The sequence below is a fragment of the Scomber scombrus genome, chromosome 8 (genome assembly GCF_963691925.1).
Source record: "Scomber scombrus chromosome 8, fScoSco1.1, whole genome shotgun sequence".
Classification (NCBI taxonomy): domain Eukaryota; kingdom Metazoa; phylum Chordata; class Actinopteri; order Scombriformes; family Scombridae; genus Scomber; species Scomber scombrus.
Genome location: NC_084977.1, coordinates 30944246 through 31064056, shown reverse-complemented (window position 1 = coordinate 31064056; position 119811 = coordinate 30944246). Strand labels below are relative to the sequence as shown.

The 119811-nt window shown below is 36.7% G+C and overlaps 8 protein-coding genes, 1 long non-coding RNA gene and 1 pseudogene across 9 annotated transcripts; 6 read left to right on the top strand and 4 right to left on the bottom strand.

Annotated features, from left to right (window-relative positions):
• Positions 1–3456: 3456 nt before the first annotated feature.
• Positions 3457–79410, top strand: LOC133984407 (uncharacterized). The gene is made up of 6 exons (XM_062423716.1): positions 3457–3505; positions 4017–4109; positions 4216–4380; positions 4523–4639; positions 4743–4980; positions 79272–79410. Exons 1-5 carry the CDS (start codon positions 3457–3459, stop codon positions 4949–4951), a joined length of 633 nt encoding a protein of 210 aa, XP_062279700.1. The 3' UTR covers positions 4952–4980; positions 79272–79410.
• On the top strand, positions 37262–42778 carry LOC133984406 (uncharacterized). Its single transcript, XM_062423715.1, has 7 exons — positions 37262–37345; positions 39538–39634; positions 39975–40071; positions 41607–41702; positions 41816–41980; positions 42123–42239; positions 42369–42778. Exons 3-7 carry the CDS (start codon positions 40020–40022, stop codon positions 42575–42577), a joined length of 639 nt encoding a protein of 212 aa, XP_062279699.1. The 5' UTR covers positions 37262–37345; positions 39538–39634; positions 39975–40019; the 3' UTR covers positions 42578–42778.
• On the bottom strand, positions 45388–47502 carry LOC133985187 (uncharacterized). The gene is made up of 4 exons (XR_009925443.1): positions 47446–47502; positions 45882–45975; positions 45653–45802; positions 45388–45510 (listed from the first exon to the last, which is right to left on the bottom strand). It is a non-coding gene; the product is annotated as an uncharacterized LOC133985187 (long non-coding RNA).
• Positions 49727–54484, bottom strand: LOC133985283 (uncharacterized). The gene is made up of 6 exons (XM_062424879.1): positions 54425–54484; positions 52590–52652; positions 50542–50634; positions 50283–50438; positions 50033–50140; positions 49727–49941 (listed from the first exon to the last, which is right to left on the bottom strand). Exons 2-6 carry the CDS (start codon positions 52639–52641, stop codon positions 49727–49729), a joined length of 624 nt encoding a protein of 207 aa, XP_062280863.1. The 5' UTR covers positions 52642–52652; positions 54425–54484.
• On the top strand, positions 61236–62788 carry LOC133985282 (interferon-induced protein with tetratricopeptide repeats 5-like). The gene is made up of 2 exons (XM_062424878.1): positions 61236–61240; positions 61483–62788. Exons 1-2 carry the CDS (start codon positions 61236–61238, stop codon positions 62786–62788), a joined length of 1311 nt encoding a protein of 436 aa, XP_062280862.1.
• LOC133985281 (interferon-induced protein with tetratricopeptide repeats 5-like) lies at positions 65960–67515 on the top strand. The gene is made up of 2 exons (XM_062424876.1): positions 65960–65964; positions 66189–67515. The coding sequence occupies exons 1-2, from the start codon at positions 65960–65962 to the stop codon at positions 67513–67515; spliced, it is 1332 nt and encodes a 443-aa protein (XP_062280860.1).
• On the top strand, positions 70607–72158 carry LOC133985280 (interferon-induced protein with tetratricopeptide repeats 1-like). Its single transcript, XM_062424875.1, has 2 exons — positions 70607–70611; positions 70853–72158. The coding sequence occupies exons 1-2, from the start codon at positions 70607–70609 to the stop codon at positions 72156–72158; spliced, it is 1311 nt and encodes a 436-aa protein (XP_062280859.1).
• Positions 74117–79278, top strand: LOC133985279 (uncharacterized). The gene is made up of 5 exons (XM_062424874.1): positions 74117–74357; positions 77054–77116; positions 78473–78637; positions 78780–78902; positions 79017–79278. The coding sequence occupies exons 1-5, from the start codon at positions 74117–74119 to the stop codon at positions 79226–79228; spliced, it is 804 nt and encodes a 267-aa protein (XP_062280858.1). The 3' UTR covers positions 79229–79278.
• Positions 79411–99664: 20254 nt separating the features above from the next.
• LOC133985277 (urokinase plasminogen activator surface receptor-like) lies at positions 99665–101287 on the bottom strand. The gene is made up of 5 exons (XM_062424873.1): positions 101239–101287; positions 100501–100599; positions 100244–100405; positions 100039–100158; positions 99665–99903 (listed from the first exon to the last, which is right to left on the bottom strand). Exons 1-5 carry the CDS (start codon positions 101285–101287, stop codon positions 99665–99667), a joined length of 669 nt encoding a protein of 222 aa, XP_062280857.1.
• A 4797-nt stretch (positions 101288–106084) lies between these two features.
• On the bottom strand, positions 106085–108892 carry LOC133985276 (phospholipase A2 inhibitor and Ly6/PLAUR domain-containing protein-like; annotated as a pseudogene).
• Between the last annotated feature and the right edge of the window lie 10919 nt (positions 108893–119811).

Sequence of the window (119811 nt, the reverse complement as noted above, 5' to 3'; positions counted from 1 at the left end):
GCTCCTGGAGAGCTACTGCCCTGCATGTTTTAGGTATCTCCCCTCTCTAACACACCTGATTCTAATAATGAACTCGTTATCATGCAGCTGAAACTTGTCAACGGGCTTGATAACAAGTTCATTATTAGAATCATGTGTGTTGGAGTGGGGAGATACCTAAAACATGCAGGGCAGTAGCTCTCCAGGAGCAGGGTTGGAGACCACTGCTTTAGAGTATTGTGATTTTTAATCTTGCAGTGATACCTTTGCCTTTGAAGGCTGATACTATATTAATTAATCTGCTTCGAGGTTAATATCACTTGTCTGTTGCACCTCTGAACTGATGAGTGCAGTCAGAATTGTGCTTTACTGTGACCAACACACCCTGAAGTGTAGTGAAAGTTTGTGAACCCTTTAGAATTTACTATATTTCTGCATAATTTTGACCTAAAATGTAATCAGATTTCCATCCAAGTCCTAAAACTAGATAAAAAGACATCAGATAAACAAATGAGTAAAAAATCTCAAACATTTTTGTTTATTTATTGAGGAAAAAGTTTACATATTTGTTTGTGGTAAATGTTTGTGAACCTCTAAGATTATCAGTTCATTTGAAGGGAAAATACGAGTAAGATGTTTCAATGAATGGGATGACAAGTGTGAGTCTGGGAGGCCTTAATCTGGGTTTTCACTATCAAAGTCTGAGCTTCAAAACACAGCTTTGCGGAAGTGTGTCATGGCTCGAACAAAGCACATTTCTGAAGACCTTAAAAGAAGAGATGTTAATGCTCAGTAGGCTGGAGAAGATTTCAAAAGAGTATGGACTCATGTCCACTATCAGGCAGGTTGTGTATAAATGGGAGACATCCAACACATTGTGACCTTTCCCAGGAGAGGTTGAACAACATAGATCACATCAAGAGCAGGTTTGCAATAGTCCTGTGCAGCAGAGTCACTGCCACAGAGGGGTTTTCCAAGCAGAGACCACAGACAAGCAGCTGACATTTGGACCCTTTATTTCAGAACTTAAATTCATGGAGCTCCCGCCTGGTGTCCAGTCCCATCTCCACTGACGGTACAAACTTAACACAAAACCAAGTCCTTCTCATCAGCTGCTCTTTTCATGTGCTGCTCTTCCCAGTCCAGCCACTACTGCAGAGACAAAGGAGAGCTTGATTAGTCACCTCACCCCAGCTAAGCTTATCAACTCACCTGGTGCTGCTACTGCTGAGTCAGCTCTGACCTGCCTCTCTCTTCTACAGCTGACTGCCCGAACCACGCCCACCTCCTGATACTACTATACTGGAGGCAACAGGGACCCCAAGGTAACATCTAGAAAACTAAAGGATTGTCTTGCAGTGGCTACAGTCAATGTTCATGAGCCCAACATCAGGAGAACATTGAACATCAGTGGTGTGCATGGCAGAGTTGCAAAGGGAAAGCCACAACTTTTCAAAAAGAACATTGCTGCTTTCTAAAGTTTGCTCAACACCACGAGGATAAGCCAGAACAAAATGTTCTGTGGACAGATGGGACCAAATTCAAATGTCACAGGTGTGTGTGATGATAGAACTAAAAAAAACCCAGTGGAGGTAATTTAAAAACAGCGCCACCACTGGTCCCACCACCAGAAATACAGTCACCCCGTGAAAACTAACTTTTCAGCTTGAATTATAAGTGTTTTGTTTGGCAATGAACAAACATAGCATTTCATCATAAGAACTCATACTTCAAAGGGGTTGCACTTAAACCTCCTATTTTATCATGGGTGTGTTATTTGATTGTAACATGTAGTAAACCAATCAGAGTGTCATGCCATTCCCTTTAAAGGCCAGGTGTGCTTACACTTCGGCAGATTGATATTATAATAATGCATTTGCATCTCAGAGGCTGCACATTTATCAACATATCAGTCCTGCTGCTGTCAGACGCTGCCAGGATTTTATGAACTGAAGGAGAAACTTTTCACACAGTATAAACAGTTGTGGATAACAGATACTATAAGAATCAACCAAACTCATTAACAGATCAGTACAGATGTTTTAACAACAGATGTTCAAATGCTTTTCTTGTTGTACAAATCCCTCAATGGCAGTGGAGCAGCTTTCCTCCAGAAGCAGATGAGGTTCTGAGACCCATTCTCCACAAAAACACCAACAACTCGCAAGTTCACCATGCATGCATCTGCACACCACAATACCACTCAGACATGGTGGTGCTCCTCACGTGTGAATCCGAGGAGGAAGAAGACAACCAGTCATTCATTTGTTACAAATTGGTTTTCATTTAACTTTTTATTACAGCTTTGGTTTGGCTTTAAAATTGTTCTGTCCATCATGGAGTAACAGGTAAACTCAGCAGGGTTTTAACTGTAGTGTGGAGTATGGAAGAGTTCTGAATAATATGTGTTGAATATTTTTCTAAAATAATCGTGTTTTAACCCCTCATACAGTATTTTTGCATGTTTGTGTGTGTGTAACAGAGCAGAGTGTATGTGCATTGTGCTGCAAATGATGCAGCCTTAAAATAAGTGTGCCAATGAAATTTAGGACACTGAAACTGTGGATGTCAATGGAAAGAAAATTACAACTGCGTCCGTCTTAAATGAGCACTGGGCATAAGATAAGGCCCTGAGACTTTATTTGATTTTATTAATACATTTAGTTCCTGATGAGATTTGTTTTTGATTGTCCATTTAAATATTTGCCAATAAACAAACCAAAAAACTAAAGAAACCAAACAATCAAAAAGAGAAGTCATGTATGCCATTGAAAAGAAACAGGAAACAAAACAGACACTATTATTATCTTATCAGTGTCTTATAGAGAAGTGAAATTGTATCTCTGGCCCATGAAAAAGAAGTGAATATCTGCACATAATTGATGTGGGTATAATCGTTTTGTTGTTGTTGTGAGCAAAGAGGAAGAACAGATTTTCTGGCTCAGTTTTCAGTTCATAATGACAATTATTTTGGGGAATTACATAACAAACCCAACCCATTTTGATAAGGGTTCCTTTTTCTGTTGATGAACTGGGTGTGTTGAATTTTGACTGGGTTTTATTTCTATTAAAATATATATATATATATATATATATATATATTTTGTTTTTTATATAACTTTATAAGCATTTATTATTATAATTAATTTGAAGTCAATCATATTTTTGAATAATATTATTGTTGTGGATGCTTTGTGTTTAATGTTCTCTTCATTACATGTGTAATGTGTTAACAATTATGTAATAAATGATAATAATTTATACATATGGTCATCCAGACATTACTTGAAAAAGTGATGAAAAAGACGAGGAATTGATTACTTGTTGAAATGTACACTGCAGCTGTTTACAGTCAAAACATTGTTTAATTTGACTGATTTGAAAATTAAGGAAGTGAAGTTGTCCATCACTTCCTCTTTTTAAACACAGATTCACCATATAAAATGATTCCTGGAATCTGCATATTTCCTCATCATGATGAAGCTGATCCTGTCTCTCACTGTCATCTGGACTCTCTCCAGCACAGGTAACCTCACTCACTCTTAAAACAGCATTTCTTCAGGTACCTGTCATGTCAGCTAGTTCATCATTCTCCTCACTTTTTCATCTTCTGTTTCATCAGCAGCATAATTCTTTTCTTCTTTTTTTATTTTGTTTTTGTTATATCATCTGTATAACAACCAGGAAAAATCCTCCAATTTTTCCAAACAGAAGTTTTCTATATTGGCCACAGAAAAGTCTCATGTAACATAATTTTACATATACTGCAGATATAGTGCAGGCCTTAGCTTTACAAAAAAAAAATCTTTCACCTAAAGGCTGCAGTCATTTAATTTGATGACTAGGTCCTCATAGTTTATATTTGTTGAGAAAGATTCATTGGATTTACTTTGTCTTAAAAACCATTTTGTCATTGTGTGATGTAATTTGTGGTTGTCTCTCATCAGATTAACTTTGCATACTGTATCTGTGTTTATATGACAAACAGGATTCATGCTGATTGTTTAACTCATCCTGATTTATTTCATAACTTGCAGCTGAAGCTCTTCAGTGTTGGCATGGTACAGGAGATACAAAGGAGTTACGTCCATGTAATTCCACTGACATGTGTGCATCTGTTGGCATACAAGGTATCTGTAAAAAATATAAAAATAAATCTGATTATCTGTCATTCTCTTGTTCAGATTTAAATGGAATTTCTGTGTTACAGTGTTTGGTCTGTGTTTCATTTTACAGTAAATGTGAATGGGAGTGTCCTTCTCTACCACGGCAGGTTTTGTGTGCCATCATCCCTTTTCAGTGAAGGAAACCACATCATTTCTCTGAGTACTGGTGTTGTAACTGAATCTGTGTCTGTTCATGTGTGTAACACAGATGGTTGCAATGATGAAGCCATCATTTGTAAGTAAAGAGAAAGGTTTCCCTTTTTAATGACACTAAATCACTTTCTCAAGTAGTATCAGTCTAATGTTGGTCACAGTGAAGAACAATAAGTGACTTTGTGTCTTGCACACTTTCTGTCATGTCTCCTGTTCTGTTTCAGTCCCAGGTATTCACGATAACAACCTGCAGTGTTTCACCTGTGATGATCCATCTTCTGATGTGTGTAAGATGACACTACAGTGTGTGGGAGTGCAGGACCGCTGCCTTAGTGGGACTGGTGAGCCCTCATGATCATTTTATGTCTCAAAACACATTATTACTGCCTTAAAGTGTTAATTTCATGCAAATTTTGGTCTAACAATGATTTTTGTCATCCACAGTGAAAGGTTCTGGGAACACAACAGTTCATACTGTGGGATGTATCTCTGCAAACCTCTGTGAAGAAACTTCTGACTTGGAGTACCTCCTGGGAGTTGAATTCATTCGTGGACCAAAATGTTGTGGAAGCAGCTTCTGTAACTCAGCCTGGTCTGTCAAACTGAATGTGATGACTTTGCTGTTTGGGCTCATTACCCTTATCTTCTATTAGAACAAAGAGAAACAGCTGTGTAGTGTGTGTGAATAAGCCAAATACATTTATTATCTTCTCACTCATTTACCCAGTGAGATGTCTTTTGAGATGTCAGTTTGAATGTTTTAGCTTGGTAAATAATTGTTTTAACCATAACTGCAGCATGCCAGTAAAATAAAGTTCATGGACAGTACAATACATCTATTTACAAATGACAGCTTCATAATTAAAACAAAAAAGAAATAAAAAATCATATCAGTGTTCTGCTAACGAGCAGTGTTGTGGAAGTTGCTGAGAATTAGTAACAGTATTTATTAGTAAACTAGTTACTTCTTTCAAAAAGTCCAGAGAAGAGGCTTATGTTTTACCACGAGTTGGCTACCATGACGTGGACTTTACAATGCAGCTCTGAGACACTGTAAGGTCAGATGATGTCTGTCTCAGCCATAGACTGTATATAAGAAATGGACGTAACATCCGTGACGTCACCCATTGGTTTGTGGACTGCTGCTCGGCGGCCAATAGTATTGGATCTGAGCAGCGCCATCTTGAAAATTTCAGGTGCATGCCGGGAAAAATAAAAACACGGATTCTACTTATATGGGCATCAGGAGGGGCATGAGGCGCCCTCCTGAACCTGTGAATCAATCAACCTGTCAATCACGACGTAGCCACGCCCTAATGCATACCCTGCTTTATCGTCAAATATAAAATCAGGGAGGCCAAAATTTCACAAATGAACATCATACTGCATTGAATAAGGCTTTAAACTAGCGATTGAGACCATAAACACATTTTTAAAACGTTTACTGAGGTTATAAATCAAGTGAGAAGTTGGGGAATTCTCCATTGACTCCATTCATTAAAGAGACGGAAGTCCTTTTGACACCAATTGGTCGCCCCCTGGTGGCCTTTTGATAGAATGCAGTTTTACTTCCGTGTTGGCCTCATTTCAGAGGACCGGAACTCCCCGCCTGGTCTCAGCACTGAAGTAAAGTCTCTTCGCCAATAATAAAAAAAAAATAAAAAAATAAAAACTCTCTTCGCCATTGCAGCCAATGTGGATGTTAGAGCACAGTCCAATTTCTTCTTCTAGTTTGGACTCATACCGCTCTGCCAAACTCACTGTGCTCTTTAGCAGTCACCTCCCCCTGCTGTCCATAACGTGCCTCTGCACCCCAGTTTCTTAAATTGAATTATGGCCTGATTATTCTGAGTATACTTACCATAACTGTAATTATTATTATCAATGTAATTATATAATCATAATGACTATAACAATTAACTTTTTCAACCTCATCACAATTCATTTATTTATATTTTGGATTATATGGACTACATGTTCCATATTTTCCTACAAATTCCCTGATTCCCAGTGTCTTTTGATTGTTTAAGTTTTTGATTGTTAACTCTTGATAAATGATGTTTGTACTTTGATGGTTTCTTATTAAGTCATAATTATTTATTTTTATAGAGAAGAACTTAAAGAGTAGCTTGAAACCAGGATGAAAAGCAATGTTTCTGCTTGTCTAGTTAAAAGCTTCAAGGCTGCAGTGGTGTTCAGAAGAAAAATAACCTGCAGTGTTTCACCTGTGATGATCCATTTTCTGCTGTGTGTAACCAGACAGTACGGTGTGTGGGAGACGAGGGCCGCTGCATTAATATGACTGGTGAGCCCTCATGATCATTTTGTGCCTCAAAACTAACCCTAACCCTAAAAGTGTCAATTACCTGCTGATTACATTTTTAACCCTTGTGTTGTCCTCGAGTCAAAGAGGAAGGGAGGAAGGATGGAAGGGAGGAAGAAGGAAGGAAAGGAGGGAGGGAGGAAGAAGGAAGGAAAGGAGGAAGGAAGGACAGGAGGGAGGAAGGAAGGGAGGAAAGGAAAGAAGGAAGGGAGGATGGAGGAAAGAAGGATGGAAGAAAGGAAGGAGGGAGGGAGAAAGGAAAAGGGGAAGGGAGGAAGGAAGGAAAGAAGGACAGAGGAAAGAAGTAAGGGAGGAAGGAAGAAAGGGGGATGGAGAAAAGAGAGAAGGAAGGAGGGAGGAAGGACAGACGGAAGGAAAGGAAGGAAGGGAGGAAAGAAGGAATAGTCAAAACAGACGGGGTCAATTTGACCCGGGAGGACGACACGAAGGTTAAAAATGTAAAAATATTTTTTGTCTAACAATGATTTTTGTCGTCCACAGTGCAAGACAAATATAACGTGGGTCTAACATCACATATCTATGGATGTGTCTCTGCAAACTACTGTGAAGTTCTGTCTCGCTTTGAGCTCCTGCCTGATCTGAGTGTTAAATTCCCTCGTCCACCAAAATGTTGTGGTAGTAACTTCTGTAACTCAGCCGGGTCTGTCAAACTGAATGTGATCACTTTGCTGTTTGGACTCATTACCCTAATCTTCTATTAGAACAAAGAAAAAATAACAAAATAACGGAATAGCATCTGTGTTGTTGTCATTTATTGATTATGTATTTTTGTTTTTTGTTTCTGTACTGTACTGGTGTTTTGTATATGTGATATATGTTTAAATATAATAAAAATAACAAATTGAAACAATAGATACACTGACCATCTTTTCTAAGCACAAAGTTGTTTTATCTTAACTTTTAAATTAAAATTACATTTTATTCTAGGCAGATAAACTATCTAATAAAGAAAACATGTTGATCCCTTGTTTATCAATTTCGGTCCTTGGTAAATTTATTTTCATGTTTTTTTTTTCAATGTTAACTTTTATTACCTTTCTTTTCTTCTTTTTAACAATATTACAGATTCTGGTTTGCAGAAGACACAGAATGAATGATGTTTTCATCACTGAAAAATCACATGTTACGGTTTTATTTTAATGATATCCTCAACATTTATGTACACAAAAACACAAAATCATCTAGATAACTCAACAGTACAATAAGTTAATAAAATATTATGGTCATCAGTTTGAATTATTTCTCCTTCAAGTCTGAGAAATCTGAGTTTCGTTGTCTGACTTAGACAGAAGAAGGCTTCATTACAAGACATTATGTTTTAATCATCACGTAAAACAATGGCTGCAAATGCTTTAAAAGTGTTTCAAGAATGCTAACTCGACATATAATCCATAAAAAGAAGAATACGGAGTTGCAAGCAACCAGTGTGATGAGTGTAGAGGTGTGTGTGGGAACTGTAGGAGCCTGATGTCATCATCTGATTTAAGGAAAAGTGAGCGGCTGGACGTGATATCACTGTGCTCTGTGCAGCATCTCAGAGGCTGCACATTTATCAACATCAGTCCTGCTGCCGTCAGATAATGCCAGGATTTTACGAACTGAAGGAGAAACTTTTCACACAGTATAAACAGTTTTCTAGATTTTCAGATGATTTTCTCGTTGATAAAATCCCTCAGTGGCAGTGGAGCAGCTTTCCTCCAGAAGCAGACGAGGTTCTGAGACCCATTTTCCACAAAAACACCAACAACTCGCTTTGTGTTGCATATTTTTACATCTCTTCCCATTAGTTCACCATGCATGCATCTGCACACCACAATACCACACAGACATGGTGGTGCTCCTCACGTGTGAATCCGAGGAGGAAGAAGACAACCAGTCATTCATTTGTTACAAATTGGTTTTCATTTGTCTTTTTATTACAGCTTTGGTTCTCTTTAAAAATGATTTTGTCCATCATGGAGTAACAAGTAACTCAGCAGGGTTTTAACTGTAGTTTGGAGTATGCAACAGTTAGGGTTAGCTTATCTCAAAAATATGTATAAAATTGTGTTTTAACCCCTCATACAGTATTTTTGCATGTTTGTGTGTATGTAACAGAGCACAGTGTATGTGCATTGTGCTACAAATGATGCAGTTTTAAAATAACAGTGAAAAAGTGTGCCAATGAAATTTAGGACAGGATTTTGTTGGTCAATAGTGAAACTGTGGTTGTCAATGGAAAGAAAAATGACAACTGCGTCAGTCTTAAATGAGCACCGGGCATAAGATAAGGCCCTGAGACTTTATTTGATTTTATTAATACATTTTGCTCCTGATGAGATTTGATGGTTTTCAAAGCAGCTTTATTGGCACCACCGGCACATCTCTTGTTTGTGATTGTCCATTTAAATATTTACCAATAAACAAACCAAAAAACCAAAGAAAAACCAAACAATCAAAAAGAGAAGTTGTGTATTCCACTGCAAAGAAACAGGAAACAAAACAGACAGTGATATTATCTTATCTGTGTCTTCTAGAGAAGTGAAATGCTGTGGCCCATGAAAAAGCAATGAATATCTGCACATAATTGGTGTGGGTATAATTGTGTTTGGAAATGTGTTTTTGTTGTTGTTGTGAGCAAAGAGGAAGAACAGATGTTTTTTTCTGGCTCAGTTTTCAATTTATGATGACTATTATTTTCGAGACATTTCATAACAAACCCAACACATTTTGATAAGGGTTCCTTTTTCTGTTGATGAACTGGCTGTGTTGAATTTTGACTGGGTTTTAATTTGATAATAAATTATATAATAAATGATAATAACTAATACATGTGTTCATCCAGACATTGCTTCAGGTGAAAAAGACGAGGAGTTGATGGCTTGTTGGACTGCAGCTGTTTACAGTCAAAAAGTTCACTAATTCGACTGATTTTAAAATTAAGGAAGTGAAGTTTTCCATCACTTCCTCTTTTTAAACACAGATTTAGAGTATAAAATGATTCCTGGGATCTGCAGATTTATTCATCATGATGAAGCTGATCCTGTCTCTCACTCTCATCTGGACTCTCTCCAGCACAGGTAACCTCACTCACTCTTAAAACAGCAGTTCTGCAGGTAGTTCATCATTCTCCTCTCTTTTTACCTCTGCTGTTTGTCTGCCAGGTGTTGACTTTTTTTCAAGTTCTGGTTCATCATCACTATCATTTGTTTCTTCTTTTTTTTAAATGTTGTTTCGTTTTTTGTTATATCATCTGTATAACAACCAGGAAAACTCAAACAGAAGTTTCCTTTTTTGGTCACAGAAAAGTCTCATGTAACATAATTTTTCATAGATTACATTTTATAGATATAGTGCAGGCCTTAGCTTGTCAGAAAACTGTGTTGACATGCTGATTGTTCAACTCACCCTGATTTATTTCATAACTTGCAGCTGAAGCTCTTCAGTGTTGGAGGGGTACAGGAGATACAAAGGAGTTACGTTCATGTCAATGCCCTACTGAGCGGTGTTCAGCTGTTGGCATACAAGGTATCTGTAAAAAGTATCAAAATTAATCAGATTCATGTCATTCTCTTATTCAGTTTTAAATGGGATTTCTGTGATATCGTGTTTGGTCTGTGTTTCATTTTACAGCAAGAGTGAATGGGAATGTCCTTCTCTTCATCGGAAGGTTTTGTGTGCCAACCTCCGAATTCAGTGAAGGAACCCACATCATTTCTATAAGTTATAGTATTCTAACTATATCTACATCTATTCATGTCTGCCATACAGATGGTTGCAATGATGAAACCATCATTTGTAAGTAAAGAGAAAGGTTTCCCTTTTTAAAGACACTAAATCACATTCTCATGTAGTATCAGTCTAATGTTGGTCACAGTGAAGAACAATAAGTCACTTTGTGTCTTGCACACTTTCTGTCATGTCTCTTGTTCTGTTTCAGTCCCAGGTATTCACGATAACAACCTGCAGTGTTTCACCTGTGATGATCCATTATCTCCTGTGTGTAACCAGACAGTACAGTGTGGGGGAGTGGAGGACCGCTGCTATAGTGGGATTTGTGAGTCCTCGTGGTCATTTTATGTCTCAAAACACATGATTGCTGCCTTAAAGCGTCAATTTTCTGCGACTCGAGTTTTAAAAAACTTGAAAAACTTTGGTCTAACAATGATTTTTGTCATGCACAGGGAAAGGTTCTGGGAACACAACATTTCATAATGCAGGATGTATCTCTTCAAATCTCTGTGAAGACCCTTCTGACTTGGACAACCTCTACGGAATTGAATTCAGTCATGGACCAAAATGTTGTAAAGGCAGCTTCTGTAACTCAGCCTGGTCTGTCAAATTGAATGTGATGACTTTGCTGTCTGGACTCATTACCCTTATCTTCTATTAGAACAAAGAGGAACTAACAAAACAGCTCCGTGGTGTGTGAGTAAGCCAAATACATCTATTATCTTCTCACTCATTTACACATTGAGATGTTTTCAACAGTTTGAATGTTTTAGCTTGGTACTGTAAATAATTGTTTTAACCATAACTGCAGCATCCCAGTCAAAAAAGTTAATGGACAGTACAATACATCTATTTGCAAAAGTAATACAAACAAAGACAAAACAAAAACATTTAAAAAAGAACAGTTGTGCTGTTACTTTATAAGCAACAAGTAACTGCTTATTTAGAAGTTATTGTAACATCAGAATAAGCACCTGTAGTGCAGATGAAGAATATTAATTAGGGAAAACTACTTGAGTAATGAGAAAACTCCTAATTAATGAGTATATTGGGTCAGTTCTTGGTCCAATCCTGTTCTCTGTGTACATGTTGCTGTTTGGTCACATTGTTTCTACTTTGATATTGCTTATCAGTGTTCTGCTAACAAGCAGTGTTGGGGCAGTTGCTGAGAATTAGTAATTAGAGATGAGGCTTATATGTTTTACCACGAGTTGGCTACCATGACGTGGACTTTACAACGCAGGTCTGAGACACTGTAAGGTCAGATGATGTCTGTCTCAGCACTGAGGTTAACTCTGACTTAACATTGCAGCTGATGTGGATGTTAGAGTACGGTCCAGTTCCTCTTCTAGTTTGGGCTCATACAGCTCTGCCAAACTCACTGTGTTCTTTAGCAGTCAGCTCTCCCTGCTGTCCATAATGTGCCTCTGCACCCCAGCTGTTTCAAACCCTCCCTGCAGCCTTTGGGCCATGACTCCTCAATTACATACAGCTTGAAAAGCCAAAAGATTAAATTTAAAATGCCAAATGGTAAAGTGAAAATGCATTTAAGATTTTAATTTAAGTATGTCCATTTAATCTTTTGCATCATAGATGTTTTCTTTTGTCATTTCTGTTATCATTTTCAATGTCTTTATAACTTCAGGTTTCAGTGTAAGCATTTCCATTAAAGCTTTTGCATTCTAAAGTTGACTTTGTTTCATTGACACTTTAATTGCACCTTTTAAATTAGATTTTTCAATTTTTCTTTTCTTTTAAGTTTAAGTATGGCCTGATTATTCCCAGTACATTACTATAGTTAGTATTACCATAATTATATAATTATAATAACTATAATAATACACTTTATAATTGTATTAATTAATATAATATTAATTTTAAAAATCTCCTCCATAGAATTCTTCCATATTTTGGTTTATATGGACAACGTTACACAAATTCCCTGATTCCCATTGTCTTTTGCAAACTTTGTCAGATCACTGTCAATCAAATAGATGACATACGTTTTTGATTGTAAAATCTTAATAAACAATGTCTGAACTTTTATGGTTTCTTATTAAGTCATAATTATTTATTCATAAAGAGAAGTACTTAAAGAGTAGCTTGAAACCAGGATGAGAATCAGTGTTTCTGCCTGTTTAGATAAAAGCTTCCAGTCTGCAGTGGTGGAGGAAACAAAACTTTCTGAAGTCCTGAATCAATGTAAAATAATTGTGCTGAAAATGGTTCACTGTCTGGAAGCTTTTGATATTGTTACAATGTCGCCACCTGCTGGCCAGTTGTTGGTATTTCATTGCTATGGATGGATGAAATCTGAGACCATGATGAAGCAGTCTGAGAGTGGTTTAACTTCTTTCATTATTGTTATGTTGAGTGAACAGCTCTGTTTTTAACCCTTTGTAGGTCACACCAAGAACATATCTCATATCAGCAGTGATTTTTGGTTTTGTGTTTTTCTTCATTGGTTGTACACTAACATGGCCTATATCTAGGTTGAGCAGACCTACAAAGACTGTTGCAGACTGAAAAGTACATCCTACATTCATAACCAGCATGATCTCTGTGTGAGAAATATGATACAGTTTAGAGTAGTCTTGTGATTTTTGACATGGGGAAGCAAGGCATTGAAACGTCTTGCAGTGATATCATTGCCTTCCTGATACTACTTTACCCTTGTGCCTCACTAAGGACATTTTTGGCTTTTAATTTTTTATTTTCTTGATCATTCGGGCTGTGTTCATGCTTATGGCCTAATTTTAATCCATCACTTATAATAGGTCTATAATGCACTGTATAAACAATTGTTCCTCTGGGATCCTTAGGGACAATAATGTCCCCATTGAAACCCATTATAACTACATTTTTAACCCTAACCCTAATCCTGCTAAAACATTACTCTTTCATGGATCCCTGTGTTCTGGGCTGTAATTTTAGAGCCAGTGTAGAATTCCCCAGTCTTGATCGTCCTGTTTTATGAAGCACAGCAGACCAATGGAAAATGTGGCTGCAAAATGACCTGGATGTGTTGGCATGGGGGTGTGGTGTGTATGTGTGTGTTTAAAAATGAATGTGTGTGTGTGTGTGCGTGTGAGTGTGGGTGTGTATGTAAATGTGTATATGTGCAGATACAGGCCTGCATTTATAACTGTGTTTGTGTTTGTGTTTGTGTGTGTGTGCATGTGTGTGTGTGTGTGTGTGTGTGTGTGTGTGTGTGTGTGTGTGTGTGTGTGTGTGTGTGTGTGTGTGTGTGTGTGTGTGTGTGTGTGTGTGTGTGTGTGTGTGTGTGTGTGAGAGAGAGAGAGAGAACTAAAGAGGAAGAAACATTTCGACAGAATGCTATAAATGGAGACCTGCTAGTCAATATAAAGTCTCCATTTGTATCTGCACAGCCACACATTTACATATACACACACACACACACACACACACACACACACACACACACACACACACACACACACACACACACACACACACACACACACACACACACACGTTTATTTTTCAATACACATATGAATAACACACCCTCTGACACCCACACCAACAAAACATGTAGTTATAATGAGTTTCAATGGGGACATTTTGTCCCTAAATAATAATGCATCAAAACCAATGTTGTTGCAATCATTGACATATCCCAGACTGTGATAAAAAATATCAGGACTGATGTTGGTTAATAAAAATAATTTATTGAAAGTAGAAAATCATATTGATGTATAATATTTTGTATTGCAGTCCTTTGACACCAACATTTTTGTTCCTAAGGAACTCAAAGGAACATTTTTTAAGTGAGACACAAGGCTTAAGTAATCTGCTTTGAGATTAACATCACTTATCTGTTGCACCTCTGAACACTGAGCATCACTGATGAGTCAGAAATGTGCTTTATTGCTTTATTGTGACTGACACAACCAGAAGTGTACGTCAACCTTTTCAATGGCTTTAAATCTGTTATTGAGCCCAAATGAGCACTAATACATACTGTCCTTGCAGTAATCATTCCTCCTGTTCATTTTCGCCATGAGAAGATCCCTTCATAATATACTAACAATGTAAGTGTCTAGGGACAAAACCCACAGTCCTCCTTCTGTGCAAAAATGTACTTTTAGACTTTTAGTTTATTTGAAGGTTATACAAAGTTTCAGCTGTCTAAATGAGTCAATCAAGTCAATATATTTCAAGTCTTTTTAGTGTGAAATTCTCTGTTTTTGTTGAAATTCTTCCACTGCAGATGAAAAAACAGAATTTTGTATTAGAATGACTAACTGTGAAAGATATACTAAGTCAAATGAAGTCGTGTCAATATAACTATTATAGCCCAATATCACACTCCACAAATTTGCATCAGGATGCTTTACAGTCTGTACGGCAATATAACATCCTCTTTCCATAGAAACTTGATTTGAATGAAGTAAAAACCCTGTCGCAGCTAGAAACTGTTTTTTTCCACAATGTCCCAAAATGATTGACCACCCGGAAAGCCTACCTACTATCCGTATAGATAGTGGCTGCTTTCGCCGTTGCTAAAGGGAAGATTTCATGCTTTCAATTCTGTGTCTTGTGCAAAAAGTGTGTGAGGAGTGGTTCTGCTTTCAATGTTTCATGTTGTGTTACTACAGCATAACCAGTTTTTTTTTAGCATTTTGATCTATGGATAATGATCTGTCCACAAACAGTCCCAACTCTGCAGCAACCAGTGGTGTGTCTTTAAGGTCTGGCCTGCTCATTGCTCTCACAGCATAAATCTACCAACCACTCAGTTTTGGAGGATTTGGAAATTCAGCCTGCTTGACCCAAAACGATTGCATGCTACACTGCAGAGATGTCAACCTCACAACCACTTATATTGATGACATATTGATCACTTCCATGTGCTCCACTTCCACATGCTTGCTTTGTCTGGTTATCCCTGTGCTCACTGGATAATATTTCACAAGCTGTATAGCCTGATCTAACTCTGTCACTCTGCTATCTGTGCGCTATGCCAACATTTTACCCACATGTTGTTCTATTTAGATCAACTGGAGCTAAAGTCAAATCACATTTCTTATAATAATTACTTTCTAATGCCACTAACCATTTGAAAAATTGACCATCACAAAGGTTATGACTATTTATGTAGGAGTCAAAATCTTGCCGGCATTTGTCAAGAGGAAAATAAACAACTCCAAGTAAGTGACTTTGAAAGTAGTTTAGTATCGAGGCAATCTGACCCTGTTGACTGACCTTTGACTGTCGGTATGTCACTTCCCAACTACTCCCAGGTGTGTTTATTGTTAGTTAGTCGCACCTGTGTATAAGACACAGTCTATTTTGGGGGGTCTCATGCTGGGAAAACACTTTTTTATTAAAGGCTTGTTTATTTGAATGCACCAGTAGTTATTCATTTATAAACACATATTATACTCCAAAACCATCTCTATTTATTCTTATTTGAAACACAATTAAAACACACATATTACACCTGAACTGGACCTGAATATTAACTTTGACTGGGTTCGGGTTAGGCTGAATACAGTAACTTTACATATTTAATACAGTGTGTAGCTGTGTGCTCACTGAGTCCCGAAAACTGCAGCATAGCCGTCTCTGTGCGTAAATAGCTTTTGCATATTGTGCTTCAACATCAGTTTGGTTTGTAAATACTGAATCATCACAGCAACTAGTGTCTGAAATACTTCAGATCAACACACAATCATTTTTCTGTACAGTACAACATACAAGATTAACGGATCATCAATAGTCTATTTTCATTAGGTGCTGATGTTTATAGTTATAATTATTGTTATAGTTATCATTCTTAGTCTGGATGGCCTTCTACATACCTATAATAAATATCCAGATCCAAACTCTCTCTGTATTTTACTGGTGAATAGGACACAACGGTCGCACCTCACTTTTAAATGAAAAAAATGTGCGTTAAAGCTGCGTCATACACCGTTTTTTTAAGGTGTTTTTTTCAGCTACACAAGATGGAACACACACATATTACACCTGAACTGGACCAGTATATTAACTCTGGGTTCGGGTTAGGCTGAGTTTCAATTCAACCTTTTAAAAGTACACAGTAACTTTACATATTTAATACAGTGTAGCTGTGTGCTCACTGAGTCGCTGTGCGTAAGTAGACTACTGAACCCGAGTGTGCTGATGCTTTTGCATATCGCACTTCAACATCAATTTGGTTTGTAAATACTGAATCATCACAGCAACTAGTGTCTGAAATACTTCTGATCAACACACAGTCATTTTTCTGTACAACATACAAGATTAACGGATCATCAATAGTCTATTTTCATAAGGTACTAATGTTTATAGTTATAATTATTGTTATAATTATCATTCTTAGTGTGGATGGCCTTTTACATACCTATAATAAATATCCAGATCCAAACTCTCTCTGTATTTTACTGGTGAATAGGACACAACGGTGTACAAGATGCACTTCACTTTTAAATGAAAAAAATATTGCGTTAAAGCTGCGTCTTATACACCGTTTTTTACTGTAGTTTTTTCAGTTACACAAGATTGAATCCATATTACCATGCATTGTAAGTCCTAATGACCTCTCCATGCAATGATACGTTGGGTTTTGTGGCAATTAAGTATGGACTGTGATTAAAAATATAAAAGGGGGAATGTGAAATGAAGAAGGGTCAAATGATTAGTTTGATCATTTTAGTCCAAAATTGTGGATGTAAGATCACTGCTTTTGCCTTGTAACTGTGTGTCTTGTTATGAAGTCATGTCAATATTATTATTATAGCCCAATATGACACATCACACATTTGCATCAGGATGTTTGACAGCCTATACAGCAACATGACATCCTCTTTCCATAGAGACTTAATTTGAATTAGGTAAAAACCCTTAAAAATGGAACAAGGAAAATAATCCCTCTCCCAGGACAAACAGGCAGGTGTTGTATGTACAGCCAGACAGCTGACATTTCATATTATCCTCAGATAGACTTAAATACATGTTTGCCAAAAATGACAACTGTGGATTTTGTCCCCCATCATTTCCATTGTAAGCCTATATGGAGGAGATCTTGTAATGATCAGTATGAACAGAAGGAATGATTACAGTAAGACTAACATATCTCTGTGCTCATTTGGGAAGCTGACTGACTGACAGTTCTCCTTATAACAAAATTTACAGCAGAGGTTATACATTACTGATTTTATGTTGCTGCACCCAAAGCAGAAGTGTTAATAAAGTCATTAGTGAACAACTGAGCTACATGATGAGGTGAGTGGCTGCTTATGCATTTCATATTCTGCATTTATTCATAATTGTCACTGTTAATATGTTAAACATGAATATAATGTCATTTGTTTTATAATCAATCCTCCATCCTTCCTTTATACTGTGTATCCTGTGTGTGTGTGTGTGTGTGTGTGTGTGTGTGTGTGTGTGTGTGTGTGTGTGTGTGTGTGTGTGTGTGTGTGTGTGTGTGTGTGTGTGTGTGTGTGTGTGTATTATGTAGATAAGTGAAACTGTGCGCTTGGGCTTTTAAAAAAGCAGTGAAGAGGTTGGCACTTCATTTTCGAGGTGTAAGTGGATGTAGATATGTTGTGGAAGAAAATACATTTCTTCTGGGTCACTTTTTAAGTTAAGAGTAACAATTATCTTTGAGACATCACAACAGACTCAACACATTGTTACACACCATAGACATGTGGTGTACGCAGGCAAAAGAAGTCCATTGTCCATTCAAAGTTATGTGTTTCTTAAGGTTTATTTCTCAAAATCAAGCAAGTGTTAAAAAAAGCACAAAGAAATCATGGTTCTCTGATAGAAAAAAACAACATAGGCCAACATAGGTGGATGGTAAAGGTGGGTGATATTGCAAAATTTGGTTTCGATCAGATACCGAGTAACGCAGGGCATAAATTGCAGATGTTACCGATACTTATAGTTTTATAATATTAAAAGCAGCTCACATATTTTCATGTAGGGCAGAGCAGTGTGTCATGATTTATGAAGTGAATGCATCACCAATAGCATAAATCTGGATACATTTTCATAAACACTAAATTATTTGCCAAATACCTGCAATCATATATATATATATATTGACTGGGATGCTACAGTTATGGCTAAAATAATTATCAACCAAGCTAAAACATTAAAAACTTAAAAAGATTTCTAACAGTCTAAATGATGATAGATGTATTTGGCTTATTCACACACACTACGCATGTCCTTTTGCAGTTTTGTTAGATTCTCTTTGTTCTAATATAAGATTAGGGTAAAGAGTCCAAACAGCAAAGGGATCACATTCAGTTGGACAGACCAGGCTGAGTTACACAAGTTGCCTTTACAACATTTTGGTTGATCAAGGCCTTTATCAGCCATAAGGAACTCCAAGCGTGCAGCATTGCAGAGGTTTTCAGAGACACATCCAAAGAAAGCATATTTTCCTGCAGATGTCGCTGTGGATGACAAAATCATTGTTAGACCACAGATTTTAAAAACTTTTCAGATTGAAACAGCATGAAATTGACACTTCAAGCCAGCAATAATGTTCTTTGAGGCATAAAATGATCATGAGGGCTCACCATTAATTCCATTAATGCAGCGGTCCTGCACTCCCTCACACTGTACTGTCTTGTTACACACAGGAGGTGATTTATCATCACAGGTGTAACACTTCAGGTTGTTTTTCTCCTGATCACCAGGGTCTGAAACAGAACAGGAGACATGACAGAAACTGTACAAGACACAAAGTGACTTATTGTTCTTCACTGTGACCAACATTAGACTGATACTACATGAGAATGTGATTTAGTGTCTTTAAAAAGGGAAACCTTTCTCTTTACTTACAAGGTATGGTTTGATTGTTGCAGTCATCTTTGTCGCACACACGAACAGCTGCAGTCACAGAGCCATCACCAATATTGAGTGAAAGTGTGTGGTTTCCTACACTGAAAAGGGAGGGCGGCACACACTTTGCAGATGTTTTCTTCCCATCCACTGCAATAAAAAAATAAATAAAACAAATTAAGTCTTTGACACAAAACTAATTGAGACTAAATAAATAATCAGATCTTTACAGTTACCTTTTCTGGCAACAGCTGCACAGATTTCACCAGCCTCACAGGTTTGGGAGCTGCTGCTACTCCCTTCACCAACGAAACACTTGAGAACTTCAGCTGCAATTCATGAAATAAAAGATGTAAAGTTGAACAATCAGCATGAATCCTGTTTGTTATATTAACATAAATACAGTAAGCAAAGTTAATCTGAGGAGAGTCAAAAGTCAATCCAATAAATTGTTATCAAAAATGTCAAGAATCAGAAATCAGTCATCAAATCAATGGCTGCAGCATTTAGGTGCACAGTTTTCTGTCATGGTGACATCTACATTATCTTTCTTTCTAAAAATGTACCATGACATTTTTTTCTTTTTCTTGTGGCCAATAATGCAAAGTCAACTGATGATAGGAAACAATTTGATGAGTAAAAATAGTTTTAAATGTGAGGGGTTTAGGTGTTATTTCCCTTTTTTATAACCACAAAACTGAGTCTGTACTCAGTTTTGGAGAACATTTTGTGAAACATTTATTTCTCATGTCCTCCCATTAACCTCTTTAGATAATATTCGTATACATTGCCATGTGAAATTAGTCTCTCTGCTACCTGTGATGACTTGGAGGAGGACTTTATGTTTAAGCTCAAAAGCAGCATTTGGCTGGGTTGCACATTAGATGAAGAAACACTGGATAAATGCAGGAATAGCAGACTTGGAAATGACAAAAGAGCAACACAGACTCTTAGAAAATTACATTATACAGAAAACGTAACTGTTTTTTACAAATATTCAACAGCAATATTTTTTGTACCACAGTGAGTGAGGTTACCTGTGCTGGAGAGAGTCCAGATGAGAGTGAGAGACAGGATCAGCTTCATCATGATGAGGAAATCTGCAGATTACAGGAAACTCTTTATATAGTGATCCTGTGTTTAAAAAGAGGAAGTTACTGGACATCCTTAGATAATAAATAATAACATATAAAGGAACTGTAATGCTTCATTTTCAACACATCAAAATGAAAATCAACCATGAGCATCATATAAATAACATTTTTGAATTATTTTAATAATACTCACTGAGTTTGAACTCAAGACACCCAGGTCATCAACCTAAAAAAGAATAGAGAAAAATGTGTTGAATTCGTTGTGAAATGTTTAGAAGATAATCGTTCTTCTTCCTCTCTGCTCAGAATAAAACTTACACTTGAAAACCTCATTTATACCTCCACCAGTAATGTGTCAACCTCTTCCCTGTGTTTTTTCACACCTCATCCCAGGGGCGGGGTGATTTAGTTCCTTTTTTTTTTTTTTACGATTTATTTTGGGCCTCAGGCAGCAACTGGCAGAGATGCCGACAGGAAACAGGAAAAGAGAGGGACAGGAATGAGCAGCATAGCTCCCTGGCTGGACGCTGCGATTACAGTATGTGGCATGCGCTCTAACCTCTAGACCACCAGGGTGCTGCTGTGATTTAGTTTTTTTGTGGGCCCTGAGTAAACTTCTCAATTTAACTTTGGTTCATTGTCACTTTCAAAATTTAAGTCTAACTTTTAAATATGATCTTTAAATATGAGCTTAATAATAGCCTCATTATTCTGAGTATAATTACTATACTTCTAATTATTCCTACTATAATTATATAATCATGATAACTATAATAATTAATTATTCTATTTGTGCTTTTAATTTTAATTATGACCAACAATCTGGATTTATATGGACTACATGTTACACAAATTACCTGATTCCAAATGTCTTTTGCGCACATTGTCTGATGACTTTTAATCAAATGTATGATACGTTTTTGATTGTAAACTCTTAATAAATATTGACTGTGCTTGTCTGAACTTTGATGGTTGCTTATTAAGTCATAATTATTTATAGAAGTACTTAAAAAGTAGGTTGAAACCAGGATGTAAAGCAGTGTTCCTGTCTGTCTAGATAAAAGCTTCCAGTCTGCAGTGGTGGAGGAAACAAAACTTTCTGAAGCCGTGAATCGATGTGAAAAATGGTTCACTGTTTGAAAGCTTTTTGATACAGTTACAATGGCGCCATCTGCTGGCCAGTTGTTGGCACTTCATTTATATGGATGGATTAAATCTGAGACCATGATGAAGCAGTCTGGATTCAAGTGATTTAACTGCTTTCATTATTGTAATATTATTATGTCAATTTTATTATTATGGTCCAATATCACAAATCACAAAATTTGCATTAAGATGCTTTATAATTTGTACAGCAACACAACATACTCTGTTCATCGATATTTGATTTTAGTGCAGGAAAACCCTTGAAAAAACCCTTGAATGAGGAAAAAAGAGAAGGAATCCCTCTCCAAGGACAAACAGGCAGGTGTTGTATGTACATTCAGACAACTGACGTTTCATATAATCTTTAGATTAAATACATTTTGCCAAAAATGACGACTGTGGATTTTTGTCCCCCATCACCTCCATTGTTAGCATATTTGGAGGAGATCTTGTAATGGTCAGTATGAACAGGAGGAATTGTTACACTGAGACTAAACTACCTCTGTGTTCATTTGGGAACCTGACTGTTGTTTTGAAGCAGACTTGAAAGACTATAAATGTATCATTTAGCTGTTTACAGGAGGAGGTCAAAAGGAGCCCAACAACACGCTTTTGCCCAGGAGCCCCATAGGAGGTTAATCCAAGCATTACTGAGCATCATCTAAATCCACCTAAAGTCAGAAAACATCATAAGACCTACATAAATATGCTCATGATTAAATAAATTGCTGTTCAAACTGAGAGAAGTTTCCATTTCATTTCCTGAGAAATCAAAGTGACATCTGAACTCCATACAGAATTGCTGACATACAATGTTTTTTCCCCCTTCAGTATGATGGACATGTGTCTGTAGGTTTCTATTGCTGGGAAAACAAAGTGCATCACATCAGAAAACAGTCCTCCATATGACATAATTGTATCGAATTATGATGTTTATTAAATAAGCATGCATATGAATCCATAAGCAAAACAGGATATAACTACAGTAACTAAATGGATGGAAAGATAATGATGAATGGTGAACTTGATGAAGGCTTTATGACTTACCCTAACAGTATTGAGAATAAAATTTACTTTGAATGTATATTTTAATTTAGCTCCTCATTTCCACACCAGCCTGGTCATATAAGAGAGATTTGTCAGCCTACTTTGTCAGGAGATTTGGACGCGTCAGTGGTCTGTTTGTTTGCTGTCGGAGCAGATCCGGTTGGCTGGCCTTCTTGTGGCTGCAGACAGGCTAACAGGCCCGATATGGTGATTTTGAGGGTTGGTTGTGATGAAGGAATCTGTTTGACTAACTTAGCTCATTGTTCGGTTTCAAAAATCAAAAGTAGAAGTATTTAGGAACTTCTGTGGTTGACTTAACTTGAATATTACTGGTCTAATTAACTGAGCTGAGGTATTAACTGAGCTTTGTATGCACGCAGCTCACAGGAACAAAAATGATGGACTTTCAAAGACTGAGCACTCGACTATGTTAAACAAAGTAACAAGACGTAGGAAATTAACAGGTGATAATGGATGATCAATCAAGCAGGAGAAAAGGAGAAAAGAGAGCGAGCCACTGGCAGGGAGTCAGGTTTTTACGGGAGAGTCTGGCACCTTCCCCGGGTTGGAGTTGACACAGACCACCAATCAGCTGTCTTTCTTTCTAACTTGTATTACTCTCTCAGATGAGAGTCATTTATACCTGATTATTTAATTCCTAGTTGGCTTACACAATCCATTCAACATCATCATACCCATGGATCATTTCATTCTCACTTTTAAATGCTCCACTATCCCAATAGGCCCTTTTTACATCTTTTCAATCTCTAGCTTTTGGGATAGATGGCATCCCTCCAGTCTTCTGCCTACTAGTGTACAGACCCCCTCAACCTAATATCAACTTTATCAGCAAATTCTTGGATCTCCTCTTCCACATTACTGCCTAATGTGACAACATTCTCATTCTTAGAGACTTCAGCATTCACATTTGCTGTCCCTCTGAGGCCATAACTGGTGATTTTGTAAACCTACTTGAATCTTTTGATCTCCAACAATCTGTAACTGGCCCAACCCATATTAAAGGACACACCACCCTGGACTTAGTTCTCTCTTTTGGACTCACTGTCTCTAACACGCTGATAAAATACTTTCACATATCTGATCCAACCCTAACCCTAACCCTAACCCTGTCTGCCCTGCCTTTCTCCGGTCCCGTATCCTAGATTCCACCACCGCCACTAGGTTTGCTGAGGCTTACACTGAGGTCTCGATCAGTACTGTTATCAAGGCTGCACCATCTGAGTACTGAGGAACTTGTTTCACTATTCAATGGCACAGTTTTGCCCCAGTTAAAATAAAAACATGGAGGCGTTCAACGTCACTATGGATGAAGAACACTACAGTGATATCAAAGAAATAAGGAGAGCATGCAGAAAGGCAGAGCTGAGGTAGAACAAAGATAAACTGCAAGTATCATTTAAAATTATTTTTAATGTATTACATTTTATCACCTCCTCCACTCCCACCCCCTGTTTGAAGTGCCCATCTCTAAATGTAAGTATTTCTTGAATTTCTTTAGAGATAAAGTAATTGATATTAGAGCTAGTATTACTCTAACCCGTAATAGTCTATCCATTTCCTCTGAGAACTTATTATTATTAACCATATTATTTCTTCTGTGAAGACCTCCACCCGTTCAGTCGACATCATTCCCATGCTGAATTACTCAAATAAGTTATTGCCACCATTGGCACCAGCATCCTCTCTATTACCAATAGCTGCCTGGAAACCAGCTATGTTCCCCAATCTTTAAAACATGCAGTCGTTCAACCACCTCTTCTGTCCTCATAACTACAGGCCAATTTCCAAAACTTCCTTTCCTTTCTAAAATACTGAAGTTGTACCATGCATGGTTCCTCTTAACACAAACACAAGAACACACAATACATAATAAACGTTTGATCTCACGTTAGCGTCATTCAATAAATCAGAGAATTAATATGATTAAACAAAGAACCATACTTCTTATTACATCATTGGAAAACCAATTATCAATAAATAAAGTAACACATGTAAAATCTCTTTTATGTTACATCTTGTAGTATACATTCATACATCTGCACTTCACTATTAAATTCATTTATTCTGATTCGTCTTACATAATGTAAAGTACTTTGATCTAATTTTCTCAGTTTATGATACTGGTAACATGCAAGGGTTTTCTTTCTTTTATTTGCTGAAACTTGACTGTTGTATGAGATGATAACACACTGGAAAACTCACAAAAATACATTCCTTTTTTAGAGTTACAAATGCATTTTTATTTACACTCTGGAATGCAGCACATGGACAGAAAAGGAAACTGGAAAGGGGGGGAGGGTACGGTAATTCATGGCAGTAGTGTGAATCTCTGCTAATGGCTCCGTTGTTCATCAAAAAAGGAACAACCTTTCTGCCCTATCAGTTATTGGATCAGTTTATGGCTGGAAAGGTGATAGTTGCGTAGATTCCCAGCAGGAACAGTTTATTCAGCCAAATGTTCTGACCATTAAAATAATTTACAGCAGAAGTTATACATTATTGGTTTTATGGTGCTGCACCCAAAACAGAAGTTTTTATAAAGAGAAACTAATTCATAACAGAACAACTGAGTCAATGTGACAGCTACATGATAAGGTGAGTGGCACGTCATATGCATGTCGACGGTTGTGAAGGCCCTATTGTACCTAAAGGAATTCTTCTTCTTCCAAAACAAGCACATTCTGGTGGCCTATACATGCTCGGAAAGTCATGAAAATATTCAATAATCTCATATTTGATCAGTACAGCCTTAAGAAGTGATGCAGTGCTGTGAAAATAGTGAGGTCATATCAAACGCCTTTACCATGGCAATATCTCGACATGAACAAACAAAGCCTTATAACTTGAATCCACAGTCCACAGTCATTTACAAATGTAATTAGTTTGATAAGAGTCCAGGGTCCTGTTCCATAAAGCATATACAGTGTTTCCTCTTTAATAATATAGACTGTGGCGGCCAACCATAGTCTAATTTGTGCCACCACAGTTTCACAGTGAGCTAAGCATATCTGTACACTTTCCAAAATGTTCAGCAAAGCATCTCTCCCTGTACCAGAGCTGCTACTCCGCCCTAGTGAACTATAGTTCACTTCTGCTGGGGAATCACAAAGGGGTTTCCATTTTTGGTAATGCAAAAAGTACTCTAACCAGTTACTTTTCTCAGAAGGTAATGCTGTAATGTAACTTGTAACCCAACACTGAACATTTGACTGAACAATTTTAAACATGCCTTCAAAAGGTTTGCACACAAGTAGAGCCACTAATTTAACACTTTAGTGCAGTCTATTGCACTTTATTTACTAATGAATATTTATTTGAAGCATGTGTAAATGATCCATTCATATTTCAAATGATTTCTCATCCTGTCACAGTACACAAGGACTTAATTTAAATAATACAGTGATACAGAACAATGTGGCTTCATCAAGCATTATGAGAAGATTTAAGACTTTGCTGACTTAAGTTCAGCCAACTGCAATATCAAACTGAAAGTCTGTTTCTGGTCTTTTACTTTGTTTGCCAGTAGTTTGCCAGTTGGACATTATTTATTTATACTACAAAATCTGCTTGTATGTTTTGCTCGGATTAGTCAAAGTCAAGGTCAACTTTTTATAGAGCACATTTCATACAGAAAGCAAAACAATGTGCTTCGAAAGGCGAGAGCAATAAATGTATAATGATATAAAATACATTATACAATAAAATAGCATACATATACATAAAAGCACGTAAACATATGCATGCATACATGGATACATATGTAATTAAATGGTTAGGGTTAAAAACAACAGTAAAAAGAAATGTTTTAAAATAAATAAATGAACTGTGTGTGCTGTATATTGAGAGCTGGATCTTCTTCCAAGAAGCAGGTTTACTGCATAATGATTTAATTCAGTGATGGAGATGCATTGGCTTTTTGTCCAGAGTTTTTAGAATTGGTTTGGACTCGAGGTCTTATGGCTGTTTCTCCAGCCTGCCCCCAACATGTGAAACATGTGATAAAGAATCATGGCATGCATAAATATCTTGGCTGCGTCCAAAGAGAGACTGTTTATAATATATCCAACATTTGTCATACTTTATGATTTTAACCATTTTTCTTTACATATTTACATACAAGTTCAAATTTGGATCCAGTGTCACAACAAGATTTTTAAAATCAGTGACTATATCAATCCTTTCACCTTTGATGAGAATATTAGCATTAGGTGGTTGTACCATGTACATATGTACCATATCATTAAAGAAAGCATACCTTTGAGACATGATCGATGAAGCCAATGTGTGATTCTTTCGAATAGACTTGTTAGCTTAGCAGCTACTAACTTAGCTGAGCTTGCATGTGTGTACACAACAGTATCATCTGCATACATTAGCAGTTCTACATAGGACACTGTTGAGGGGGATCATTAATATAGCTATAGGCTAATTAATAGGGGGCCCAACACTGACCCTTGTGGAACGCTCATTTTGCACTTATGTGTGTGTTACCCTATGTGTGTGTGTGTGTGTGTGTGTGTGTGTGTGTGTGTGTGTGTGTGTGTTTGTATTTGGGAAATTGTTAATATTCATGTTTTTGTGTGTGTGTGTGTAAGGACACACTTGAAAATGAGATGATGCATCTTAACGGGCTCTCTCTCAACTTAAATTTAAAATAGAAGACAGAACATATGTGAAATAAAATTCTATTCACAGCAGATATATGGTTTTAAACATTAGGAGGTTTAATCATGTGTTACTGTGATTTGACAGATTAAGCGGTTTTCCATCGTAGACATGCAGAAAGACACAGTCCTTCAGTTTAGGAATGTAGTGGATGAGAAATGTACATGATTGAAACATAAGTTGGGTGAATGCTCAAGTCTGGTGTGAGCAGAGTTGTTCCAAATATTGTAATCCTTATGGATGACAGTTCAGACACTTTCATGCATGTAATGTTTGTTCAGGGTTTGACATGCCTTGGTATTTGGCTTAGTAACTAATATTGTAATTGTTAAGAGCATGTACAGACTGTAAGCCAGTTTCAGTTTGACTGTTCTCTGTTAATAATTCATATGAATCAACCACATGCATCCTTCTCACCTCTTTCTAGTGATGTTAATCAACATTGTGACCCAGACTTTATTAAGTACTATTCTCTGTAAATCATTCAAACCAATAAACCATATCTCCGTCTTTATCAGTGGTGGATATAGATATGGGCAACATGGGCAGCTGGCCAGGGCAATATCCTGTTTGGGTTGATACAGGGGGTTACTCATCAAAAGAAAAAAGAGAAAGATCGGTTTCCTATCGCTGATTTGCACGTCACGTCTTCTTTTTATAATAACATTGCAGGTCAAATCTTTATAGAGCACATTTCATACAGAAAGCAACACAATGTGCTTTGAAAGGCGAGAGCAATACAGATGTGTATTTTGTGTGTATGTGTGTGTGTGTGTGTGTGTGTGTGTATTTGTGAAATTGTTAGTATTCATGTTTTTATGTGTTTGTAAGATGATTATTATTATTATGATTATTAGATGATGCATCTTAACGGGCTCATTCTCAACTTAAATTTAAAAAAGAAGACAGAATATAATAATAATAATAATAACTTTATTTATATAGCACCTTTTAAAAACAGAGTTTACAAAGTGCTTTGATAGACAAGGAAAAAGCATTACAATACAAAGCAAGACACACAACACAGAGAGCAGTAACAAGACTGACATTAACAGGATGAAGGTAGAGGATAATGGAATATAGTGAGGAGATAATGAGAATATAAAAATATATAAAAATAAATAAGACAAAGTAAAAAATAAAATTAAATAAAAGATAGTAGCAATAAACAAAACGAACAACCGACATCACATAAAAGCTAGTCTGTAGAAATGAGTTTTGAGAAGTGATTTGAAAGAAGTTACTGAATCTGCTAGCCTTATTTCCTCGGTTCCAAAGCTGAGAGGCCCTGATGGCAAAAGCCCGACCCCCTCTAGATTTCAGCCTTGACTTTGGAACCACCAAAAGGGTCCAACCCGAGGATCTAAGGCTGCAGGCCGGCTCATATGGAGTCAACATGTCCGTTATATAGCTTGGAGCTAGACCCAGACGTGCTTTAAAAGTGATCAGTAAAATCTTAAAATCAATTCTGAAATAAACAGGGAGCCAATGAAGAGAAGCAAGGATTGGGGTGATGTGATGTTGTCTGTTAAAACCAGTAAGAAGCCTAGCTGCTGCGTTCTGAACTAGTTGGAGAGACATTTTTGAGGTAACCCAGAAAGGAGAGAGTTGCAGTAATCTAAACGGGAGAAAATGAAAGCATGAATCATTTTTTCCAGGTCAGAGTGGGTGAGCATCGGCTTGAGTTTGGAGATTGTTCTTAATTGTAAATAACAGGACTGAACAATTTTTGTGATATGGAGGAATGAAACTTAATTCTGAGTCAAACAGGACTCCAAGATTTCTGGCAGTGGGCAGATGTGAAATGAAATGACATTCAATCACATGCATCTTTCTCACCTCTTTCTAGTGATGTTACTCAACATTGTGACCCAGACAACTGTATTCCTTTGTTAAGTACTATTCTCTGTAAATCATTCAAACCAATAAACCTTATCTCCGTCTTTATCAGTGGTGGATATAGATAGAGACACTACAGTAGTGGCTTTAATTACCAGAAATGAGGAATCAGAGTACAGAAATTAAATCTAATATCTGCTAGACTGGTGCAATGTAAACAATCTGGAACTCAATGTTGTAAAACCAAGGAAATGGTCGTGGACTTTCGTACTAAACATGAGGACCACCCACCTTTGAAAATCAACAACATAGAAGTGCAGCGGGTACACAGCTTTAAGTTTCTGGGAGTGACCATCATGTCCACCTTGAAATGGAAGGACAATATCTGTATGATTTTAAAGAAAGCTCGCCAGAGACTATTCTTTTTAAAACAGTTGAAAAAGAGTGGGGTGTCTAGCAAAAAGGATTGCTACAGTTTTACCGGGCAGCTGTGGAGAGTATCCTCACCTATGCTGGAACTGTCTGGTTTGGAAATGTGACTGTAGAGGAGGAGAAGCAGCTGAACAAGGTGGTGCGCACCAAATCAAAAATCACTAGGTGTGAGTTTCCATTGCTCTCAGAAATCTATATGGCCAGGTTGCAGAAAAGAGGCCTAAAGATTTTAAGGGACCCCTCCCACCCAGCTAACTGCCTACTGAACTTTCTCTCCTCTCATAAAAGACTGAGAAGCATAAAAGCAAGAACAACGAGATTTAAGAACAGCACGTACCCCCCAGCTGTACGACTTTTTAATAGCCAATAGTTTTAAACTTCAGATTGTTTGCTTTTTTCTGGCATAGACACCTTTATTTAGCAGTAGACAGACAGGAAACATGGGGGAGAGAGAGGGGGGTGTGACATGCACTAAAGGACCTCCGACCGGGATTCAAACCAGGGTCGGCTAAACTTGACCACCTGCGCGCCCAATAGCCAATAGTTTTATGTATGATTTTAATTGTTTATTGTTTATCGCATTGTGCACTTTAACATGCATTATGCACTTTATACAGCTGCTGCTGCTGCTCTCCCTCAGCAGGTGCCTTAGTACTGTCTTTCTATGTTCTATTTATTTTACTCTTACTTGGATTTTATTCATCTTATTTATGCACTTGTTTTTATCTTAGAATGCTGAGAGCATAGGCGACCCACGGGAATTCATGAGCACCCACGGGATCCAGCTGACTTTTTTTTTTAATCAAACACGTACTTCGGACGAGACTAGCGGTTTTCTGTTAAAACAACTCCTACCGTTGTTCCTACTTACACTTATTATAGACGTCCGATTGGGATATATAGAGCTCTATTTAAAATATGTTTGCATAACGGTGCGCAGAGAAGTGTAGTCATTTACTTAATAAAGGAGCACAATCCATACAAACAAGCATTATATTTGTAATGTTGTGTTTTGAGATGAATTCTGAGGTTCATTTTAGGCATATTTAATTTATGTCCATCAAAGAAATGTTTACATATTTATAATATTAGTAATAATGCTAAGCCGTAGTGCATGATGGGATGAGACAGCCGAGAAAATGTGAGACTTCTTCCTGCTGCCTTCGTTTCTATGACAACAAACGCTTACAACTGTTCTGGACAACAAAATCTAGATGCCAAATTGCCAATACACATGTTTTCTATTGACTTTTTATTAAAATTGTTTTGTGCATGAGGTTTGGCAACATTGCATATGAACAGACAAGAACCCGATAGAAGGAATGGTGAAGCAGCATCAAAGACGAAGAACATAGTTTGTAACGATCAACGATCGGCAGGGAGAGAAATTATGCTTGAGTGACATAAGTACCATCGGTTGTGTCGCGTCAAGCGTTTGCCGTGTAATTCCATTTTCGATTTAAATTTAAATAGGTTATTTTATTGTAAAATATTGATGCGATATGCACAGGGAAAATAAATAGGACTATATGAAACGTTATTATGCAATTTATGGGTCGCGACCCCCAGTTGGGAACCGCGAGCACCCACGGGCAAAAACAAAAGTCGGCTCCTATGGCTGAGAGTGAATGTTGGTGTATTTGTGAGACCCACCGAAACAAATTCCTATCCGACTATGTTGACATAGCAATAAAGTATTGAATCTCTGAATATCTTGAATATGGGCAATATGGGCAGCCGGCCTGGGCAGCATCTTGTCGCGGGCTACGAAGAAGAAAAAAGAGAAAGATAGGTTTTCTATCGCTCATTTGCACATCCCAACTTCTTTTTATAATAACATTGCAGTGGATGCCCTCATTTTTAGTTTGTTAATTAGCAGGCTTCTCCCTGCTGAGAAGATGGTGTGTGCACCCAGTTCTGCCCCTGGCAAGATGCCACCCTGGTCGACTGCCTGTGTCGCCCATATCTACATATGCCACTTGGTAGCAGTGAAAACGTGGAATCGATTATCATTGATTTGGCATTTAATAACAAAGCGCTGACACAGTGCTCTGAAAACAGCACTGAGTGGTAAACTGATGTACTGATTATCATCATGGTAAAAGTGGGGGCTCCAAACTGATAATTTTAACAAGTGGGTGGGGCTTGTGACCCTTATATAATAGCAGTAAAGCCTGTAGACACAACACTGGAGGAGTTATAAGTGTTCCTGTCTGTTGACAAACTTGGCTTCTTGAATTTTGACTGGGTGAGTTTTATGAAAATAATATATAATGCTCAATACATTATTTTAATGCATTGAAGGAATTGATGTTTTTATATCATTGATGATAGGTATTATTGTCATAGACAATAGGAATGTTGGTTTTTGGACATTTTGTGTTTTTGTTCTCTTCGTTTCCTGTGTTATTCTGCTGTTGTCCAGTCCTTCTGCTTATTTGGTTTTGGTTATTCATATTATGTTATTATATTATTTTGTTGATTTGAATTGTGTTTCCTGGGTTTTGATTTTCAGTTTGCTCTGTGTTTCTCTTTTATACTCGTGCACTCTTCTCCAGCCCAGTTGTCCCTTCACACCTGCTCTGCATCCTGTTCATTAGCCCTGCCCTCAGTTTTTCTCCCCAGCTTGCTGTTACCTTCACACCTGTCCTGTATCAGTCTCGTCAGCCCTGTCCTGCTCCCAGTGTCTTCCCAGCCGGTTAACTCCCAGCCTGCCATTGTGTTAAATCACATCTTCCTCATTCTATTATTAGTTCTGTCAGTATTTAAATCCTGCTTTTGCAGATCAGTTTAGGTTGGATCTTCTATTCAATTCATCTTCTTTGTTCAGCTGTTATTTTTCTGATGCATCCAAAAATAAATAATCTTTTCTTCATCCTCAGATTGCAGCCTGCATTTATTATAATTGTATTCAGTTTTAGTGAACCTTACTTGTGTACTGAGGTGTAGGTGTTATTAGTATCAGACTTTCACTACTGAATATCCACCACATTTTATGATCCAATATTTATTTGACTTTTCTTTTTGATCATTTATTTTCTTCCAACATTGTACAATTTAATGTGGTGACTTACAGTAGTTCAAGAATCCGAAAGCAAATTGGGCAAATGTTTATCACTACCTGCTGTTTTATGTTTTTTTTTTGTGTCATTTGTTACATCACCTCTCACTTTCAACAATGGCTTGTTGGACTTTGTTCTGTTCAGTTTGGTATTCAAATGTGTCCAGTCACTTCCTCTCTTTAAACACAGATTCACTGTATAAAGAGTTTCCTGTAATCTGCAAATTTCCTCACCATGATGAAGCTGATCCTGTCTCTCACTCTCATCTGGACTCTCTCCAGCACAGGTAACCTCACTCACTCTTAAAACAGCATTTCTGCAGGTACCTGTCATGTCAGGTAGTTCATCATTCTCCTCACTTTTTACCTCTGCTGTTTGTCTGCCAGCTGCTGACTTTTGTTCTAGTTCAGGTTCATCATCAGTAATTATGTGTTTGTTATATAATATACACTGCTCAAAACAAAAAAAATAAATCTCCAAACTAACATAAAAACACAAGACTAATTTGCAACAGTAAATATCTTTAAAAAGAAATATAATGCTGCACAGATTATATTTGTTATCAACATAATGAAGAAACATCTTTTATGGGGACAATTTATTCAGTTTACTTATATGACAAACAGGATTCATGCTGATTGTTTAACTCACCCTGATTTATTTCATAACTTGCAGCTGAAGCTCTTCAGTGTTATCAGGGTTTAGAGGGAAATCTGGAGTTACGTCCATGTAACGCTACTCAGCGGTGTGCAAGTCTTGCCATACAAGGTATCTGTAAAGTATAAAAGTAAATCTGATTGTTCCTTAATGTCATTCACTTATTCAGTTAATAAAAATGGGACAGTAAATGGGATTTCTACTATTATAATGTTTGGTCTGTGTTTAATTTTACAGGATATCAGAATGGGGATATCGTTAAGGCCGCCAGGAGGATGTGTGAGCCATCCTCCTTTTTCAGTGAAGGAAAGCACACTTATTCAATCAATGATGGAAGTGGAGCTCTATTTGCATCTGTTCATGTGTGTAACAAAGATGGCTGCAACAGTGTAGCCATGCCTTGTAAGTAAAGAGAAAGGTTTCCCTTTTTAAAGACACTAAATCACATTCACATGTAGTATCAGTCTAATGTTGGTCACAGTGAAGAACAATAAGTCACTCTGTGTCTTGTACAGTTTCTGTCATGTCTCCTGTTCTGTTTCAGACCCTGATCTTCAGAAGGAAAACAACCTGACTTGTTTTGGCTGTCTTGATGAAAAGATGAATTTTAACAGTCAGTGTAGGAGTACAGCACAGTGTTTTGGACAGATGGACCGCTGCGTTAGCTCAACTGGTAAGCTTTCATGATAATGTTGTGTCTCAAAATACATTATTGGTGCCTTCAAATTTTTATTCTAACACTGATTATTGTTGTCCACAGCGGATGACGACCAGGGTAGAAGATTTTATAAATATGCATGTGTCTCTGCAAACTATTGTGAAGTTCTTTCTCACTTGGAGAACCTCGTCCCTGGTACTGGTGGCAAGATCGTTAAGCCAACAAAATGTTGTGGTAGTAACTTCTGTAACTCAGCCTGGTCTGTCAAACTGAATGTGATGACTTTGCTGTTTGGACTCACTACCCTTATCTTCCATTAGAGCAAAGAGAAACTAACAAAATAGCTCATGTGTAGTGTGTGTCAGGCCGTTCTCGTTCTCCAACGATCAGTGCGCCTGCACAACCCAATCTCACAGCAGTTCATAAAATAGCCACGAAATTTAATCTATTGATTCATGTCTACAAATCCAAAAATGATATATACAGTAATTTGAAAATATACTATTCATTTAACCAGGAGATTTTATTCCTGTTGGCAGACCAGATAATTCACTGAAAATGTTATTTATATCTTCAACATTTCTTGATGAGGAATACAAAGAGGAAAAAAATGTTTGTATTTCAAATCTTCTGGTCATAGTTGTCTACAGCCTCTGCAGCTCAGATAAACACTGAGGATAATCATTAGTCTGTGAAAAAATTGATTTAGAAATGCCTTGAGATGAAGATTGTTGATTGATATTTTAATATTTGATGTTTCCCTTTTGTTATCTCCATGTAACTTTGGTTCATTGTCACATTAAAACTTTTGATTTTAACTTTTTTAAATTAGATTTTTAAATTGTGTTGAGTTTAATTATGGCCTGATTTATCCCAATATAATTATTATAATGCAAAATGTTATTACTGTAATTATATAATCATAACAATAACTAACTTTTTTATTTTTAATTACGACCAAAAATCTCTTGTTCTTGCACATTTTGGATTTATATGGATTACATTTTGCACAAATTCCCTGATTTCAATTGTCAGATCACTGTCAATCAAATGTATGAGATGTTATTGACTGTAAAATCTTAATAAATAATTTCTGTGCCTCTATGAACTTTGATGGTTTCTTATTAAGTCATAATTTTTTACAGAAGTACTTAAAGAGTAGCTTGAAACCAGAGTTTATGCTTGTTTAGACAACAGCTGCTCCACTTGCAGCTCTGCAGCTCAGTCACAAAGCACACAAGTAGAAAAAGACCTCTGATCAACATAAAGGTTATTGATGAACAGTAGAGACAATAACATAACAGTTACATTGTCACTGAAAACCTGTGTAGGCCAACTTTTTTTCAGAATCAGACGAATTAATAATGGCATTGGTATCAATACAATCTGATCAATTCCCATCCCTACCTGTCACTAAGAATGTTTTAATCTTTCAGAAGTTCACACAAACATTTATATAAATTCATATAATGTTTTCCCTCACATCTTCAGGGATATATTAGGTTACATCTAACTGTGGTACATAAACACCACTCTCATTGCTTTATGAGTTAAACATTTTCTCAGCATAACTTTGGAGAGTTACACTTTCTCACATCCTGAATAAGTTGACTCAGAAACATGCAAACTGTGGTTAACTGCAATACTAAGGTCATGACTTGTGTCTTCAATGGTAGCTACGTGCCTAAAAGCCATGCATCTGAACGGCAGAGAGGTAGTGAACTCAAAAGTGTAGAAAACAGAAAGTATTGCAATGACTGTTCTTGTTTTCATGTTGTTTCATAGAGATCCCAATCACATGTGTACATGTACCCCATGTATTTATTTTTTAATTCATATGCACAATAATAAAACATTATATTTCATAGTACAATGGCAAATGACTGTGCAGGACAGGAAAAGAAGCCCAAGCAGCTTATATAAAATCCTCCCCTTTGGTATAAAAAATCACCAAAACATATCAACCAAATAAGAAGAGAGAAGAGCGAAAGAAGCAGAAGGGGGGCAAAAGACAAAGAAAATACAAAAACAAGCAACAATGAGAAAAGAAAAAATTGATAAAACCACAGGCTCATTTCAAGTAAATTAGGCATGAGTATGATTTTGTTTGGAGGGAAGGTATTTCATTAGATAACAACAACAAGACATTGATGTTACAATCACAGACTCATTTTAATTCAATTGTGCTGAGAATGATTTTGTTTGGTCAGAAGATATTTCATTAAGTTACACTTAAAGAATTTGAAGGATGATGATAACTTAAGCGATCTTGTCATCTGCACTGCAAGTATTTATTCTGATGGGTACATTTACCTTTAAATACTTTTGATCACTGCGTCACAACACAGCAGAAACCAACCAGGGATGTAGCCAGGATTTTAAGGTCATGACTTCTGTGTCTTCAAAGCTACATGTGTATAAAAACCATGGATCTGAACAGTACAGAGGTAGTGTGTACAAAACAGAAACTACTGTTGCACTACTGTTCTTGTTTTTGTGATGTTTCATAGATATCCCAACCTCAGGCATACAAGTATCCAGCCTGTTTGAGAGGCCCTCTCACATACATACATCTTCCCTTCATATGCACACACACACACACACACACACACACACACACACACACACACACACACACACACACACACACACACACACATACACACACACACACACACACACACAACACAGAACTGTACACTCTGTTTAAAAGTTTAATATACACTTTTTGAACAAACAGTTAAATCACTTGAATTCAGACTGCTTCATCATGGTCTCGGATTTAATCCATCCATATAAAAGAAGTGCCAACAACTGACCAGCAGATGGCGCCATTGTAACTGTATCAAAAAGCTTTCAAACAGTGAACCATTTTTCACATTGATTCACGGCTTCAGAAAGTTTTGTTTCCTTCACCACTGCAGACTGGAAGCTTTTATCTAGACAGACATGAACACTGCTTTACATCCTGGTTTCAACCTACTTTTTAAGCACTTCTATAAATAATTATGTCTTAATGAGAAACCATCACAGTTCTGACATACTCACGGACACACACACACACACACACACACACACACACACACACACACACACACACACACACACACACACACACACACACACACACACACACAAACAACTTCCTGCTCCCTCTTTCAACATTGTGTAACAACTTCTTTTTTTTGGTAAAACATGCCTCTTGGTACATTTTTCCTTCTATATTTTGTTTTTATACACTGATTCCGTCTAAAGTGTGCGCTCACAATAAGTCTGAGATAAGTAAGGTAATGTTTTGTTAGGTTTGTTCCAACTGTCTCATGCAACAACAGCTGGAGCTGGATGGGATCCTGCAGGATGTTTTGCAGGAAGTTTTGTGTGTTTGTGTGTGTGTGTGTGTGTGTGTGTGTGTGTGTGTGTGCGCGCGCGCGCGCGCGTGTGTGTGTGTATGACCAAAGCACTAGTGAAAGTGAAACTGCGCCTTTGACCTGTGGAAAAGCTAGTCTGCTGATGAACTTGGCGTGTTGAATTTTGACTGGGTGAGTTTTATGAAAATAATTCTGAAATTTGATCGGTATGATGTTCAAGGCTTAATTTTGATGCACTGAAGGAATTGATGTTTTCATATCACTCCATCAAAATGAGTCGGATGTGGCAGTGGTGGTCTGTCTTCAATATAAAATCAACATTAATGCAAATTTCAAAGGAGTAATTTAGTTTTGAAGCTCTTAAACTCGTGAAGTCTCTCTCCCTGTTTATTGACAAGGCTGACAAAAGTTTATTGACACATGAAACGCATTGTGGTTGACAGCGGAGGAAGCTACAGTAGATACGTGAGGAAAACATCGCTCAACTGTATATATTCAATTCCCATTAGAGGTACATCTGATAACAATGAGACAGAGCTATTGTTGGATTATTTCACTGCGCCAGTGGATGTAACTGGTAATTACTATAAAATATAGTTCAGAGAATAAGTTAACTACATAAGATATACTCACTGGTTTAACCTGTGCAATCTAATCCAATCCAATACAGCAGCTCTGCTATAAATTCTACATTTATGAAGCTTTTACATTTTTTGACAAGAAGGTGAGAATTCTGCTTTATGTTCAATATTGAGTGATTGTGGTGTATTAGGATGCATTATATTGAAAGGTGTTCCTAATATTTTGTCCACTCCATTAACATACATGAGGAGGGCAAAATATTAAGAACACCATTCAATGTAATGCACCCAAGTACACCACCACCACTTAGTACAACCTTAGTAAGAAACAAAGTAGAATTATCACGTTTTCTGACAATGTCAACAAAAGCTGAAAATGTATAAACTTCAAAAAAAGCAGAATTTATAGCAGAGCTATTGTATTGGATTGAATTACATTGCACATGTGTTCCTAATGAAGTTGCAGGTGACTGTAGTTCAGAGAATAAAACTACTAAAGTGTATACTAGATAACTAATTACTATATAATATAGTTCAGAGAATACCTTAAATTGAAGGAAAGTGACAGAATACAATCTGCGGTAAGAATGGGACAAGGTGTGACCTACAGTCCCCCCCAACAAAGTAAAATCCCCCCTATATAAAGCATTTAAGGGGGGAATCCCCCCTATTTTGAAAAATGAATTTCAGGCCCTGTACATCATCAGTGGTGGGTTTGATTCGAGCCTGGCTTGAACCGCTCGGACGGGTTATAATGACAGTTTCACACAATCTATCACAGGCCAACCAGGAGACTTCATCAAATGCACCCCCCATCCTCTTGTGGTTAAAAAGTGTAGGAGATGTTTCTTTACCTGCTTGACAGTTTCAAATGAGACTCCAATCTTCCTCAGAAGCGTCATTAGTCCTTAAATTAAATTCATTATGGACATGGACTTAAAATCATTGTTTTATTTTATGGCCTTAGTGCCTCAAAAAATTGACAACACAAAAGGCCAAGTGGCCTTGCTCCTAAAATGATGAAATTCCAGGCCTGGTTATTAGCCAATATATTAGAATTGATTATTCATACATTTATTTTAGACAAAAATATCGAAACATTGTGAACAATTTTAAACATGCATTCAAAACACTTTACTGCAGTCTATTGCACTTTATTTACTAATGAATATTTATTTGAAGCATGTGTAAATGATCCATTCATATTTTAAATGATTTCTCATCCTGTCACAGTACACAATGACTTAATTTAAGTAATACAGTGATACAGAACAATGTGGCTTCATCAAACATTATGAGAAGATTTAAGACTTTGCTGACTTAAATTCAGCCAACTGCAATATCAAACTGAAAGTCTGTTTTGCTTGGATTAGTCAAAGTAAAGGTCAATACATTATAATATAAAATAGCGATCATATACATACAAGTAAATCAACGTGCATGCATACATAATGAAATGGTCTAAAGAGAGACTCTTTCTAATATATCTAAAATGTGCTTTATTTACACATTTCTTTAAGTTCAAATTTGGATCCAGTGTCACTACAAGATATTTAAAATCAGTGAATATAAGCATGAGGTGGTTGCACCATGGTTTTAAAGATAAGCATACCTATACCATACCATACCTTTTGTCTTCTTTACATTTAGACTCAGACATGATTGATTTTAACATTGTTACAACTATTAATCAAGTATTAGTTTCCTTAGTAACTGTTATTGTAGCTGTAAAGAACATGTTCCAGTTTCAGTTTGACTGTTCTCTGTTAATAATTCATACAGATCAACCCCACGTGTCCTTTTCACTTCTTACACACCACTGGTGGAGTTATTAGCGTTTCTGTCTGCTGACGAACTTGGTGTGTTGAACTTTGACTGGGTGAGTTTTATTAAAAATATTTTTGTTCTCTTGGTTTTTCTGTGTTATACCTCTGTTGTCCTGTCCTTTTGCTTATTTAGTTTTTCTTATTCATATTATATTATTATGTTTGTTGGTTTGAATGACTGCCTTGCTTTAATGGTTGTACTAAGAGTATTGTGTTTCTCTCTTCTACTTATTCAAACATTCATTCCATATATTATTTGGTTCATTTACTAAATGGCATGCCATTATATATATATACAATTACCATTATTTGTATAGATCAAGACATTAAGGAAAAAGAATGAGGATTTCACGTATTCAAGTGTGTCCAGTAACTTCCTCTCTTTAAACACAGGTTCACTGTAGAAAGAGTTCCCTTTAATCTGCAGATTTCCTCATCATGATGAAGCTGATCCTGTCTCTCACTCTCATCTGGACTCTCTCCAGCACAGGTAACCTCACTCACTCTCAAAACAGCATTTCTGCAGGTACCTGTTATGTCAGGTAGTTCATCATTCTCCTCACTTTTTACCCCTGCTGTTTGTCTGCCAGCTGCTGACTTTTGTTCAGATTCATCATCTATGAAATAAACTAAAAACTAACAGAAGAACACTAAAAAGACACATTTTCAAAAGTAAATATGTTTAGAAAGAAATATAATGCTGCACACGTTTTGTTTTTAATCAACATAACAAAGAAACATCTTTAATGGAGCTGTCAAGGTACACAAGGAAACACTTTGTTAAGATAAGGGAAAGATGATGGTCTTGGTTAAATAATTCAAATATTAACCCGGACTTGAAGAACAAGACATGATTAATCTTTATCACTGAAACAAAACTGCAATCATTCACCAAACATTTTTTCATTATTAGCTACAGAAAAGTCTCATGTCACATCATTCTACAAAGAGCTGTTTCAAAGACTGCAGTCATTTAATTTCATGAGTTATTCCTGATATTATATATTTGTTAAGAACAATTTATTTAATAGATAGATAGATAGATAGATAGATAGATAGATAGATAGATAGATAGATAGATAGATAGATAGATAGATAGATAGATAGATAGATAGATAGATAGATAGATAGATAGATAGATACTTTATTGATCCCCTAGGGGAAATTTAGGGTCCAAGCAGCTTATTACACGTAAAGACATCACACATAACATACACATACAACATAAACAGTAATGTAAAAAGTAAAATCTGTATAAATACACTATAAATAATTTACTTTGTCTTAAATACCATGTACTTGTAGTGTACTAGAAAGTATACTAATTTAACACCTCTTCGGACTAAATTGGAACATGTTTAAGTTTATAAAAGTACACTTTAAGTATACAACAAGTACACTCATCTATATACTACTAGTGTACTAGGTTTATACTTCTAGTCCACATGTTAGTTTATTGAAGTATACTTAAAGTATAGCACAAGTACACTCTTCTATATACTGCCATTGTACTAGTTATATACTATATGATGTTGAACATATAAGTTTATAACAGGGGTAATACCTCAAAGCTAATGTGTGTAGTGAAAAACATTTTTATTCTGCTAAATTAAATGTAAGCATGAGTCAATGACTTGATCTTATTCTGTACTTGGATCCAGATATACTAAGTATTAGTACTTTGTGGCAGAAAGAAGTAAAAAGTATACTAAAGTACAAGTAGAAGCTTTAGTATTTAAGTATAAGTGTAAGTCTTGGTATTAATGTATTAGTCTTAGACCTTTCTTTATACTTTTCAGTATAAGCCAAGTATACTTCACTATACTATTCTATAGTATATAAAATATAGTTTATAAAAAGTAAACTTCAAGTATACTGCCTCAGTTTTAGTATAAAATAAGTATACTCGTAGTACACTTGAATAAACTACTTTTTGCTAAGGGTAACTTTGTATACTGTGTTTATATGACAAACAGGATTCATGCTGATTGTTTAACTCACCCTGATTTATTTCATAACTTGCAGCTGAAGCTCTTCAGTGTTGGCAGGGTTTAGGAGATGAAACACTGACGTTACGTCCATGTGCTTCTACTCAGCTGTGTGCAACTATTGTTGAACAAGGTATCTGTAAAAAAGTATACAAATAAATATGATTGTTCCTTAATGTCATTCACATATTCAGTTTTAAATGGGATTTCTTTGTTACAGTGTTTGGTCTATGTTTCACTTTACAGTAATTAGGAATGGGAATCTCATAAACACCACTAGGTGGTCCTGTTTGCCATCCTCTGATTTCAGTGAAGGAAACCACACATTTTCACTCAATGTTGGTTTTCGGGCCATGTCTACATCACTTCATGTGTGTAACACAGATGGCTGCAACAAACAAGCCATACCGTGTAAGTAAAGAGAAAGGTTTCCCTTTTTATTGACACTAAATCACATTCACATGTAGTATCAGTCTAATGTTGGTCACAGTGAAGAACAATAAGTCACTTTGTGTCTTGTACAGTTTCTGTAATGTCTCCTGTTCTGTTTCAGACCCTGATATTCAAAAAAACAACCTGCAGTGTCTCACCTGCGATGATCGATCTTCCCCTGTGTGTAACAAGACAGTACAGTGTGTGGGAGTGCAGGACCGCTGCATTAATGGGACAAGTGAGCCCCTCATGATCATTTCGTGCCTCATAACACATTATTGCTGCCTTCAAAGTGTCAATTTCCTGCGACTCAAGTTTTGAAAAAAACATTAAAGATTTTGGTCTAACACATTTCTGTCATCCACAGTGGAAGATCGTGGGAACACAGCATTTAATACCTTGGGATGTGTCTCTTCAAACCTCTGTGAAGATGTTTCTAAGTTGGAGTTCTTCCTGTCTGCTAAATTCCTTCAACCACCAAAATGTTGTGAAGGCAGCATCTGTAGCTCAGCCTGGTCTGTCAGACTGAATGTGATGACTTTGCTGTTTGGACTCATTACCCTTATCTTCTACTAGAACAAAGAGAAACAAATTAAATAGCATGTGTGTGTGAATAAGGCAAATACATCTATTATCTTCTCATTCATTTACACAGTGAGATGTCTTCAACAGTTTAAATGTTTTAGCTTGGTAAATACTTATTTTAATCATAACTGCAAAATCCAATGAGTAAGTAACAAGCACCTATGTATCTAATTAGTGAAGACTCCTTCAGTAATGTGTAACTTCTTGAAAACTCCTGATTAATGAGTTTATTGAATCAGTTCTTGGTCCAATCATGTTCTCTGTGTACCAGGATTAAAGCCAAAACAAACAAACATACCTTCTGACTGAATTTTTATTTTTAGGCTGTTCACCATCTACCTTTTCATAATAACCCTTTTGCCGTTGCTTCCTAGGATTTAAGGTAAAACAAGACTCGACCACCAGGGGGACAGCTTTTCTGTTGCCATTACTTAATTCAATACCAATTCGAATCTATGAGGCTTAATAAAACAGAAACCTTTTGCAAGACTTCACTGTTTATTTATGGGCCCAGATCCTAAAATCGTTGAATTACTGCCTCAGATGAATTGACCTTATTTTACACACACTGACAGGGCGTGAACACAGGTGTTTTTTTTTACCGGATTCCCTCACGGAGAAAACAGTCATCAGGAGGGATTCCCATCCGATGACGTTTTGACCGGCCCAAACTGAGTAAAAGATCACAACAGTATAAAGCGCTATTACCTGAAGGGTGGAATGGATGCATACACCAAAATACATTTGTTTGAAGTTACTAAAAATGTCATGTGTCTCATGCTACTTTGTTTTCCCGCCTAAGTTATATATAAACATAGCACAAAAAGTAAGGAAATTAGTGTTAGGTAGAGTATTTCTTTGCTGTAACAATGCTTCTTGGTAATAAATCTTATACCGTTGGAAAGCCTGTTTATTTACCTTTTAAATGTTGCCACACTTGTAAGGAACATGCATTCCAAATAATGCTGCAACTTGGTTTTAAAGAGCCCTATCACACGGGCCTTATCCAGATCAGTCAAACATGGCATACTGATTCTTGGAGCAGACACCACCTGACCTGCTCACAGGTGCCTGATTGGTACCTGATTGGCAGCACCTTGGGGGTACCAGGAGCTCAAAAACAAGAGGCAATAGTAACAGCAAAATAAGCTGCTTGGCATTGGCATTCATGGGCGCAACCCCCATACTCAGCTCTGCTGCTCATCACACAAATGCATATTCCTTATGTGGCTCCATTTAAAAGGTTAATAAACAAGCTTTTCAACTGTTTAAGATTTATTGCCAAGAAACATTGTTAGAACAAAGAAATACTCTAACAAACATACATTTCTTTACTTTTTATGCTATGTATATATCTTTTTACATGCACATTTATATATTCACTGCTGCTGCACGTCGCCTGTTTTGCTTCACAATGCTGAAATACAGCAAGCCCACTCTAATAGAAAACTTGTAACTTGTCTCAGGTTATATTATATTGTCTATTTCAATAAGCACATTTCAGGATTAAAGAGAAGAAAAAAACACCAGAGGAACTGAAGGAAACTTCTTTTTTTATCACAGGAAGCAGACAAAGAGGCAGTCTATGTCTGACGAAAGAACATTTTTTAGGCAATTCAGTTGAATCCATAATGTAGGCCAAGGATATAACTGACAATTTTTTATATCTTTCTTATTGTCAACTAATCTCATGCGTCGAGCCAAACCAACAATGAATTCATCCTTCTTACAAGTATGTGTATAAAAAGTCTCATATAATTTAAAAGAAGTCCATTGTCCATTCAAAGTTTTGCGTTTCTTAAGGTTTATTTCTCAAAATCAAGCAAGCGAAAAAAAAGCAAAAAGAAATCATGGTTCTCTGGTAGCAAAAACAACATAGACCCGCCAAGGTGGATGCTAGTGGTGGAGATACTGCAAAATTCGGTTTCGATCAGATACCAAGTAATGCAGGGTCAAAATTGCAGATGTTACCAGTTCCTATAGGTTCATTATTAAAAGCGTCATGTACTTTCATGTAGGGCAGAGCAGTGTGTCATGATTTATGGAGTGAATGCATCATCAATAGCATAAATATGGATACATTTTCATGAACACTAAATGATTTGCCAAAGGTTAGCGATCATTGTAAGATGTAAGGATTACTATTATCATTAGCTTACTTTTTTCTTTTTCTTTTTTTTACTCGGATGCTGCAGTTATGGTTAAAAATGATCAACCAAGCTAAAACATTCAAAACTTAAAAAGACATCTAACAGTGTAAATGATGATAGATGTATTTGGCTTATTCACACACACTACACATGTCCTTTTGCAGTTTTGTTAGTTTCTCTTTGTTCTAATAGAAGATAAGGGTAATGAGTCCAAACAGCAAAGTGATCACATTCAGTTTGACAGACCAGGCTGAGTTACACATGTTGCCTGTACAACATTTTGGTGATTTTGGTGGATCAAGGACTTTATCAGCCATAAGGAACTTCAAGCGTGCAGCATTGCAGATGTTTTCAGAGGCACATCCAAAGAAAGCATTTTTTCCAGATGTCGCTGTGGACGACACAATCATTGTTAGACCACAGGTTTTAAAAGCTTTTCAGATTGAAGCAGCATGAAATTGACACTTCAAAGGCAGCAATCCAATATAATACATTTATTGTCATTGAAAGCAATTGTACAAGGACATTTCAGTGCTTCGACTTTTCAGTGGCATATATAAAAGAACAAGCAATAAAAGTGTGGGATAAAAAAAGAAAAAGGACACAAAGCAATAATGTGCTTTGAAGCATAAAATGATCATGAGGGCTCACCATTAATTCCATTAATGTAGCGGTCCTGCACTCCCACACACTGTACTGTCTTGTTACACACACCAGGCGATTTATCATCACAGGTGAAACACTTCAGGTTGTTTTTCTCCTGAACATCAGGGACTGAAACAGAACATGAGACATGACAGAAACTGTACAAGACACAAAGTGACTTATTGTTCTTCCCTGTGACCAACATTAGACTAATACTACATGTGAATGTGATTTAGTGTCTTTAAAAAGGGAAACCTTTCTCTTTACTTACACAGTATGTCTTCACTGTTGCAGCCATCTGTGTTACACATATGAACAGCTGCAGTCACAGAGCCAACACCAATATTGAGTGAAAGTGTGTGGTTTCCTACACTGAAAAGGGAGGGCGGCACACACTTTGAATATCTTTCCTCTCCATCCCCTGCAATTCAAAAATGTTAAATGTAAGTCTAAGACAAAGAAAAATCAGACTAAATAAATAATCAGATCTTTACAGTTACCTTTTTATGGCAATAGTGGCACAGATTTCACCATCCTTACAGGTTTGGGAGCTCTTGCTACCACCCTCACCAACCAAACACTTGAGAGCTTTAACTGCAATTTATGAAATAAAGATGATGAGTTGAACAATCAGCATGAATCCTGTTTTTCATATTAACATAAATAAAGTATGCAAAGTTAATCTGAAGAGAGTCAAAAATAAATCCCAAAAACTGTTATCAACTGTCATGTTTGAGACAACTGGTGATAGGAAGCAATTTGATAGGTAACAATAGTTTTAAATGTTAGTGTTTAGGTGTTATTTCCATTTTATATAACCACACGACTGTCACAAGTCTGTATTCAGTTTTGGAGAACATTTTGTCCTGTCAACCTCTTCAAGTAATATTCTTACATTGCCATGTCAAAGTAAGTTGAGAGAGAGAGAGAGAGAGAGAGAGCGAGAGAGAGAGAGAGAGAGAGAGCGAGAGAGAGAGAGAGAGGAGAGAGAGAGAGAGAGAGAGAGAGAGAGAGAGAGAGGAGAGAGAGAGAGAGAGAGAGAGAGAGAGAGAGAGAGAGAGAGAGAGAGAGAGAGAGAGAGAGAGAGAGAGAGAGCGAGAGAGCGAGAGAGCGAGAGAGAGAGAGAGAGAGAGAGAGAGAGAGAGAGAGAGAGAGAGAGAGAGAGAGAGAGGGAGAGAGAGAGAGAAGAGAGAGGAGAGAGAGAGAGAGAAGAGAGAGAGAGAGAGAGAGAGAGAGAGAGAGAGAGAGAGAGAGAGAGAGAGAGAGAGAGAGAGAGAGAGAGAGAGTGTATAGAGAGGACACACACAAGGACAAAACCTTTCAAACTACAACAGGAACTGAAATAAAAAACCTGTCACACCCTGCATGAGAAAGCTGCAGATTAAAGGAAACACTTCATACATTGAACCTGTGTTTAAAAAGAGGAAGTGACTGGACATGCTTCGATATAAAGATTATGAATAAAGGAACTATTATTGCTTCATTTTCAAAGCAGCAAAATGAATACACTTTTTGCTGTAAACAGCTGTAATACCTTGAATGAATACATATATAAATGGTTATCACTTAAAATATAATTATTTATATTTCTTTCTTTTTTTTAAAGGGGGAAATTGTGAAATAAATGACTCTATACTAAATAAATATAAAGATTTCAACAACAAAACAGCTGGTTTAAATTTGTCATCCAGAGCTATTGAATGGTAAAATATGCCCACATTGCTGGATGATTTTTAGGCTACTTGATGTTAGCACATTAAGTTGTATGATATTGGGGAAAATGACCATGACAAAATATTTCAGTAAAGTTTAAATCAATATTGGATCAACAAAGGCGGTGGGCATTCAGAGGTGAAAGTATGATGATGCCTACAACACAGAAAAGAGACTTAATGGCATGATTCACAGCAGGAGTTGTGTTTACCTGAATAGAATCAAATGTGACTATATTATTACTAAATAACTATCATAAAATATTATAATAAACCCTTCTACGCATCAAAATGAAAATCAACCATGAGCATCATATGAATAACAATTTATAATTATTTTAATAAAACTCACCCAGTTAGAACTCAACGCACCCAGTTCCTCAACAGAAAAAGCAACTTGTGAAATGTCTCGAAGGTAATCGTTCTTCTTCCTCTCTGCTCAAAATAAAACTGTCACTTCAAAACCCATTTATACTTCCACCAGTGATGCGCCAACCTCTACCCTATTTTTTTAACACCCCACAGCAGGGGTGGGGTTCTTTGTGGGACCTGAGCAAACTCAATCATGGGGTCTCCTTTGCACTTAATTTTCCCCTTTCTCTAATTGAGAATGTTAGTATTGGCAGTGGTAGACAAAGTACGTACATCTTTAAAATTTGAATACAACAATAATAACACTTAGAGAAGAGTTAAACATACAAAAGAAAATTAATTGACATTACTTTGTAGAAATCTGATTTTACTTTGACATTAAAGTTTTTATTTTGTGAATTCTTTTTTTTTTAAAGCCAAATTTTATTGACCATGATTCATTTTATAAAAGCAATAAAAGGGGAAAATATCCAAGGGGGTACATACTTTTTATAGGCACTGTATGTGCCTGAAAGCATCTGAAAAAGGGTAGAGGTAGTCTGAAGTAAAAAAAAACAGAAGCTCTTTAATCTACAGGAAACAACAGTTATTGTGCTGTTGTAAAACACACCCTAACCACTAACCATTTCAAGCTATTCATTGGACTTGAAAAATAAAAAATAAAAAAAACTGGAAAAACTGGGGTGTTCTAAAACTTTTGACCGGTAGTGTACATTCTCCGTTCACATGCACACACACACACACACACACACACACACACACACACACACACACACACACACACACACACACACACACACACACACACACACACACACACACACACACAAACACACACACATACACACACGATATACACTGGACAGATGAGACAAAACTGATGATAATTCACACCATTGCGCTGTCTATATGGTGGTGTGCATTTTTGACCTTCTTTAAGTAGATTCCTGTTTATTTTTCTTCTTAGAGTTTATCTTCCATGTAAACAGAATATTGTTGTTCTAAATGTGGCACTTTGTAAATATGGTAATCATCCCACATGGTAGATTCCTCTTTTTTGGTCTTTTTTCTTGTACATTAAAACTTATCATCACACAGTAGATATTCAGTTAATATTGTTATTCACTGTTCTTAGGATGACAGAAAGGTAAAATTACTTTGTTTAGTTAATGAAAGGTATGGTATTTTAATTAATTTAATGTTGCTAAAGAAGTGCCCAGTCATCTGTGATCAGCTGCAGCTAAAGGCCACCAGGTGTCACTGTTTCTTCAGTGAGATTACCCTGTTAAGATTTAGTTTGGTGAGATAACAGAATACTGAAACTGTGGTTTTAGGTCATGTGAGTTTTGGTGGATATAATTATTTAAATGTTTATTTGATACTTATTATTGTCTCTCCTTTACACTATTTGTTTCTGTTGATTCACACATCAATAAAGAAAACAAAACACTCATCAGAGTCTACAGTCTTGTGTCCTGACCGACACTTGTGCTCGCAACTGAATTTAGGGATCGCTTATCATCACCTGTACAGGTAGGGAATAAAGAAATGGAGCAACAAGCATTGAATGGAAAGGAAGGTAATTAGAAGTTTAAGAGGAGAGAAAGGACTGGTCAGTCTTAATGTCCCATTAAGCAATCAAATAATTAAGATTATTTTTCATGTATTGCCGTAATGACACAGTTAATTGCTGTCTCAGCACTGAGGTTAACTCTTTACCATTGCAGCCGATGTGGATGTTGAAGCACGGCCCACTTCCTCTTCTAGTTTGGACTCATACCGCTCTGCCAAACTCAATGTGCTCTTTAGCAGTTAGCTCCCCCTGTTGTCCGTAATGTGCCCCTGCACCCCAGCTGTTTCAAACCCTCCCTGCAGCCTTTGGGCCATGCCTCCTTATTTACATACAGCTTGAAAAGCATTATGAAAAATAGAAAAAGATGGAATTTAATTTGACAAGTGGGGAAATGCAAATGCTGTTTTAGCTTTTTAATATTAAATATTTTCCATTTCGACTTTCATATTTGCCATTTTTAAATTTTATCTTTACAAGTAAACTTTCAATTTAAGATTTTACATCAAAGCTTTTGCATTTTAAATTCAACTTAAGCTCATTGTCACTTTATATGTTCAAAATGTAATTCTACCTTTTAAATTTGATTTTTTAAGTTTAATTATGGCCTGATTAATCCCAGTATAATTACTATAACTCAAAATGTTATTACTGTAATTATATAACTGCGAGTTATTAGTTTATTTTTCTTTTAATAGAAGATAAGGGTAATGAGTCCAAACAATGTGGTCAACAGCGAAGTGACCTCATTCAGTTTGACAGACCAGGCTGAGTTATTGACGCTGCTTCGATAACATTTTGGTGGAGCACGGAATTTAACTTTCATGAGGAACTCCAAGTGATATTGAGGGTCACAGAGTTTTTCGGAGACACATCCAAAGAAAACATCTTTTCCTGCAGATGTTGCTGTGGATGACAAAATAATTGTTAGACCACAGTTTTTAAAATCTGGTTGCAATAATGTGCTTTGAGGATTAAAATGATCATGAGGGCTCACTTGTCCCACTAATGCAGCGGTCCTGCACTCCCACACACTGTACTGTCCTGTTACACTCAGCAGAAGATGGATCATCACAGGTGAAACACTGCAGGTTGTTCAAGTTGACTGAAACATAACAGGAGACATGACAGAAACTGGTCAAGACACAAAGTGACTTATTGTTCTTCACTGTGACCAACATGAGACTGATACTACATGTGAATGTGATTTAGTGTCTTTAAAAAGGGAAACCTTTCTCTTTACTTACCAGGTACTGCTTGATTGTTGCAGCCATTTGTGGTGCACACATGAACAGATACAGTCGTAGTATCAAAACCAATATTGAATGAAAATACGTGGGTTCCCTCTCTATAAAGGGAGGACGACACACACTCTCTCTTTGTGATGGTTTCTGACTTATTTACTGTAAAGGAAACACAGAGGGGAACACTGTCATTCAAAAATGTAAAATTAAATCATTGAAAGATGTTAAGGAAAAATACTTATTTTAATACTTTTACAGCTACCTTGAGTGGCAGTGGTTGCACAAACTTCACCAAAGTTACAGGATTGGGGACTATTGCTATCACCTTCACCAACCAAACAACTGAGAGCTTCGGCTGCAATTTATGAGATAAAAGATGGTGAGTTGAACAATCAGCATGAATCCTATCTGTCATATTAACATAAATACAGTATGCAAAGTTAATGTGAGGAGAGTCAAAAGTCAATCCAATAAATTGTTATCAAAAAATATTAAGAATCAAAAATAAGTCATCAAATGCTGATTCAGATGCACAGTTTTCTGTCATGGTGATGTCTGCATTATCTCTCTTTCTACAACATTTAAATGACATTATGTATTATTAATTGTGGCCAATAAAGCAAGGCATATGTTTAATGAGTTCTGTCTGCATGTTTGAGACAACTGATGATAGGAAGCAATTTGATGGGTGTTATTTCCATTTTTATAACCACAAGACTGAGTCTGAATTCAGTTTTGGGCAACATTTTTAGTCTTTCCTCATGTCATCCCATAAACCTGTTTAAGTAATATTCTTATATTGCCACGGTCAATTAGTCTGTCTTCTACCTGTGATGGCTTATTAAACCAGACTGGGGACTTGGAGGAGGACAGTGGACAATTCTGTTTTTGTTGTCAACGGCAACAGCGTCAGTTTGTCCTTGTTGCCGTGACGACCGCAGGCGGGGAGTTCCGGTCCTCTAAAATGATGCGAACGCAGAAGTAACTTAAAACTGCATTCTATCAAAAGGCCACCAGGGGGCGACCGTTTTGGTGTCAAAAGGACTTCCGTCTCTATACAAGTCAATGGAGAATTCACCAACTTCTCACTTGATTTCTAACCTCAGTAAACGTTTTCAAAATGTGTTTATGGTCTCAATCGCTAGTTTAAAGCCTTCTTCAATGCAGTATGATGTTCATTTGTGAAATTTTGGCCTCCCTGATTTTATATTTGACGATAAAGCAGGGTATGCATTAGGGCGTGGCTACGTCGTGATTGACAGGTTGATTGGTTCACAGGTTCAGGAGGGCGCCTCATGCTCCTCCTGATGCCCATATACGTAGAATCCGTGTTTTTTTTTTTTACCCTGCATGTACCGGAAATTTTCAAGATGGCGCTGCTCAGATCCGAAACTATTCGCTTCCAAGCAGCAGTCCACAAACCAATGGGTGACGTCACGGATGTTACGTCCATTTTATATACAGTCTGGACGACCGCAGCTGTGGTATGTAACTGTAACTGCTCCGTGATTTAATCATATATTAATCTATGAAACTGCCTTTATATAAATTTAAGTTCATGTTGTGTTATTTGAGTTGTCCTGTCACGTGATTTTGACGATCACTGTGTCACCGTTTTATTGTTTATTATTTCTGTCTTCTGAGTGAAGCTGCGCTAGCTTGCTCCGTTAGCCATGTCAACAGGCATCGCACAGTACTGTTTGATATGGCAGCTGTTACAGTGTATTTATTTTATTCATTTTTAATATATAGGGCAAGGAGCTGTACTACAGACTGTCACCATCGGCCACGTTGATTTTTTTTTTTTTGTATTATTCAGCAGTGCTGCGCAGATCAATACACGCCTTGAACCCAGAGAAGTCTGCTAAGGTTGGCTTAAAAGAAGGGGTTACATCTAGTTTCCATGGTAAAATTAGTCTGTCTTCTACCTGTGATGGCTTAATAAAGCAGACTAAGGACTTGAAGGATGACAGTGGACATTTTTTTTGTTTAAGATCAAAATCAGCATTGGGTAAGAGGCTTTGGTTTAGTTGCACATTAGATGAAGAAACACTGGATAAAAGCCAGAACACATGAAGTAAAAAAAAATATAGAAAACACATACAAAGAGAACACCTATCAACATGAAACAAGAACTGAAACCTGAACCTGTCACACCCTGCCTGAGCTTTCTCAGAGAAAAGCAGACTTGGAAATGACACAAGAGCAACGCAGACTCTTTAAAAACATTATAACATTATACAGAAAACGTAACTGCTTTCTGCAAATATTCAACAGCAATATTTTTTGTACCACACTGAGTGAGGTTACCTGTGCTGGAGAGAGTCCAGATGAGAGTGAGAGACAGGATCAGCTTCATCATGATGAGGAAATCTACAGATTACAGCAAACACCTTATACAGTGATCCTGTATTAATGAATAAAGTAACTGTATTGCTTCATTTTCAAATCAGCTAAATGAATATACTTTCTTGCTGTAAACAGTTGCAATACATAGTTCAACAAGTCATGCATCCCTTCATAATCCCTTCGTAATATCTGGATGAATACATGGTTATAATTTAAAATAATTTATACTTTTATTGCTGTATTTTCTTAAAAAAGAAAAATGTGAAATCAATGACACTATACAAAATTAAATAGTAAAAATAACTTATTTTTTAAAAAATAATTATTTTTTATTGAGTGACTAGAGATCGATTACAGTCATCACCGCACCATAGCTTACATTACAAAATTAAATCACATAGCCCAGTCTGAGTCCTCATCGGTTACTTATCTACATATTCATACATGTTCCATCACAACATCCTCATAAGAAATATTCATTCCCAATCCAACCAAAAACCCAAAACCACCCTCCTCCCATCCCTTCTTCCCAACCTTCAAACCCAGAAGAAAAATAAATACATAAACAATAAATAAACATAATAAATGAATAATTAAGTAAATAAGATAATATCAATAAAATAAAGTAAAATATATTTGCAAATTAGTTATTTACTTTCTAGATAATTCATGTGAATACTGTATTGTATTGTGTTTGCGGCTCCACTCATTTTACAGAGCATCATAAATTGATTTCCATATCTCATTAAATTGTTTAGCTTTATTACAATCTTCTGACATTTTCTTTTCAATACACAGGTAATATTTCATTAATGTTTTCCATTTTTGGAATGATGGTGCTTCTTTATTCTTCCACTGTTGTAAAATAAGTTTCTTATAAACTAGTGATGAAAAAACATCTAACTTACATTTTTTTAATTAATCGAAGAAAATAATACTTATACTGTTGTTGTGACTTATTTGCGCTAATATAACAACCCAGGTATTTTATATTTTGTGTTTTTACTTAAATAAGTAAAAAATAACAACAACAACAAAACAGCTGGTTAAAATTTGTCATCCAGAGCTATTGAATGGTAAAATATGTCCAGATTGCTGGATGATTTTTAGGCTACTGGACGTTAGCACACTAAGTTATATTGTGAAAAATTATCATGACTAAATATTTTAAACAGTAAAGTTTAAATCAATATTGGATCATCAAAGGTTAGTCGGCATTCAGAGGTGAAAGTGTGATGATGCCTACAACACAGAAAAGAGACTAGATGGCATGATTAACAGCAGGAGTTGTGTTTACCTGAATAGAATCAAATGTGACTATATTATTACTAAATAACTATCATAAATTATTATAATGAACACATTAACGCATCCAACGCATCAACATGTAAATCAACCATGAGCATCATATAAATACTTTATAATTATTTTAATAAAACTCACCCTGTTAGAACTCAACACACCCAGGTCATAAACAGAAAAAAGGGGTTGAATTTGTTGTGAAATGTCTCAAAGATAATTGTACTTCTTCTCTGCTCAGAATAAAACTAACACTAAACCTATTTATACCTCCACCAGTGATGTGTCAACGTCTTCAGCCTCTCAGCCTTTTTTTTTTCACACCTCGAGAGAGGCAGGGGTGGGGTGATTAAGTTTGTTAGTATTAGTCATGGGGAGACAAAGTACGTAAATCTTTATCTTTTAAATTTTATACAACAATAAAACTTCGAAAAGAGTAAAACTTATACTTCTGCACTTTTAAAATTTTAAAGTAATTATTAACACAATGGACTTACATTTACTTAATATCCAGTCAGGGACGATTGTAGGATCAGAACTTCAGGGAGGCTCAGCTCCTAATGAGAATTTGACATACAATGCCTTTCAAGTGTTAAAAAAATACAATAGTAGTTCAGTGTTTCCCACAGAATTTTAAGATAATTTTATGGTGGGTGGAGCTCAATCCGAGCCTTTACAGATGTCCGGGGGCATGCTCGCCGAAAAGAAAAAAAGATTGTACATTTTTAAGTCATTCTGGTGCACTCTGAGAGCAAAATTAGGAGGTTACAACTATTAAAAATGTTATCCTTAAGCACTTATTGGACATATCTTTTTCTTGCATTGTTTCTACAAATTACTAAACTGTCTTTACTTTTATGAATAAAATACTTGACTTACAGTACAGATGACTTAGAAGTGGAGCAGGATCAGAGTTGATTTATTGTACAGATAAAGAAGATCTCTCTCTCTCAAGACTTTGATTTTTTACACTGAAGCAAAGCACTGCTGCTGTTTTACACAGCACATGGGTGTTTCAGTTTCAGACGTTTCAGGCTGAGCTGCATGGTTGGGTGGAGGTGTGTGTGTCACTTTATTTGTGCTGTTGAACGTAACTGATGTGAAACAATCAGAAAATAACGTTTCATTAATCTGATTCACCGGCTTTCTGTCAGCACTCCCTCTTTTCATTCATTCTTTCAGTTCAGTGTCTGGACCTTTTACACAGAACAGCAAGGCGGAATAAAGTAGCAACCGGAGAGCAGCAACGAGAAATGACAGCAAACTATAACAGAGGCTAACTTTAGCCCCTCGTCCTCTGCTCTGTCTCAGTGGTGGCGGAGCTGAGCCCTCCGTGTGCATCAGAAACACAGACACAGCTGGATTATTAGAGTGTGGGCCGCCACAGTTAATATAAGTAATGGGAAACACTGGGTGCTGAGAAAAAGGGTCTAAAATCGCCCCTGCTTCCAGTCATGGTGGTGGATACAGAACATCATTATTGGGTAGGCCTAGGCGGAGGGGACATAGGGCTGAGGGGACATAGACATGCTCCCTTATATCTATAAGCTGCCATGATATCTATCAGTAGTGTGTTCCATAGATTTGGGGCGTAACTGACAAAGTCTAAATCCTCAGTTTTCTTTCAACCGTTGCTGGAAATCACCAATAAATCAGCAACAGATTGTCACGACTGTGGTTGTACTGTTTGTTGAAATATTATTTTGTCCATTCTGTGTGTTCTGTGGTAGTAGGGGTGGAGTTTTCTCCAGTTTCATTAAGTTAGAGAGGAAAGTGTTTGTCATTTGTTTCTGATATATATTATATTGATTACTACCCAGTTAAACTTGTTTTGTTTATTATTTTGGCCTTGGTCCACCCTGAAGTTAACCCCAGCATTATAATATATTCACCTTTTGTTACACTGATCTTTGTGTTGATAGCTGCTTGGGACTTGGGGCAGATGAGGCTAATTTTTCGTGTTATGTCTCAGACACCCCTAGATGGGGTATAACAAGATTATCACAGTGTTTTTGAAGACATATAGCTAACAATGGAGTTAGCAATGTAGTTTGGCCCTCGTCTATTAAGGGCTTTGTAGATAACCTAATCTTAACCTTTCAGAAATGTAGTTATTATTATTAGTTATTATAATTAGTTGTTATTATATTCATACAATGTTTTCCCCCACAGCTACAGGAATATATTAGATGACAACTGTGGTGCATACACAGCATAGCTTAATGAGAGTTAAACATTTTCCCAGCATGGCTTTGTAGAGTTACATCTTTTCACAGCCTGAATGACTTGGCACATAAACATGCACACTGTGGTTATACATGTAAAGAGAACCACAAATCTAGCAAGTTCAATTAATTCTTAGTTAAGTTTTGAAGAGTGCATCAGTGCATTTGCAGCTTTAGAAAAACAACGGAAACGAACCCTAGCCACAACCGCAGCCATAGTGCAGTGTTCACAGCCATAGCCAGGTATTTAAAAATACTGAGGTCATGAGCTTGGTTTCATGGCAGCTACGTGTCTGAAAGCAATGCATCTGAAAAAGAGGTAGCAAAATAGAAACGCTTTAATATACGAGAAACAGTTCTGAGTAAGTGTTGTAGACCCCACCCTACTGTAACTGCAAGCGTGCAAGTTCCACATACATACATTTATTCTAGGTATGTACATACACATACCCACACCCACATTCACACACGTACACTCACCACACACTGTCAAGTTATTCTGCCTCAATATCTGCCGAAACTTGAAACAAGGCCTAGATCACAACAGAAGACACAGTGGACAACTCTGTTCCTTTTTCAAATCTTCTTTTCTGCATTTATTTAAGTTTTCAGGTTTTAGGTTTTCAGCTTTTCAATGAAAATATATAAGGTTACTACATTAGTATGTTGAATTACATTTAATGAATGATAATCACAATTTCAATTCATAATTAAGTAAATTAAATTAATAATTAACACAAGTACATTCTAGAACCCAATCTAATTAGTTAATTGTCACACAAAAATCAATTCACAAAATTGATAATGATAGAAATGTATAAGCAAAAATGAATAAACAAGGGATATTTGTACACTCTTTTCATTATCAAACTTTTACATGATCAAATATTAAATCCAGTAATCATTCATTAATTATTAAATAACACTTTAAGTCCAAGTCTATCATGTGTAATTTAAATAATCAACTGCACAGCTGGTGGTGTTCTGTGTCCCTGTTTTTCTGTTTTTTTCCCCTTATCCTGTTTCTCTTGCCCCTCCCTGTGTCTGTTTCTGTGTGTCTGTGTTGCAGGTGTGGCGCCTCCTTCACTCTCTACTGATAACTGCTTATTCTACACACCTGCTTCCTGCTGCACACCTGATCCGCATCCAGTAATCAACTCTGCAGTAAAAAAAAAACTTTTTCCTTTTCCCCCTGTCCTGCATTTAGGTTCATTGTGATTGTTTCTAACCAAAATCATGATTCAACACAATCCTTAGTAGCTCAAGTTTCTGATTTATACTTTTTCTAAAAAAGATACATGCAGCCGAGTCATGTGTTTTGAAAAAGCAGGGTTTAAGGTTTTCTGGTACTTTCACTTCTGCTGCACACATCCTCCTTCCAATACAACCACTTTATACACAATGTCACTTTCTCTTCCTGTTTTAAGCCCATCAAGTACATGCATATGTATGAGCTGAAATATACGTATGTGAGTAAATTGACTGTAAATGTAAGATGCAAGAATGAAAATATATCAATGGTAGTAATAAATATTACCATTTCAGTAGGTCAATATTAAAACATATAACAGACTGCTGAAGCCTCATATAAGCTTCACGTCTACTTTTAAATGCATTGTTGGATCATTCGACAATTTAACATGCTTATTCTAAATTTGCTTCCTTCAAACAGTTTGATGCAACACTAAGTGAAATATTCCAATCTAATCACATGTTCATGACAACACCTTTCTATCAGATGCTCGTTGCTCCATTTCTTTATTCCCTACTTCTCACAGGTGAAGATCAGGACACAAGAGAATATCTGATCAGTTTTTGTCTTCTTTATTGATGTGTGGATGTGGATCAACAGAAACAAATAGTAAAGGAGTGTAAAGGAGAAACAATATAAAAATCATCTTATTAATTAGTAATGACTGCCAACTTATTCAAAATATCAACAAATACCTTCACAGCTATGGTCATGGAGATTTAATCTACATAACCAAAATGGGATAAGTATCAAATAAACATTTAAATAGTTATATCCACCAAAACCCACAACCGCAGTTTCAGTACTCCATTCTCTCACCAAACTAATCTTAACAGGGTAATCTCACTGAGGAAACAGTGACACCTAGTGGCCTTTAGCAGACATGGCAGCTGATCACAGATGACCTACTGTAGCACTTCATTAGTAACATTAATGAATTAAAATACCATACATATCATTAACTAAACAAAGTAATCGTACCCTTCTGTCATCGTAAGAACAGGGATTAACAATATTAACAAAGAATAAAAATAAATATTTGTGGAAGTTGCAGAAATAAATACTACTTCAAATAATTTTATAGATATGAGAAAAAAGTCAATGGTTTCCATACTTCTTTAGTGATGAAGCTAGATCATTAGCTCAGAGTATTTTCTGTCTTCAATAATATTTTTTTACTGAATGAAATAAAAGAGATAAAATAGAAAAAGTTATGAAACATTTTTTAAATTTGTTTACATGATAGCAGAACTAATCCAATCCAATCCAACTTTATTTGTTAAGCACTTTAAAACAACCAAAGTGCTGTACAGAAGAATAAACAAGAGACATAACAGCTCACATGAGGCCTAAGGCCTAACTAAGGGAAGATGCTGGAAAGAAGAAACACACTTTAAAACTGTCTGAAAAACTATAGATTTGGGCTTTAAAATGATCAGAAACGCAGGAAAAACACTGCAACTTACTTGACAGTAAAATGATACATCTCTCTAACACACTTTGCCACTGACAAAAGAGACATAGAAACAAGAAGCCTGACATGTTTGTTCCCCATAAGCAACAGTTAATGGGCAGGTTTTAATCAGATGTTATATGCATATACGAACATGGTGTTTTCTATATAAATGGTGGTTAGTTGTGTCTTTTTATTAGCACTGTACTTGACTTTTATGAAATTTGCTTTGCTGGAAGCTTTGTAGTGATCTGATGGGGAATGTGTAATGATTAATATGATTTATAACCTGAATGTAATCACAAAGTGTGTAGGTAGAAACTTGTACATGATACTAATACTATTAAATAATCAACATTAAATCTTCTAAAAGTTTGTTTTGGTGGTTAATTTACAAGCAATTCATGTTCTCCACATAGTTTTGCTGCAAACATCAAACTACAGCTATGGAAAACTGCTGCCAATTTTAAAGGACGGGTTCTCAATCTTTTTTTTCCAATCGGATTTCTGTGTTTCACTTCACAGGAAATGTGAATGTGAATTTCCAGAACATAACCATCAGTACATGTTTGCAATCCTCCCTTTACACTGAAGGAAAGCACGCACTTCCATACTATGCTGGTTTTGTAACTATGGTTGCATCTGTTCAAAGACACAAAATCACATTCACATGTAGTATCAGACTAATGTTGGTCACAGTGAAGAACAGTAAGTCACTTTGTGTCGTGTACAGTTTCTGTCATGTCTCCTGTTCGGTTTCACCTGCAGTGTTTCACCTGTTATGATTCATCTTCTACTGTGTGTAACAAGATAGTGTGGTGTGTGGGAGTGCAGGATTAATAGCTGTGAGTCACCAGTGTGTCAATAGAGGTAAATATTGTGTTATCTGATGACATCACCTGAGGGAAGCTTGATATGTAGTATCGAGGAAGAATGACAAAGATTTCCACAATGAATTTCCTGAAAAGCAAAACTAGGTCAGAAGAGTTCATAATCAATTTTTGTTTGTTTGTTTTAAAGATATATCCCCTTATAATCTTAAAAAAATAAATTTACTTGAGTACTTCAGTACAATTTTGAGGAAATATTCCACTTACCATTTACTAGCTACTTTTTTGATCAATATGAAATATCCATTATTATAGATTTACGCAACAACATAGCTCATTAAAATATCCTTCACTTCAATAACATTAAAATGTTGTTTACATGTGCACATCAATGAATCAGTATTAATATTATAATAGTACTGTATTATATGATAAATATATCGGTTTAAATTGAGACAATTTCCATAATGATTACTTTTGATACCTTAAATTAATTTTGCATACATTGCAAATTTTGTACTTTTGCTTACATGGATTTTTTTATGGAACACTTTTATTTATAATTTCTTTCATTATGCTATTGTTACCTTTACTTAAATACTTACATGCCATTTTAAGTGTAATGCTGGAGTCCACAAAGAGGACAGTAGGGGAATGTAGCATTACATAAGTACAGTTTCTTCCCATTTTAAGGTGGTTGTACTAACCCTAAACCTAACCAACCAGGCAAATCTGAAAACTGTCCAACTGTCACAAATGTCACAGATATACTGCATATCATTTGGACAAACATCATTTGATTTGATTGATTTGATTTAGCTGAAGTACAATATCAAATAACTCTGTGTTAAAATTTAATTTTAAGACTTTCATTTGTTTAAATTTCTATTGTGTTTTTTTACAGTAAAGTTCTGTTTTATTAAATTGCACAGAAAGCCTAAAAGTCAATCATAACATTATCCATTGTCAATAGACCTCACACCTTTTTTACAACTATTTGAATGATTGTTAATAGAATAGAAAATAGTGAGAATTAGTGAGAAATGATTCACCGAAGACCAAGTGAACATATTCAAATTGTTGATCAATAATCAAAATTGTTTTCAATTGTTTTTTTCTGCCATTGAACTAATCAATTGATCATTTCAGCTATGGTACAAGTCAAAAAACATCATGAGACTTTCATGTATCTGATAATGATATGAAATGAACTGGTATAAAAACTTGGAGGGGACAAAGGTTCTATTTTATTTCTTTACCTTTCTCTGACACACCTGCCACATCTTCAGAGATTTCTTTCAAAAACATTTCTTGGAAAATGGAAGTCATCATTTGAGCTCCATGGTGAGATGTTGATGTTCTATTGTGTGCACACATGTGGCCGTAGGTTTCTATTACTGGGAAAGTCCAAAGTCAGTCCTCCACATAGCCTCATTTACAGCACCATATATTAATTATTGATTTAATGGTGCTACACCCAAAGCACAACTGTTTATAAACAGCAAAAATGTCATTAGAGAACAACTGAGTTGAGGTAACAGCTACATGATGAGGTGAGTTGCTACATTTCACATTTATAGTTGACACTCTTAATATGTTAATTATATAATATGTACAGACAGTTGTTTTATTATCAGCTCTCCAGTCCCTCTTTTTTGTTCCATTCCCTCATTCATTTGCTTCTATTTCTTCATTTCTCCACTTTCTTTATTTTCTCCCCCTCTCCTTACTCACTGATCATATTACCATACTGCATATGCGTTTTGTGATATAAGTGATATTTCTTCTCCATTAGTGCTGCTCAAAGTCAGACAACACTGGAAGCCAAACTTGGGGCCCTGCAGTGCCACTTCACCTGGGACCTGGACCCCAGCAGGTCCAAACTGTTCCGTCTCAGGGACTTGCTGGAGGACATTGTCACTGAGGAGGGAAACAGCTGGCTGGGTCACATTTACAACCTGCAGGGGTACATTCACTACCAGCTGGGCTTCACTGAAGATGCCCAGCGTTTCTTCAGCAAGGCTGCAGAGGCTTTTTGCCAGATGAGAAGATCAGATGAAGGTCCCTGGTTGGTGGTGAACTACGGGAACCTGGCTTGGTGGCACCACCAGCTGGGAGAACAAGCAGAGAGTCAGACTTACCTGTCAAAGGTCGACACCCTGCTGAAAGAATACCCATCTCCATCAGAGGATGAGCTTCATCCAGAGATCTACGCTGAAAAAGCCTGGACCCTGATGAACTTTGGCAGAGACAAAAAACAGATGGCTGCAGATTACTTTGAGAGAGCCATCAGGATGCAGCCAGACATGGTGGAGTGGCACACCAGTTATGTCATAGTTTTGGAGAATATTTATGGGCAAGGTGACAAACCACTGGAGGAAAACATCCTGGAGAAAATGAAAATCGCCAAAGAAAACGATCCAGACAACTTGTACCTTGCTGCTCTGTACCTAAAGGCATGTGCAAATAAAGGAAGAAAAATTGAGGATGAAGCAGATGAGTTGGCCGAAAAGGTTTTGAGAAAGCCTCTAAGCAGGTACAGTGGTATAAGACCATTATTAACACTGTACAGAATCTATGTATCTGAGGATGAGGCAGTTGATTTGGCAGAGAAGGCTCTGGAAAGACATCCAGATGAACGTCATCTAAAGTGGTGTGCTGCAATGTGCTACAAATGGAGGATTTATTCAAACAAGTACAATCCCCTGGAGCCAAGAATGATAGACAGAGCAATCAGTCTCCATAAAGAAGTGATCTCTCTTTACCCTGATTCTTCACCTAAAGTAAAAATAGCTCTAGCAAACATACATGCACAGTCGTATCATGGCCAGGATGATGCTGAACAGATTTACCAGGATCTGCTAGAAAGTGATCTGGAACCTGCAGACAGACAGATGCTTTACAACTCCTATGCCAAGTATTTGCACTTTAATCGAAAGGAAAGCAACAAGTCAATAGAATATCACATGAAGGCAGCAGAGATACCGCATAAATCTCCCTGCCGTAAGGGCAGCATCAGAGAGCTGGAGAAGTTTAAAGAAAGAAGAAGACATCCCATGTGTAGAGAAATTGAAGAGTGTCTTGCTAATCTGGAAGAGTAAGAGCCAATAACAAAGAGGAAACATTTACTGCACTTCAACTGGGCGACATTGTGAATGCAGAAAAATGTTGATAATTATTTCCTGAAAAAATGTATACATAATCACTAATCTGCATGAATCTAGATGTGGAAAATGTGTGGTGTTTAAACTGTTTTTACTTCTCTTTACACTGATCATTTTTCAAAAACACAATGATATTTTAGAGTATACTATGAAACATTTGGATCTGTTGTTCATCAGCTTCGTCCCGAACTTCAAAAACCCAATAATTTTGCATTAATAAGCATGTGAATGTTGATTTTATTGATATATTTAGCTTCTAATGACATATAACTTTCTTCTAAGGGAGCTTTATTGACGCCTGTGTATTTCTTGTTCGTGTCCTTCTGTTTAAATATTGTGCAATTAAATAAACAAACAAACCAAGACGTGTATTTGTCAACATTTGAATAATGATGTGAATAGGTAAAGGTAACCAAATACATGATTTTACAATCAGGCCTATTGTGGAATTACTCAGCTGTATTCTCTCACTGTCTGACACTTATGAAAAGATATAAAGAAGTATATCAACAATGCATATCATATTAATTGTAACAAGTAGTAGGGTTGTTTATAATTAAATTACAGGCATATCCTTATTTAGAATTAAATGTACCCATCTGAATAATTACTTGCAGTGCAGATGAAATGAGTATCTAATTAGTGAAGACTACTTCTGTGATGAGTAACTTCATGAAAACTCCTAAATAATGAGGCTTATGTTTTACCACGAGTTGGCTACCATGATGTGGACTTTACAACGCAGCTCTGAGACACTGTAAGGTCAGATGATGTCTGTCTCACCACTGAGGTTAACTCTGACTTTGCCATTGCAGCCGATGTGGATGTTAGAGCACAGTCCACTTCCTCTTCTGGTTTGGACTCATACCGCTCTGCCAAACTCACTCAGCTCTTTAGCAGTCAGCTCCCCCTGCTGTCCATAATGTGCCTCTGCACCCCAGCTGTTTCAACCCCTCCCTTCAGCCTTTGGGCCATGCCTCCTTATTTACATACAGCTTGAAAAGCCAAAAGATCAAATTTAGATTACTATTACTATACTATTAAATAATCAACATTAAATCTTCAAAAAGTTGGTTTTGGTGGTTAATTTACAAAAAAATCATGTTCTCTACATAGTTTTGCTGCAAACATCAAACTACAGCTATGGAAGACAAATGCCAATTATAAAGGACAGGTTCTCAATCTTTGAGTCCATTTTTTTTCAAATGTGATTTCTGTGTTACAGTGTTCAGACTGTTTCACTTCACAGGAAATGTGAATGTGAATTTCCAGAACATAACCATCAGTACATGTTTGCAATCCTCCCTTTACACTGAAGGAAAGCACGCACTTCCATACTATGCTGGTTTTGTAACTATGGTTGCATCAGTTCAAAGACACAAAATCACATTCACATGTAGTATCAGACTAATGTTGGTCACAGTGAAGAACAGTAAGTCACTTTGTGTCTTGTACAGTTTCTGTCATGTCTCCTGTTCGGTTTCACCTGCAGAGTTTCACCTGTGATGATTCATCTTCTACTGTGTGTAACAAGATAGTGTGGTGTGTGGGAGTGCAGGATTAATAGCTGTGAGTCACCAGTGTGTCAATAGAGGTAAATATTGTGTTATCTGATGACATCACCTGAGGGAAGCTTGATATGTAGTATCGAGGAAGAATGACAAAGATTTCCACAATGAATTTCCTGAAAAGCAAAACTAGGTCAGAAGAGTTCATAATCAATTTTTGTTTGTTTGTTTTAAAGATATATCCCCTTATAATCTTAAAAAAATAAATTTACTTGAGTACTTAAGTACAATTTTGAGGAAATATTCCACTTACCATTTACTAGCTACTTTTTTGATCAATATGAAATATCCATTATTATAGATTTACGCAACAGCATAGCTTATTAAAATATGCTTCACTTCAACAACATTAAAATGCTGTTTACATGTGCACATCAATGAATCAGTATTAATATTATAATAGTACTGTATTATATGATAAATATATCGGTTTAAATTGAGACAATTTCCATAATGATTACTTTTGATACCTTAAATTAATTTTGCATACATTGCAAATTTTGTACTTTTGCTTACATGGATTTTTTTATGGAACACTTTTATTTATAATTTCTTTCATTATGCTATTGTTACCTTTACTTAAATACTTACATGCCATTTTAAGTGTAATGCTGGAGTCCACAAAGAGGACAGTAGGGGAATGTAGCATTACATAAGTACAGTTTCTTCCCATTTTAAGGTGGTTGTACTAACCCTAAACCTAACCAACCAGGCAAATCTGAAAACTGTCCAACTGTCACAAATGTCACAGATCTACTGCATATCATTTGGACAAACATCATTTGATTTGATTGATTTGATTTAGCTGAAGTACAATATCAAATAACTCTGTGTTAAAATGTAGTTTTAAGACTTTCATTTGTTTAAATTTGTATTGTGTTTTTTTTACAGTAAAGTTCTGTTTTATTAAATTGCACAGAAAGCCTAAAAGTCAATCATAGCATTATTTCCATTGTCAATAGACCTCACACATTTTTTAAAACTATTTGAATGATTTTTCGGAGAATAGAAAATAGTGAGAATTAGTGAGAAATGATTCACCGAAGACCAAGTGAACATATTCAAACTGTTGATCAATAATCAAAATTGTTTTCAATTGGTTTTTTCTGCCATTGAACTAATCAATTGATCATTTCAGCTATTGTACAAGTCAAAAAACATCATGAGACTTTCATGTATCTGATAATGATATGAAATGAACTGGTATAAAAACTTGGAGGGGACAAAGGTTCTATTTTATTTCTTTACCTTTCTCTGACACACCTGCCACATCTTCAGAGATTTCTTTCAAAAACATTTCTTGGAAAATGGAAGTCATCACTTGAGCTCCATGGTGAGATGTTGATGTTTTATTGTGTGCATACATGTGGCCGTAGGTTTCTATTATTGGAAAGTCCAAAGTCAGTCCTCCAGATGGCCTCATTTACAGCACCATATATTATACAATTATTGATTTAAAGGTGCTACACCCAAAGCACAACTGTTTATAAACAGCAAAAACTTCATTAGAGAACAACTGAGTCCAGGTAACAGCTACATGATGAGGTGAGTTGCTACATTTCACATTTATAATCAACGCTCTTAATATGTTAATTATATAATATGTACAGACAGTTGTTTTATTATCAGCTCTCCATTCCCTCTTTTTTGTTCCATTCCCTCCTTTATTTGCTTCTATTTCTTTATTTCTCCACTTTCTTTCTTCATTGATGCATATTACCATACTGCATATGTGTTTTGTGATATAAGTGATATTTCTTCTCCATTAGTGCTGCTCAGAGTCAGACAACACTGGAATCCAAACTTGGGGCCCTGCAGTGCCACTTCACCTGGGACCTGGACCCCAGCAGGTCCAAACTGTTCCGTCTCAGGGACATGCTGGAGGACATCGGCAAAGAGGAGGGAAACAGCTGGCTGGGTCACATTTACAACCTGCAGGGGTACATTCACTACCAGCTGGGCTTCACTGAAGATGCCCTGCATTTCTTCAGCAGGGCTGCAGAGGCGTTCCGCCAGATTAGAAACACTGGCTCAGATGAAGGTCCCTGGTTGGTGGTGAACTATGGGAACCTGGCTTGGCTGCACCACCAGCTGGGAGGACAAGCAGATAGTCAGTCTTACCTGTCAAAGGTCGACACCCTGCTGAAAGAATACCCATCTCCATCAGAGGATGAGCTCCATCCAGAGATCTACGCTGAAAAAGCCTGGACCCTGGTGAAGTTTGGCAGAGACAAAACACTGCTGGCTGCAGATTACTTTCAGAGAGCCATCAGGATGCAACCAGACATGGTGGAGTGGCACACCAGTCATGTGATAGTTTTAGAGAATGTTTATAGACACAGTGACAAACCAATGGAGGAAGACATCCTGGAGGAAGACATCATGGAGAAAATGAAAATCGCTAGAGAAAACGATCCAGACAACTTGTACCTTGCTGCTCTGTACCTTAAAGCATGTGCAAAGAAAGGAATAAAAATTGAAGATGAAGCACGTGAGTTGGCCAAAAGGGTTTTGAGAAAGCCTCTAGGCAGATACAGTGGTATAAGACCATTACTAATGCTGTACAGATTATTTCTATCTATGGATGAGGCAGTTGATTTGGCAGAGAAGGCTCTGGAAAGACAACCAGATGAACGTCATTTAAAGTGGTGTGCTGCAAACTGCTACAAATGGAGGATTTATTCACACAAGAAAAATCCCCTGGAGCCAAGAAGGATAGGCAGAGCAATCAGTCTCCATGAAGAGGTGATCTCTCTTTACCCTGATTCTTCACTTAAAGTAAAAATAGCTCTAGCAAACATACATGCACAGTTGTATCATGGCCAAGCTGAAGCTGACCAGATTTACCAGGATCTGCTAGAAAGTGATCTGGAGCCTGCAGGCAGACAGAGACTTTACAACTTCTATGCCAATCATTTATTCTTCATTCGAAAGGAAAGCTACAAGTCAATAAAATATCACATGATGGCAGTAGAGATACCGCATCAATCTCCCTGCCGTAATGGCAGCATCATTGCTCTGGAGAGGATTAAAGAAAGAAGAAGACATCCCATGTGTGGAGAAATTGAAGAGTGTCTTGCTAATCTGGAAGAGTAAGAGCCAATAACAAAGAGGAAACATTTACTGCACTTCAACTGGGCGACATTGTGAATGCAGAAAAATGTTGATAATTATGTCCTGAAAAAATGTATACATAATCACTAATCTGCATGAATCTAGATGTGGAAAATGTGTGGTGTTTAAACTGTTTTTACTTCTCTTTACACTGATCATTTTTCAAAAACACAATGATATTTTAGAGTATACTATGAAACATTTGGATCTGTTGTTCATCAGCTTCGTCCCGAACTTCAAAAACCCAATAATTTTGCATTAATAAGCATGTGAATGTTGATTTTATTGATATATTTAGCTTCTAATGACATATAACTTTCTTCTAAGGGAGCTTTATTGACGCCTGTGTATTTCTTGTTCGTGTCCTTCTGTTTAAATATTGTGCAATTAAATAAACAAACAAACCAAGACGTGTATTTGTCAACATTTGAATAATGATGTGAATAGGTAAAGGTAACCAAATACATGATTTTACAATCAGGCCTATTGTGGAATTACTCAGCTGTATTCTCTCACTGTCTGACACTTATGAAAAGATATAAAGAAGTATATCAACAATGCATATCATATTAATTGTAACAAGTAGTAGGGTTGTTTATAATTAAATTACAGGCATATCCTTATTTAGAATTAAATGTACCCATCTGAATAATTACTTGCAGTGCAGATGAAATGAGTATCTAATTAGTGAAGACTACTTCTGTGATGAGTAACTTCATGAAAACTCCTAAATAATGAGGCTTATGTTTTACCACGAGTTGGCTACCATGATGTGGACTTTACAACGCAGCTCTGAGACACTGTAAGGTCAGATGATGTCTGTCTCACCACTGAGGTTAACTCTGACTTTGCCATTGCAGCCGATGTGGATGTTAGAGCACAGTCCACTTCCTCTTCTGGTTTGGACTCATACCGCTCTGCCAAACTCACTCAGCTCTTTAGCAGTCAGCTCCCCCTGCTGTCCATAATGTGCCTCTGCACCCCAGCTGTTTCAACCCCTCCCTTCAGCCTTTGGGCCATGCCTCCTTATTTACATACAGCTTGAAAAGCCAAAAGATCAAATTTAGATTACTATTACTATACTATTAAATAAGTTTTGCTGCAAACATCAAACTACAGCTATGGAAGACAAATGCCAATTATAATGGACAGGTTCTCAATCTTTGAGTCCATTTTTTTTCAAATGTGATTTCTGTGTTACAGTGTTCAGACTGTTTCACTTCACAGGAAATGTGAATGTGAATTTCCAGAACATAACCATCAGTACATGTTTGCAATCCTCCCTTTACACTGAAGGAAAGCACGCACTTCCATACTATGCTGGTTTTGTAACTATGGTTGCATCTGTTCAAAGACACAAAATCACATTCACATGTAGTATCAGACTAATGTTGGTCACAGTGAAGAACAGTAAGTCACTTTGTGTCGTGTACAGTTTCTGTCATGTCTCCTGTTCGGTTTCACCTGCAGAGTTTCACCTGTGATGATTCATCTTCTACTGTGTGTAACAAGATAGTGTGGTGTGTGGGAGTGCAGGATTAATAGCTGTGAGTCACCAGTGTGTCAATAGAGGTAAATATTGTGTTATCTGATGACATCACCTGAGGGAAGCTTGATATGTAGTATCGAGGAAGAATGACAAAGATTTCCACAATGAATTTCCTGAAAAGCAAAACTAGGTCAGAAGAGTTCATAATCAATTTTTGTTTGTTTGTTTTAAAGATATATCCCCTTATAATCTTAAAAAAATAAATTTACTTGAGTACTTCAGTACAATTTTGAGGAAATATTTCACTTACCATTTACTAGCTACTTTTTTGATCAATATGAAATATCCATTATTATAGATTTACGCAACAACATAGCTCATTAAAATATCCTTCACTTCAACAACATTAAAATGCTGTTTACATGTGCACATCAATGAATCAGTATTAATATTATAATAGTACTGTATTATATGATAAATATATCGGTTTAAATTGAGACAATTTCCATAATGATTACTTTTGATACCTTAAATTAATTTTGCATACATTGCAAATTTTGTACTTTTGCTTACATGGATTTTTTTATGGAACACTTTTATTTATAATTTCTTTCATTATGCTATTGTTACCTTTACTTAAATACTTACATGCCATTTTAAGTGTAATGCTGGAGTCCACAAAGAGGACAGTAGGGGAATGTAGCATTACATAAGTACAGTTTCTTCCCATTTTAAGGTGGTTGTACTAACCCTAAACCTAACCAACCAGGCAAATCTGAAAACTGTCCAAATGTCACAGATCTACTGCATATCATTTGGACATACATCATTTGATTTGATTGATTTGATTTAGCTGAAGTACAATATCAAATAACTTTGTGTTAAAATGTAGTTTTAAGACTTTCATTTGTTTAAATTTCTATTGTGTTTTTTTACAGTAAAGTTCTGTTTTATTAAATTGCACAGAAAGCCTAAAAGTCAATCATAGCATTATTTCCATTGTCAATAGACCTCACACATTTTTTTAAACTATTTGAATGATTTTTCGGAGAATAGAAAATAGTGAGAATTAGTGAGAAATGATTCACCGAAGACCAAGTGAACATATTCAAACTGTTGATCAATAATCAAAATTGTTTTCAATTGTTTTTTTCTGCCATTGAACTAATCAATTGATCACTTCAGCTATTGTACAAGTCAAAAAACATCATGAGACTTTCATGTATCTGATAATGATATGAAATGAACTGGTATAAAAACTTGGAGGGGACAAAGGTTCTATTTTATTTCTTTACCTTTCTCTGACACACCTGCCACATCTTCAGAGATTTCTTTCAAAAACATTTCTTGGAAAATGGAAGTCATCATTTGAGCTCCATGGTGAGATGTTGATGTTCTATTGTGTGCACACATGTGGCCGTAGGTTTCTATTACTGGGAAAGTCCAAAGTCAGTCCTCCACATGGCCTCATTTACAGCACCATATATTAATTATTGATTTAATGATGCTACACCCAAAGCACAAGTGTTTATAAAGAGCAAAACCTTCATTAGAGAACAACTGAGTCAAGGTAACAGCTACATGATGAGGTGAGTTGCTACATTTCACATTTATAGTCGACACTCTTAATATGTTAATTATATAATATGTACAGACAGTTGTTTTATTATCAGCTCTCCATTCCCTCTTTTTTGTTCCATTTGCTCCTTCATTTGCTTCTATTTCTTCATTTCTCCACTTTCTTTATTTTCTCCCCTCTCCATACTCACTGATCATATTACCATACTGCATATGTGTTTTGTGATATAAGTGATATTTCTTCTCCATTAGTGCTGCTAAAAGTCAGACAACACTGAAAGCCAATCTTGGGGCCCTGCAGTGCCACTTCACCTGGGACCTGGACCCCAGCAGGTCCGAACTATTCCGTTTCAGGGACATGCTGGAGGACATTGTTACTGAGGAGGGAAACAGCTGGTTGGGTCACATTTACAACCTGCAGGGGTACATTCACTACCGGCTGGGCTTCACTGAAGATGCCAGGTGTTTCTTCAGCAAGGCTGCAGAGGCTTTTCGCCAGATGAGAAGATCAGATGAAGGTCCCTGGTTGGTGGTGAACTACGGGAACCTGGCTTGGTGGCACCACCAGCTGGGAGAACAAGCAGAGAGTCAAACTTACCTGTCAAAGGTCGACACCCTGCTGAAACAATACCCATCTCCATCAGAGGAAGAGCTCCATCCAGAGATCTACGCTGAAAAAGCCTGGACCCTGATGAAGTTTGGCAAAGACAAAACACAGATGGCTGTAGATTACTTTCAGAGAGCCATCAGGATGCAGCCAGACATGGTGGAGTGGCACACCAGTTATGTCATAATTTTAGAAAATATTTATGGGCACGGTGACAGACTACTGGAGGAAAACATCCTGGAGAAAATGAAAATCGCCAAAGAAAATGACCCGGACAACTTGTATCTTGCTGCTCTGTACCTAAAGGCATGTGCAAAGACAGGAAGAAAAATTGAAGATGAAGCACGTGAGTTGGCTGAAAAGGTTTTGAGAAAGCCTCTAGGCAGATACAGTGGTATAAGACCATTATTAACACTGTACAGAATCTATGTATCTGAGGATGAGGCTGTTGATTTGGCAGAGGAGGCTCTGGAAAGACAACCAGATGAACGTCATCTAAAGTGGTGTGCTGCAACCTGCTACAAATGGAGGATTTATTCACACAAGAAAAATCCCCTGGAGCCAAGAAGGATAGACAGAGCAATCAGTCTCCATAAAGAAGTGATCTCTCTTTACCCTGATTCTTCACCTAAAGAAAAAATAGCTCTCGCAAACATACATACAAAGTTGAATCATGGCCAAGCTAAAGCTGACCAGATTTACCAGGATCTGCTAGAAAGTGATCTGGAACCTGCAGACAGACAGATGCTTTACAACTGCTATGCCAAGCATTTGCAGTTTAATCGAAAGGATAGCTACAAGTCAATAAAATATCACATGAAGGCAGCAGAGATACCCCAACAAGCTGCCTTCCGTAAGGCCAGCATCATTGCTCTGGAGAGGATTCAAGAAAGAAGAAGACATCCCATGTGTGGAGAAATTGAAAAGTTTCTTGCTAATCTGTCAGACTAAGAGACAATAATAAAGAGGAAACATTGCACTTCAACTGAGCAGAAAAATGTTGATAATCATGTCCTGAAAAAATCTGTACTCATTAATCTGCATGAATCTAGATGTGGAAAAGGTGTGGAGCATTTGTGGTGTTTAAACTGTTTTTACTTCCCTTTACAATGATCATTTTTCAAAAACACAATGATATTTTAGAGTATACTATGAAACATTTCGATCTGTTGTTCATCAGCTTCGTCCCGAACTTCAAAAACCTAATAATCTTGCACTAATAAGCATGTGAATGTTGATTTTATTGATATATTTTGCTTCTAATGACATATAACTTTCTTCTAAGGGAGCTTTATTGACGCCTGTGTATTTCTTGTTCGTGTCCTTCTGTTTAAATATTGTGCAATTAAATAAACAAACAAACCAAGACGTGTATTTGTCAACATTTGAATAATGATGTGAGTAGGAACCACATAATTCAGTCTGACGATCAGGTTATTCAGACATCTTAAATCACTTTGAATGTTCAGGCAAACACACATAAGCAAAGCACATGGTGGTGTCAGCAAGTAAACTTAACTTCAGGCTGAAATTTGGTCATATCAGATTTTCACTACAAGATTATCATTGCCAAAAATAATTCATGATAACATTATAATCATCATATGTATAGAAAAAATATATACGTTTAAAAAAAAGTAGTAGTTGTAAAATTAAAAGTTGAGAAGCGGTCCAACTTAAAGATCTTTCTTATAAGTTTAATTATGGCCTGATTATTCCCAGTGTAATTGCTATAGTTCATAACTTTCTGACTATAATGATATAATCATAATAATAATGAACTCTTTATTGTTATCTCATTTAATTTTCCATTTGCGCTTTTATTTTAATGATGACCCAAAAATAACTCCAACCCTAACCCTCCATAGAATTCTTCCATGTTTTAGATTCATATGGACTACATTTTGCACAGATTTCCTGATTCCCAATGTCTTTTACAAACTTTTCCAGACCACTGTCAATTATATGTATGAGTTATGTTTTTGATGGCTGTCTGGAAGCTTTTAATACAGTTAATTGCTGCCATCTGCTGGTCAGTTGTTGGAACTTCATTTATTTGAGTGGATTAAATCTGAGTCCATGATGAAGCAGCCTGACTTCAAGTGGTTTAACTGCTTTCATGATTGTTATGTTGTTCCATTAAGTTCATATTCTAATTAATCTGTTAAAGCTGAAGCAAGGCATTGAAACGTCTTGCAACAATACCTTTGCCTTTTAAGATTGATACTATAGTAATCTGCTTTGAGGTTAATATCACTTGTCTCTTACACCTCTGAAAACTGAGCATCACTTATAGGTGTAGTCAAGATGTTTTCTTTATTGCTTTATTGTGACTGACACACCCTGAAGTGTACGTCTTCATCCTTTCAGCAAGGTCAGAGGTTAAAACCCCTTTTTTTGGGGAGTTATACTGTTCTTTAGGACTTTAAATCTGTGACATTTATAAAATAAATGCTAGGTGTTGTGTTTCTCTGTGTTTTTATCCAATCACTCACAGTGAATGAACTAATATGTTTCTTGCAGTAATCATTCTTCCTGTTCTGGCCATTAGAAGACTGTTTCATAATGCACTTACAATTTAAGTAATTAGTGACAAAATCCACAGTCCTCATAAAAATGTATTTAAAAATACAAAATGTGAGGGTTATACAAAGCTTGAGCTGTCCAAATGAGTCAAATCAAGTCAATATCTTAGGGTTAGGGTTAGGGTTGATTTAGTGTTCTTAGTGACAAATCCCCTATTTTTGTTACAGTTCACTGCAGATGAACAGGAAAACACTGTCAAGACACAAAAAGGGATTTCTTTTCTTTTCTTTAATGACTAACTGTGGAAGATATACTAGGTCAAATGAAGTCATGTAAATTTTATTTGTATAGCCCAACATCAAACATCACAAATTTGCATCAGGATGCTTTACAGTCTGTGCAGCAATATAACCTCTTGTAGCGGACACAGCATCAGTACGGCTCAGGAGTGGATAAACCCGGTTGAGGAGCAGCGAACGCACCCGTTTACAGCTTTGATCCACAAAAAATCCGAGAGCAGGGCAGAGATCCGCGAGTACAAGCTCCCTGAGTGCGAGAGGAAGAACTCGAGTGTGAGCGCGGGAAATCTGCGCAAGCAGCGTTGTAACCAAGTGCGAGGACACAGTGCGAGCATGCACAGTAGTGATGGATTTCATGATTCGTTGTCGAGATTCAGTTCCCGTCGGTCAGTTCAGCTGGAAGAATCGGTTCATATAGTTCGTTCATTAGTTCGTTCAGTCGTGTTTCCGGTACAACGTTGATTAGGTGAATCATAATGCTGCACGGTTCTCAGCTCCTCGTTCTCAAACGATCGTGCTAACGGTTAACACAACACAGTAGTTCAAAGTAAATACATAGCTGCAACTTCATGATTATGTACAATACAACAGTGGCTAATGTGTTTACACCTTCACATTAAATGTACATGTATTGAAGGTAAATAGAGAGTAGACTCCGGCTAAATCAGCTAATTTATTGTCTTCATTTTTTGTTCACTTTTTGCAAGGGCTACTAAATAAAGAAATAAAGACCCAATATGCTGACAAACATGTTTAAAAGCTTGGCAGATATATTGTAACGAACTGGGCCACGTTACTGTTATGTGTGTTATTAAAAAAGAGAGATTATGCCCAGATACTTAAGTCTGTTCATATCTCTCCTGTCGGTCTCGTTCAGTCAGTCGCTCCGTTCAATCATCTCAGTCGGTCTCGTTCAGTCAGTGATTCGCTCTCAAGATGCGTTCAAAGACACTCAGGAAAGCTAGCATTTAGCTTAACATTCGCTAACACCCCGAAATAGGGTGCTTCAACAGAACAGTATCCTTCCTGAGTGTCTGTGAACGCGACTTGAGAGCGAGTGACTCAACAGACAACCTACGATTGGCTGGCTCTCTCAGTCCCTCTTCACCACTCTGATAACTTAACAGTGAACATAGCGAACGAAAGAACGAGAGAGAAGTGAAACGGGGAATCAGGTCAGTTCGTTCGTTTTAAAGAGTCGTTCGTTTGAACTGATTCATTCTCGAACGGGCCACCTCTAATGCACAGAGCAAATTTGAGCGCGAGAGCACAGTTTTGAGAGAAAATATCACAAAATCTGAGCATGAAATCAATAAATACTGCTCTCAAATCCATTTAATATGCTCTTGAATTAAGATAGGGAATAAACTCCACATTGAAGAAGGCTCTAAACTAGTGAATGAGACTATAAACACATTTTGAAAACGTTAACTGAGGTTAGAAATCAAGTGAGAAGTTGGTACATTCTCCATTGACTTGTATAGAGACGGAAGTCCTTTTGACACCAAAATGGTCGCCCCCTGGTGGCCTTTTAAGAGAATGCAGTTTTAAGTAACTTCCGCGTTGGCCTCATTTCAGAGGACCGGAACTCCCCGCCTGTTAAAAACAGACAAAAGAAAGGAAATAATAATAATAAAAGAATAAGTAAAATTAATTTAAAAAAATAAAACCTTTTACAGAATGGTAATAGTTTTGAAATGGGATATAAGACATAAAATGAAACATTGACTCTACAAAGGAAATATGGACAGACAAGATTTTATGAAATATATGAAGGTGATAAAAGTAAAAATGTTATATGATGTGCATAAATAATTAAATTAAGCCTATGTAACAGTGGATGTTGAATGCAATAAACTGTTTTATGCTTATTGAATGGAAAAATAAGTAAGTACATGTGTGTTTCAGTAGTGTGTTTGAGAGTGTTTCAGTAGTGTATGTGAAAGCATTTCACTTGTATGTGTGTGTGAATTTTAGTCCTGTCTCCAATTGATAGTGTGAGTATTGACATAAGGAGACACAGTATTTAAAATGTTAAACTATTAATAGCATAATAACAATACTTTGATCAAAGTAAACACCTGAATTCAAAATTTCACTTAAAATTAAGTATTATTTAAAAAAAGTATTATTAACACAATGGACTTACATTTACTTAATTTACAATTGCAGCTGCAGGGTATTATAGGTTACATCTAACTGTGGTGCATACAAACCATAGCTTAATGAGAGTTAAACAAGATACAAATCTCTCTCTCTCTCTCTCTCTCTCTCTCTCTCTCTCTCTCTCTCTCTCTCTCTCTCTCTCTCTCTCTCTCTCTCTCTCTCTCTCTCTCTCTCTATCTCTCTCTCTCTCTCTCTGGGTCTTTTTCCAGTTAAAAGAAAGTGACACACCTCTGGTAGAGTTATAAGTGTTGCTGCCGGCTGACAAACTGGGTGTGTTGAGTTTTTACTAGGTGAGTTAATGAATTAAAATTATTCTGAAACTTTATTCATATGATGCTCAAAGCCGATATACATTTTCATGAATTGAAGGAAATTATGTTTTTTATACTATTTATGATAGTTATAATAATATAATTGTCATAGACTCGTGGTTTTTGGATACTTTGTGTTTTCTGTTCTCTTGGTTCCCTGTACATCTGTTGTCCAGTCCTTTTGATTATTTGGTTTTGTTTATTCATATTATATATTATATAATTATTGTTGTTGGTTTGAATTACTGTCACCTCATTCTCTTATTAGTTCTGTCAATATTTAAATCCTGGTTTACAGTATAATTGTTAATTACAGAGATATAATTACCAATTATATGTAGAGATCCAAACATTACTTCAGATGAAAAAGTTGAGAAAAAGTAATTGATGGTTTGTTAAACGGTGTATTGCAGTTTTTAACAGCGAGACATTTAATGACTTTTGTAAGAAGAGGAGTACAGTTCCTTCAGTATGCAAACATCTACCATCACTTCCTCTTTTTAAACACAGGTTCATTGTGTAAAGTGTTTCCTTTAATCTGCAGATTTCCTCATCATGATGAAGCTGATCCTGTCTCTCACTCTCATCTGGACTCTCTCCAGCACAGGTAACCTCACTCACTCTTAAAAAATCATTTCTGCAGGTACTTGTCATGTCAGCTAGTTCATCATTCTCCTCACTTTTTACCCCTGCTGTTTGTCTGCCAGCTGCTGACTTTTGTTCAAATTCAGATTCATCACCATCATTTAATTTGTTTGTTATATCATCTGTACAGCAAGAAAATAAATCTCCAAGCTAACATAACACCAAGAAGAATAATTTGTATCAATATAATGAAGAAACATCTTTTATGGGGACAATTTATTTGATTTATTTTGTCTTAAAAACCGTTCTGTTATTGTGTGATGTAATTTGTGGTTGTCTCTCATCAGATTAACTTTGCATACTGTATCTGTGTTTATATGACAAACATGATTCATGCTGATTGTTTAACTCATCCTGATTTATTTCATAACTTGCAGCTGAAGCTCTTCAGTGTTGGCATGGTACAGGAGATACAAAGGTGTTACATCCATGTGACTCTACTAAGTGGTGTGCAACTATTGCCAAACAAGGTATCTGTAAAAAGTGTGAAAATTAGGGATGCACCGAAATGAAAATTCTTGGCCGAAACCGAAAACCGAAAATGAGGAAACCAAGGCCGAAAACCGAAAACCGAAACACCGAAAGAAATTATTATGCCAATTATTAGTACCATTACATTTATGGCTATGACTGTGTACTAACCTCACTAAAATCAAGGCATTGCAATTCAAAGAATAAATCAATTACAAAAGTATGAAAATATTTTTTTAGCAATGACATTACAACAATGCACAATATAAAATTAAGTTAAAAATAACACTTAGTGTTACACTTGGTGGAGGGTTTCGATCGGAATCGGTCTAATAAGCAGAAACACAGAGCTATAAGCACGCTTTACTCTCACACGCGCTGCATTTATAGTCACACAAACACACACACCTGTGCTGTGCGCTTCTCCGTCTCCAAGCGGGTTCTCCGCATCCATCGCGGCCCGGATCATTTCTCGTGCGCGCTGCTTTAATCCCACATCCAGGTAATGATCTTTATAGCGCGGATCAAGTACAGTCGCGATGAAGTGCAGAGGATCCAAATAGATCTCAGTGAAACGTGTGCTGGCAGACTCAAAGAGTGTACTACACTTTAGTGCTGCAATTAAAGGAATAACGTCTGTTACAGATGCATCAGAGGAGCTGATCTCTTTAGTCAGCTGTTTCGGCCGTGTTGTTTCGGTGATAAAAGTATTTCGAAAATTTTCGGTGGCCTAATATTCGGTGCATCCCTAGTGAAAATAAATGTGATTGTTCCGTAATGTCATTAATTTATTCAATTCTAAATGGGATTATGTGTTACAGTGTTTGGTCTGTTTTTCACTTAACAGTAACTGTGCATGGGCATCTCCATCAGACCACCGGCAGGTCCTGTGTGACCCCCCCTCCTAACATTCAAGGAAAGCATACATTTTCATACGATCTTGGTTTTGAAACTATGGTGGCATCTCTTCATATGTGTAACACAGATGGCTGCAACAATCATACCATACCTTGTAAGTAAAGAGAAAGGTTTCCCTTTTTAAATACACTAAATCACATTCACATGTAGTATCAGTCTCATGTTGGTCACAGTGAAGAACAATAAGTCCCTTTGTGTCTTGTACAGTTTCTTTCATGTCTCCTGTTCTGTTTCAGATCCTGATGTTCAGAAGAAAAACAACCTGCAGTGTTTTATCTGTGATGATCGATCTTCTGCTGAGTGTAAGAAGAAGACACTACAGTGTGAAGGAAACGAGGATCGCTGCTTTAGTGGGACTGGTGAGCCGTCATGATCATTTTATGTCTCAAAACACATTATTGCTGCCTTTAAAGTGTCAATTTCCTGTTGATTAAACCTTTTTGAAACTTAAAAAAGTATTTTGTCATCCACAGTGGAATTTAACGACGGTGAAAAAGTTCATACCTTTGGATGTGTCTCTGGATATCTTTGTGAACATTTTTCTGACTTGAAGCTCCTGCCTGATAATAGCAAGTTTATTCATCCACCAAAATGTTGTAAAGGCAGCTTCTGTAACTCAGCCTGGTCTGTCAAACTGAATGTGATGACTCTGCTGTTTGGACTCACTACCCTTATCTTCTATTAGAACAAAGAGAAACTAACAGAATAGCCCAACTGTAGTGTGTGTGAATAAGCCAAATACATCTATTATCTTCTCAGTCATTTACACAGTGAGATGTCTTCAACAGTTTGAATGTTTTAACTTGGTAAATAATTATTTTAACCATAACTGCAGCATCCCAGTAAAATAAAGTTAGCTCATGATAATATGTCCAGTTCCTCTTCTAGTTTGGACTCATACCGCTCTGCCAAACTCACTCTGCTCTTTAGCAGTCAGCTCCCCCTGCTGTCCATAATGTGCCTCTGCACCCCAGCTGTTTCAAACCCTCCCTGCAGCCTTTGGGGCCATGCCTCCTTATTTACATACAGCTTGAAAAGCAATATAGAAAATGGAAAAGGTACAATTTTAAATGCAACATGTCAAATATTTAATAGTAATGTGCATATCTTAATTCAACTCTTAATTTAAGTATTTCCATTTTTTTCCCCCATTTTCCATTTTGATTTTCATATTTGATGTTACCCTTTTTGTTTTTGGTCATTTTCAATGTTATCATCACAATTTAAGTTTTCAGTTTAAGCATTTCCATTAATACATTTAACTAAATTTAACTTTTAAATATGATTTTTTAATTTTCCTTTTTATTTTTAAGTTGAATTATGTCCTGGTTATTCTGAGCATAATTACTATACTTCTAATTATTATTACTATAATGATATAATCATAGTGACTGTAATCATTGACTTTTTAATGTTATCTCATTACATTTTCTATTTGGGCTTTTTTTTTAAATTAAGATCAAAAATCTCTTCCATAGAATTCCTCCATATTTTGGATTTATATGGACCCCACACTTCCCCGTCACATCCGGTATTTGGTACTTTCCCTTTCCGGGGGATCGTGCCATTTGTAAATTTGTTTTGGGACTTGTAATATAATTTAGTTTTATGATATGTGAAAATGTTGTCCAAAATGTAACGCCTCCCTTTTGTTCCCCATTACACACATTTTAATTAAAGGTCTAGTGTGTATAATTTAGTGGTATCTAGCAGAACAGACTTGTCATGAATGCAATATAATAATATTCATAAATATGTTTTAATTAGTTTATAATCACCTGAAAACTAGATTTGTTAGAATGAGCCCTTTATATCTACATAGAGAGTGGCTCGTTTTCAATGGAGGCTGCCAAGTTGGACCACCACGTTTCTACAGTAGCCCAGAATGGACAAACCAATCACTGACTCTAGAGATGCCTTTCACATTTTTAATGAGATTCTGGGCCACCATAAGTTCTCCTACATGCTTGAAAGGGAGGAGCACTCATTTATTTGCATTCTGTGATCTTACCACTAGATGGTGCTAAATCCTACACAATGGTTTTAATGCTTTATCCATTCAAGTGGATTGTTCTCATTTATTGATTATGTATTTTTCTTTGTTGTTTATGTATTCTACTGGTGTTTTATATATGTGACATCTTTAAAAATAATAAAAATAACAAATTGAAAGCAATAAATACACCGACCATCTATTCAAAGCAAAGTTTTTTTTAAATTAATACAACATTTTATTCCAGGTAGAGCACAGTGCTCAGGTCCCGGTGGTAAATTAAAAATATATAAATAAATATGTTTAGCCTACTAAAAAAAACATATAAATATGTATATAAACATAAAAGAATCACTAAAAACTAAACAGCAACTATAGTGCAACAGCATCAAGTGCAACCTCATAAAGTGCCATAAAGTGAATGGACAGTAAACCATTCAGCAATCAAGGGCGCAGCATTGTTGAGCTGTTTAGCATCCGGGAAGAAGCTGTTTTTCATTCTGGTGGTTCTTGATCGGATGCCGCAGCCTCCTGCCTCGGGGGAGGGGGCAAAACAGTCCATGTGCGGGGTGGGTGGGGTCTCGCATAATGCAGTTAGTTCTGTCAGTGCATTGGCTGAAAAGCTGCATCCGGCCTTATATTTATATGATTTATCTCTTTGAAAACACACACTGTAATTGTATGCAAAGAACACCTTTTGCACTGCACATCCCTCTGTTATTCTGATCCCTCTCACAGCTCAAAATTCCCTTGCTGTCATACCTGGGGCATCAATTAAGCTACATATTCTTGAAAATATAAAATTAAATGAGTGACTTCCCATTTCACAGTCACAGAATATAAAATGCCTTTTTTTAACAATCATAATTGCGTTTGGATTTAGATAGTTCCAATTAATATTTGCATGTGAGACAGTAAAGGTCCTGCTTATGTAAAATATCACACACAGGTTATAAACTACAAATTACAAACAACGACTACCATCAGTTTATTGGCTGAGGACCTTCAGTTGTAGGGCTACACATTCATGAACATCTGGAGCACAATATGGATTATTAAGATACAAACATACTTCTGACATCTTGTTTCATCAGCAACATACTTCATGTATCTTTAATCCTGCAACACAATGATCCACAGGCATTATATGTATTGATTTATCTCTTTGAAAACGCATAATTGCATGCAAATTACACTTTTTGCATGCTCACTGTAGTCTGTACTTTTATTTCTCATCCCTCTGTTATTCTGATCCCTCTCACAGCTCATATTTCTCTTGCTGTCATATATGGGGCATCAATTAAGACGTCAGCTGTCCACATCTAACCAATAACACACTGTCACACCTTCATTGTCAGCTTATCATACTGTAGCTGTCTTTTTAAATAGGTTTTCTCCTTTTCTGCGTTAGTGCTTTCTTGACGCTGTTTTGCATGACCCACCACCTCCTCATCACTGTCCAGTCATAGCCACTACCACCAGTGTCTGGACTCCATGGGAGATCTATCTTTCTGCTGTTCAGGACTGAAGTCCTTCGATTCAAACATTTTAATTAGGTATTTAACCCTGCAGAGTTCAATACCTAATCATCAACAGCATCTGTAGTTTGTTCTTCCTCTTTGCTCAGAATGAAACTAACACTTCAAAACACACATATACCACCACCAGTGATGTTTTAACCTCTTCACTGTTTTTTTTACAGCCCAAGGTCAAATGACAAGTACAGTGTTTCCCTCTGAAATAGAAGGAAGTGAATCCACCATAGTCATGATAAAATAATGAACTCTATTTGTATGCAACCTTTTGCAGCTAAAAGTAAGTCATTAAAAGAGCAAAAAACATGTAAAAAAACCATTAGGAGAGTGTCAGGAAAGTCATAACTAGTTGAAGGCTACTCTATTTGTATGCAACTTTTCATACAAGAAATGCAGCTCAGAGTGCTTTACAGTGATGCATTATATGCACCAAGTGTTTCACATGAAAAAAGTCATTAAAAGAACAAAAAACATGTTAAATTGAAGAGATGCATTTTTAGCTTTCTTTTAAAAATATTGAGCAAGTTTCGCTGATATCTATCGGTAGTGTGTTCATAGTTTTGGGATGTAATTGACAAATTCTAAATTGGATTATAATCAGATATGAAATGATTGAGTGATATTGTTGTTCTTTATTTCTCTTTCACACAGCAACACAGTGTTCAGACACACAAACGTGGTTTATAAGTCCATACAAACATTTATACATATTCAATACAAATTCTATACATATACTTAATATTATTAGTTATATTCATACAATGTTTCCGCTGCAGCTGCAGGGATACATTACCTTACAATCAACTGTGATGCATACAAACCTTTGCTCAATGAGAGTTAAACATTTTCTCAGCATGGCTTTGGAAAGTTATACTTTCTCACAGACTGAACGACTTGATACAGAAACATGCAAACTGATGTGACAGTTGTTTGAAAATTAAAGAGAAGCATATGAGAAGAGAACCAGAAATCTTTCAAAGTTAAATTAATTCATTTTTATCATGCTGAAGTTTTGATCACTGTGTCAGTGCATTTTCAGCTTTAGAACACAATGGAAACCAACCAGGGACATAACTAGGATTTTAGAAATACTGATACTGAAATACTGAAGACTTCTGTGTATTCAATGGTAGCAACATGCCTAAAAGCCATGCATCTGAACTGTAAAGAGGTAGTGTTGTCAAAAGTGCACAAAACAGAAAGTATTGTTGCAGTTATTGGTCTTGTTTTCGTGCTTTTCTGTAGATATCCCAACACCAGACATACAGCTTCCCAGCCTGTTTAAGGCCTTCTCACATACAGAGAAGAAGGCAGATGTTCTCCCACTTTGAGTCTGGTTCTGAGGTTTCTTCACGTTAAAATTGAGTTTTTCCTTGCCACTGTCACCAAGTGCTTGCTCATGTGGGAATGTTGGGTCTCTTTAAAATTAAACCTGAAGAGTACGGCTTAGAACCTGCTCTATGTGTAAAGTGCCTTGAGATGCCTTATTTGTGATTTGGCGCTATATAAATAAAGATTGATTAATTGATTGACATACATTCTCCTCTCATATGCATACATATACACACACAGGCAACTTCCTGCTACTTCATTTGAACATCAAGAGAAACACAAATGAAAAACTGTAATGAAACTAAATTAGTGAACAATATTAAACAATCATCAGACTTATTTTTAATACTTTTACAGCTACCTTGTGTGATAATAGTTGCTCAAACTTCAATAAAGTAACAGGGATGGGAGCTGTAGTCACGCCCTTTCACTATGCCATGACCAAAATCTGAGTCTGTGCCTGAAACGGATAAGGGAAATGTCTCTGCAAAATGTTCACTACCTCTGTCGAACTTTCCCATGTGAATTTCCTAGAGTGAGTTGCTATAAGCAGCAGGCTGATCCATCTCTGAAGGAGCTGTTTCATCAGGTTCGGCCTGAGAGTGAGATGCTGGCATGTGGTTAATTTCTCCAATAGAAGCTATCAGTGATGAGAGTTTTATATGATGTGATTTTTCAGATAGTTTAGCCAGTTAAACCTCGCCAGTCAGTGTTGAAAGTAGCCCATGATGAGTCTAGTCACTCTGGTGTGAGGAAGACATACAATTGGGTTTCAAGACATTTCTTTTGGCCATGCATGAAGAAAGATGTGTCTGCATTCATTAAAACGTATCATACTTACTGATAAACCTAACCAGACATTAAAAGCCTTTGCCATTGTGTCCAATTTCTGCAGCCTTTTGAGCATTTGATAGTGGACTGTGTGGGCCCTTTGCCCTGCTCTAAGTCAGGTGCCACTTATCTGTTGACTGTCCTCTACATACAGTAACCACTAGATCTGTGGTGCAAGTGCTTTTTCAGTTAATTTCCATATTTGGTATACCAAGAGTCATGATAGGCTGTCTTCCTTGTATTTCTATCTGAAATAGAAGGAAGTGAATCTACCATAGTAATGGTGACCATGAACTCTATTAGTATGCAACCTTTCATACAAGAAATGCAGCTCAAAGTGTTTTACAATAAACACGTGTTATGTTGTTTCACATGAAAAAAGTCATTAAAAGAACAAAAGACATGTTACAGAACATTAATCTTATGAGACGCTCAATAAAACTCGCTTGATAATAATAATACGCCAAGATGACATCAAAAACACAACTACAGTTGATCTTCATCTGCAATCTGAAGAGCTATTCAAGCTGTATTGGGCATGCAAATTGGCCTATCCACCACAGCTCAGCTCTGTGTTCCCCTTCTTCAAATACATCTATAACATGACCATTTCAACCAACAGGAGAGCCAAGGTACTAGAGCTCAACTCAAAGCTTCAGGCCACACAGTAAATAACAAGAGAATGTAAATGTCCAAAGTGCAGACAGTCAATTTCAACTGAAGTAAAGAAAATAATTTGGCATCTACGTGAAGTACATGCCTTATCAGATGGACAGGATTTGACTATTACCTGCAGCCAAGATGGTTGCCCAAGGGCATACCATCATTTTGATAGTGAGTACATTTGTGTAACGGGTGTGGAAGTGGTAGGACCCAGTAGCAGCACAGAACCAGGGAGCAGTTTTAAATGATTTTTTTTACAGTCTGCAAGGTAACTGAACAGGTATAGGCAGAATGTGTAGGGCGACAGGCAGGGCTCAGGGTCACTGATGACACAGAGTAGGCAGCAGGTAAGATCATGCCAGTAGCACTCACGGACATGAGGTTGACCAAGCTGGAAGTTCTGGGCTCTCCTAACAGGATCGAAGCCGGAGGACACCACACAGCCACAGGCAAACAGGAACAGGCGATACTCGAGGTCAGGGACAGAAGGCTGGTGCGTTTACTGGGGTAGACACGACGTCCAAGGCAAGCAGGGTCGAAACCAGGGAATCAGTCCGTGAATAAATGCTGGAAGGTCTGGCATGAAGCAAATGCAAATGACGATCTGGCAACGAGTGAGTGGACAACAGGAGTATATATATATATATATATATATATATATATATATATATATATATATATATATAAAGGCTTGATTACAATTTGTCTAAAAATGTAGACACATCAGTCAAAATGAACAAATAATTTTCAGAAATATTTGGTCTTGTGAAGCCTAAAGACATGTTTTGGGGTCATAGGGCAGACAGGGACAAGTGAAACAAGTGTTGGCAGCAGACTCACCAGGATATATCAATAATTGAGACTCTCACATTTTTATTCAGTAATAACCAGATGCAAAAAGTTTACCTTCAGAGTAAAAAGCAAACTGAAGTGGAAATGCACAATTATTGTGATGGCTCTCAGTTTTCATCTCACCCATTGTTGTGATGGATCACATCCTCATGCCCTACAAATACAGTTGTATTTTGATGACTTGGAGACAACAAACCAGTGGTCTCCAACCCTGCTCCTGGAGAGCTACTGCCCTGCATGTTTTAGGTATCTCCTCACTCTAACACACCTGATTCTAATAATCAACTCGTTATCAACCCCTTTGATGAGCCCCAGCTGCTTGATAACGAGTTAGAGTGAGGAGATACCTAAAACATGCAGGGCAGTAGCTCTCCAGGAGCAGGGTTGGAGACCACTGCAACAAACCCTTTAGGCTCTAAAATGAAAATTCACAAAGTGGGTGCTGTTTACTTTGCCTTGAGGAAACTTCCACTGGAATATAATTCATCACTTTCAAATATTCACTTATGTCTGCTGTTTAATTTTATGGACAGAGAAGTGTATAGGTTTGGCAAGATTTTGGAATCACTGCTAGATGATATTGGACTCTTAGAAAGCTTTGGTATACAGGTGGAGATGCAAGGACAAAATGATCAACTGTATTAAACAATCTGTATCTTGACTGCAGACATTTTAGCTATCCATTCCCTATGTGGTTATGTAGAGAGCTTTGCAGCAAACACGTTTTGTCACTTTGCATGGTTGACAAAACAGTTGCTCAGTCTGTATATGATGAAGATAAAATTGAGAAGCTTAACAGAGAAAATTATCAGCATCATGTCAGACCTACTGATCCAAGCTCAACCAGCTTTAAAGAGGACTCACACATGCCTTGACATTGTGCACAACATCCTTGAGGGTGTAGCCCCTTTGGAGGTGAGATTAATTTTACACCACTTCATTTATGAAGAAAAGCTTTTTACCCTAGAATTGTTGAATCATAGATTTTTCAGTTTTGACAATGGGTATCGAAATGAAGAAAATAAGCCCAGTGTTTTTGATTCTCAATTTGAGAACCTCTGACAATGCAGAAAAACAAACTGCATCACAAATGTGGTGCCTTTTACAGGTGTTACCTTATTTAAGTTGGCAATCTTGTTGATGCAAGAAGTCAACATTGGTATTTATTCATTTTGCTTTAAATGGCCAACAATTTTGCATCTGTCTTTCTCCAGTGTGATGAAATGACTGTTGAGTGTATATGTTGATCTCTGTCTCTTTCACTTCCTCTTTCTGTATGAGTAATATATGCATGTGAGAGGAGGACACCGTGTATTTGAGGTTAGCATGTGGTATACAATCTGCACAATAGCATGAGCAGACTTGTAGACTTTTAGCTACACTACCTCTCTATTGACCTTATGCATGGCTCTCAGGCACGTAGCTACCATTGAGGACTGAGGTCATGACCGCAGTACTTCAAAAATCCTGGTTATAGCCCTGGTTGGTTTACGTTGTGTTCTAAAGTGCAAATGCAGTGATCGAAATTTCCAAATGAATTAACCAAATACATCTATCATCTTCTCATTTACACAATGAGATGCATTTTAAGTTTGAATGTTTTAGCTTGGTTGATCATTTTTTAGCCATAACTGCAGCATCCCAGTTAAAAAAAAAAGTTAGATAATGAGAATAATAATCCTTACATCTTACAATAAACGTTAACCTTTGTCAAATCATTTAGTGTTCATGAAAATGCATCCAGATTTATGCTATTGATGATGCATTCACTCCATAAATCATGACACACTGCTCTGCCCTACATTAAAGTACATGAGCTACTTTTAATAATAAAAAACTATAGGTGTCAGTAACATCTGTACTTTAGGACCTCCGTTACTCAATATCTGATCAAAACCAATTTTTTGCAGTACCATCCACCGCTGGAATCCACTCTCCACTCTCACACAGAACCATGATTTCTTTGTGCTTTGATTTTGAGCTTTGGTATACAGGTGGAGATACAAGGACAAATTATCAATTGTATGGAACAATCTGTATCTTGACTGCAGACAATTTAGCTATCCATTCCCTATGTGGTTATGTAGAGAGCTTTGCAGCAAACACGTTTTGTGACTTTTGTATGGTTGACAAAACAGCAGCATGTCAAACTTAATGATCCAAGCTCAACCAGCGTTAAAGAGGACTTGTGCTGCAGTATTTTCATGTTACAGAGAACACGTGCGTTGACATTATGCATAACATCTTTGAGGGTGTAGCCCCTTTTGGAGCTGAGATTAATTTTACGCAACTTCATTTATGAAGAAAAGCTTTTTACCCTAGAATTGTTGAATCATAGAATTTTAAGTTTTGACTATGGGTATCGAAATGAAAAAAATAAGCCAGGTGTCATTCTCAATTTGAGAACCTCTGACAATGCAGTAAAACAAACTGCATCACGAATGTGGTGCCTTTTACATGTGTTCCCTTTTTTTAGTTGGCAATCTTGTTGACGCAAGAAGTCAACATTGGTATTTATTAGTTTTGCTTAAGGAATTATGCAGCATTGTCTTTGCACCCATTGTCACGCATGGGCTTGCTGTATTTCTGAAACAACTCATTATAGAGCACCACACACTTTTCAAGAAGCTCTATGACCATCTGATTCCAAAACAGCATTTTATGATTCATTATCCAAGAATGATTGTCATGTTTGGACCCATTTCTCAGCTGTGGTGTATGAGATTTGGGGCAATGCATAATCCATTAAAAAGACATGCTCATGTGGTTGGAAACTTCAAAAACGTTTCTAAAACACTAAATTATAAAAATCAAGTTCAGCACATGTACAGCTTCAAGTTAGGTGACCCTTTTTCTGAGAAAATTAGTGTTACAAGTGCATATCCTGTAACCATCACCTCTTTGAAGATAGCAGATCTTGTGCTGAACAATCTAAGATCAATCAATGACAATGACTTAACTTTGCCCACACTGCTTGGCCAAACTTACAGAACTGGTTCTCTACTGGCACTTAAAGTCGACAACAAAGGAGAGCCTTTGTTTGATAAAATCATTCATATTTTACCACCTGGCTGATAATGTTCTGATGTTTGTAAGGATTTGTTTCAGTTAAGTACTTTGATGAGCATTTTTATGCCTATGTTGTTTAACAAACTAAAGGCTATGAAATGATCAGCCTGACTGATGCTGCAAGCCTTTGGACATAATGTTTGGTTTCAGTTCAGATGAACTGTATTTAAACCCAAGGTACAAGATTGTTTAGCTTCTCAAGATATTCTAGTTACATGTTATGTCAGTTACTCATGTATTGTGTCAACATTGACAACTGAATAAATGGCCAACATTTCTGCATTTGTCTTTATCCCTTTAATATTTTTGTTTGTTTTTTAAAGAATTTTAAGAATTACAAATGCCTGGTAATCTTTATCACATCAAGTTGTTATAACACAATAATAAGTAGTTTCTGAACATTTTCAGTTACACATAATCAACACCTGATGTGTTGAAATTACATATTTGAGTGTAAATTTACCTGACATAATTTGTGTGTTAAAATGGCTCACACATTGATTGTGTAAAATGTAACACAACATGTGTAGTCCCTGAGCACACTCGACACGTGTTCAAACTCTACACGTCATTTTTAACACATTTTTTTGCAGTGTAATGAACTGACTGTTAAGTGTATATATTCTCTATCTGTATGAGTAGATATATATGCATGTGAAAGGAAGAAACTGAAACTTGTGGTCAGCATGTGGTATACAATCTGCAAAATAGCATGAGCAGACTTGTAGACTTTCAGCTACACTACCTCTCTACTGTCCAGATGCATGGCAGCCCTGGTTGGGAGTTTTGTTTATTTGGTTCTCCTAAAATTCACTAGGAGCACGATTATGGCCAAAATGTTAATCACGATTATTTGATCAATATTGAGGTCAAGATTAATATCAGGATTATTCATTGATTTTAATGACAAAAATATATATTTATTGTAATAAATGTTAATGCTTTCACATCCATATTGTTCCTTACGCTCCTTAATGTGCAAATCTTTACATCAAAATAAATTGGTCCTCCTATTTACCAAAATTTAGTGCATCTCTTTAAAGAAAAATATAAATATTTAAAATGTATTATAATTTGTTTATAAATAGAAATAATTGCACGAGGGGATAGCATACCTTCTGTCCAGTGTTTTTACCATTTTCCTGAAGCCTTCAGTATCCTCAGTGTTTATTGGACACATCTTTGGCCAAATTAAATGCGATTGCATTGGCGATTTTGCCCTTAGGGACTGCCCACATCCCAGGATGGCCTGCTTGGTGTCAATGGTACGTTAGGTTGCGTATCAATTTGTAGCTATAACATTAGCTTTAAAACTGAGCCCTTTACAAGCCGTTTGAAATAAGTTAATTTTACATTATTTCGGCCGAGGTCGCTGGATCTCTGCACTGTCCCTGGATCCTGCATCTGTCTCTGACTCACTTTCATGCACCTAGATGTCAAGAGAGGTGGTGGAGTGAAAATTATTCAGTGAGCAGTAACTATTCTTTCACATTTATAATCAGAACAAATGATACTGAATGTAAATACAACTAACTGTAAAGTATCAGTCTGTGAAACTGAAAATGTACCCAAAGCCCTCAGCAGCAGGCCAAAAGATTACTCCTCAAAAAGTAGAATATTTGTCAGTTTTATTAGCCAGTTTATAAATGAGGCAGCCAGGCTTTTATTAGTCAGCTCCTGTCCATAAGAGACTCAGGGGTAGTTAGCTGAAGCTAACTGATTACTACCAGTGATGACTTACTTTACTCTTCTTTGAAAACACAACCTTATGTCCATGTTAGCGCTTCTTAACAGTTAGCTAACTGAACAGTCTGTGCAGATACAGAAACATAAAGGCGACAAAGTACCAACATTTAGTCTCAGTAAGTTAACAATGACCTGAACATTTAGTTGTGACAGTGTTTGACCACCTTAAGCTTCCAAGTGTCTGTGCATCAACCGAGCGTTAGCAGCACCGTGCGCCGCGCACACAGACACGCGATATGCGAGAAGCTGCCGGTATCAGTGAAAACATGGAGCAGCGTTTCATTGATTTGGGTTTTTTCTCAATAAACAAGCGGAACAGATTTAATAATGAAGCACTGACACAGCGCTCTGAAAAAAGCGCTGAGAGGATAGACTGATGTACTGATTATAGACATGGTAAAAGTGGTGGGGTCAAAACTAATAATTTTAAAAATATATTTCTGCATTATTTTTTGACCGTTAGAAATAGCAGCGTGTGAAAATGGTCATCTATGTGACTCTCACTCTGATTGCGTGAGAGTTGACAGCTCTGGTTTCCCTCACATCTACAGGGATATATTAGGTTACATCTCAATGTGGTGCATACACACCATAGCTTAATGAGAGTTAAACATCACTCAAACGTCACTCATCACTCAGCATGGCTTTGGAGAGTTACACGTTCTCACAGACTGAATGAGCTGACACAGGAACATGCAAACTGTGGTAATACTGTGATATTTCTCCGAAAGATGAAGAGAAATAAATTTGAAGACAACCAGAATATTTAAAAGTTAAATGAATTCATTTTAAAGTTTGTGTCTGTTCATTTTCAGCTTTAGAACCCAATGGTAACCAACCAGGGCCATAGCCAGGATTTTAGAAATACTGTGTCTTCAATGGTAGCTACGTGCTAAAAAGCCATGCATCTGAACAGTAGAGAGGTATTGTGGTCAAAAGTACACGAAACAGAAACTATTGTTGCAATTGTTGTACTTGCCTTCGTGCTGTTTCGTAGCTATCCTAACAACAGGTAGCCTATACATCTTCCCAGCGTATTCGAGGCCCTCTCACATACATACATACATACATACATTCTCCTTTCACACTCACACACACACACAACACACACACACACACACACACACACACACACACACACACACACACACACACACACACACACACACACACACACACAGACAGGAACACTTATAACAATCGTTCATATGAACATCAGAAACACAAATGAAACACAAATTGTAAACAAACATCAGACTTATTTTCAATACTTTAACAGTTACCCTGTATGATAATATGCACAGAATTTACCAGAGTTACACGAATGGAAGTTGTTGTTATTCGCTTCACCAAACACTTGAGAGCTTCAGCTGCAATTTATTTAATAAAAGATGGTGAAATGAGCAATCTGCATGAATCCTGTTTTTCATATTGACACAGTATGCAAAGCTAATCTGATGAGAGTTAAAAGTCAATCCATTAAATTGTTATAAACAATTATTAAGAATCAGAAATCAGTCATCAAATCAATGGCTGCAGCATTTAGGTAAGTTTTCTGTCATTCCTGCTTTATCGCTCTTTCTAAAAAATGTTACCTGACATTATTATTTATTGTTGCCAATAAAGCAAGGCATATGTTTAGTGAGTTCTGTCTGCATGTTTGAGTCAACTGATGATAGGAAGCAATTTGATGGGTGACAATAGTTTTAAATGTTAGTGTTTAGGTGTTATTTCCATTTTTTATAACCACAAGGCTGAGTCTGTATTCAGTTTTGGAGAACATTTTAAGAAGTCTTTCCCATGTCCTCTTTTAACTTCTTTAAGTAAAATTCTTACATTGCCGTTTTAAATTAGTCTCTGTGCTATTTGTGATGACTTATTAAATCAGAGGACTTGGATTTGGACAGTAGACAATTTTCTGAATTGAAGATCAAAAGCAGTATTTGGTAAGAGGCTTTGGCTGGTTTGCACATTAGATGAAGAAACACTGGATAAATGCAGGAATAGCAGACTTGGAAATGACACAAGAACAACACAGACTCAAAAATGGGCATTATTCAGAAAAAACAACTGCTTTCTACAAATGTTCACCAGCAACGGTTTGTGTACCACACAGAACCTGTAGGTGGTTAGTGATTTTAGCAGTTAACAGTTAGTCTATGGTTCTTAGTTATTTTCTTATTATTAATTTTTCATTACATCTCTCCCTCATCCTCCTCCTGATCTACACCTCCTTTGTAGTTGCTTGACATGCTTAACTCTATAAGTCCACTGTGTGCATTTACAGCTTAAGAACACAATGGAAACCAACCAGGGCCGTAGCCTGAAATAAAAAATTACTGACGTTAAGACTTATGTGTCTTCAATAGTAGCTACAACCCTAAAAGCAATGCATCTGAACAGTAGAGAGGTAGTGTAGTCAAAAGTGTACAAAACCGATAGCTATCATTGTTCTTCTTTTCATGCTGTTTCGTAGATATCCCAAACAGAGCTCTGAAAAGTAAACTCATGTTTAAGCAATTCAACATGCTTCTACTAAAACAAATGCATCTTTTCCCAATGTCAGCATGCACTCTTTAAGCTTCAACTGTCACATGAAACAATAGCTGGAGCTGGATGGCAACCTGCTATTTTTGCTCTATGTTTTGGTAGAAAGTTGTGTATGTCTAGAAACAGTAGTGAAAGTGAAACTGTGCCTTTGGCCTGTGAAAAGTGTGTGTATGTGAGAGAGAATCTGGCGGGGCGTAAAATAGCAGTGAAAACGTGGAATGGAGTTTCATTGATTTGGTTATTCTCTCAATAAGCAAGTGGAATGGATTTAATAATGAAGCACTGAGTGGATAGACTGATTATCATCATGGTAAAAGTGGGGGTGTCCAAACCAACACTTTTAAAAAGTGGGTGGGGCTTGTGACCCTTATATAATGGCAGCAACCCCTGTGGACACAACACTGGAGGAGTTATAAGTGTTCCTGTCTGCTTATGAATTTGGCGTCTTGAATTTTGACTGGGTGAGTTTTATTACAATAATTCTGAAATGTTATTGATGTGATGGTCAAGGCTGATTTTCATTTTTGATGCATTGAAGGAATTGAAGTTATCATATAATTTATGATAGTTATTTAATAATATTATTGTCATAGACTCATAGTTTTTGGACAATTTGTGTGTTTGTTATGTTGTCCAGTCCTTTGGCTTATTTGGTTTTGTTAGGGCCTGAGCACTAAACAGTGCGAAGGCCCTATTGTATCTGTAGGGATTCTTCTTCTTCTTATTCGTGTGACAAAACAAACGCATTTGTGGCAGCCCGAACGTGCCCCAAAACTCATAGAAATTTGCACACATGCCACACACGGCGAAAATCTTGATATTTTATAGCTCGTCGAAATGGGCGTCGTGAAATGGCTCAATAGCTCCCCCTAGAACATTTAAAAAATTGGGTCCCTTGACTCAGATTGACGTAGACAAACGAAATTCGGTACACATGTATAACATGCCAAGTCGAACAAAAAAGTCTCTTGGACCCATACCCTCCCTCCAACAGGAAGTCGGCCATTTTGAATCGAATTTGCGTTTTTGTACGCATTGTACTTGAACTCCTCCTCTTAGAGATTTAATCTGATCGACTTCAAATTCACCCAGAAACATCTTGAGACATTGGAGATGAAAAGTTATTAAAAGCTTTAATCAGACCGATTCAGCAAATCGTGCTGCTTAGGGGCGGGTCAGGGGAGCGAGATTGTTAAAATATTGTGTTTCCTGGGTTTTGGTTTTCAGTTTGTTCTGTGTTTCTCTTCTATATTCCTGCAATCCTCTCCAGCACTTTTCCCCTTCACACCGTCACATCAGTCTCGTCAGCCTCCTCAGCCCTGTCCTGTTCCCAATGTCTTCCCAGCCAGTGAACTCCCAGCCTGCCCTTGTGTCAAGTCACCTCTTCATTCTCTTATTAGTTCTGTCAGCATATAAATCCTGGTTTGCAGTTCAGTTTTGGTTGGATCCTCTGCTCTGTTCATTTTGCCCTGGTTTGTCTGGTGGTCTGTTTTATTCAACTCAGCCAGCTTTTATTCTGTCTGATCCATCCAAAAATAAAGAATCTCTTCTTCATCCTCAATCAGCCTGCAGTCTTTGCATTTCAGTCCACCTGCTCTGCTATTTATGACAACTATACTGTAGTTGCATTCAATTCTATTCAACTTAACTTCTGATGTGGATTCTGTCTGTAGGTGTCACCAGTAGCAGACTTTCACAATTTCATGTTTTATGATCCAATACTGATTACATTTTTATGGAACTTTTTTGGTCTTTATTTTTCCAACATTATACTATTTACTGTGTTGATTTACAGTAGATTAAGAATCGGGAAGCAATTTGGACAAATTTCTCACTGCATAGATCTGGATTACATATTGTCCACATTTTTTGTACAGTGTCATTTGTTACAGCTCGTTCTGTCTGTCTGTCTGTCTGTCCGTCCGTCCGTCCGTCCGTCCAGTGTATAAAGTCTTACCTTTTAATATGCAGATTTCCTCATCATGATGAAGCTGATCCTGTCTCTCACTCTCATCTGGACTCTCTCCAGCACAGGTAACCTCACTCACTCTTAAAACAGCATTTCTGCAGGTACCTGTCATGTCAGCTAGTTCATCATTCTCCTCACCTTTTACCCCTGCTGTTTGTCTGCCAGCTGCTGTATCTGTGTTTATATAACAAACATGATTCATGCTGATTGTTTAACTCATCCTGATTTATTTCATAACTTGCAGCTGAAGCTCTTCGGTGTTGGCAGAGTGAAGGAGATACAAAGGAGTTACGTCCATGTAACGCTACTCAGCGGTGTGCAACTGTTGCCTTTCATGGTATCGTAAAAAATATTTTTAAAAATCTGATTGTGCCTTAATGTCATTCAGTTATTCCATTTTAAATGGGATTTCTACATAACTGTGTTTGGTCTGTGTTTCATTCTACAGGATATCAGAATGGGTAAGTCATTAAGTTAACCAGGAAGTCGTGTGAGCCATCCTCCTTTTTCAGTGAAGGAAAGCACACTTATTCAATCAATGATGGTATTGGAGTTGTATTTGCATCTGTTCATGTGTGTAACACAGATGGCTGCAACAGTGAAGACATGCCTTGTAAGTAAAGAGAAAGTTTTCCCTTTTTAAAGACACAAAATCACATTGACATAATATCAGTCTAATGTTGGTCACAGTGAAGAACAATAAGTCATTCTGTGTCTTGTACAGTTTCTGTCATGTCTCCTGTTCTGTTTCAGACCCTGATCTTCAGAAGGAAAACAACCTGACTTGTTTTAGCTGTGTTGATGAAAAGATGAATTTGAACAGTCAGTGTAGGAGTACAGCACAGTGTTTTGGACAGATGGACCGCTGCTTTAACTCGACTGGTAAACCTTCATGATAATTTTGTGCCTCAAAAATACATTATTGGTGCCTTCACATCTAACGTCATTCACACGTCTAACAATGATTATTGTTGTCCACAGCTGTTGATGACCGGGGTACAAGATGGTATCAATTTGGATGTGTCTCTGCAAACTATTGTGAAGTTCTTTCTCACTTGGAGAACCTCATCCCTGGTAGTGGTGGCAAGTTCATTCTACCAACAAAATGTTGTGAGAGCAACTTCTGTAACTCAGCCTGGTCTGTCAAACTGAATGTGATGACTTTGCTGTTTGGACTCATTACCCTTATCTTCTATTAGAGCAAAGAGAAACTGACAAAATAGCTCATGTGTAGTGTGTGTCAGGTGGTTTTCGTTCTCTTATTTAAATACACATGCAGTAACATAAACGATCAGTGCACCTGCACAACCAAGTCTCACGGCAGCTTGTAAAATAGCCACGAAATGTAATCTTCTGATTCATGTCTGCAAATCCATGATTATACAGTAATTTGAAAATATATTTTATAAAATATTTTTCAACATTTAACTAGATTTTATTCCTGTTGTGTCTTTATCAGTCCTGTGGGCAGACCAGATCATTCACTCATGATTTTATTTATATCCTCAACATTTCTTAACACAACAACAACAAAAAAGTGTCCTGGATAACTGAGCAAAATGCTGGGTGAATGTTATGATCATTGGTTTTAATCATTTCACCATTGATTGTGAGAAATAAGTTTTTGTTTTTGCTGTTTTGGACCATAGTGGAACTGGCTACATTAGCCTACCCATAACCCTCAGCAACCGTTACTTGTTGTGAGGAATAAAAGCAGAAAAAAATATGTGTATCTCAAATCTTCTGGTCATAGTTGTCTACAGCCTCTGCGGCTCAGATAAATACTATGAGGCTGTGAAAAAATAAATTTAGATCTGTGGGAATCCCCAGTGACGGAAGACAGAGAGAGACCTGCTCTATCTGTAAAGTGCTTTGATATGACTTTTGTGATTTGGCGCTACATAAATGAAGATTGATAATTGATATTTCCATTAAATCTTTTCCATTTTCCATGTTGATTTTCAAATTTGCTGTTTCCCTTTGTGTTATTTCCATTATCATCACTTTCAGTTTAACGATTTTCCAATTAAAGCTTTTGTATTTTAAATTTAACTTTGGTTCATTGTCACTTTACATTTTCAAACTTTGAATGTTATCTTTTTAAATTTGAGTTTTCAATTTTGTTCTTTAAGTTTAATTATGGCCTGATTAATCCAATATAATTATTGTAATTCAAAATGTTATTACTGTAATTATATAACCATAACTTTTTTATGTAATCTCAATAAATATTATATTTGTTTTATTTTATTTTAAAATATGAATCCATATGAATCTCGTTCATAGAATTATTCCATATTTTGGATTTATATGGACTACATTTTGCACAAATTCCCTGATTCCAAATGTATTTTACACACTTTGTCAGATCACTGTCAATCAAATGTATGGGATGTTATTGACTGTAAAATCTTAATAAATTATGTCTGTGCTTTTCTGAACGGTTTGATGGTTTCTTATTAAGTCATAATTATTTACAGAAGTACTTAAAGAGTAGCTTGAAACCAGGATGAAAAACAGTGTTTCGATAAAAGCAAAACTTTCTGAAACCCTCAAACCGGGTCAACTTGACCTTAACTTATTTAAACATTCAGGGATTTTTAACATCAGATCACAAAATGTAAGCAGATAATAAAAGAGGGCTAAACTTTATGATGCACTGCTTTTTTTCTTCTTCTTTCCAATCAGTACTGTTTGTTGCTTTGTAAGTTGTGGCTGCACTGTAAACAGTTTCTCAGGCCTGCCTTTTGCTCATTGCATAAGAGTTTTATTAAATGCTGTATCCACCCAAGGGTTGTTCTCAATTATTGATTATGCATTTTTCTTTTATGTTTCAGCACTGTACTGTACTGGTGTTTTGTGTATGTTATATGTAGCACATTTAAAAATAATAAATATTAGTCATAAAGATTGATGACCTACTTTCAGAAATGTTCAGTTGTAGTTCATTTTACAGCAGTATAGAAATCAGCAGGATTAATCATTAAAAGGTGTTTCATGTCATATTACCAGCTGATAATCACACAGCCTTGCTCATCCAATCCACGCTGACTTCCATTATGTCAACATCAAAGTCTGAACTCTGATATATGCAAAAGTATGAGGAACTTGAGACAAACCCAGTTACATACTGAATGTGCGCTATGTTTCTTGGGGGTGTTTTATTTGGGGATCTATTTTTTTATTTACTTCTAATTTTTCGAAAATTATTCTGTAACAGCTGTAACCGGATCAATTTGCAGTTTAAAATCACATGGCAGGAAAGACTTGTGTATTGTACATAACTGTGTGTTAAACAACAACTATGACAGTGCATTATTGCCTTATTTCCTTATTTCCAAGTCTTTAAGAGTAAACTTACTACCATTAAAACATATTTTTTGTGATTGTAAAATTAACTATATTTCTCTTCCTGTCATGACAGATTTGGAACCCCTTGGATAGTTTTATTAACACAATGTAAATACAAGCTATGTAATGAAAGCAGCACATCCCTTCATCCCAACCCTTCGACCCTCATCCCTTCATCCCAACCCTTCGAGCCTCATCCCTTCATCCCAACCCTTTGACTCTCATCCCTTCATCCCAACCCTTTGACTCTGACCCCTTCGTCCCAACCCTTTGACTCTCATCCCTCCATCCCTACCTTTTGACCCTCTACCCTCACCATTAACCATTCTATCTTTGTCACAATAAATCTTTAAACTCATATCAAAGTTGGCGTGGTCTTTGTTAGTGAAATCGTCATCTAATCTCTTGTGTAGAGCCAAACCAACAACAAATTCATCTTACTTAAGAGTATTATACTGTATGTATATCCCAAATCTCATATACCTTATTCCTCTGTGCCGTAGACCTCTGTTGCTATGAAAAACTCCTCATTGAGCCACATCACTGCATTGAGTGACATGTTCTTTCTCCTCAAACACCAGTGACCATTTATCAGCAAATTAACATCAAACGTAACTCAAACTTCATCAAAGTGTCATTGACAGAACATGAACATGTGGTGTTCGCAGGAAAAAGAAGTCCATTGTTTGTTCAAAGTTTTGCATTTGTTAAGGTTTATTTCTCAAAAAAAAAAAAGTAAAGGCACAAATAAATCATGGTTCTCGGTGAGAAAAAACAACATAGGCCAGCCAAGGTGGATGCTAGTGGTGGAGATACTGCAAACTTTGGTTTCGATCACATACCGAGTAACGCAGGGCCAAAATTGCAGATGATACCGATACCTATAGTTTTATATTAATTAAATGCAGGTCATGTACTTTCATGTACGGCAGAGCAGTGTGTCATGATTTATGGAGTGAATGCATCATCAATAGCATAAATCTGGATGCATTTTCATGAACACTAAATGATTTGCCAAAGGTTAGCGATCATTGTAAGGTGTAAGGATTATCATTATCATTAGCTAACTTTTTTTTACTGCAATGCCCCAGTTATGGTTAAAATAATTATTTACCAAGCTAAAACATTGAAACTGTTGAAGACATCTCACTGTGTAAATAAGTGAGAAGATAATAGATGTATTTGGCTAATTCACAAACTACACAGCTGTTTTGTTAGTTTCTCTTTGTTCTAATAGAAGATAAGGGTAATGAGTCCAAACAGCAAAGTGATCACATTCAGTTTGACAGACCAGGCTGTATTTAATGGAACAGAGTTATTGCCGTTACTGCTTCCATGTCCATGACATTTTGGTGGACGAAGGAATTTAGTAGGAAGGAGGAACTTCAAGCGATCTGCAGCTTCACAGAGGTTTGCAGAGGCACATCCCACGGTACGTAATGTTTTGCTGTCGTTTTCTGGAGATGATACTGTGGATGATAAAATCATTTTTGGACAAGAGTTAAAAAAAGTAAACGTTTTTACTGATTGAAGCTGCAGGAAATAGACACTTTGAAAACAGCAATAATGTGATTTGAGGCATAAAATTATCATAAGGGGCTCACTTGTCCCATTAATGCAGCGGTCCTCGTTTCCTTCACACTGTACTGTCTTATCACACACATCAGAAGATGGATCATCACAAGTGAGACACTGCAGGTTGTTTTTCTTCTGATCACCAGGATCTGAAACAGAACAGGAGACATGACAGAAACTGTACAAGACACAAAGGGACTTAATGTTCTTCACTGTGACTTTCTCTTTACTTACATGGCATGGCTTGCTTGTTGCAGCCATCTGTGTTACACACATGAACAGATACAGTCACAGTGGCACCACCAGCAGTGAGTGAAAATGTGTGGTTTCCGTCAGTGAAAAGGGAGGACGGCACACATAGCTTACTCATGATGTTTGTTTTGTTTTTCCAACTTACTGTAAAGAGAAACACAGATAGAACACTGTCATTCAAAAATGTGAAACTAAATAAGTGAAAGACATTAAGCAAGACTTATTTTCAATACTTTTACAGTTACCTTGTGCGGCAACAGTTGCACAACGATCACCAGGATTACAAGGATGGGAGCTGTAGTGACTCTCTTCACCAATCAAACAACTGAGAGCTTCAGCTGTGATTTATGAAATGAAAGATTGAATTGAACAATCAACATGAATCCTGTTTGTCATATTAACACAGATAAAATATGCAAAATGAATCTGATGATGGTCAAAAGTTAATAAAAAAATGTTATCAAAGAATATATTAAGAATCAGAAAATCATCAAATTTAATAGTAGCAGCATTTAGGTGCACCATTTTCTGTTATGGTGACGCCAGCATTATCTCTTTCTAAAAATTATGTTTAAATGGAACACTGGTATTATTTATTATTTATTGTGGCTAATAGAGCAAAGCTTTTTAGTGAGTTCGCTGCACATCTGAGTCAACTGTCCCATGTGCCCCTGCTAATCTCTTAAAATAATAATCTTACATTGCCATGTTAAATTAGTCTCTCTACTACCTGCGATAGCTTAAAACAGACTGAGGACAATTTTTTCTGTTTAAGCTCAAAAGCAGCATTTGGTAAGAGGCTCTGGCTGAGTTGCACATTAGATGAAGAAACACTGGATAAATGCAGGAATAACAGACTTGGATATGACACAAGAGCAACACAGACTCTCAAAATATGACATTATACAGAAAACGTAACTGGTTTTTTTACAAATATTCAACAGCAATATTTTTTGTACCACAGTGAGTGAGGTTACCTGTGCTGGATAGAGTCCAGATGAGAGTGAGAGACAGGATCAACTTCATCATGATGAGGAAATCTGCAGATTACAGGAAACAGTGGAAATACTTTATATAGTGAAACAGTGTGTAAAGAGGAGTTACTGCACATGCTTAGATAATAAAGGATAACATATAAAGGAACTGACAAAATATTTTAAACAGTTCATAATATGTTTAAATCAATATTGAAACTTGGTGGACTTTCAGAAGTGAAAGTCTTATTACATCTACACCTCAGTAAATAATTTAGATAACATGATTCACATCAAAGCTTTAGTTAATCTGAATAGAATGATTAAATAACTTTCATAAACAATTATAATGAAAACTTTAATGCCTTCAAGGCTTCAAAATAAAAAATCAGCATTGAGCGTCATATCAATAACATTTCTGAATTATTTTAATAAAACTCGACCAGTTTAAACTCACCGCACCCAGTTCTTCACCAGAAAAAAGGAACTTAGAAAAATGTTTTCAATTTGTTTTGAAATGTCTTTAAGATAATCGTTCTTATTCCTCTCTTCTCAGAATGAAACACACACACTTCAAAACCCCATTTATACCTCCACCAGTGATGTGTCGACCTCTTCCCTGTTTGTTTTTTCACATCAGGAGGCAGGGGCGCTGTGATTTAGTTTTTTATTGGCCCTGTGCAACCTTAGTCATGGGGTCTCCTTTGCATTTTATTTTTCCCTTTCTCTAATTGAGAGTGTTAGTATTGGCATGAAGAGACAAAGTACTTGCATCTTTAAACTATTAATACAACAACTGCTGAACACACACACACACACACACACACACACACACACACACACACACACACACACACACACACACACACACACACACACACACACACACACACATTCAATCACCTTGTGTATGAGGTGATTGAATATTAAAGAGTTTATGTTTGCAGCAAAAATGGAAGTACTAAAAGAGCTTTTTCAAAAAGCATGACTCAGCCCCACGTATCTCTTTAGCAAAAGGATCAATTTGAAACTGGAAGGGCTAACGTCTGTAGGAAAGAATCATTAATTTGGTTAGAAACAACCAAGACTTTAGTTCATTAGTACAGCAGATTAAAACCATATAGAACACCATGTGGTATTCAATTTGTTGTGAAAAGAGTTCTGTGCAGAAACACAGCAACCATAGTGAAATGTTGGAGTATGATAGCATTACTTAATCAATAGGTACAGCAGGTAATTAAACAGTGTATGATTTCAGAGCTTGGAGCATCTTTCTCAGTTCAGTTATTAGGCCCTGAGGTGCTCGTTTGATCATTTAGGCAGAACCCGTAAGGGAAATGGGGACTTCACCCTTGACCAAGTGAGGTTGTGTCAGCTGCACGTGAGTCATCACTTCTCTATTATTATTATCTCCATTGACGCTCTGTGGTTTTTAAACCACAGTGTGATTACTTCTCTTCCTCATCTGTGAGTGGTGTGGGACTCCTCTGGCTTCCATCGCAAATGGCAGCAGCCTTACCTGTTTGCAGTGGCTGGTGTGCAGCTGTTCTGGCGTTCTTTCTCTGAAATCTTTACTGCTGAGATAGTGATGAGAAGAAGCTGGTATGGCCTTTACCACCTGGCTTGGTTCTATCGTTTTCTCCCAAAGTCTGTTATATCTACACAGTCTCCAGGCTCGAGGTTGTGGACGTTGCCTGGCCTCTTCTGACAAAAGGTTGCTTTCACCTGGTTTAGCTAGCTCTAAGAACAGCTTGACTAACTTTTCACAATACCTCAGCATTTCATCAGAACATTCCTCTGTGCCAGAGAGCAGTGTTTTATCCGCTGCAAGAACTGTGTTCATTGGTCTGCCAAGCAGGATTTCAAAAGGACTGAGATTATTTCTGGATCTGATGTGTGCTTTCATTTGTGTTAGTATCAGTTGAACAGTCTTCGTCATTTTTCAGCACAATATTTGGTCAATTATTTTTTAGAGTGCCATTTTCTCTCTCTAATGCACATCCACTCTGTGTTTGGTAGGCACAGTGTTGTTTCCCCAATTTCCAAATATTCAGATGGTAAAATGATTGCTTTGTTCACAAAATGTCACCTGTCGCTGTACCAATGTGACACACAATCACGCGATTGGTTGCACATGCTTAATCAAACCAACCTCATGTTTATTTTTATCCCAAAGAGTTTAGTAATATCAGTCAGCTCTGGGGAGACACCTGTTAATTGAGCTATGGTTGCTTTGTTTCTGCACAGGCCTTCTGGTTGTAAGTAATTTCATACTGAATAGTGTTTTGTGTGATTTAAATCTACTGTAGTAATGAATGAAGGCTGGAAGCCCCAATCAGACACTCTGTCTTTCTGAAAGAAAGCCACTTTCACCTCATATACCTCAACTGATCACACACTGCTTAACCATATTCTGTCTTAACTAAATATACACGACATTTACAATTAAATTATATGAAAGATTCTATTATTGATGGCCATTATCAAAGTCAAACTCCATGTAGAAGCACAGGGCTGGCAGATGCAGCTGTGTGACCACAGCAACAGAGCGAGATGCAACAGAGCGAGATGCAGCAGTGCAGCGATGCACACGTACAGCAGAGGTAGACGTGTCCACTGTTGACCAGTGGTTAGATTTATTCTGAGCAAAGAGGAAGAAAATACATTTATTCTGAGTCAGTTTTCAGTTTAGAGTCATGATTTTTAGACATTTACCACAAACTCATTTCAACTCAATACATTTTTATAAATGTTCCTTTTTCTGTTGACGAACTCGCTGTGTTGAGTTTTGACTGAGTGACTTTTATTGTATTGTGTCTTATTTATTAATAATTTGATGGAACTTTTTTGTTTTTATAATATATTTTCCCAACATTATACAAATTACTGTGCAATTTAACAATGGCTTAAGAACCATGAAGCAATTTGGACATATTTTACCATTCTGGATTACAAAAGCAAACCTGCTCATATTTTTTTAAATATTGTTTTTCAAAGACAATTATTTTGATGTAATTAACAGTTATAAACAATAATGATTCATATGTGTTCATCCAGACATTGTGTGTATATAAGATGAGGAGTTGATGGCTCGTTGAACTGCCCATTACAGCTGGTACAACAAGAAAGTTCATTTATTTTATTAGTTTTTAAAATTAAATCAATCACAATCACATAAATCTACAAACTGATCCAAGAACAGAAAAAACTAATGTGCAACAGTGAAAATGTTTAGACAGAAACACAATGCTGCACATATATTTTTCATCAACTTAATTAAGAAACATCTATCATGGAGTTATCAAGTTACAGAAAGTTGTGTCAACATGTTGAATTAGTTTTTTCTACAATATTCACTCATGCAAACTACAAGATTATTATTTTACAGTTCCATAGTTATAGTTATGACTCAAAGCACTTAAAATAAGTTGATGGTCTTAGTTAAATAATAAAAACATCAACAGACTTGAAAAACAGGTCATGGTCATTTTTCAATATTAAAAAAAAAACTCCAATCTTTCCTCAAACATAAGTTTGTCTTTATTAGCCACAGAAAAGTCTCATGTACCATCATTTTTCATAGATTACAGAGATAACGCAGGTATCGCCATGACAGAGAGCAGATGGCGCCATTTTAACTGTTTCAAGTGCTTCCAAACCGTGAACCATTTTCAACATAACTGCTTCACATTGATTCAGGGCTTCAGAGAGCTTTGTTTACTCTACAAATACAGACTGAAATGTTTATCTAGCCGGACGGAAACATTGCTTTTCAGCCTGGTATCAACCTACTCTTTAAGTACTTCTCTTGTAGAATTCCAGTCATAATACTTTGCAAAGTTGCACAAATATACAGTCAAAATACAAGACAAAATGCAGTCAAGATATTATGTATGTGGACAGTTGAACATTTGTAATTGTCTGTCAATATGAGGGGTAAAAAGTTGACCATGCAAACGAGGCTAAAGAGAAAGCAGATATCAAAAGGTAATTGGTTGCCAAAATCAATAGTTTGGTACATTCTAGAAAAAAGCAGGTGTGCACAGGAACATTGGAAACCAGCTGGTACACTGAGGAGCATAAGTCTTGTGGATGGCATGAATTACTTTGCATGGTGAAGAAAAAGTCCTTTATGACTGCACAGTGAGTCAAGAATGCTCTGCAGGATGCAGGCGGACATGTTTTTTTCACCATATTCACCACAAACTGCAAAGCCCCTAAGACTCAGAAACAGGAAGGCAGGTTTTAGCTTTAAAAAAAAGCAGTAAAGTTCTTCAACAAAGTTTAAATATAAACCAATTACATTTAAATTGGTATACATTTACAGTATCTGGACCAAAAGAAATAATTTTGTTTTCAATATTGTTTTTTAAGTTTAATAGGCATTAAAATGATTTTACAAAAACAATAAGTACAATAAAGGATGACAGAGTTACATGTAGAAGATACTACATCAAAAGAGATCAGCTTAAAGAGAAGATACTGCAGTAAAGGAGAAGTGAGCTGTTGCAGTTGCGAGGAGACACCCAGAACCACTCCTAGAGTGTGTAACTCAGCAACCAAGATCAGTAAACGCATCCGACCTGCTGTTCGAAATTTGACTAAATCAATTTAAACAATCTCAACTGTATCAACTGAACAGACTCCTGTGTCCTCTGCATATTTAAATGAATGGATTTAGAGGCATTACAGTTGATGCATTCAAAATCCTAGAGGAGCATCTCAGATTAATCAAAACATTTAAATGTCAATGATTCAGTCTGTGTAAAACGTCTAAATCAACATAAATAAAATATTTTAAGCACTCCGTGTGTGACTACATGTGCTATTCTGTTAGTTTCTCTTTGTTCTAATAGAAGATACGGATAATGAGTCCAAACAGCAAAGTGATCATATTCAGTTTGACAGATCAAGCTGAGTTACAGAAGCTGCTTCCACAACATGTTGGTGCACGAAGGAATTCAACATATGGAAAAGGGAGCTCCAAGTGAGAAAGAATTTCACAGAGGTTGGCAGAGACACATCCAAAGGTATGAAATGTGCCTCTGATATCTTCTGCTGTGTATGAAAAACAACAGTGTTAGACTAAACATTTTAAAAGGAATTAATCAGCAGGGAATGGCTACTGTGAAGACAGCAATATTGTCTTTTTAAGGCACAAAATGATCATGAGGGCTCACCAGTTCCACTAAAGCAGCGATCCTGCACTCCTTCACACTGTACTGTCTGGTTACACTCAGCAGAAGATGGATCATCGGAGGTGAAACATTTCAGGTTGTTTTTCTTCTGATCACCAGGGTCTGAAACAGAACAGGGGACATGACAGAAACTGTACAAGACACAAAGTGACTTAGTGTTCTTCACTGTGACCAACATTAGACTTAAATAGGGAAACTGTTCTCTTTACTTACAAGGTAAGTCTTCACTGTTGCAGCCATCTGTGTTACACACATGAACAGATGCAGTCATAGTTTCAAAACCAACATTGTATGAATATGTGTGCTTTCCTTCACTGAAAAGAGAGGATGGCAAACACAACCTGTTGGTGATCTGTTGGAGATTTTGATTCACATATCCTGTAAAGTGAAACACAGAATGAACACTGTAACACAGAAATCCCATTTATAATGAATTAGTGATTGACAATAAGAAACAATTAGATTTATTGTTATGCTGTTTACAGATACCTTGTGCAGCAACACTTGCACACAGATCCGTAGAGTCACATGGACGTAACTCCCATCTTTCATCTCCTTTACTCTGCCAACACTGAAGAGCTTCAGCTGCAATTTATAAAATAAATCAGGGTGGATTAAACAATCAGCATGAATTCAGTTTGTCTTATAAACGGGTCAATGACGTGACACTACGTTTTTGTGTCCATGTGGTTTAGTCAAATTTAAAGGGGTTAAAATGTGAAAATAAACGTATGTATAACTTGCACACATTCTTTTCTTGTGGACCCAATATAACATGTCTGCCTTTAATCCATTTTGAGAGAATATATTAGAGGATTATGGCAAGGATGTTTAAGTGGTGTAACTATAAAAACTTTGTACCAAATAATTAAACTTGCTTAAAACCCTTCAAATTCTCAATAAAACACAACTAGTTTGGCATAATATTACATTATAACTCTTTCATATTAAATAAAGGCAATGGAATACAAATGTTCCAAATATTAAACTTAATTTGGGGAATCATGTCATGTCATGTCAAGTAAACCCCATGAAGTGTCTTGTAGTGTAACCACCATTTAAAGGGCCATTTTGTTAATGTTGTAAAGAAAGACATGTAACAGGTAGTTTTACAGAGAAACACCCCTTACTCATGAATTTACATTTTTTGGACTTTTGGACAGGTATGCTTGGTTTAACATGTCAAATGGAATGACCATAGAAAAACATTGATAATTCATAAGAATTCATTAAAATGAATATTTACTTTAAGAATTACATTTCAAATATTGAGACCAAAGCCATGTGCTTACACAGGTGTCAAATTAGATTTTAAAATGAAATGTTCAAAATGGTATAACTGCTTACATCATTTGAGATCTAATAAAAGCCTTACTGTTAGAGGACACTTTTGTCAGATATCAGTAGTTTATGATGCTAATTAAAGATGTATCATAAAAAAACTGACCCAAACACAGATCTGATGAAAGACAACCACAAATTACATCACACAATGACAGAATGGAATTTAAGACAAAGCAAATCCAATAAACGGTTCTCAACAAATATCATAAACTGTATATAAAAAATGGACGTAAAATCCATGACGTCACCCATTGGTTTGTGGACTGCTGCTCGGAGGCCAACAGTATCGGATCTGAGCAGCACCATCTTGAAAATTTCAGGTGCATGCCAGGAAAAATAAAAACACGGATTCTACTTATATGGGCAAATTAGTCTTGTTTGTGTTGTTAGATCAATTTGTACATTTCTGTGGCTGCTATACAGATTATAAAAATGAAAGAGAGAGAGAAAAAGTTCTGGTCCTGTGAAATGATGTGAACGTGGAAGTAACTTAAAACTGCATTCTATCAAAAGGCCACCAGGGGGCGACCGTTTTGGTGTCAAAAGGACTTCCGTCTCTATACAAGCCAATGGAGAATTCACCAACTTCTCACTTGATTTCTAACCTCAGTAAACGTTTTCAAAATGTGTTTATGGTCTCAATCGCTAGTTTAAAGCCTTCTTCAATGCAGTATGATGTTCATTTGGGACATTTTGGCCTCCCTGATTTTATATTTGACGATAAAGCAGGGTATGCATTAGGTCGTGGCTACGTTGTGATTGACAGGTTGATTGGTTCACAGGTTCAGGAGGGCGCCTCATGCTCCTCCTGATGCCCATATAAGTAGAATCCGTGTTTTTTTTTTTAACCCAGCATGCACCTGAAATTTTCAAGATGGTGCTGCTCAGATCCGATACTATTCGATTCCAAGCAGCAGTCCACCATTTTATATACAGTCTATGATCTGAACTTGAACAAAAGTCAGCAGCTGGCAGACTAACAGCAGAGGTAAAAAGTGAGGAGAATGATGAACTACCTGACATGACAGGTACCTGCAGGAATGCTGTTTTAAGAGTGAGTGAGGTTACCTGTGCTGGAGAGAGTCCAGATGAGTGAGAGACAAGATCAGCTTCATCATGATGAGGAAATCTGAAGATTACAGGAAACACTTTATACAGTGAACTTGTGTTTAAAAAGAGGAAGTGACTGAACACACTTCAATATCAAGGGTATGTATTTACTTCCAAAGTAGCAAAAAATCATTTCTCTTATTGTAGAGCTGCAATATACAGTGAAAGTATACTGTACCAAACCTCAACAAGACAATTGGTCATCAAAATGAAAATCTGCCTCAAATGTCTTATTAATAAAATTATTATAATAATATTTTAATAAAACTCACCCAGTCAAATTTCAACACTCCCACTTCACGGTCAACAGATAAAGGAACACTTACAAAAATATGTTGCATTTGTTGTTACATGTCTCAAAGATAATCCTTACTCTACACCGAAAATTGGCTCAGAAGAAATGTCTGTTCATTTTCTTCGCTTTCATACCCACTTATACCTCAACAGGTCACGTGCCAACCTCACTGTTTTTTCAAAGCCCAAAGGCACAGTTTCACTTGGCTACATGATACCAAGAACATATTAGTGTTTCTGGTCACTTACAATTGCTCAGTTTGACTGGACGGCCAACTCTAGGAAGAGTCCTGATGGTTCCAAATTTCTATTTACGAATGATGGAGACCACTGTGCTCTTCAGGACCTTCAATGCTGCAGGAATTTTTTTTGTACCCTTCCCGAGATCCGTGCCTCGATACAATCGTGTGTCTGAGGTCTACAGACAATTCCTTTGACTTCATGGCTTGTTTTCTGCTCTGACATGGACTGTCAACAGTGGGACCTTATATAGACAGGTGTGTGCTTTTCCAAATCATTTCCAATCAATTGAATTTACAACAGGTGGACTCCAATCAAGTTGTAGAAACATCTCAAGGATGATCAGTGGAAACATGATGCACCTGAGCTCAATTTTGAGTGTCATAGCAAAGGGTGTGAATATTTATGTACATGTGATATTTCGGTTTTTTATTTTTAATACATTTGCAAGAATTTCTAAAAACCTTTTTGGCTTTGTCATTATGGGGTATTGTGTAAAGATTGATGAGAAACAAAAAGGATTTTTATCCTTTTTGGAATAAGGCTGTAACCTAACAAAATGTGGGCGAAGTGAAGGAGTGTGAATACTTTCAGGATGCACTGTATGTTCTCCTTTCACTCACACTCACACACACATGTTCCTGCTGTCATTTTAACTGTGTGTAACAATCGTTCATATGAACATCAGAAATACAAATGAAACACTGTAATTCAAAAATGAAAACTAAATAAGTGAATGACATTGAACAAAACTCAGACTTATTTTCAATACTTTTACAGTTACCTTGTGTGATAATAGATGCACAGCGATCACTATCAGCAGGTTTACAGGAATGGGAGCTGTAGTCACCTTCACCAACCAAACAACTGAGAGCTTCAGCTGTGATTTATTGAATAAAAGATCTTGAGTTGAACACCTGCATTATCTCTCTTTCTACAAATTTTACATCACATTATTGATGATTTTTGTAGCCAATAAAGCAAGGCATAACGTTTTGTCTGCATGTTTGAGACAACTGGTTATGGGAAGCAATTCGATGGGTGACAATAGTTTTAAATGTTAGTGTTTAAGTGTTATATAAATGTTATTTATTTATTTTTAAATGTATCTTTTCCCAGTGTCAGCATGCACTCTTCAAGCTCCAACTGTCACATGAAACAATAGCTGGAGCTGGATGGCAACCTGCTATTTTTGCTCTATGTTTTGGTAAGAAAGTTGTGTATGTCTAGAAACAGTAGTGAAAGTGAAACTGTGCCTTTGGCCTGTGAAAAGTGTGTGTATGTGAGAGAGAATCTGGCGGGGCGTAAAATAGCAGTGAAAACGTGGAATGGAGTTTCATTGATTTGGTTATTCTCTCAATAAACAAGTGGAATGGATTTAATAATGAAGCACTGAGTGGATAGACTGATGTACTGATTATCATCATGGTAAAAGAGGGGGGTGTACAAACCAATAATTTTAACAAGTTGGTGGGGCTTGTGACCCTTACAGTATATAATGGCAGCAACCCCTGTGGACACAACACTGGAGGAGCTATAAGTGTTCCTGTCTGTTTACGAATTTGGTGTCTTGAATTTTGACTGGGTGAGTTTTATTGAAATAATTTTGAAATGTTATTGATGTGATAGTTAAGGCTGATATTCATTTTGATGCATTGAAGGAATTGAAGTTATCATATCATTTATGATAGTTATTTTAATAGTATTATTATCATACACTCATAGTTTTTGGACAACATTTGTTCTGTTGGCTTATTTGGTTTTGTTAGGGCCTGAGCACTAAACGAAGGCCCTATTGTATCTGTAGGGATTCTTATTATTATTTGTCTGACAAAACAAACGCATTTGTGGCAGCCCAATCGGCCCCAAAACTCATAGAAATTTGCACACATGCCACACACGGCGAAAAATTAGATATTTTATAGCTCGTCGAAATGGGCGTCGTGAAATGGCTCAATAGCTCCCCCTAGAAAATTTTAAAAATTGAGCCCCTCGACACAGAATGACGTAGACAAACGAAATTCGGTACACACGTATAAGATGTCAAGACGCACTAAAAAGTCTCTTGGACCCATACCCTCCCTCCAACAGGAAGTCGGCCATTTTGAATTGAATTTGCGTTTTTGCCGCCATTTAGGTTTTCCACGCATTGTATTTGAATGAACTCCTCCTAGATATCTGATCAACTTCAAATAAACTCAGAAACATCTTGAGACATTGGAGATAAAGTTAGTTTGGTTTGGGCATAGTGGCGTCGACAATTTCCTTCGCCATTCAATCCTTCACCATAAAGCAGGAAGTCCTTATAACTCCTATAGACATCGTCCGATCTACACCAAATTGGTCACGTATGTAGAAGGTCCCGCCCTGAACACGTCTATGCATCAATTCTGTGTTAGCTCCATAGCGCCACCTACTGGATACAATAGCGCCCCCTAGATTAAAAAAAAAAAATGAAGCCCCTCGACTCGGATTGACATAGACAAACGAAATTCTGTACACATACGTATAATGTAAAGATGCACTAAAAAGTCTCTTGGACCCATACTCTCAGTCCAACAGGAAGTCGGCCATTTTGAATTGTATTTGCAGTTTCATTTTGGTGCTGTTTGATACCATTTCCAAGCCACATACTTTAATGAATTCCTCCTACAGATTTAATCAGACCGTTGTGGCAAATCGTGCTGCTTAGGGGCAGGGCGCGGGAGCGAGGTTGTCTGTCTGTTCAATGTATAAAGTCTTTCCTTTTAATCTGCAGATTTCCTCATCATGATGAAGCTGTTCCTGTCTCTCACTCTCATCTGGACTCTCTCCAGCACAGGTAACCTCACTCACTCTTAAAACAGCATTTCTGCAGGTAGTTCATCATTCTCCTCACTTTTTACCTCTGCTGTTTGTCTGCCAGGTGCTGACTTTTGTTCAAGTTCTGGTTCATCATCATTTAATCTTTGTATCAAATAATTAAAAAGACTAAATTGGAACAGTAAATATTTTTCAAAATAAATATAATGCTGCACAGATTATATTTGTATCTATATAGTTTGAAGAAACATCTTTTATGGGGACAATTTATTTGATTTACTTTGTCTTAAATACCATTCTGTCATTGTGTGATGTAATTTGTGGTTGTCTCTCATTCCATTAACTTTGCATACTGTATCTGTGTTTATATGAAAAACAGGATTCATGCTGATTGTTTAACTCATCCTGATTTATTTCATAACTTGCAGCTGAACCTCTTCAGTGTTGGAAGGGCGGAGAGGATAAACCAAAGGAGTTACGTTCATGTGAACCTACTCAGCGGTGTGCAACTTTAGCATATCAAGGTATCTGTATAAAGCATAAAAATAAATGAGATTGTTCCTTAATGTCATTCACTTATTCATTATAAATGGGATTTCTGCATTAGTGTTTGATCTGTGTTTTATTTTACAGCAAATCAGCAAGACTCAGTCTATAAGACCACCACAAGGTTGTGTGTGTCATCCTCCTTTTTCAGTGAAGGAAAGCACACATATTCATCTAATGATGGTGGTGGACCTAGGTTTTCATCCGTTCATGTGTGTAACACAGATGGCTGCAACAACCAAACCATAACTGGTAAGTAAAGAGAAAGGTTTCCCTTTTTAAAGACACAAAATCACATTCACATGTAGTATCAGTCTAATGTTGGTCACAGTGAAGAACAATAAGTCACTTTGTGTCTTGTACAGTTTCTGTCATGTCTCCTGTTCTGTTTCAGTCCCTGATCTTAAGGAAAAAAACAACCTGACTTGTTTTGGCTGTCTTAATGATCAGGGGATATTTAACAGTCAGTGTAGGAATACAGCACAGTGTTTTGGAGAGATGGACACCTGCATTAACATGACTGGTAAGCCTTCATCATAATTTTGTGGCTCAAAACAAATTATTGCTGCCTTCAAATTTTTAGTCTAACAATGACTATTGTTGTCCACAGCGAAAGGTACCACAGGTGTTACATATTATAAATTTGGATGTGTCACTGCAAAGTATTGTGACGTTCTTTCTCACGTGGAGAACTTCGTCCCTGGTGGCAAGTTCATTCTACCAACAAAATGTTGTAAAGGCAACTTCTGTAACTCAGCCTGGTCTGTCAAACTGAATGTGATGACTTTGCTGTTTGGACTGATTACCCTTATCTTCTATTAGAACAAAGAGAAACTAACAAAATAGTGTGTAGTGTTCGTCAGGCCGTTCTTGTTCACGAGCGATCAATGCACCCGTGCAACCCAGGCTCACGGCAGTTTGTAAAATAGCCACGAAATTTAATCTATTGATTCAGGTCCACAAATCCATGAATATTATATAGTACTTTGAAAATATAACCGCTATATTCTTCAACATTTAACTAGATTTTATTCCTGTTGTCTTTATCAGTCCTGTGGGCAGACCAGATAATTCACTCAATATTTCTTAACAAAACAACAAAAAAGTGTCCTGGATAACTCAACAGCCTCTGCAGCTCAGATAAACACTGAGGCTGTGAAAAAATAAATTTAGATCTGTGGGAATCCCCAGTGACGGAAGACAGAGAGAGACCTGCTCTCTGTAAAGTGCTTTGATATGACTTTTGTGATTTGGCGCTATATAAATGAAGATTGATAATTGACATTTCCATTAAATCTTTTCCATTTTCCATGTTGATTTTCATATTTGCTGTTTCCCTTTGTGTTATTACCATTATCATCACTTTCAGTTTAAGGATTTTCCAATTAAAGCTTTTGCATTTTAAATTTAACTTTGGTTCATTGTCACTTTACATTTCTAAACTTTGAATTTTATCTTTTTAAATTTGAGTTTTCAATTTTGTTTTTTAAGTTTAATTATAGCCTGATTAATCCAATATAATTATTGTAATTCAAAATGTTATTACTGTAATTATATAATCATAATAATAACTAACTTTTTAATGTTATCTTAATAAATATTCTATGTTTTTTATGTTAAAATATTAATCCATATGAATCTCCTCCATAGAATTATTCCATATTTTGGATTTATATGGATTACATTTTGCAGAAATTCCCTGATTCCAAATGTATTTTACACACTTTGTCAGATCACTGTCAATCAAATGCATTGGATATGTTATTGACTGTTAAAATCTTAATAAATAATGACTGTGCTTGTCTGAACTTTGATGGTTTCTTATTAAGTCGTAATTATTTACAGAAGTACCTAAAGAGTAGCTTGAAACCAGGATGAAAAACAGTGTTTCTGCCTGTTTAGATAACAGTAAAACGTTCTGAAACCCTCAATTTGAGGCAATTGTGCTGAAAATGGTTGACTGGAAGCTTTTGATACAGTTACAATGGCGCCATCTGCTGGCGAGTTGCTGGAACTTCATTTATAACGATGGATTAAATCTGAGACCATGATGAAGCAGTCTGAATTCAACTGGTTCAACTACTTTCATGATTGTTATGTTGTTCAATCAAGTTTATATTATACAACTTTTAAACAGAGTGTACAGCTTTGCTTTTAAATACTGTGGCAGAACAATCTGTGTGTAAGATAAAGTTTAAAGTAAGTCTTGTGATTTTTGACAATTTTTGATACAGTACATATTGTTCAAGGGCTGGTCAGGTTTATATGACTGAATTTCTGTTTTTATCACTCAGATGTTCTTTTGGTTCCTTTTATCCCCTTTTTTCTCAATGTCTTTATCTTTTTTAAGACTTCAACAATTCAATAAGGGGACATACTGGGGCACTTCAGTCCCCAACCTATACCGCCACGTGTTTGTGGCCCACTCTCCACTAAACTGCGACTCATGTGGAGCAATGTCCCACCCTGCTACAGCCAAGGCCGGAGCCATTTTGCCGATGCTAACAGAGCTAAACAGAGACACCAATGGATCATTAAATTCACCCAGTTTCTGTGTCAAAAGCCCCATTTCCAGAACTATCAAATTACCAAAATCTTGGCTTAGCACTTTTCTAACTATCAGCATCGTTGCAACTAGAATGAGTTTACCCCTTAACCTCAGTACATGTAAAGTAACTGAAAGTTAGCCCGGGCAGTCAAGACAAGTCAAGTGGAGGGACAGAACAGATCGCCTCAAGAGCTCCCTGGATTCTTTGATGTGTGTGTGTGGGGGGGGGGGGGGGGGTTCAGTGAAGATAGTTCAGTATTATTTTTGGCAGCATGAGAAATAGCAGTGTGGTGTGAGTGCATGTGAAAACGGTAATTTTTTTAATTTAATGATCAAATAATTACTTTTGTGAGACTACCATGGTAGTATACTATGAACTTTCTACACCATCAGGAGATTATTGTTAGCAGCAAAGCGGTGAGTGATTAGTAGCAGCGACCAGTAACAAGAGACCAGCTGACCACCACAGACTGCAGCATTAACCAACTCTGAGGTGAAGAAAATAACCTCAACAACCTCAACAACCTCAACAACCCTGCAGCCGTTCAGTGTGTTATACAGTGATGTCTTTTCCCACAGCTAACGGTGAAGCAGAGAGGCTGCCCTCCACTTTCACTTTCTAACATACATTTAAGTTAATAACAGGGAAGCACTCAGCCTCATGTTGTTATTCTCAGGCAGGCAGTAGACTGTAAGATGCTCTCAAATTAATGAATTAATTACTTCAATTAACTTTTGGCTGCAGACCAATAATGGCTACCGGTTATGTTTCATATATTCATCAGCATGCAAGGTTACTGATGAGCAATGGAAATATGCATTGTCATTGAAACCCTGTGTAGGCAAACACCCCCCCCCCCCCCCCCCCCCAAATGAATAATGGCCAATCATTTTTTAATCTTTCAGAAGATCACACAAGCATTAATATAAATCCCTCACATCTTCACAGATGTATTAGGTTACATCCAAGTGCATACACACCATAGCTTATTGAGAGTAAAACGTTTTCTCAGCATGGCTTTGGAGAGTTACACTTTCTCACAGTCTGAATGAGTTGACACCAGAAACATGCAAACTGTGGTTATACTGTGACAATGGTAGCTACGTGCCTAAAAGCCATGCATCTGATCGGCAGAGAGGTAGTGTGCTCGAAAGTGTACAAAACCAAAACTATTGTTGCTTTCATGCTGTTTCATACGGACCACAACCACAGATATACATGTACCCTGCCTGACCTTGTGTGAACTTCTGTTTGGGGCCCTCTAACATACATGCATAGATAAATACTCCTTTCACACACATACACACTTCTGTCTGTCTGTCTTCACTAATGAGATACTCTTGTCATCTGCACTGCAAATATTTATTCTGGTGCGTACATTTACTTCTAAATAATTAGCTACTTGTTACTTACTTATAAACAATGCTACTGTTTTTTCAGGAAGTGTAAATCAATGTATTTGTTACTCACTTCATGAATCAGACAGGATTATTAATAGCTATGGTTATTTTACTGGGATGCTGCAGTTATGGTTAAAATTATTATTTACCAAGCTAAAACATTCAAACTCTAGAAGACATCTCACTGTGTACATGACTGAGAAGATAATAGATGTATTTGGCTTATTCACACACACTACACATGTGCTATTTTGTTAGTTCCTCTTTCTTCTAATAAAAGATAAGGGTAATGAGTCCAAACAGCAAAGTGATCACATTCACTTTGAAAGACCAGGCTGAGTAACAGAAACAGCTTCCACAACATTTACTTAAAAGTATTATATGTGTATCCAAAGTCTCATATATCTTACTCCTGTGTCTGTTGCTATGAAACTCCTCAATGAGCCACGCCACTGCATTGAATGACATGTTCTTTCTCCCCAAACACCAATGGTTATTTATCAGGAATCAACATCAAATTGAACTCAAACTTCATCAAAGTGTCATTGACACACCATAGACATGTGGTGTATGCAGGCAAAAGAAGTCGATTGTCCATTCAAAGTTTGCATTTCTTAAGGTTTATTTTTTTAAATCAAGCAAGTGGAAAAAGAGCACAAAGAAATAATCGTTCTCCGGTAAAAAAAAAAAAAAAAGAAAAAGAAAAATATACTGCAAATATTACTAAATAATAAAACAATAAAAAGCTTTGCAGATGTTACAGATACCTATAGTTTTACATTATTAAAAGCGGCTCATGTACTTTCATGTAGGAAAAAGCAGTGTGTCATGATTTATGAAGTGAATGCATCATCAATAGCATGAATCCATGAATGATTTGCCACAGGTTGAAAATCCTTGTAAAGCGTAAGGATTATCATTATCATTAGCTAACTTTTTTTATACTCCGATGCTGCCGTTATGGTTAAAAAAGCATCAACCAGGTTAAAACATTAAAAACTTAAAAAGACACCTCACTGTGTAAATGATGATAGATGTATCTGACTCATTCACACACACTACACATGTCCTTTTGCAGTTTTGTTAGTTTCTCTTTGTTCTAATAGAAGATAAGGGTAATGAGTCAAACAGGAAAGTCATCACATTCAGTTTGACAGACCAGGCTGAGTTACAGAAGCTGTCTTTACAACATTTTGGTAGTTTTGGTGGTACAAGGACTTTATCAGCCTTAAGGAACTCCAAGCGTGTAGCATTGCAGAGGTTTTCAGAGGCACATCCAAAGAAAGCATTTTTTCCAGATATCGCTGTGGATGACAACATCATTGTTAGACCACAGATTTTAAAATCTTTTTAGATTGAAGCAGCATGAATTTGGACACTTCAGCAGCAATAGAATATAATACATTTATTGTCATTGAAAGCAACTGTACAAGGACATTTCAGTGCTTCGACTTTTCAGTAGCATATAAAAGATCAAACAAATAACTACCAATAAAAGTGCAGGATAAACTTCTTTTTTTTAAAGAACATAAAGCAATAATGTGCTTTGAAACATAAAATGATCATGATGGCTCACCAGTCCCATTAATGCAGCGGTCCTCCCCTCCAATGCACTTTACTTTCTGGTTACACACAGCAGACGATTTAACATCACATGTGAAACACGTCAGGTTGTTTTTCTCCTGAACACCAGGGACTGAAACAGAACAGTAGACATGACAGAAACTGTACAAGACACAAAGTAACTTATTGTTCTTTACTGTGACCAACATTAGACTGATACTACATGTGAATGTGATTTAGTGTCTTTAAAAAGGGAAACCTTTCTCTTTACTTACCAGGTATGGCTTCACTGTTGCAGTTTTCTTTGTCGCACACACGAACAGTCACAGAGTCAACACCAATATTGAGTGTGTAGGTTCCTACACTGAAAAGGGAGGACGGCACACACTTTGCAGATGTTTTCTTCCCATCCGCTGCAATAAAAAAATATAAAACTAATTAAGTCTAAGACACAAAATAAAATCAGTCTAAATAAATAATCAGACCTTTACAGTTACCTTTTCTGGCAACAATTGCACAGATTTCACCAGCCTTACAGTCTTTGGAGCTGCTGCTACTCCCTTCACCAACGAAACACTTGAGGGCTTCAGCTGAAATTTATGAAATAAAAGATGAAAAGTTGAACAATCAGCATGAATCCTGTTTGTCATATAAACAACAACAATGTTGATAAACAGGCCATTCCCATGTCCTCCCATCAACCTCTTTAAATAATATTATTATACATTGCCATGTTAAATTAGTTTCTCTGCTACCTGTGATGACTTATTAAAACAGATATAGGACTTGGAGGAGGACATTTTTTTTAATGTTTAAGCTCAAAAGCAGCATTTGGCTGGGTTGCACATAAGATGAAGAAACACTGGATAAATGCGGGAATAACAGACTTGGAAATGACACAAGAACAACACAGAACAACACAAAAAAATAATTAAATTATACAGAAAACATGATTCCTGCAAATATTCAACAGCAATGTTTTTTCTACCACACTGAGTGAGGTTACCTGTGCTGGAGAGAGTCCAGATGAGCGTGAGCGACAGGATCAGCTTCGTCATGATGAGGAAATCTGCAGATTACAGCAAACACTTTATACAGTGATCATGTGCTTAAAAAGGGGAAGTTACTGGACATGCTTAGATATAAGGATAATGAATGAATGAAAGGAACTGTATTGCTTCATTTTCAAAGCAGCAAAATTAATGAACTTCCTTGCTGCATTACACTTAACCCTAACCCCTAACCCATGCACAAATGGTTATCATTTAAAATATAATTGTTCATCATATTACTGCAATTTCTTTTTTTAAATAGGAAAAATTTGAAATATGGTAAAATATATCCAAATTAATGGAAGTTAGCACATTAAGTTATATAATATTGGGGAAAATATTTTGACAAAATATTTTAAACAGTTCATAAAAAGTTTAAATCAATATTGAAAGTTGGTGGACTTTCAGAAGTGAAAGTCTTATTACATATACACCTCAGTTAATAATTTATATAACATGATTCACATCAAAACTTTAG

Coding starts and splice junctions, on each gene's coding strand:
- LOC133984407 (XM_062423716.1), top strand. CDS start 3,457: ATGAAGCTGATCCTGTCTCTCACTGTCATCTGGACTCTCTCCAGCACA. Junction 3,506..4,016: donor CTGGACTCTCTCCAGCACAG/GTAACCTCACTC, acceptor CATAACTTGCAG/CTGAAGCTCTTCAGTGTTGG. Junction 4,381..4,522: donor CAATGATGAAGCCATCATTT/GTAAGTAAAGAG, acceptor GTTCTGTTTCAG/TCCCAGGTATTCACGATAAC.
- LOC133984406 (XM_062423715.1), top strand. CDS start 40,020: ATGATGAAGCTGATCCTGTCTCTCACTCTCATCTGGACTCTCTCCAGC. Junction 41,703..41,815: donor TGCAACTATTGTTGAACAAG/GTATCTGTAAAA, acceptor TTCACTTTACAG/TAATTAGGAATGGGAATCTC. Junction 41,981..42,122: donor CAACAAACAAGCCATACCGT/GTAAGTAAAGAG, acceptor GTTCTGTTTCAG/ACCCTGATATTCAAAAAAAC.
- LOC133985283 (XM_062424879.1), bottom strand. CDS start 52,641: ATGATGAAGCTGATCCTGTCTCTCACTCTCATCTGGACTCTCTCCAGC. Junction 50,635..52,589: donor CTGGACTCTCTCCAGCACAG/GTAACCTCACTC, acceptor CATAAATTGCAG/CCGAAGCTCTCAGTTGTTTG. Junction 50,141..50,282: donor CAACAATCAAGCAGTACCTG/GTAAGTAAAGAG, acceptor GTTATGTTTCAG/TCAACTTGAACAACCTGCAG.
- LOC133985279 (XM_062424874.1), top strand. CDS start 74,117: ATGCTTTACAGTCTGTGCAGCAATATAACCTCTTGTAGCGGACACAGC. Junction 77,117..78,472: donor CTGGACTCTCTCCAGCACAG/GTAACCTCACTC, acceptor TTCACTTAACAG/TAACTGTGCATGGGCATCTC. Junction 78,638..78,779: donor CAACAATCATACCATACCTT/GTAAGTAAAGAG, acceptor GTTCTGTTTCAG/ATCCTGATGTTCAGAAGAAA.
- LOC133985277 (XM_062424873.1), bottom strand. CDS start 101,287: ATGAAGTTGATCCTGTCTCTCACTCTCATCTGGACTCTATCCAGCACA. Junction 100,600..101,238: donor CTGGACTCTATCCAGCACAG/GTAACCTCACTC, acceptor CATAAATCACAG/CTGAAGCTCTCAGTTGTTTG. Junction 100,406..100,500: donor TGTTGCCGCACAAGGTAACT/GTAAAAGTATTG, acceptor TTCTCTTTACAG/TAAGTTGGAAAAACAAAACA.